Here is a 120,387-nt window from a genome sequence, read left to right on the forward strand (position 1 = left end):
GCCCTGAGCACACTAACATGACTACCACTTTCAGATGTAAAAGTACCAAAAACATATTCCAAAACCAAATAGAAATAATTCTGGGATCATCTACCATTTTACATTATTTGTTCCTTTGGTAAACTTCCAGAAGTCAGGATATTTTCTGGATGTCTGATATGTGCATGCACAATTAAAACAAAAATATATAATCCATCCTTGAGCTCCCTAAGTAGCCAACTTCAACACTTCTCTACTTAAGGACAAGCTTGTTTTGAATATTAATTTGCTTTCATTCTGGTTGAATCCATTTGTACAATAATTCAATGCTCACATATTCTTTTTCCCGACTAGAAAAGGTAGTCATTTATCTTCCAAGAAGGCAAAGTAGAAAATTAACTCCCAAATGAATCAACCAGAGAGAGAACTGAATCACAGTGGGACTTGCAATTTTAGCATACACACTTCAAAGGAGTTAGTGTGGGTGGATTTCGAGTAAGGAGGCCTAGATTTAATTCACCAGCCTTCAGATCTTGGGCCAGTTATTTCATCTAAGTCGGTCTTCCCATCTGTAAAATGATATTTATGCTTAAATCTCATGGTAACATTTCCTCCTATGTACCAAGCATATTTATCATGTTATTTATCCTTAATCGTCACAACTATCCTTCAAGGTTTAATTTTGAGTTCAGAATTCCATGGGGATCCAGAGATGAGACCAGAAATTAACATGCGAAACCTCCCATGTATGTGTTTTGGTGCATTTTTATAAGGGCTCTCAAACACGGATACACTGAGAATCTCAACACCTGGGGTGAAGATGGGGGAGGGGCAGAGAAAAAAGCAGGTAGGTGTATGCATTTTAGAAAAACCACTCGTTGCAGTTCTGCGGTTGGCTCCCCAGTGTGGCTTGTGAGATATTAATTTAGACGAAAAGATCAAGCTACCAGTTTATAATATTTATTTGAGTATATACTGTATACTCAAAGCAGAAGTTATATTCAAGATGAATAAAAATTGAATTACCTGGATATTCTGCAGAGAAATGAAAGCATATATCTACACAAAGACTTGCACACCAATACTGATAGCAGTTTTATTCATTATAATCCCGAACTGAAAACAACCCCAAAGTCCACCAGCAAGTGAATAAAGAGGCAACATGCGCACCAAAACATGGATGACTCTCAAAAATATTATGCTAAGTAAAAGCCAGGCATAAAGGATGGCTCCATTTATATAAAATTCCTGTAAACTAATTTATACCAACAGAATGCAGATTATTGGTTGCCTTGGGGACCAGGGGTGGAAGGACAGACTGACTGCAAAAGAATATGAAGAAACTTTTGGGGTGATGGAAACATAATGTATCATGATTGTGGTGTTAGTTTCACAGATGTGTACATCTATTCAAACTCACTGAGCTCTAATTTTTTTAACAACTGCAGTTTAAAGTATGCCTTAATAAAACTAATAAAAATTTGAATTAGCAATCCCAGCTCCTGAATACTAGCAAATCTCAAGGGGCAGTTGTCATGTAACTAAGACTACTCACCAACCCAAATGCATGTCTTCTGAGTTACCCTTAGTATGAGCAATTAAAACACTACTGGGCCCTCAACACTATTCTCTCCCCTGAGTCACTGAATAGGGTTTTTAACAGAAGCAGTCAATAACTGCAGAGCTAAATTGTTGCATAGAGACTGGGTTCATGACCTTGTCCCCATGAGAACTATATCCTAATCCTTCTAACACCTGATAGATCAAGTTCATGTGGTTTGATTCACTCCAGTGGGTGTACCCAGATTTTACATCTACAGCTTAGATAAAATAGACTGAGTTATGCAAAATTCCCTGCAAGCTAGCTCTAATTCCCTTCTTTACCATACATCAGTGGTCAGCCATTGAAAACTCTGTCCTAACCAACTAGACTAACCAACCTTTGAGGAAGAGGAAAATATGTATCTAGAGAGGTAAGTTCCAAACCTATTTTACAATTAACATGCCTCAGTTCAGATATGTATAGAAGCCAATTTGTGTTCTAAAGTCCACTTATACTGTAATTTCAAACTTTTATTTTCATATTTAATGCCTTAGTAGCCTTTAATGAACAAACTAGTTTAAAGGTCAGTGGAAGATAGGCAAATATTTGTATGCCTACAGTTCTTTAAAACTTCATGATAATGTAAGATCTTTAACAAACTTATTGTGAACCAACGATTTGCAAATGCACTTTTGACCAATTATCACTTTAGAACAGATTGTTCACTTGTTTTCTAACCAATAAGCATGAATATTCTGTATATTTTAGCTTCAGTACTTTCTATGTATTACTGTAAAGATTTTATGTAATATAGTTGTAAAATCCATATTTTTTAGAAACTTAAATTTATCATGATTTGCAAGATAAACAGTATGACAACAGAACATGTCCCATGAGTGAAGAAATATATTTAAAAAGTTTTGTGTTAAATTTCTGTAAATGAGTCTGCCTTGGAAATTCTTTGTCCCACATTTGTGCGAAAATATCACAGACTTGGCTCCATTCCATTCTGACAGCTGCAAAACAAGTATAACTGTTCATTAACCTGTTAGGAGTAGAATTCTTCTACAAGATAATTATTTGTTCCATGTAATAACTTTCTGGAGAAGCCAAACGCACTTGATCCATTTTTATTTCAAAATGTCTACAAAGTTTTAATTCTCCATTATACAGGTAATTTTTCAAAATCTAGACATTATTCAAATGTAAGCCAAAGTCCTTACACAAATAGAATACACTCAAAGATCAAAAATATACATATCTTTCAGCAAACTTTGTTACATAAATAAGAAAAATATATACAGCTGGTGTTTTCAAAGTACAATTATCTTAACACTGCAAACATGTATAGAAGGAACTAAAATAAAAAGAAACACTACAGCAAAGGTTAAAGGAACAACAAATTCATTTTACAACATCATCAATTATAAAGATACATATATCAAATCTTAGGGGAATATATACTTCACACTGGGATCTTAACTTTTACTTCACTTTGTTTATTTTTTTAGAATACTCTCTGGATAGGTGAAAATCTATCCATGACACCTATTACGAAAGTTACATGTGAAGAATTCAATAATCTAGGTCTTTGTACTCTGGGATAGATGTAAAAAGAATTCTTTAAAAGTTAAATTTGTATAAGCCTATGTTAACAATTTCCAAGTAAACTGTTCTATTGGAAATTAAATATTTCAAAGTAGAAAACGTTAGGAAAAACTTCACTCAAAAAATTTTAACACAGTAAGCAATAAAGAAAAATTATGCCAATGTTTCCTTAGATAAAGGCAACTCAGCTAGGTTTATGTTTTACCCCAGAAATTCTCCTTCCTTTTCTTAGCTCGTGCCAGAGTTTGAAAAGCCCGGAGACTAGAAGCTGCAGAGCGAGCAGAAATCTCAGACAATCTGTCCTCATCTGCAATGAAAAAATCCCGAGATTATATTCATTGCCAAAAATATCTATTAAATAAACATTGTGTTTTATATAACAGAAAATTAAAAGCATCAAACTGTGTTATCAATGTCAAGTTAGTCAGGAAAAAAAGTAATCTACTGAAATGTAAGATACTAACACTCTCATGATACCTCACAGTAGTTTTCCAGGTTTATCATATATAGAAATCAAACCTTTTAATCTTAACATTTATCGTTAAATTTTTTTCCTTCTTGAAATCCCGTCATTAACAGAGCACACGGCCTATGATTTCAGTATTACTTGAAAATAATTCATCATAATACTGTTTTATCCTACTTTAAAAAGCACAGCTATTCTGAGCAAAAAGCTTTTCTAAACTTTTTAAAAACAAAATGCCATACCTTAACATGGCATTTACATCACATTTCTAAAATAATCTCACTAAATGTAGAAATAATTTTTGATTTTAATATGCTACCCTTCCTTAATACTGAAATTCCTCATTCTGAGTAAGCAAATCTTTTATAAGGTTATTTATAGACACTATTCTTCCATTAGAAAGAAAAAAGGACTGGATTCAAAGTTGTCAGACATTTGCATTTCAAAACATACAACTTGATTTCTAGCTCAATGAATTATAACAAAAAGTCCTAAACCTGCTAAACGGAAAGAAAGTCTTTAATGTATGATACAGAGTATGAAATTTAAATTTACTTCCAATTCAAACTTTGTAAGTTCAGTAATTCCATACTTCTTAGGATGAATTAAAATAGTGATTCAATTATTCATATTGAATTCAAGTCTCCTGCCACTATTATAAGCAAATAAATGTCAGAATAAAAACTACAAAAGGCTGGGCATGGTGGCTCACGCCTGTAATCCCAGCACTTTGGGAGGCCAAGGTGGGCGGATCACAAGGTCAGGAGTTTGAGACCATCCTGGCCAACATGGTGAAACCCCATCTCTACTAAAAATACAAAAATTAGCCGGGTGTGGTAGCGGATGCCTGTAATCCCAGCTATTTGGGAGGCTGAGGCAGGAGAATCGCTTGAACCCGGGAGGCAGAGGCTGCAGTGAGCCGAGATCATGCCACTGCACTCCAGCCTGGCGACAGAGCGAGACTCCGTCTCAAAAACAAAACAAAACGAAACAGCAAAAAAGAATAATGTCAATTTTCTCTAATCATGTATTTGTTTGACCATGGAAAATTGACAAAAATATATAGGCATTTTTTTAAAAGATGGATGTAACACTAGGCCAAATTCCTGAGCCCCCAGCTAGACAAGGTGGAAAAAGAAAAAGAACACTGACCTCAGCTGTGATGTCAGGCACAATCTCTTATTGTATGTTTGCCCTAGAACAGTTTTTTACCACTTTACTCCCAGCTTACTCATTTGTAAATGGGGGTAATTTCACTCCCCCTCACAGGGTTTCAAGGATCTAATGAAAAATCTGTGGAAGTACTTCATAAGCTATAAAGTGCTAATCAAATGTAAAGCCATTATACTCTCATAGACTAGAACTCAAACTTTTATGTTATGTGACTACTGAAATACCTTCATCATTAAAGGCTTCATGTTGAGGTAACTGCAAATTGTTCATCCTTGCTTTTCCCACTTAAAAAAAAAAAGGCAGAATAAATTATCCTTCAAAAGCCACTGAACAGCTTATCTCAATTATATACTAAACTGTTAGTAAAAGTAGGCTGTCAGAAATTTTATTAATTATCAAACCTACATGTGAGTAAAGGTTTAAGAAATGAAAAAGATTTTATTAATTAATTTTATATCTTAATAGAAATTACCATAAAAGGGCCATTCATAATTTATAATGCACTTAGCAAGCATGTAAACAAACTATGGATAACTTCCTAATATTCTTTCCAATGATAATATTGATCTATTCTAACTTTAAAGAAATGTAGTAGGCTTCTGATTAGAGATGGTAAATTAAATACACGCATTTACAAGAAGAACAAACTCATAGGACAAAGAGAATGGGAGCAAATAAGACAGCAAGAAACTTTTTGGAACATGGAAAGCAAATGGAAGAGCAGTGAGTGTATAACTATACCCAAGTAAGTGGAAGTTTAAGCCAGCAGAAGAGTGAAACCAAGAAACAACCAACTTGTTCCCCTGATGGCTCTGGGTTTGGGCATACTGAGTACCACTGAAAGTTGGAGTGAAGGGAAGACTGAACCAGGAAGCTGCCTAAATATGTTTTTACAAAAATAGTTAATATGCCAGGTCCTCCTTTAAATTTGCACAGCTGGGTAGTTCCCTCTTTCCCAAAGAGGCATGGAAGTTTCGTCTCTAAAAGTTTACCAGAGATACTTTGACTGAAGGATACCAGGTTCAACTGTGGGCAGGGGTAATGTATTCAAAACAGAGGCATTATATGTATCATTTTCCTCTTCAAAGAGATAAAACATTCCATTCATGAAATAAGAATGGGATGCTGTATAAAAGCAATATGCAATGTTCAAAAATTCTTAGAAATTAAAAAGAGCAAAAATCTTTTTAAAAAACTAACAGACGGCATGTGGAGAGTCAAAGAGCAGACCCACCTAACCCAGCCCCTGCCTGGCTGTGCCCCTCCACAGCTTAACAAAAACGACATAAACTTTTGGGAGTTTTATAACCCTGCCCAGGTGTGAGAAGCCAGAATACCTCCCCTGGGCAACACAGGGAAAGCTCAATTACCACTGCTACTACTGCAGCTGGTGCTCTTTTGCAAGCAGCACCTCCTGATTAGAGGCCAACTGACACAGTCCATTATATCATCTCTAGGTAGAATAACGCTGTGCCCAGAAAACCAGTGCCTGACCTCAGCTATCACCACTGCCTGCAACACCCTAGCTGACCAGTGGTCCTGAATCTGTCTACGTGACAAGTTCACAACTATCATAACCAACACGCAAGAAAGCCAGCACCCTAAGCCTATCTACAACCAAGGAATCTCAGGAGTCCCAGATCTTTCCACTGGTGGGAAGTTTCTTTCAGCAGAGACACAATTGCAGTGCTAGGCTCAGCAGGGAGTCTACCCCATCACCCCAACAGTCAGGCAAGCTTAGTGCTCATGAAGGGTCTTGGAGAAGGGGTCTTATTTCCCCTTGTCCACCACTGCAGACACAGCTGGGACTTCTCCCACAGGACTCGGTATGAGTGTGCCTATAGACAGCCTTCCTGGAACACTTTAGGGTGACTGCTTCCCCACAGGAGGAGCACTCCCCAGATGCAGGCTTGCATGAGAGGCAGAGTCACAATTCCTATCTACTTGGATAGCATTCTCACCCTTCACCCTGATAAGACCTCACTGCATTTAACTGAGAGCTCCCCCAGCCACCTTCATCAAGGCTGGGACCTGTGCCCACCAGTGGGTATTGCATTCACCCACCTACCTTAGCCACAGTAAGTTCCTACCCAGGGATACCTCCCCTAATGGCCTGAAGCCTGAACTATCAACTCAGTAAACAAAATACTGGAGAAAAATTAAATAAATGAAAAAGTACACACCACAGGGGAATGAGATAAGCTTCAAGAGACCTCTGCCATTCCAACCCCACAGGAGACAGCGAACTTGCCGACACACTGAGTACACAGCTACTACAACCAGCAACTGAGGAAGCCATCATACAAAGACTCTCTATAACCAAAGAACTTATAAAGACTCTTCACCCCTAAAAGCACCAAGAACCAAATTAAACTATAACAAATTATAATCATTAAGGTCACATTCTTAAGAGGGGAAAAAAATTTTAAAAAAAACACACATAGTCAAATCAAAAATAAATTTGAGAACAATTAGAATAGTCTACCCAAAAAAGAAGGAACCAGAAAGTAATTCTAGTAATATGACAAAACAAGGTTCTATAACACCCTCAAAAGATCACACTCACTCTCCAGTAACTGATCCAAACCAAGATGAAATCTTTGAAATACCAGATAACAAATTCAGAAGGTTGATGATTAAGCTACTCAAGGAGCTACCAGAGAAAGGTGAAAACCAACATAAAGAAATTAAAAAAAAATTCAGGATATGAATGAAAAATTTCCCAGAGAGATAGATATCATAAAGAAAATGCAATCAGAACATCTGGAAATAAAAAACACACTTAGAGAAATACAAAACGTAGTGGAAAGTTTCAAAAATAGACTAGAACAAGTAGAAGATAGCTGCATGCCAGGTCCAAGAGGGAGGAAAAAGCAGAAAAAAGAATTTCAGAGCTCAAAGACAAGGCTTTCGAATTAACCCAATCAAACAAAAATAAAGAAAAAAGAATCAAATGAAATGAACAAAGTCTCCAAGAAATATAGGATTATGTAAACAACCAAATGTAAGAATAAATGGTGATACTGAGGGAGAAGAAAAGGCTAAAAGTTTGGAAAATTCCTTTGAGGGAATAATTGAGGAAAACTTCCCTGGCCTTGCTAGAGATTTAAATATCCAAATACAAGAAGCTCAATGAACTCTTAGGAACTTCATTGCAAAAAGATCATCACCAAGGCACATAGTCATCAGGTTATCTAAAGTCAACATGAAGGAAAGAATTCTAACAGTTGTGAGGCAAAAAGCATCAGGTAACTTACAAAAGAAAAACAACTAGACTAACAACAGACTTCCCAGCAGAAACCTTACAAGGCAGAAGGCATTGGGGTCCTATCTTTAGCCTCCTTAAACAGAACACCTATCAGCCAAGAATTTTGTTAGTTTAGCAAAACTAAGTTTCATAAATGAAGGAGAAATAAAGTCTTTTTCAGACAAACAAATGCTGAGGAATTTGTCACTACCAGACCAGCACTACAAGAAATGCTAAGTAGGAGTTCTAAATTTTGAAACAAAAGCTTGATATGCAACAAAACAGAACCTCTGAAAGCTTAAAACTCACAGGGCCTATAAAACAACACAACGGAAAAAACAAAGTATCTAAGTAACAACTAACACAGTGAATAGAACAGTACCTCACGTCTCAATATTAACATTGAACGTAAATGGCCTAAATGCTCCATTTAAAAGATATGGAATGGCAGAATGGATTAAAAACCACAAACCAAATATCTAATGCACAAAGATTCATATAAGCTCAAGGTAAAGGGGTAGGAAAAGATATTCCATGCAAATGGAAACCAAAAGCAAGCAGGAGTCTTATATCAGGCAAAACAGACTTTAAAGCAACAACTATTTAAAAAAAGACAAAGGTCATCATATAACGATAAAAAGGTCAGTCCAACAAGAAGGTATTACAGTCAGTCCTACATTTATATGCACCTAACACTGGAGTTCCCACATTTATAAAACAATTACTACTAGACCTGAGAAATGAAGTAGACAGCGACATAATAATAGCGAGTGACTTCAATACTCCACTGACAGCACTAGACAGATCGTTAAGACAGAAAGTCAACGAAGAAACAATGGACTTAAACAATACTCTAGAACAAATGGACTTAACAGATATTTACAAAACATTCTACCCAACAATTGTAGAATATACATTCTTCTCATCATTTCACATGGAACATTTTCCAAAATAGACCACATGACAAGCCACAGACAAGTCTCAATAAATTTAAGAAAATCATACCAATTATCTTCTCAGACCACAGGGGAATAAAACTAGAAATCAACTCCAAAAGGAATCCTCAAAACTATACAAATACATAGAAATTAAATAATCTGCTCTTGAATGATTTTAGGGTTAACAATGAAATCAAGATGGAAATTCAAAAATTCTTTGAAATGAGTAACAGTGACACAAGTTATCAAAACCTCTGGGATACAGCAAAAGCAATGCTAAAAGTTTATAGCATTAAATGCCTACCTTAAAAAGTCTGAAAGAGCACAAACTGACAACCTACTATCACACCTCAAGGAACTAGAGAAACAGGAACACCACGGAATACTAATCCTCCATTAAAAGGAATGAAATAATGTCTTTTGCAGCAACTAAGATGGAGGTGGAGGTCATTATTCTAAATTGAGTAACTCAGGTATGAAAAATCAAATACTGCATGTTCTCACTTACCAGTGGGAGCTAAGCTATGAGGACACAAAGACATACAGAGTGATACGATAGACTGTGGGGACTTGGGGTGGGGGAAGGGATAAAAGTCTACATGTTGGGTACAGTGTACACTGCTTGGGTAACAGGTGCATTAAAATCCAGAATTCACCACTATAGAATACATCCATGTAACCAAAACTACCTGTACCCCAAAAGCTATTGAAATAAAAATTTTAAAAAACACAAAAGATAGAAGATAAAAATTAGTAACCCTTTCAAATTTAAAGACAGAGATGGAAAACAGGAGAGGTAAGATAAAAAATAAAATCATGTCCAACATCTGAATAGGAGCCCTAGAAAGAGGAAATAGAGAAAGGAGAGAAATTTTTTTTTTTTGGCCTCCCAGACTTAAGCAATTCTCATGCCTCAGCCTCCCAAGTAGCTGGAATTACAGGTGTGCACTAACACACCCAGCTAATTTTTTTGTAACAGAGACAGGGTTTCATCATGTGACCCAGGCTGGTCTCAAATTCCTGGCCTCAAATGATCTGCCTGCCTTGGCCTCCCAAAGTGGCTGGGATTACAAACATGAGCCACTGTGCCTGGCCAGGAGAGGAAATTTTTGACTGAATAATTCAAGAAAATGTTCCAGAAGTGAGAATTTTCCAGATTGAAAGGTCTATGGAGTACCAGCAAAATGAATAAAAAAAATAATACTCTCTCAGAGGCACATCATAAAATTTCAGAACATTAGATATGAAGAGAAGATCCCAAAAGCTGCCAGAAAGAAAACACCACACATAGAAGATCCAGAATAAAAGGAGCATCTGACTTCTTAACATTAACGATGGAAGCCAGAAAAGAGCTGAGCAATGCCTACTAACACTAAAGGAAAGTCATTTCTGACTGTGAATTCTACACCCAGGCAACATTTGGCAATGTCTGGAGACATTTTTGGTTGTCACATCCAGAGAAGAGGTGCTACTGTCATCTATCTAGTGGATTCCCTGTATGTGTATGAATAAGAACTTGAGAGATATCTCACACATATATAACAGCAAAAAGTGAACTTAGGTGCAGCACAATTGGTCCCAAGGAGGGAGTTTTCCTATTTAAAGAAATTTTATTAATACATTAACCAAAAATACTAAATAACTGATTTATTAACATAAAATGCATTCTTAGACTTTGTACCTATCAGCATAACACTTTATTTTAAAAGACAAAAAATTAAAACCAAAATAATTACCATTGTGCTGAAACTCTGGATCTCTAAGAGAGCCCTGAATTCGTCGAGAGGGATGCCAGTAGGATGGAACATGTGGTGGAGAAGGCAACTGTCCAGGGGGATTTGTTGGGTATTTTGGAATTTTTGAAACTGGAAGAGTTGCCTCAGCAAATTTGTGGATATTGTCTTCAGAATCTTCCCGCAAAGGCAGAGGATCAACTGTTTTTATACCAGCAGCTGGAGAAGTCAGTAGGGATACAGCACGACTTTCTTTCTAAATGACAAAAAAAAAAAAAAAAAAAAGATGCCTATGTGTAGATATGTAAATAAATAAGCCAAACATTTAAATGCAAAAAACATAACCAAAAAGCAGAAGGAGAAATATGAGAGAATTTATGCAACATCTATGTGGGGAAGATATGATATAGACAAACAGACCTGGCTATATAAACAAAATACGTAGACATTTTAAAAATTAAAAGAAAAATGCAGAACTTGGAAAAAATACAACTTTTATGACTGACAATGAATTATCATTGCTGCATAAGTATTTCTTTAAAAACAGTAAGAAAAATATAAACCTAATTAAAAAGTAGAAAAAGGATATGAATAAGCAATTCATATAATGTACACACAAATCACAAACAGCAAACGTATTCTTCCTTACTAATGATCAAATAATTATAAAATGAAAGCACTGAGATATTAATTTTTCACGTACCAAATTTCAAAAATTAATTTTTAAAAGCACAATGATACCAGAGCTGGCAAGGATGTAGAGAAACTGGCAACCTCATAGACTGCTATTGGGAGTACAATCTTTCTGGGGGGCCGGCAAAACATAGCAGAAGCCTTAAAATTTAGCATTCTTTGACTTCTTTGACTACACAATAATACTTGGGGAGTACTCACAAACACAAAATAATATAAACAAAAATGTAGTTACAGATGGATTTCTTTACAGTATTTCTTCAAAACAGACTAAGAAATAACAATAGAAATTTGAGTAAAAATTAGATTTTAACAATAAGCATCTGGTTTTAAAAAACTGTGGTGTAACTATAGATTGCACGTCGCCATAAAAATAAGATTATGAATATTTCATGATGTGAAAATATGTTAACAGTGCTAAAAATAGATTATAAAACCTTTCTACACTATGATAAATAAATAACCAAATATACTAACACATATATACCTAAATACCTCAAAAATTTAACAGTGGATGTCCCTGAACAGTACATGTGAGATATTTACCTTCTTTTTTAGTTTGGTCAGTATTTGCTGTTTTCCACAATGACTATGTATCACTGTCCTAGAAGTCAAGAACAATTTTACTTTTTAAAAGAAGGCAGCTAGCTGGACACACTGGCTCATGCCTGTAATCCTAGCAATTTGGGATACTTGGGTGGCCAAGGCACAAGAATTGCTCGAGCTGGGGAGGCAGAGATTGCAGTAAGCCATGATTGCATCACTGCACTCCAGCCAGGAAACGGAGAGAGACTGTCTCAAAAAATAAAAATAAAAATGGTCCAGGTGCAGTGGCTCATGCCTGTAATCCTAGCACTTTGGGAGGCCGAGACGGGAGGATCACTTTAGGCCAGGAGTTTGACCAGCCTGGTCAACACGGCGAGACCCCATATCTATTTATTTAAAAAAAAAATTAAATTAAATTAAAAACAAAACAAGGCAAACCAGTAAAATCAAATACAGTTCCAAACTTTCCTGATTATTTCTTGTAATTGTTGCCTTCACTTATTATCTTTGATTCTATCAATGTAACATTCAAAACATTGCTTTCTAAACTTAGATATCATTTTCTGTGATTGCAGAGCTTATTGCTTCAAACTGGCCTAGGGCTGTTAGTCTCAACCAATAAACATACTTCAAATCAATATGAAGGATAAAACCACAAATCTTCCACTTGTTTTCCTTTTTAAACAAGTATCACTTAGTACAATACAAATAATTCCAAAGAGAAATTGTTCTTTTTTTTTCCTTTTTCTATATATATGAACAAAATTTGTGATCTCTGTAAAACTGGTTTTACAATTGCTGAAAACACCGGAAAGAAACCTGTAAAATAAAAGACATGGGGTTCCCAGGTTTAACGTAACTGATTCTGCGATCTGTTTTTGAGCCTAAATCCTCAAAAGGCCAATAGGCCTCACTGCTCTACTCAGCCCTGTGTACAGCAGTTCTCCACTGAGGAGCCACAGTGACTTGATTTGCCCTGTGAATCATATCCTATTTGCTTTGTTGCTTCTGATATTCCAGAGGTTTCCCAGTGACATCAGAATAACATCCAAGAGAATAAACCCCACTTGATTATAATGAATTATCTTTTTGATGTGCTGCTGGATTCAGTCTGATAGTATTTTGTTGAGGATTTTTGTGTCTACCTTCATCAGGAATATTGGTCTACAGTTTTCTTTTTTTGTTGTTGTGTCCTTGCCAGATTTTGGTATCAGGATGATACTGGTTTCGTAGAATGTGTTAAGGAGAAATCCTTTCTCTTTGATTTTGGGGAATAGTTTTAGCACATAAACAGAATTAAAAACAAAAACCATATGATCATCTCAATACATGTAGAAAAAGCATTTGATAAAGTCCAATATCCCTTCATGATAAAAATCCTCAACAAACTAGGCAATGAAGGAACATACCTCTCAAAATAATAAGAGCCATCTATGACAAACCCACAGCCAATATCATACTGAATGGGCAAAGGTGAAAGCATCCCCCCTAAGAACAAGACAAGGATGCCCACTCTCACCACCTCTATTCAACATAGTACTGAAGTCCTACCCAGAGCAATCGGGCAAGAAAAAGAAACAAAAGGCATCTAAATAGAAAAAGAGGAAGTCAAATTATCTCTGTTCACTCACAATATGATTCTAAACCTAAAAAAACCCTAACAATCCCTCCAAAAGACCTGATAAATGACGTTAGTAAAGTTTCAGGATACAAAAATTAACGTACAAAAATCAGTAGCATTTCTACAAACCAATAATTCAAGCTAACAACCAAATCAAGGATACAGTCCTGTTACAATGGCCCCCCAAAAATAAAGTACCTAGGAACACAGCTAACCAAGGAGGTGAAAGATCTCCCCATGAACTACAAAACACTGCTGAAAGAAATTATAGATGACATAAACAAATGGAAAAGCATTCCACGCCCATGGATCGGAAGAATCGATATTGTTAAAATTGCCATACTGTCTAAAGTAACTTACAGATTCAATGCAATTCCTATCCAATTACCAATGTCATTTTTCACAGAATTAGAAAAAGCAGTTCTAAAATTCATAAGGAAGCAAAAAAAAAAAAAGGGCCCAAAGCAATCCTAAGCAAAAAAAAAAAGGAAAAAAAAAAGAACAAAGCTGGAGGCATTACATTACTTGACTTCAACCTATTACTATAAAGTTACAGCAACCACAACATCATGGTACTGGTAAACAAACAGACAGACTAATGGAACAGAAAAGAGAACTCAGAAATAAAGCCATACACCTACAGCTATCTGATCTTTAACAAAGATGACCAAAAAAAATGAACAATGGAAAAAGGACACCCTATTCAATAAATGGTGCTGGGAAAACTGGCTGGCCATATGTAGAAGAATGAAATTGGACCCCTATCTCTCACTATATACAAAAATTAACTCAAGATGGATTAAAGACTTCAATGTAAGACCTCAAAGTACAAAAATCCTAGAAGAAACCCTAGAAAAAACTCTTCTGGACATTGGCTAAGGCAAGGAATTTATGACTAAGTACTCAAAAACAAATGTAACAAAAACAAATTGACAATTGGGACTTTTGCACAGCAAAAGAAACTATCAACAGAGTAAACGGACATCTTACAGAATGGGAGAAAATATTTGCAAACTACATATCTGACAACGGACTAATATCCAGAATCTATAAGGAACTTAACAAGAAAAAAACAACTCCATTAAAAAGGGGGCAAAGGACATGAACAGACACTTCTTAAAAGAAGACAAAGCAGCCAACAAACATGAAAGAATGCTCAACATTGCTAATCACCAGAGAGATGCAAATCAAAACCATAATGAGATATCATCTCACACCAGTCAGAATGACTATTACCAAAAAGTCAAAAAATAACAGATGTTGGCAAGGATGCAGAGAAAAGGAAACGCAACCCCTTTGGAAAGCAATATGAAAATTTCTCAAACAACTAAAATTAGAACTACCATTCAACCCAGCAATCTCACTACTGAGTATCTACCCAAAGGAAATCATTCTATGAAAAAGACCTGCACTCATAGGTTTATTCCAGCACTATTCACATTAGCAAACTCATGGAATCAGCCTAGGTGCCCATCAATAGTGGATTAGATAAAGAAAATGTAGTACATATACACACCATAGAATACTGCGCAGCCATAAGAAAGAATGAAATCATGTCCACTGCAACAACATGGATGCAGCTGGAGGCCATTATTCTAATTGAATTAACACAGAAACATAAAGTCAAATACTGCATATTCTCATTTATAAGTGGGAGCTAAACAAGAGGTACACACAACATAAAGATGGAAACAGACACCAGCAACTACAAAAGGGGGAGAAGAGGGAGGGGTGCAAGAGTTGAAAACCTACCTATTGGGTACAATGTTCACTATTTGGGTGATGGGTTCAATAGAAGCCCAAACCCCAGCATTACACAATATACCAATGTAACAAACTTGGACATAAACGCTCTGAATCTAAAATAAAATTCAGGCTGGGCACAGTGGCTCAAGCCTGTAATCATCCTACCACTTTGGGAGGCCAAGAAGGGAGGACTGCTTGAACCCAGGAGTTTGAGAACAGCCTGGCAACACAGCGAGATCCCCAACTCTACAAAAAATTTTTTTTAAAAATTAGCCAGGCATGGTGGCACATATCTGTGGTCCCAGCTACTCAGGAGGCTGAGGTGGGAGGATTGCCTAAGCCCAGAAGGTTGGGGCTACAATGAGCCGTGATTGCACCAATGCACTCTGGCCTGGGCAACACAGCAAGACCTTGTCTCAAAAAGCAAAAAATGGGCCAGATGTGGTGGTTGTAACCTGTAATCCCAGCACTTTGGGAGGCCGATGCAGGTGGATCACTTGAGGCCAGGAGTTCAAGACCAGCCTGGCCAACATGGCAAAACCACATCTCTACTAAAAATACAAAAATTAGTCAGATGTGGCCACAGGTGGCTATAGTCTCAGCTATTTGGGAGGCTGAGGCATGAGAACTGCTTGAGCCTGGAAGGCAGAGGTTGCAGTGAGCCAAGATCGCACCACTATACTCCAGCCTGGGCAACAGAGCAAGACCCTGTCTCAAAAAAAAAAAAAAGTGAATATAAAATTAAATTAAAAAAAAAAAAAAGAATAACATCTAAGATCCTTACTCGGCCTCCCTTTCTAATCTCATTTCCTGCCCTCTCCCCTTCCCTCTCCAGGCTCCAGCCACACTTTTAATCTCTCTGGGTTCTTGCCCTAGGGAAAAACACTTGCACTTGCTGTTCCTTCTTTTTTTTTTTTTTTTGAGATGGAGTCTCACTCTGTCGCCCAGGCTGGAGTGCAGTGGCGCGATCTCAGCTCACTGCAACCTCCGCCTCCCGGATTCAGGCAATTCTCATGCCTCAGCCTCCCAAGTAGCTGGGACTATAGGCGTGTGCCACCATGTCCAGCTAACTTTTGTAATTTTAGTAGAGACAGGGTTTCACTGTGTTGGCCAGGCTGATGTTGAACTCCTGACCTCAAGTGATCCACCTGCCTTGGCCTCCCAAACTGCTGGAATTACAGGCATGAGCCACTGCGCCCGGCCCCTGTTCTTTCTAATTGGAAAACAATCTCTGCCCCAGATCTCTGCATGGGCACCTTCCTCATCAGTCAGGTCTCAGCTAAAACGTCATCTCCTTAGAGGTGCCTGTCCTGATGGCCCAAACTAAAGCTGTCTTACCCATCCCTTAGAGACCTGTAGTCTTATTTAATTCACAGCGCTTACTACTATGTGAAATTATTTTCTTAAAAAATTGTCTATTCCTCCCAATGAAAATGTAAGCTTCATGAAGGCAGGGATTTTGACCTGATTATCAATAAATCCTCAGATCCTAGAACAGTGCCTGGCACTTGGTAAGAGCCTATTAAATATTGAATTGAATGAATGAAAATAAAACTACCCTCCAAAGAGGCTCCTTGTCCAGAGTTCTCTTGCTCAGTGCATGGTACCTCCATCAATCTTGTTGGGCAAGCCAGAAACTTAGCAGGCATCCCTGTCTCTCATCCATTATCCAACCCAGCATCAACCTTAACATTGTTCCCCTTACATAATTGTGCAGTTTCATCCACTTCTGTCTATTCCTACCCTCCTTCATCCAAGCTACCAACACCTCCTACGTGGACTACTGCAATGGCCTTTTAAGGGCATTCACAGCCTACTCTTGCCTCCTATGGCAGCCGGACAGATCTTGCAAAACATATATCCATCACAATTCCCATACTGAAAATATTTCAATGGCTTCCCATTGCTCTTGAGATAACGAAAGAAATCCCAATGTTGCCATGTTTTCCAGCCTCATGTTGTACCAGGCTCCCTGCCACACACTGTATTGGTCTTTGTTTCCTCAAACTCTACATTGTTTCTCTCCACAAGATCTTGGCATATGCTAGGCTCCTTCTCCCCATCCTTTTTTCCTGGTTAATGCTTCCTCTTCTCCTTTATCTTAGCTCAATTATGAGTTTTTCAAAGAAGCATCATTGACTTCCAAGAAGGTTTCTGATCTCCATGATTAGAACAATTCCTTCCAGAATAGTGCTAAGTACTTTTATTTTGAAACTCTTATTAGTTTTAATTTCATTTCTTTTTTGGTGTGATTAACATGTATCTCCCTTACCAGACTGCAGGTTTCATAAGATTATGTACCATGTCTGTTTCTATCCATTATCATTGCCATAGCATGTGGGTAAATCTGCTAAATGAATGAAGTGAGCAAATCCACACTTGGGTTTTTAATATAAAGATTTGAAAATGTTTCCTGATGATCAAACCAATATGAGAATTCTACCCTAAAGTTTTGGGACATACTGATAATTTATTGGAAATTGAATGACCTATGGGTTTAATTTTATACATAATAATAACGTAATTTCTTATCAATGCTTTTATAAGAGAATATAAGGGGAAAAACTGATGGTGTATATCAAAGTTTAGTGACTCCTCTGCCTACCAGTAACCAAGGGGTAGACACTGGGAAATAACCAAATCTAGCTAGCTCCTGGTATAGTCCCTGGTAGTGCTGGTCGCAGAAAATTCACATGGAAGGATATCCAATCAAGTTGTCAATAATAAACTTGTGTACGTATGTACATATGTATGTATTTATTGGTTTGGAGAGAGTCTTCCTCTGTCTTCCAGGCTGGAGTGCAGTGGCGTGATCTCAGCTCACTCCAACCTCCACCTCCTGGGTTGAAGTGATTCTTGTGCCTCAATCTCCCAAATGGCTGGGATTACAGGCATCTGCCACCACGCCCAGCTAATTTTTGTATTTTTAGTAGGGACAAGATTTCCCCATGTTGGCCAGGCTGGTCTTGAACTCCTGGCTTCATGTGATCCTCCCACCTTGGCCTCCCAAAGTGCTGGGATTATAAACATGAGCTACCGCACCAGGCCAGAAACTTATTTTAGAGGAGTTGGTAATTAAAATGTTAAAAGTGTATAGTACTCACAGTGAGACAGAGAATGGCATTAACATTCTAAGGGATGATATTACTCTATTTAGATTATTCAATAAATTAATTCCACAGTAAGTGAAAATAATACATATAAATCCAGCCACAAATATGGATGAGTCACTCGTTTTGGCTGAATCAGCTGTGTGTATACAGTTGCCTAAAAGCTCACACCTTCCAGATGGCAGCCTGGATTTCTAAGGAGGAGTAAAACAGTCCATTAAGATCTGATTCTCATGAGTCCTCTGACCATATTCCTAATGTCACATTTCCTTTAATAAACCAGTGTATACATAAGCAACAGGAAATAGTTTTGATATTCTGTCACTCCAATAACATTCATTCAATCTGTTACGTGCTATGAGCTGGACTCTGTTCTAAGCACTGGGGATTAAGAGGTAGAGGGTGCTCTGATCCCATCTCCCACCTGTTCCCAATCCCTGAAAACTCCTACTTTGTACTCAAATTCACAAACAGCCATCAGCAAAATTCCCTATAGATTTTCAACCTTTTCTCTGAATGTTCTCTATTCTACTCCAACCACTTACACCCATGATGTTAAGTTAAGCCTTGTCATTACTGGTAACTGCAACCTCTCCATAACCTAAATTTCTGACCACCATTTCCTAACTTTAAAACTAATCCCCACAGGTGCCCCAATTCCAACAAGTCTTTTATTTTACCTAGACCATCCATCCACCGATCCTATCACCTCTGCACTCTTCTCAAGTCCCAGTGTCCTTCCCTCACCAACTCATTATAATCCCTTCTTCATATATACCTCAACTCCATTCCCCTTTTTCTCACTTTGTCTTATTCTCATGACAAATTCAAAACCCTAGGTAAATCCAACTCTATCTGATAAAAGTATCCTGCACTTCTGCAGCCAAACATTACTGGAGAAGGGCACACAACCCTTCCTGACTGGTCTTCTGCCAACTTTGTGACCACCAACTTAAAATGGCCCCTTAACATTGGCCTAAAATATCCCACATTCCCCTGGCCCACTCACTCTCCCACTCTCTGAGAAGACTACTCTATGCCTTCACTTTCCTCAAATCTCCAACATCTTCCCCAGCCTTATTCTCAGTAAGGATCTTTCTTCACATGTCACCAAGAAGCAATAAGAAGAGGTCTTCCAAAAGCTGCCATCACATCTTCCTACATTCATCAGCAGTGCCTGCCCATGAATTCTGCTTTCCCTCTTTTAACAATAAAGAAACAATCAGTGTCTAAAGCCAACCCTTCCATATCTCCACCAGATCCTAAGCCCTTTCTCCTACTCAAGAGCATCTTTCCAACAACTTTCCCCTCACTCCTGCATCATCAACTTTTCTCTCTCCAAAATTATTCTTGTCAACATACAAACATGCTGTTGTGTCTTCCATCTTGTTCTCACTTCTCTCAACTACTCCTGCATTACTCTGCTTCCCTTCTTGGAAAAGAAACTTCAGAGAATTATCTGTGGCAGCTTTCTCCAATTCTTCTCCTCTTTTTTCTCTTGAATTCACTTGCACTTAGGCTTTTGTCCCTTCCTTCCACCAAAACTGCCCTTTATCAAGGTCACCAAAGACCTCCACGTTGCTAAATCTGATAAGCAATTGTCCTATCTTACTCACCTATCTGTAGCATTGACTCTCCCTCCTCCTTGACACCTCCAGGATACCAGTCTCGTTTGTCACCACCTCACTGGCTGCTCTCCTTCAGTCTCCTTTGCTGACTAGTCCTCAACTTCCCAATATCAAAAAACTGGGGTTTAGACCTGTCTACAACTATTCTTCTCTGTCTACACCCACCCCCTTGATGATTTCCTCCAGTCTCAATACTTTAAAAACCTGACCCACCTAAGCTATAAAGAGCCTCAAATCTGTACCTATAGCCCAACTTCTCCTCTACACTCCAAACCTATATAGTCAGTTCCCTATTCAACATGTCTACTTGTATGTCTAATAAGCTTCTCAAATTTAGAGTGTCCAGAACGGAATTCTTGATCTTCTCCAACTCAGTTAAATGGCGACTCCATCCTTATTGCTAAGGCCAAAAATCTTGAGTCACCCTTGATTTTTCTCTTTCTCCCACCCCAGATCTTATCCATCAGCAAATCTTGTTGGCTGTACCTTCCATGTGTATCCAGAATTGAACTTTATATGACCTTCACTGCCACCACCAAGGTCCAAACAACCATCACCTCCTGCCTGGATAGAGTAAGTGACTCCCAACTGTTTTTATGCCCCAGCTCTTGCTCTACTACTACCTATTCTCAACACAGCAGCCAGAAAGACCTTGGAAAAAAACTAAATAAAATCATGTCACTCCTCTGCCTTTCCAATAGCTTGCCACTGCATACAGAAAAAAATTCAAAATCTTTGCTATGATTTACAAAGCCCTACACAATTTAGCACCCCATTATGTCTCTGAACCCATTATCAACACTACTCTCCCTCTCATTCTCTCTCTCTCTCTTCCAGCAACAGTGACCTTCTAGCTGTTCCTCAAGGGGGCAGGTACCCCCTTCACCTGAGGGATCTGCACTTACTGTTCTTGTCACCTAGACCTTCCCAGATCCGCATACAGGTCAATCCCTTACCTTTTTCAGATCCTGCTTAAATGCCACTCTCGCACCGAGGACTTCCCTGGCCACTTCCTGTTCACTTCAGCAGCTTTATTTTTCTCCTTAGCACTAATCAGTATCTAAAATACTATGTATTTTACCTGGTTATTTTGTTTATTGTCTCCCTCCTCCACTAGAATGTAAGTTCAATGATGGCTATGATTTTTGTCTGTTTGTTCTCTGCTATATCCCCAGCACTTAAAACAATGCCTGGAACATAGCTGGAATACAACTGTCACACAGCAGATGCTCAATGAAAGTATTGCTTTCTTTATCTTCCTATTGAGTCACTACTGACAAGGTTGAAAGTGTATCAACAAAAACGTAATGCTTCTAACAGAAAAAAAGTCAAGCCTTTTGCCTTACTAAAAGCAGGTTAACAGTATCATCTCCTCATATGATAGCCACAATTCTCTAAAATCTTAACCCATCATTCATTTATTACATGTGTCTACAATAATTAGTCCTAGATGAGATGCTTTTTTCCCCAAAACATGTTTACCTTAGTAAAATCATTCTTTGAAGTTTCTAAACAATCCTGAGAGGTCATTCTTTTCCTCTGTTCTGGGGCTGGAGGCTTCATCTTAGATGGAGACACTAAAACAGCACCACCTGGAAAAATAAAGATGACAGTTTCAATTACACTAAATTAACATGTAGAAAAAGCAGGTTAAATAAGAACTGCACGGTGTTTGCCGATTACCAACAGCTGGAGTAGTGAGATCATGATGAGTCCTCTGGATTCCACCAAGTTCTCTCAGCTTGGGAGTAGGAAGCCGGCCTCCTTTTTCTGAGGATACAGAAGAATCTGACCTATAAATTGAAACAATCTATGAATCTATACAGCATTTCCTCGAGAAAATATGATAAAAAATACTTTGCCATCATTGTGCAATAATAAAGTATAAAACTTGTAAGAGGCCAGGCGCGGTGGCTCACGCCCGTAATCCCAGCACTTTGGGAGGCCGAGGCGGGCGGATCAGGAGATCGAGACCATCCTGGCCAACATGGTGAAACCCCATCTCTACTAAAAACACAAAAACAAAATTAGCTGGGTGTGGTGGCGGGCACCTGTAGTCCCAGCTACTTGGGAGGCTGAGGCGGGAGAATGGCGTGAACCCAGAAGGCGGAGCTTGCAGTGAGCCGATATCGTGCCACTGCACTCCAGCCTGGGTGACAGAGCGAAACTCCGTCTCAAAAAAAAAAAAAAAAAACTTGTAAGAGAAGGCCATTTTGTTTCTGAAAAAAATAACCACCAAATCCACATGCAGTTAAAAGCGACTGAAATTTCCAATAATGAATAGAACTAAGCACAAGATCAAAAATAAAACAGAACACTGAAAAAATAATATAAGCTATATCAACTATATCAATAGAAGAAAAACAACCCACAAAGAAAAAAGTGACTGAATACTGGATAATGGGGAAAATCACTGCCAAGTCAGCACCGGCACAGCAGAGAATCCTTCCTCACATCAAGGCTCAAGTTCCATAACATCCATGAATGAATAAAGGATTTAGATTATAGACAAAAGGCACTATTATCATAGGTGGAGAAGAGCCACTCCCCAAAGCAATTTACACATAAAACAACAGGAATTAGCTATTTTCAGAAATCACTTTTTAAAAAATATTATAAAACATTATCTTTTTTGGTAGAATCATCTGATATTAAAGAACACCAGTTTTTTTCTTTAAAGTCATTCTTCCAGACACATTTGCAAATCTGGCACACCATAAATTATAGGACGTAAATGAAAATAATCCTAACTACTTCCTCCCAAAGTAGGCCAGAATTCAAGTATTCAATTACCAATCACTAGTGACTTAAATACCTGAGTGAATCAAATTATTCACCATACAGCAGTGCCTCCTTTGTGACATTGAAATAAAATCTGCAATTTATTAGTCATAAAATCAAAAGAGTAAACCACTATATTTAGTGACAAAATACATATCAACCATGTAAATAACGCTTCTCTATACTGAGTAATTTAAAACTCTCACCCTTCTTTCATCTTATCTGCCTTAGATTTCTCACGTACATCCAACTTCTCTTGCTCTCCCATAAAAGCCTGCTTGCCCGTTTTCCTGTCCCCTTCCTCTTCATTGTCGTCCTCCTCCTCTTTCTCCCCGGGCTGTTTCTGTACGTCTTCACTTGTGTTCTCTGTATCCCAAGCCAGCCGCCTTCTAACGGGTATGGTGGGAGCTGACACACCCAATTTCTCCGTGGTATTTTTCTGGGGCTGTTCTTCCACGATATTTCCTTTTTCTTCTGGTTCTGTAGAAGGACATTTCTGCAAAGTCTTATGGCTTGTAGGATCTCTGCGTAACAAAATCAATTTTATTTTAAATGTGAATAGTTTGCACTTTTCTAATCAACACCAATTTTAGTGAGTCCATCATTTCCTTCTACTGTTCACAACTACATGTTTTCCATAGATATTGCCTTGCTCAGGTATTGAAGAAGGAAATCTAATTCGTTTTATAGCAAAATAAATGAAAGTCATAATCTGGAGTTTCTATTAAAATATTCCAAAATGTATTTATCTTCTTTTACTCCTACCTTCACATATGCTTGTGTACATCTGCTGACACAAGTCATACCTAGCCCTAAACTGGCATTTACACACATAAACTAGGACCCCATGGTCTAAGTTCTTCAATTACTTTCACTTACAGATAATTAAATCATGTTCATTTTAACCCAGAACAGCAGAGCGCTCTTCCATAAAATCAGCAGCCAAGTTCTGAATTAGCCACAAAATCTATTAATGAATAATAGCTATGTATTAATAGCTTGCAGTCTCTACTTTTTTATTGTTGTTGACTTTCTTTTTACCTTCTAAAGGTCTTTTTACATCTACCATGTAATCATCCCTACTCCGCTATTAACTGCCAACAAAAAATATTATAAAAATCTAGCCTTCCAGATTTACATTATGTGTTATTTATACATAAATAAAGCAATCTACATTGCTTTATTTTTCACTGAGAATAAAAATGAAATAAATGGCTGCCACAATTCCATTCGACTAGGAGACACATTTTGAGTAGTCAGGTCATTTTCCTATATCATTCTATGATCTACATAAGCTTCAACAAACTTTTTTTGCCATCCACAAAGAATATCTCACCCAGCAAGATCTAATGCTCTGATGTTGCTACTAACGGTTCCTTCTGAGCTTGTGGTTGAGGAGACATCCCAACAGCAGTTGCTATCAGATAAAATCTGATTCAGATGGTCCCGAGAAAAATGCGTCCCCTGAACTCGCTTCCTATAAAACTCAGCCTTTTCTCGGAGTTCTTTAACCTATTCAGGAGAGTTCAGACATCATATACTATTGTAAATGCTTCTTTACAAACAGCACCAAGTAGCATATCAAAGACATTGCACAAATACAGCCAGGGACCAAAGACAAAGGAAGGCAAAATTAGCCACATACAGTCATCAGACTGTGCATTTAAGCAAAAACTAAAACAATCAAGCTAAAGCATGATGCAGTTATTTTATTTCAGACCAGCAGGCAGGGAGAAATTCATAGCAGCTAAGAAAAATATTGACACCTACTTTTTATTCCAACTGAAATTACACAAGTAATCTATGATTATAGTTTTTAAAAACTCAAAAGCAACCAACCTCAGCATACCACATGGCATTTAGAGAACCCTAGAGAAGGAATACAGAAACACACTTAATGATAGGTTAATGCCATAATTGAATATTAATGGGAATCAATGAAACACATTATTCTCCCTTCTAAATATCTACCAAACTTGTCAATCAATATTTCTTGGGATTTTTAGTAATTAGTTCAGTAACCAAGATACCTTATTATTATCTTGAAAACCAGCCACATTCTTGCATGGCTAGGATGCTGCTGATGACAGATAAATTAGGCAATCTAACTATTATTCCTATTTCCCTACCTCTGGAAGAGTACTTACACGCCAAAAATCCCTAACCCAGCTTTATTTCATGGCTTTGTATACAGCTACTACTGCTACAGAAGCCCTCACTGGGAGATGAATGAGGTTATGAGGCTTCCCTCTCCAAATTCCTCAATATTCCCTTGGAATCAGCAAAATCTCAACTTTTTTTTTTTTAAAAAAGTACTAAATATATAATTTAAAATAATAGCCCATAAAATCATAATTGCAATGTGTTCAACAAAGGGACAGGATAAAAAAGTTCTGCTGAATAATAAAGTGATATGAATTATTTAATATGCAAGTAACATTTTCTGATGAAAAAAGCAGCCTTCATACCCATTTGAAACCTTTCACTTTATACATCATACTGCCACCTGCTGGCTTCTCCAAGTACAATTCCACAATGTAAAAAAAATTAAGTTCAAGTTTTACCCTTAAAATTCTGTTCAGTATCTTTATTTAATCTCAAAAAACACTAATTTTTTAAATCATCAAGACAGAAAATCTTTATTCTAGAATTGCTTTTCTTTCAGGGCAAAAAAAAAAGCAAATAATGAAACAGCAATGTAAAAGCAATTGTAGAAACATAGCTCCTTAACAAGGTACGATTTTGAATGCAAAGATGAAAGTGTTACATCTCTAGGGAATTGGCCAAAGCAAAAGACAGCACCTATATGGCATAAGAAACCATATAATCCCAACAGAGTCCTACTCTAATGAACCATACCTGAAAAAAGTTCCTAAAGGATAATTTGAAATATTTTCTTCACTGCCAAAAAAAAAGCTATGTTCATTTATCATTTCTATCAACTCCTATACCTTTAAAGAAAATTTCTAGCAGTGGTTTTTGCATTTAACAGGTAGAAGTGAGGTACATGAATTAACTCTACTGAACTTCTAACCAGGGTATTCTGAATGCACAGGAACCTTGTTATAAAGTGCCTCGATATACTCCAGATTTTATTGCCAGTAAGTGCCCCCATGCTTCAAATGTTTCAGGGCCACTCCATCACCTACATGCCTCAGCATCACTTCCTCCTCTGTGTTCTCAGAGTTCTTTGGGCACATCCCCATTAATACATATTCAATTTTACTGGAATTAATTGCACATGCCCTCCTCCTCCATCAACCTATGAACTTCTTGAGGTGAGGGAAAACGCAGCACTTAAGCACTGAGCCCACAACCTGTCCTGAGTGCAGACTAAGTGGTATGCCTGAGCTAAACATGGCAGCCAAAGATAAGCAAGAAACTCCCTGCACTCAGTGAGCCAACCTGTACATAAATTGTCATAATATTGATGGGGGTCTATGCCATAATAAACAAATGAAATGAAATGTAAGTTGAAGGAGTAGTTCAAAAGGGGGACCAATCAGTCCTGCACTGTGTTGGGTAGATTGACGGGGCAGTGGGGGTGGAAGGGACAGCAGAGGCAGCTGCATCTATCCATGCATGATGAATGAAAGGATGGATGAATACCCTCCATGTACACAGTCATCCAGTTTTATTTGACGTCAATTTTATTTAGAAAGGAGGGGGAGAGTATACTTCATAAAAATTCTGAAGACTTTGATTTATTCAGTTCTATTTGTTACTGACATTTAAAACTAAGTGCTTTAAATTTACTATATCAACAATCTTTATTAATCTCAGTGCTAATATTATATTTTACAAATATGATTTTAAATATCTTTAGCCCTAAACTAAGATGAAAAATTAAAAGGCTGACATTTTCCAAAGTAGTATGTTCTACTAAAAAGAGGAGGAAAAAAATCAATAGCATGAACTCAATGTTAAATAGAACAATCCCTATAGCCAACTGCCAGAGCCACCAAAAAGGATAGAAATAAACCATTCCCAACTCAACAACATACACACACCTTTCTGGGCCAAGTAATGTTATCATATTATATATTATGATACAATTATAAGTAGAATGTTTCCTTTTCTGAATTTCTTTGTCCAAATTAAGAGTTCAACTAAATTATTTAAAACATATGCAGAAAATTCAAACTCAAGAAACTGGGGATAAAAACTCCTTTTACCCAAAAACCATCCCCCCAAAATGAGGGGTCACTTTATACCTAGTCTTTACAATGTCTGTCAAATTACAGGACATCTCTCAAATGCAGGACTTTATCTTGAAACACAGTCCTATTTGTGGAAGACACATTGGAATAAAATCACCTCAACCAATCGATGATGAAAAGATTACCTAACAATTAAGAAAAAAAGAAGTTTAACATAGATTAAGTAGTTATTCTGAGGATAGAACCTAAAAAGTTCTAATTGCTGACTATTAAGAAACAATCCCTTAAGTGAGCATTTTAAAAAGCAATAGTCAAGTGGTTATTATAATGGAGATGACAAATACACAACCACTGGGCAAATAAAACCAACCACCCTAATGCTCTATGAGAGGTAACTGGGACTTGGCATAGAATTTCCAGTGACTAGACTATAAACAGATTCAAAAAGTATATCTCAAACATAGAAAGAAATAAAGATGATATATGGACTCGAAAACTAATGTGACTCAAAAAGTGAGTTAATATTCCAACAACAAAGTCACTTATGTCTGAGTGCATGTGAGGAGTGTGAATACACTCCTTCCTGAAATGTTAGGAGTGGGAAAATGAAGGAGTACTGTACCTTATATTTAGGAACCTCATAATCAGATGCCTATAGTAAATGACTTCCAAGAGATATAAGTAAAACATGGCTCATATTAAATGTCTATAACCTGGTCAACTAAAACTGTTATCATCAATGATCACTGACTTCTTAGCTAAAAATTCTTATTCTTTTCCAACTTCAATTTACTTTTTGAATTATTTTTCTCAAAGAAATTAAGGCAAACTATACCACTAATTTAAATATTTACAACCACCATTATAGTATTTAATAAGCAAAAAAAGCTGCATTACCAAGATATCATAATAGGAAACCTTGAAAAGTCTATCTTAAATTGACAACAACAATGTTCTCTTCCATCAAGGCAGGATAAGGAATCTCATCTTACTATGACTTCAGTTTTAACAATCTTCTCAATTAGATGTTTAGTTCTGATGCCTAAACTCATCTTAGTTTAAAGAAATCGCTGCTCGGCCTTTTGGCTGAGATCAAGCGTAGAAATCTCAGAGAAAACACAGTCTTCAAAACAAAGAGTTTCTCATAACCTCAACCTAGTGTCACGCCTAAACACAACAGGCCAGCGGCTGACATCAATTTACCAGCCACACATACTGTTCTGCCTCTGTCCTGCTTTTCCTCACTCCCACTATCAGACTCCTCAGTCAGGGAGATCTTTGCCAAGACTTGGGATGGTCATAAACTGCTCAAGAGTTTAGCTGACTCACTGCCTTTCTTCCATCACGGGTGCTTTCGATGCTCCTAGTTTTAACTTGATTTCACTAAGGTGAATATATGAACATTGCCCCAGATAATATCCGGGACAGCTTTGAGCTTTGTCTTTTACTTTGCCTGTGCTGTCTTCAGGCCGTGCTCAAATAGAGAAGTAGAAAGAAAGCAAAAGAGTGGCCACGGTGGAAGGAATCAAGTGACCTCCTGAAACAATATGCAGACAGCATGGCAGTCGCCAGGACATATGTCTGGGAGCTGCAGCTCAAAGAACCAGCAGCTCAGCGCACCCGAGCACCAGCCCCTTCCCCCAGAGGCTGATTATATATAATTGTGGGCCATGGTTTTAAGTAATGAGCTAAATAAAAGACTCATTCCCCATCCAAATTATCCTTCTGTTTACAATGACAGGGGGAAGTGGGATGTTTACTTATGTCTAAACAGAAACATTTTAATTTAGCTTGTTCTCACAGAAAAGGCAAAAAAAAGTCAAGATATGATTTGAAAGATGCTAATTAATACAATAACAAAAAGGTTCCATTCTCTATCCTTTGAGTATAAGAAGCTAGTACTAAAGTAGCAATTCTCAACTCTAGAATTACCCTTCCCTTCAAACCTATCTTCAGATCCCCAGAGTTTCTCCCAAGTCAGAGTACCCCAAAACTGTAGCTCACACCTCTAACAACACAAACTTCACCTTTCTTTTGCCTACAAACTGTAATAGTACACATTGACAATGGGCATCACTATCAGATAAATTATTTCATCTTGAAAATTAATCTTCAGTTGAGACAGTGGAGGTCTGGAGGTTATGAAATAATCGAATCTATAATGATACAATTCTATAAATTGACTATTAACACAATCAAATGTTTGATGGTAAAAAGCATTAAACTTAAAAGACCTCAATAAATATTAATTTCTGAAGAGCCAGTGGCATTAAAAAAAATGATAATTTACATTCTAATACATAAGTTCCTGATACTATTAGTGCTATTATTATATCATACTTCTTTAAATTGTGGTCTCTATTACCAAAAGGAACTCGTTGTGAAATTAAAGTGTTAACAGAGGCTGAAAGAACATGTAGGCTTATTGAGGTCATGTACACTCACCTGATTTGGCATGTTTCCCTTTACATGTGTCCAAGCCCCAGCTTTATATAAATACTGAGCTGGGCTCAGAAATTTTGCTCTATATTCGGAATTCACCTTCCTAATAGAAATGAAATGAAAGTAAATATTTCACCATGTTAATCATTGAAATACCATATTTTCCTATTAAAATACATACCCAAGCCTTTGATGTTTCCAAGGAGTAAGCTTCCTTTTAGGCTGGTGTAAGTCTTTTAATTCCATCTCTGCTTCCAATTTTAAACGATCGTCTATTTTATTACTCTGAAATGGAAATCATTTAAGCTTTTTATGCTTAAGATGTTACACATTAAAGTGAAAACATGCATGTTATAAAGTTAGACTTGAATATTTAATGACATTTCTATTTTTAGAAGCTTTAGATACTAAAGAAAATAAAAACCATAAGAAATCAACAAAGAAGTTTTGAAATTTTTAGTATATTTGGTTAGTTATTTTTGAAGTTTAGCTGAGGATATAGTTTCATTTTCTAACAATAAAGATTTTAGATCTTTGGCTAAGGAAGAAAATTTTTAAGTTAACAAATACATATCTAAATAATGTTACCACATACTGAATTTGATATTCTAAATTTACAATTGCGTTACAGTAATTAAACATAAGATCCTGATGAATTAGTTACCAAATCGCTTTACTGAATAACAATTCTTTTTTTCTCCAATAATATCATAGGCCTAATATATGTGTGTGTGTATACATCATTTTACTTTTAGTCATATTTACTTGTAATTACATACTTTCTATTTTTAGGACCATAAAGTATCGGGTATCAACATTCCAGGAGATTCAAAAATAGTATTTATACCCCAATTACCTGTAATTTATAATCATGTTAGCCTGATTCTGCAAATTAAATGGCTGTAATATCACACAGAAGCAGTTGTTTGTATATTCTGAGGTAAATCATGTGAATTATACTGGCTATAATTTGGCATGCTAAAGCTTTGGTTTAAAATACATGTGATGGCCGGGTGTGGTGGCTCACACCTGTAATCCCAGCACTTCAGGAGGCCAAGGTAGGCGGATCACCTGAGGCTAGTAGTTCGAGACCAGCCTGGCCAACACAGTGAAACCCGCATCTCTACTAAAAATACAAAAATTAGCCGGGCATGGTGGCGTGCATCTGTAGTCCCAGCTACTCAGGAGGCTGAGGCAGGAGAATTGCTTGAATCCGGGAGGCAGAGGTTGCAGTGAGCCGAGATCGTGCCACTGCACTCCAGCCTGGGCGACAGACCAAGACTCTGTCTCGAAAAAAATAAATAAAAATAAAATACATATAAGTATGTATGTGTTTAATTTCCATAACTTAAAATAAGTATTTCTATCACTACTGTTACCCCTGGAGGTTACTGTAAATCCAGTCATTTGATATTAAACTTACTTGACTTTGATACTAAACTTATTAGACTTACTTCCTGTATTGTTAAGTACTCATCATGCTGTATCATTTTTATTTATGTCTGTCTCCCCACTAGCCCAAGAGCTGCTTGGGGCTATTTGCCAGCCTTGTATTCTCAGTACCAACCCATGTCTGCTCCTAGTAGCTGGCTCAATGAACATTTGATGAACAAATGAATTAATGAACTAGTGAAAACCAAAAACTCCCAGGTGGTAGTAAGTAAACGAAAACGTGGAGAATCTAAAATAACGGGGATTTTGTTTTGTAAGGTTAAAAGTTGATGAATACCTTCCTTTCAGGAGACACTGTTTCAAGATTTCTGTTTTCTCTCAAATCATTTCTTAATTTTGGTTCTTTCACTGGAGATAAACCCTTGAAATTTCTTTTGTATTCAGTTTCATGGATGACTGAGTTACCTTTGAATGGTGGAACAAACTGGCTTTTATTGTGGAAAACCTTAAAACAAAAATTATTTTAGTTTAGTTTTGTTGATTAAATATGCGGAACTTTGGTCTTCAATTACTTAACAAAACATAAAGTTGAATTACAGGACAAAAAAATAGCAAAGTTATATATGATTTTAATTTCATTTCACATATATTATTAACATCCAAAGGTCAACTTTATGTACTCATTACTATGTTTTGAATAACAGTTTTGTAATCAAAATATAGCTTATAATCAAAATAAACGTTGGCATATTTTCATATGACATAGACATTAGCTTTAAGGCAACTCTGTTGTCAGTTCTACAGGTTTTTTTCTTCCTCCCTGACATGATTTTTTTTCTTCCTGCCTTAATAGAAAATTCTTCACATTTCTGAATACCCAATATGTTCAATTTGTTTAGCTTTTCTTCCCTTGGCTTATTTTCAGCGTATTTTATTAAGGCAAAGAAAATGTTCTGAGCAATTACTACACTTCTATTGTTAAATATTTCCTTTTATACTTACTACTTCACAATATGGTTTCTATTTCACGGCATATTACCACTGATTACAAGGAAAGCAAATGGAAAAGATGGGGAACTCAGTCAAGTTATATTACTGCTTTGTAATGCTGGATAGTACATCTTCATACAGATCAGATCTAAACAGTTTATCTTTTTTAGTACAGTATAACCTCAAGGACTTTACTGCCAAAAACTGTTCTGACTCCTTTACATATTAATATAAGACATCCTTTCAGAAAGCAGGTGTCTGATAAAATGAAATGAACAACCCTTTTAGAGGTTTCCTATCAACAAGCATTGAAAGCTGTCTCAAAGCTCTTCAATCCATAGACTCTGAATTCAATATGCTTTGAACTAACCATGAGCATTTCCTTCTAAAAAAAGTATGTGAAACACTTATTAAAGAAAGCAGTAAAACTACTGAATATATCGCTAGTGATTTCTCTTATAAAAGTAACGTTTCTACACAACGCTTTCACTGACATGTAAAAGCCCTATTTGATGATGATAGGGCTTTGATTTGAATCAGCTCTATTTTAAAGGTCAAATACTCTATAAAAAACTGAATAATTACAATTTTCAGGTTGTAAGTAATGTTTTAGGTACACTTAATCTCCAAAAAAACCTGTAGGCAAGCAAAAGAAGTACTGATCCTATTTACTAGGTTAATAAAGGGTATTTATCACTTTGTTACTTCACAGATTCTTAAAATGTTATATAAATTTCAAAGGTATTTTAAAAATTGAATAATAATTAAGCCCAAAGCTGCCACAATTTATAGGATCACTGGTGTTTTTCTATCTTAATGTAAGATGACTAGATGTTATTGTCTTGCTGAATCTAATTATCCTGTCAGTTCTTACGGCTATACAAAATATACAAGTGAATGTTGACGTACAGGAGAAAATGAATGTGAGGGTGTGTGAAAGTGTGTGTATTTATAAAGAAAAACACGAAGACCAGAAGAAAAAACAGACTAAGCCATTACAGGTCTCTGGGGATATTCCAAGTGGAGGTATTTCCTGTCTATGCCTAGAAGTACTGTTAAGAACATAAATGAGAGTTTAAAGCCTAAGAACTCCCTAAAGGATGAAGGTAGTAAAACAACAGACTATCTATTAGTAATGGTATCTCAATACTAAAATTGTGCAGGAGTATAATGAAATCTAATACCACATCATTACAGCTTTTGAATTTTACAAATATAGTTATACTGACAATGCCTATTACTATTTGTCTGATACAAGGACAAAATTACGTATCTTGTGTTACTGTCAACATATTTTGTATTTATTAAATATTCAAAGCAGTTACGCCTTTCTTAGAATACAGGAAACACGCAATATATTAGTCAACAAAACACAACATTTTAGAATAAAATCAATTTAATAATTTTTTAATAAGTAAAAAAATCTTGTAGCATGCAAAAACTTACCAGTTCCCCAAGTTTTCATTACCCTGTCTCATATTTAGTATATGTGCTGCATCTGGCAACAATGATCATCAGAAGCCTAGGACAGTATAATATTACTACCATAAATCATAAGTAATAGGATGATTTTAGCAAAACTCTCATTTTGGTTTTCTAGAACCTACCTCCAGGCTACTTAAGTACTTAATTTCTTTCAACTCTTAATTCTATGTAAATCTACATTACTAGATAAGATAATGGTACTCAGAAATGTATTACATCCATTAAGCTACCTGATTGGCTGCAAAAGCTGGAGCAGTTTCTTTAGAAGTCTTCCAAACAAACTGCCTTTGATATTCAGAATTTCTCAAGGCATTATATGAAGGAACAACAGTCAATCCAGCTTTCTTACGCAGAAGTCTATCCAACTGTTCAAAAAACAAAATCCACTCAAAGACATTAAAAATTTCTATTCAAACTTTTTAAAAATTGTGGTAAAAAATGCATAACATGAAATCTATCCTCTTAACAAAATGTTAAATCTACAGTGCAAAATTGTTAACTACATGCGCATTGTGGTACAGCAAACTTTCTTCAACTTATAAATAGTATCTTTTTTCAAGTGTCAAACTATTTAAAATTCCTTTCTATCAAAGGACTATTAGGCATCCCAGGAAAAATATAATACTCTCAGTCCTTTCCTACTAATCATTCATAATTAAATCTATTACCAAAAAGTCCCAGCACTTTGCCTCACCTGCACACTGCTTCTATGAACACCCCTTCTCCTGCCTGCCAGACTCACACATCACCTTCCTTGTTCCCTTTCACCCCCAGCTTTTTCAACAAGCTACAGATTCTTCTCCAACACTCTGAAATGCCTCTTCAGGGTCCCAGTCAGTGGTGGACATGAACCAGAGAAGAGCAGTGGAACAGAATGGAGAAAGAAATGTGGAAAGCATTGAGATCCCCACACAAGTTCCTGCAGCCTCTGCTTATGTGCTCACAGGGACCTGCTGCAGGCCAGCTGTGACATAAGAGAGCAGAAATGCAAGATCTCTGAGAGACAGCCAGAGCTCTCCTTCCTTTTGCATTTCATCAATTGAATTTCTGTTTGTCTTCTTGTACACGATAAGAAACTGAAAAGGGGCTAGGTAGAAGTCAGCTCAGCACCCTGCCAGAAGTAAGGGCCTACTTCCCTTCTCTGTCTCAACTTGATCTCTCCCTTAGGACTCAGGTGCTAATATATGATGAATAAAATCCAGACGCAGGAGGTCCATCCAATAAACAGATTATCATAGTACAACTACTACAAAATAGCGAGTAGTCAGAATAGAACTAATTCACAATAACTAAAGTCAACAGCCTGTTATCAACTATTCTTATAGACATTAGACAAGAAAACAACAATGGAAAATTCTGAAACACAAAATGTAATATTACAGAAATGACAATGAAACCAATGAAGAATTCTATGCTTTTGAAAAGAAATGCAGTGAATATGCCTACCCCATTATCTACATTTTCTGAAAGAACCTTGGTAGAATGTTCCAGTTCCACATTTTCATTAACTGGTGTATGGTTTGTTACACCCTCATTATTTTCCACATCTGAAGCCCCTTCAGCTCTGGAGTCTGCAGAGTGAGATCTGGTTCTTTTGGGAACCCTGGAAGCTTCTAGTGAGTGAACTCTTTCTTGAGTAACATCCTTTTGTTCTGCTTCTTGTGATTTTGGTGTTTCCGGGGCTTCTGGTTCTGGTGATGCAACCACATTGCTCTCTGAGATAGCTCCATTCCACTCCAGAGATTTTGAAATCTGTGGGTCATGGTAAGGGACTCTTCTTTTTGAAATAAAACTTGGCTCTTTCGTGATGCCTACAAAACACGGTATACAAAAATAGTAGCTACTAAAGCAAAAAGTTACAAAGACAACTTTTAAGAACACTTGTGGAGGAGAAATGAAATTTTAAATTTAGTTCAGATATATGTACCTATATATACACACAATATCCTTCAGATTATAGGATTTTAAAAGTACAGCTTTTCAACATAAAATATTTAATTTTGCTTTTAAAAGCATTAAAAATTTGACCATAACAAAAAATTAAAAATCAGGGGGTCACAAAATGTTCCAGTTATCCTAACAAAAGTCACTAGAATTGCAACGTGATAGACCTGGCAGGCCAGGCAGTACATGCTGCCTCGTTTCTAATTACTTTCCTGTGCTACTTAACAGAACAATGGGCCCTGGTACTGTCAAAATTTGGAACTTTTCACAAAGCTTCTCTTATGTGGAGCAGACCAAGATGAGAAGGGATGAGATGTCACTGTGCTGGATCTTGGTTCTACATCTGCCTTGATTTCCTGAGAATTAAAAAAGAATAAGCCCTTTTAACAACAGCTAAGATACAATTTCTCTATATTTCTGTATGGAAAGCAAATGTCCAAAAACTTAACCTTCTATGAAGGTAAGAGCAGCTCTGCAGAATGACAGCCACTGAGAGACTGCCCTAGTTTAGGGCCATTCTTTAAGACAGTTGCAGGGTGCAGAAGGAAGATTAAGACCAGAATGGAAAGGGAAGGTGGAAAGAAAATTGGGCATGAGGTAAAACCCAGGGCTCCTTAGCCTCTGTTGTAGATGTCTTGGCCATGTCACCCCGGGTCCTTATCCTTTTAAAAGGCTTCCCTAGACCACAGGTCTTCTCACTGGGTGGATATCTGTCTGGAGGCACACAAAGATGTTTTAGGAGGGTAAACAGAAGTGGGCAGCTTAAGGGAATCATTTTCCAGATCCTCAACTCCACATGTGCTCTCTTGCCTGATGCTGATATATCTGCCTGAGAGCTGCATCTGCCATCTGCAGTTCCATTTCCCACCGCCCCTTTCATAATCTCCTTTTTCCCACTTTAGAGAAGAAAGACACACCTCTTAACCAGCCTGAAACTTACTCCAGTGCGTCCGCCCAAGGTAGAACAAAACCTCAGGGGTAGGGAGCCAAACAAAGGGACAATTCAAGAAAGCATATCCCTGAGGGAGAATATTTGACAGCAAAACAAAGCAGGCAGAGATTAGAAATAACAAAGCAACAGCATCTTATTTCATATAGCTCCATGGATTTTCCATCTACCTTCTCAGTATTAAAATTCAGATATGAGAGGGATGTCATGTGAAATGTACATATGCATATAACACATTTACCTTAATTAAAGATAAACAGACTTTCTCACAGAAAATAATTCTAATTTGGCCGGTTAGTTTGCCAATGAATACTGACTTTGCCAATTGTATGATAAACATTTTCCAAAAATTGAATGGGCTAAATTGGCAACTCCAGAGTTTTTACAAAATATATGTAAAATATATAAGCACTATGCAATATACCAGAAATTCTATCATTCAAAACTATTCATAAAAATTTATTATAAAAAATAGCAATTTAGAAATGTGTGACGAAGCACAATGTTTTTCTAAATTTTTCTAGGAAGTATAAAAGCAAAAAAGCTTGAAGATCACCAATTAGACTCCTCTCTGCTTTAACACAGAGGCAGGTTTTTGGTAGAAGCACAAAATGAAAGAAGATTCTCAAGTGGTCTGCCGCTGTCTCCCAGCACCAGCAAATCCCCAGGGTAAAAATACACTACTCTAAAAGAAGGGACAGCCATCCTCGGTAACACTGCTGTTGTTTTTTGCTAACCTCCCACCTCCCATTCTGAGCATTCTGGAATTCTTGCTCAGTCCCTCCCCATGACCTAAAATTCCCCACTAACGTTCCTCCCCTAGTCCATTCCTTCCTTCATTATATACCATGCTCTAAGGTGGCTTTGCTCTCATGGTCTCATTTCATCACCTTCCCCTCAAATGCAGCTGATCTAAGCTGAAATGTTATTGGACAACTACCCAGTTTAATGAATTTTCCAGTGTCATAATAGCCCTGTAGGCGCTCAGCAGGGTGGGATATCTATGCTTAAACAGAGATTTATTTGGATTCTTAATCTAATGGAGGTTCAAATATGTGGAATTTCTGGTCATTTGTAAAAAGAGGATTATGAGCAGAGGGATTTTCCTAGCACCCTGCCGGAGAAGCAGGGACACCCAGTCTCTGAAGTTTGCCGCTGGGTCAGATCATGATGCTTCAGAGGAACTCTAAAAGAGACACTCACTCTTGCCCACTCTTCCCTTTGTTCTCTAGACCAAATTCTGAAAATACCTCGTCGTCTTACTAACTTTCCAGGCTTGGTACCCTACCCATAAGTCTTTTCCTGGCTTCAAACATCTAACATTTATGTGACTTACATGCCATGCTCGCACACATCACATGTGGGACACTAAGCACTGATCTGTGTACTCAAACCAGGCCCTTAATAGGCAACATCTCATTTAAACCCTCCCAGTAATCCTATGCAACAGACTTCCTAAAATCTCACTTGGTGAAACTAGCTCAATTTGCCCAACATCACACAGCTATTATAATTCAAATTTAGGCTAATTCATTCATTCAAAAAATAGTTTCAAGAAGCAATAGAATGTTCCAAGGCCTGTGTTAGGTACTGGGTGGTGAATAAGACAGAGCCCTACTCTCAGAGATCTAATATACTAGTAAGGAAGAATTAAATAAGCAGGTATAATGAGGTCAGTCTGTCTCCCTTCTGTTCTATCACCCTCCGGGAAACTCTGGCCCAGGACTCTGCCTTCCCTGGGACACAGGGAGGAGGCATGTGTGATAACAAGAACATGACCTCTGAAATTACATGCTTTGCACAAAACAGACTTGATTTCAAATCATGGTTCTGCCACTTACTAGCTGTAAAGCTGGGGCAGCGACCTCATCTCCCTAAGCTTCCATTTCTCAAGACCTTGGGAGCACTCTTCCCCAGCATTGTCCCCTCAGCTTTCAGGTCTCAGCTCAAATATCACCTCCTCAAAAAGAGCCTTTCCCAACCATCTAATCTAAAGCATTTTCCCTCCAATCCACTCCTCCCGCATGTTATGTATCACACTTCCCTACAATTTTATATAAAAACCTGAAATTCCCTTAATTATTGAGTGACTTGCTTACTGTTTCTCTCCACAGTTAAGGGACTTTGGTTCAGGGCTATATCCCTAGTGTTCCCAGACCAAACTGAGGGTCAGGCTGCTATTTCTCTCGGCCAATAACGAGATGCAGATAAACTAGGGAGAAAGAGAGTTTTTATTTCTATAACCAGTTACGGGAAGAAGGCCTGCAAATTATCACCAGACGAACCCCAAATTACAAAGTTTTTCAGAGCTTATATACCTTCTAAGCTATATGTCTACGTGTAAGTGTGCATTCATCTAAGGATATAAGTGATTAACTTCTTTTAATCTATAACTAAGGTCTGAGTCCTGAAGACCTTCTTCTGGAGCATCAGTAAATTTACTTAATCTAAATGGGTCTAGGTGCTGGGCTGATTACCCTTATCTTGTCTCCTGCTGAATCATGGAGGTTTGAGGAGTTCCTTCAGACCGCCAATAAATTTGTGGAGGCCTGGGGAGTTTCTTCAGACCCCCAGTAAAACTTGTTTAATCCTAAACGGATCCTGTTAAGAATTCCTTATTTTGTCATGCTTTATGGCCCAGGAAAGGCCTAGGCAATACTCTTGATGGGCTTTTGTGACATCCCAGCCTTTGTGTAAGGGCACTGGCTTTTTTTAGCTTTCAATATTTAACTTAACCGCTCAGTCAGTACCGAAACAGTTGTGATGGAGGCCTCCATTAGTGAAACCTGGCCTGCCACACTAGCTGCTGGGAATAGTCCTGGCTCATAGTAAACCTTCAATAAATACTTGATTAATAAATGAATAAATCAACCAGGCCAACTGAACTTTTAATATATCATTTGGTAAACTTAGCCCAAGGTTTACTTAGCCCAAGTTATAACGGCTTGGCCCAAGTTATAAACTTAGCCCAGGTTAGAATGGCTATTAGCCTGCTCAACTTACCTAATTGATCTGATCTAAGTCCAGCCCATGGGTACTTTCGCCCCACGGAGGAATTACAAGACTCGGACAAATAAGACTTTTTCCACAGGAAGTTCCTCTGGTATTCACTCAGCCCCTGTAATGCAAAGTACACTTTTGAGTACAGTCCAATTAATGAATGATGTTTTAAAGCAGACATCGGTGAAAAATAATTTCTGAACCTCCCAAAAGAGACTTAAGACTGAAAATTAAACACAGACGAGCTCCTTAATAAGAGCTAATATTCACCCAGCCCTGTGCTAAGCAGTTCACACGTGTTATATCCTTTAATCCACAACACCACTTGAGGCAGATGCTACCAGGAATTCCAGGCTCAGAGGTTACCCTTTCACTGATTATCTGATTCCAAAGCATGAGTTCTTGTCGGATAACTAATGACAATCTAAATTCTCATCATTCTAGATTTATCGCAGGTTTTCACCGAGTACACAATATTATGTACCATGCCTAGGACCTTTTGCTATTTGATAAAGTCAACAAAAGGCAAACTCCCCTTCCATTCTGAATACACGCCTTTAAGATAAATGAGTCAGGAGATGTGGGACGCTGTGGCCACCTGTGAAGTTGCAGGGTGCTAGTCCCTGACAGCTACCAGCTACCTGGAACTTTTAACATACGCTAAGAATGCACAACGATGAAAAACGTGTATTTCTTTATACGCTGTCTTTACTAAGAACCCATTTCTCAAGCCTTTAAAAGCCACATACACTAAAGTTTTAAAGGTAATGGGGGTTAAATGCTAAGCTAAATGGGCCACAGGTGTCCCAATCTGAAGTCGCCTTTAGTTCTCTTCGCAAAGGGACCTCCTCCCATCTCCACTCCTCTTGAGTCCCCCTAAGTAAATGTGTCTCGCACCATCTGACTCTTCGACACACTGCAGCTTGCAAATGTGAGTGAGCGGAGAGGGAACTAGGTTAAGAGGCGGCGGGCAGATTCTGGGGCCCCTCGAGCAGGCCCTGGGGCTGGCAGCTTCCGCCGGGCAGAGGGCTGCAGCGCAGAAAAGCAGCGTGACCTCGGCGCTCCACACCTCCCCGGCCATGGCTCCCCCCAGCCACATTCCGGCCCGGGGACCCCAGCCTCACCTTGAAGCGCACCGGCATGTCGCCCGGCGCCGGAGCCCCCGCTACTCCGACAGTTAACTGGAGAAAAAGCTCCGAGGGGGCGGGGCGATAACAGTGTTCCCTAGCAAAGCCTCGGCCCGGCGTCCCCGACTACGCGCCGGCGCACTCCGCGCTTCCCGCCTAGAGGCCTGTCGGTCTGTTTTTCCCCGCCCTTTTTGGAGCCTAGGGACCAATAGAGACTCGCAGAGTGCCTTACCTCCATTAGGATTTGACCAATGAGTGGCCGAAAGGGAGCCGCCTACCTCCCTTGCCAAATCCCTGGGGCTGATAGAGATGGCGGGCGGAAGGCCGGCCAATAAGGCTCCCGGAACCGGGCTGGGCGGGACCCCGGGGGTGCCTTCCTGGGTTGGGTGGACCGGTCCCTGGTTCGCCGGGTCCTGCGCAGCAATGCGTCTGCTTGCTGGTGGAATTCGCCAGCCGCCAGCCTCGCTGGCCCAGGTGCTTGACAGCATCAAAGGTCAAAGTGTGTTCTTCATGCTAACATCTATGAGAAAACCGAACGCTTCTTTTTCTGAAAGTGCTCAGATTTATTCTGCTGAATATCGGTTCGTACAAACGACAGCCGCATTACAGTTTATTGTCACATCAAAAGGGAAAGGCCAAAAAAATATATAACTTAGGCAAGATTTTTGAAACTTTATTGAAACTCGAAAGACAAACTGCTGTCTCTTCCTCCAGTGATGTTCTTCCTCCTTCAATCTCTACCTTCCCCAAAATGATGTACATACAGCCCTTAGATGAGAAAACGTTTATTGAAGATGGTTGTCTCAACTTCCAAACCTTCAGCCTTGTCTCTCCGCTCAACCTTTTTTTAAAAATAAAACTTCATCTGATTTTAATCGACTATTGCCATCATCGTCGATAAATGTTTCTTGACAGAATACTGCTGATTCTGAGAATTGGGAAAGAAAGAAATTGTCCAGATAGTTCTCTGATATACTTGGGAAGGACATACATCTTTATTTATTTATTTATTCATTATTTATTCAATAATGGTGTAATGTGACATGTGCTAAATTTCTAAATGAAAGGTGTCAATAATAAGGGCTACAGGATCTGGGAGCAGGGAGTCATTTCGGACGGCAGAAGATGCGTCAGGAGGAAATATTCAGACTGAAAGGACTGCAATAAGTAAAAAGTGGGACGATGAAAGGGCAGATGTCTGAATGGAATGCTGCCAGGCTTCTTCCAGGAACAACAAATGAGTGCCTTTTACATTTGTCATGTGTTGACTGAATAAAAGTATACCACTCTTAAACTTTCAAATATCAACACCAATCCTTGATGCTTCCCTTTAAGCATTTTCCGCAAAAGCTGTCTTCCTGAATCCTGATTGATGTCTTTGTTCTTCATCATCATCGAGATACTTAAAAATCATTTGAAGAAGCCACCTGATATCTGGAACAAAGAGCATATTAAATTAGTCCCAATGCAGCCATGCATCCAGGGGGCCCTTGATTAATGTTAATTGGTGATGACAGCATCTCTGTCGTGTAAATTAAGAATGGCACAAACAAGACACAGTGGAACATAGAACAAAAGTCATCTGCAGGAAGGCAGCCCATCTTACAGAGTAAGAAAGGCACAACTTTGGTTGTGCACACAGCTTTGTTACCACAAAATGCTAAGGTGAGATCAGCAAAAGCAAGTGTGTAGAATGTAGCCTGCCTGCTAAACAAGCGCAATGATCACTGCAGAAGAGCTCTGCTGAGCAGGGAGTAAATGACAGGAAAACCAAACAGCAGATTGTAAAAATAACTCAGTCACATCCCAGGCTTGCTAGAGAAGTATCATAAAGACTTAAGGAAGAAGATTTTACTTTGCTATTGTTAAACAAAAGCCTACCCAAGTTTAAGAGGCAAAGATATAGGAATGGGAAAAAAAAAAGTGACTACCTTAGTAAATGAGTTTTGTAGCCTGTGTTTTACCAGCTCTTATCTTCTCTGCTACTGCAGGAAACAGTACCCAGTACCCTACAAAGCTCCACCCATGTTTTGGGGAGTCCCTAGGAGGTATTTCACATGTGCTCGCAGCAACCACATAGCGTATGCCGGGCAGCACTGCCCCTTGTTCCAATAGCCATGCATCTGTAGGTGTCACTCTTGCTGCTGGCTATCACAGCCACTTTAGCTTGGTACTGAGTCTTCACTGGGCACAGCAACTGGGTACAGCCACTCCTCAAACTGCCTGGCATTGGTGGTAATCTATGGCAAAGCACCTCTCCTTTTTGCGTTACCCTCTTTGAAGTGAGTAACACTATGTCTTAGAGAGCCTTCTTTTCATTTGTGTTTTAGCCTTTCTCATCGCCAAAGGGCTCAAAATGAAGTCCGTGGAGTCTAAGCCAAAAAGTAATTCCTCAAGTGACAGATCTCATGCTATGCTTCTCTCTTCCACTAGCTAAGGCCCTCTTACTGGGACAGTGGTATCACACCTGGCTCACTCTTCCCTTTGTTGATTTCTCTATTTCTCATAGGAATAGATTTCTGTCTATTGCTCGTGAGAGACTGAATTTGCACAACCTATATGAAGGGCATTTTGGCAATTTGATCCAGGAGTTCCTCTTCTATAAATTTATCTTACAGATAGACTCACACATATGTGAAAAAAAATATTCATTTAAAGTTGTTTAATGTACTGTTTCTAGTTACAAAAGGTTGAAAACTACCTAAATGTCCATTTAGAGAGAACTAGTCAAATACATTACGGTTCATCCAAATTCAAAGAGTAGCGCAGGTTGTTCTGCTCCTTTGGGCCTTCTGATCCTGCATGGATATGTTAGGTCCAGCTAGGAAAACAGACCCTACACAAGGCATTTCAACAAAGAGAACTTAATATAAGCTATTGGTTCATTAGCTATTGAAGAACTTAAAGCCAAAAGGATAAAGAAGAGGAACTCCAGGAAGCAGCTCATACTGTAAGGCTGAGAGAACAAAAGGAAAATGTTGAGGTTACTAGAATGCGGAGGTTTGTAGGAGAGGCCTCCTGGAGTTGGTCAGACCGCTGAGAAAGGGCCACTGCCCCACTGGTGGGGTGCCTCTGAGGGGACAAAATGAGACTCTCTGGGAACGTCTGGAAAAGAGACAAGCTGGAGACTGCAATGAACTGCCACTGTGGGGTAGAAGATCACTGTTCAGGTGCTGCGGGGAGGAACAGCAAACAAAACAGAGCATCCCAGTCTTTCCCTAGCTTCCTTTCTTGGCAAACATAACAGGGAGCTGGCCATGTGATTTGCACAGTCTGAAGGGTGAGACTGGAACTGACATGCAACAGCTTATTAACTTGCACACTTCCATACAACCCCTAACAAGCAAGAAGCACCTCTTTATGAGCTAACATAGAAGACTCTCAAAGAAAAGAAGCAAGGCTTAGAAGACTGTTTATGGTATACCATCAGTTGAAATAAAAGAAAGACGAGTGAATAAAAGAAAAAAAAAACTGTCCTATGATGTCGCATAATGATGTCATTCACAGGCACTTTCTCCCTCACTCATGAGTCCAACTCCATTAGCGGCAGCTATAAAGAAAAGAGCATTTTATTCAGTTTACTGGTAAGATATGGAAACTTTAAGTTATTGATAGTTACCACTGAGGCTATTTTCCTTAAATAAAATAACTCCATTGGCCCTTTCTAGATTTATCTTGACATATACCTCACGATAAGGCTGTTGCTCCTTTTAGAGACAAAAACATATCAAAATCCTTTGAGGCAAATTTTATTTGCACTTGAAATATAAAATATTCTCATCTACTACTCATTCTATTAAAAAAGGAAGTTGACCACTTCACAAATTAATAATCTCCTATCATTTTCTCAGTAGCAGTTGAAACAGTGAAGAATTTGTATTTGCCTCTAACTATATTTATTTTTATTTAACAAAAGAAAAGTGTATATGAGCAAACACATCAGACGAGGGTTGAAGAAGGGAGGTACAAAGATGAATAAGACATAGCCCCTGTCTTCAAATATAATTATAATCTTCTAATGGGGGATCAATAAGTACACAAAGAACACAGAAAATAAAAAGAAAGGAGAAAGTGAGAAAGGGGCTAAATGTGAGCACCTTGGTATTCTAAAGATGCTTTTAAACCTGGAGCCAGAAAGTTTGATCTAAGATAGACTATTAAAGAGCAGGCAGGATAAAGGAGCTGAATTTAAATTCCATCCTGGGAAACACCTGATCTAGAGACCTTTCACTTTTTTTGTTCTGCCCTGGGTAGCTGAATCCAAGCCAGATGTTCCTTGAGAAGTTTCAACTAACATTGCTGAAGATCGGTTCCCAAAAAGGTGAATTACTTGCTTTCTGTTGTCTTTTTTTTTCTTGTTGCTTCGGAAATCAGTAAAGCTGTTTTAGAAACTACTATTTTATCAATATAGTGATACACAGCCTTGTGTTTACATATATGTAATTTTCTCTGAAATACCTTACAAGGTAACTGAAATGCCAGTCTTTGGGCTTAGTAATGCTCTTTAGCTCTGTTAACATTCTCTCAGGTCACATTTAATTGGGCTTTCATTGGTAAATCTTGAGCTCAGCCTTTGCCAAAAAGCAATCAGTCTGACAACCGCTTTCTTTTGCATTTTTCCATAGGTATTAGCTGATTTTTCCTCCTATGAATGAATTTCTGATTGCACAACTAAAAAAAATGACAATTAAATCCATGGATTCTGTCTGAGAAGCAAAATTGCTGATACTTCACATTAATGTCAGTAAGAATCGAATAAATAGGTTCTATGATTAAGACTTAGCAATGAGCCAAGTGCAATTTGCCCTCCAGACTTTTAGCCGTGAGATGCCTTTGTTGACAAGGGAGTGTCTGGCTTTTGAATCAGTGGGGCACCTTTTGGAGGGACTCCAGGTTCTCTTGACAACAGGACTTTTTTTTTTTCTCTCTTTTTGGTGAGCCGAAAGGACTCCTCACCATACAAGGCCACGGCTGAGTAAAGTAATTCTCAGTAAGGCATAAACCACTGGCAAGCCTCACATACCATAATAATAATGTTGTACTGCAGCTGCACAAGGTCCAGGGAATACATTTGGGGCACAAAATTTCTTTCATTTTAATACCTTCACTGTATGATTCTGTTCTAAGAATTCCCTTTCCTTTTCTTCATTGATTATTTATTGTCCTAAATCACCATCTCTTTGAAAAGTCCTCACAGGGACGCAGATATTTTCCAGAATTGCTAATTGCTGATTTGAAAGCATGAATTCTCTCATCTCATCAAATCGGATTCTGTGTCTTAAGGTCAGATCAGCCTTTCTAAGAATCTTGTAAATCTCTACCTTTATGCCAAAATAAATTTTGAAATATTTCTTTTATCACGGGTAATGTACATGCACCTGTAATCCCAGCACTTTGGGAGGCTGAGGCGGGCGGATCATGAGGTCAGGAGTTTGAGACCAGCCTGGCCAATTTGGTGAAACCCCTTCTGTACTAAAAATACAAAAATTAGCCGGGCATGGTGGCACACGCCTGTAAGTTTCAGCTACTCGGGAGGCTGAGGCAGAAGAACCGCTTGAACCCAGGAGGCAGAGATTGCAGTGTGCCGAGATTGCACCACTGTACTCCAGCCTGGGTGACAGAGCGAGACTCCATCTCGAATAAATAAATAAATAAATAAAATAACTGCAGATTAAGTCCAGATTGCTACTATTATTCTTTCTGAAATCGCCAGTCTTTCTACTGATAATGGTATCTGAAGTATCAATAAGGGACCAAAAATTTTTCAGAACATAAAGTCAGTTTCCTCTCCTTTGTGGCTTATAATTGTTGACTCCCTTAAGAGATTTTTATCTCTTAAGGCCTGGCACGGTGGCTCATGCCTGTCATCCCAGCACTTTGGGAGGCCAAAGCAGGCGGATCACAAGGTCAGGAGTTCGAGACCAGCCTGGCCAACAAGATGAAACCCCGTCTCTACTAAAAATACAAAAATTTTCCGGGTGTGGTGGCGCACACCCATAATCCCAGCTACTCAGGAGGCTGAGGCAGGAGAATTGCTTAAACCCGGGAGGTGGAGATTGCAGTGAGCTGAGATCGCACCACTGCACTCCAGCCTGGGCAACAGAGCGAGACTCCATCTCAAAAAAAAAAAAAGATTTTTACATGTATTTTGCTGGAGCAATTAGTATAAAATCTTAGTATCGTGTTATTCAATTCATCCTTCAACCTCTCAACTTCTATTAATTGAATGAATGATGGTTGACAGTGTAGCATGATATGTCCAAATGTAAAACACTGAATATATAAATATGTTGTTTTAGTATCATTGAGCACTATCTATGGAATAAGTTTCAGGAATCGTATGTATTTTAGTTAATCATGCTGTGGTGATGCTGAGACTGACTCATTCCAAATTCATGCCAACCTCCTTCTCCTACTGCAGAAGCTGGAAAACTAAAAACCCCTTTGACCTTAGACCCCTTTGCAACTGAAGTGTGGGTATAATTTACATTCTGCTGATCAGAAGCACTTGCATAAACTGAGTTAGATGGGAAAAAAGCAGAGCACAGGTTTGCATTGCTGTAAATCATGACAGTAGCAGCAACAGCAGCGTAGTTCTGGAGTTGGCAGCTCTACCAGCAGCTTCCTGGTCATAGCAGAGGTGAAGTCGGAGCTTGTAGCAAAGGTGTCTCAACTTAGCAGGCAGATTCTTGGTTCCACGACTTCCTGACTGTAGGCTCCTTTAGTGAGTCTGTTCTGTGATGTGGCCCTAGAGTCTACTTCTTCAGCTCTCATAATGATTCTTTAAGCCACTTGTATCAATCGTCGGTTGCCACAATAATGCTGCATAACAAACACTCTCAAATGCAGCAACTTAAAATAATAACCATTTATTATTGCTTATGAATCTCTGGGTCAGTTGGCCAGTTCTGCTGATGTAGGTTGAGCTTAGCTAATCCCACTAAGCCTGCTTGTGGATTTGTGGCCAGCTGATGGGTTAGCTAGAAATTGGCTGGTCTCAGATGGCTTCAGCTAGGACAACTCCTCATCGTTCCACTTGGGCTCTCATCTTCTAGCAGGATAGCCTGGATTGTTTTCATGGAAAAGGAAAGATTCCAAAAGGAATCCAAAGTACGGAGGATTCCAAAGTATGTGAAGCCTCTTGAGGACTTGGCTTCGAAACAGCATACCATCACCTCTACCATATTTTGTTAGCCAAAGCAGATTAAAAGGCCATCCCAGATTCAAGGGCTAGGGAAATAGACTCAACCCCTTCACGGAAGGAGTGGCAGAGTCACGTTCGTTGTAAAGGAAGAATGAAGAACTGGTAGACTAGTATTGCAATACTAGTCTTCCTCACTACTGAATACCCTGAAAATACCCTTTCTGTTTTGAAAAGCTAGAATAAATTATATTATCTGAAATTTAACTCTGACCGATACAATGCCAGTTCAGACATATGTGTGCATGCTTGATGTCCCTCTTAAAACTCTGTAAAATGACAGTAACTGAATGCCAGGGCAAACACATGCATTCATCTCAATTTCCTCTTAAAACTTCATGAAATGGGCCAGGCGCGGTGGCTCATGCCTGTAATCCCAGCACTTTGGGAGGCCGAGGTGGGCGGATCACGAGGTCAGGAGATCGAGACCATCCTGGCTAACACGGCGAAACCCTGTCTCTGCTAAAAATACAAAAAAATTAGCCAGGCGAGGTCGCGGGCGCCTGTAGTCCCAGCTACTTGGGAGGCTGAGGCAGGAGAATGGCGTGAATCCGGGGGGCAGAGCCTGCAGTGGGCCGAGATCATGCCACTGCACTCCAGCCTGGGCGACAGAGCGAGACACCGTCTCAAAAAGAAAGAAAAAACTTCATGAAATGATAGTAAATGAATAAAACAGGTATAACAGGTATAAACCAGTGAGGTCAAAGAGAATGGCAGAGGGGACAACTGTAAAATAGAAATATTAACAAATATTGAAGTTATGGAGAGTAGTCTGTTGCAGATGGGGTTCTCTGGAAAGCAGACTCGGAGATGAAGTTTAACGTGCTGAATGTCTATTAGTGAGTGTTCCTGAGATCAACACCTGTGGAAGGGAGGGCAACAGAGTAGAACTGGGTAGAAGAAGAAGTGAAGCTGCAAGGCAGGCCTGACAGCCTCAGCCAACCCCATGAGAAATCATGAACTAAAATGATTTGTCAGAGGTGTCCTGCCTTGGGCCAAAATGAGCCTCCTTAGGAAGGCTGTAACCTTGGAAAAGGTGGCTGTCTGCCGTGGAGGTAACCTCTAAAGGGGCTGACAGCAGAAAGCACTCCGAGTAGGAGCAGCAACACATCCTTCTTTGAAGTGGAATATGGACAGTGCATCACTGAAAGCACGTTACTGTTTAAGCAGTCAGTGTACCTCACAAGCAGCACATACTTGAAGGCTTACACACACAAAAAAACTCTGGTCCTATTGGGAGCTAGTTTCAATGCAGCTGTTAGACTCTTAGTCTTCAAACCTTCAGGAGTGAAGAAGAGTACCTGTCAGCATGAGTTCCTTTTGCCACAGTGTAGAGTCCCAGATGGAACATTGCCACATCCTGTCCGGTTCCTGCCTTAGCAAAGAACTGACTCCTCCTACTGCCAGAATCCTAAAAAGAATCCTTTATCTTTTTCATAAGCTTTCCAGCCTACTTCTGGTTCAAAACTCTCAGAGACAAAACACTGGATCTGCATCTCCTCCTTTCCCTTCCCTAGACTGGTCTCCCCTTCCTTGCTTTGTGGCAAAGTGGTTATGTTTTGCTCCTGGGGCGGATCATCCACAGTCCTGTGCTTCCAGACATTCTGGTAACGTTGGTGCCATTGAAACAATGAGGAAAGCCAGATCCAGGAACCAACAGGACATCTGCTTATGACGTCCATAGCCAAAGGAAGGATGGGAATTGGGTATAGAGAAACCCCAGCCCTAGAAGAGAGCAAGAAAAAAGGAACTGGATTTGAGGAGCTATGCAGACTTGTCTTTTTATCTATGAGACTATAAAACACCATATAAAGGGAAATTGTCCGTATTTGTGACCCAAAAAAAAATTGGCTCCCTAAAATTAATTCCAATTGCAGTCATTTATAAACCAGCTACTACCACTTATGCCTAATTACCATGCAGCACAGTAACAACCGTACATGCCATAAAGCATGTGATCAGTTCATTGATTGGAAAGCTAAACTCTGCAACTATAGGGACAGCCGATGTGCAAACACTTTGTGAATTGAAAAGTGTTACAGAAATGGGAGCAGTTCTTGTCATTAGGCTATAAAGAATGTCTCCTTTTGTATCCTTCCTCATCTTTGCTGTTCCTAAACAATGGAACTCACATAGTTTCACTTCAGTCATCTCTTAGTCTCAAATTATTCTAAACAATACTTTTTCTGATTATTATTAGTATTGGCTACAATTGATTAAGTCCTTGCTACATGTCTTTAGGTTGTCCATGCTGTACCATAATGTTTCAGTCGGGAAATCAGAGCCACTATAGGTTGTACAGGAATAAGGGGCTTCATATAGAAATGCAAGCTTGCCCAGATGTGAGAGAAGGTAAAGTAGTGAAAGTCGAGACAGTCACAGCCCAAAGACTGGAAAAAAAAGTTGCTGATGACTTCAGCCTAAAGCCTGGAGTATGGATAGGGAGCTGATGGGTGAAGACTGAGAATCCTGCCATCACTACAGAGTGAGAGCTCATAGAAAGGACTATGGACTCCCACATCTGGTGACCCTGTCTGATAAACCTCAGCAAGATTTACCCTGAGAACAATGGTCTCCTATCACTTCTGCCTACCAAGTCTTGCACAAGTCGCAAACTCAAAGTCTCATTGACTACTTCCAACCCAGAATTATATAAGAATGGAGATTCTGGGAAAGGTAGTTCCCAGCCTTGGACAGGCATGGCACTGATGGTGTGGAGTGACCAACAGGCTGTCTGGCATACGGACAACTCTACTATGTAGGATGTAGGTGTTACTGTTAATATTTTTTGGCAGATAAAATTCTGAGATGTTTAATAACTTGCCTGAAGTCACATGCTAATCAGTGACAGAGCTAAAAGTCAAACCCAGGTCGGTCTGATGCTCATGATCCTACCTTAACAACTCTTCTCTAACAGTCCTTCAAAATCTGTATAAGTACTATTAATTGTCACAATATTTCTTCTAATATTATGTCCCTGTCTCTGTGACTACCAGAGGCATATATTTTGACTATCCTAGAACATTGTGGATAAGAGATATAGATCTTGGGAGTAAAGCAACATGTCAGGGATGCATTCCTACTCTGGGGCCAGAGCTGGGACATTTCTGCTGCCCTCAGTAGCAGGTGAACTGTTAGGCAGCTTACAGGGCTGCATTATTAGAAAGTCCTTTTTCCTCCTCTGGTCAAAGAAAAATTAATATCTACAGTCCTCAATTCTCCAGTCTCTTCCAAGTACTGTGCCCTACACAATGCTTCCCTGAATGTACTTTTGGAGGGAGGAAAGGGTATGCATTCTTAAACTTCAAATTGAATGTAAAAAGCTTTAAGGGGACTATTTGGAGAACTTCCTATGTGCTCCCTAGACTTTGTGAGATGGAGTGGCTATTATCTAATTGGGGGAAATGCAATGGGGAAAGTTTGCAGCTGGAGTTGGTTTAACAGCAGAATGAAGAGAGGAGGGTGCATTAGGAACAATATGCATAACAGGGCAAGAATGTATGAACTCTCATGGGCCAAGCTAGACAGATGGAGAGGACCAACCTGGAGTCATGTTCAATCCTACCTAACAGTATTCCCTGAAGGGGAAATGTGACCCAACTGTGGATTGCCAGAAGTTCAGGTGTTGAGAGTGAGATCAATGTGGTCCCTGAAGTGCAGCCCTGCCCACAAAAAGGGAGCTGCAGTCAGAGGTCCTCACTGGGCAGGCCTCCAAACACATCCCTCAAGGGAAAGAGCCAGCAATTGTGCACCTGCCACCTCAGAGGAAATCATCGGATTACAAACTGCACAAGCCACAAAAGGCCTTTTTTCATTAATCCTCTGTTCTTCTGAGCCTAGCTCTGAAAACGTCAGAAATAGCATCTAGAAAGCAGAGAGTAGTAGAAGGAGAAGCAGAGAAGTAGAAATGTCAATTACGCATCTCTCCAAACACGGATATCCAAGCCCTAACCAGGCACATGGTTGGGAAGGTAGGAAGACAGGAAGAAGGGAAAAGGGAACCAGATCAGAGTTTTATGCTCATGAGAAACTTTAAAAATCATGAAAAGGAGGCTGTTCTTGTGACTAAAAGTAACCAAAGGATTTTTTTATTTCCTAACTAGGAGTAACTGAAGAAATTTGGAACCTAGATGAGATTGCATCCAGGAATGGGATTTAGCAGGGAGAAATGGGAAATAATAAAGTCTTTCCCCTATTCAGTCCAGCTTGTAAATAAAATGATCATAACAATGTAATAGAAACAATGAGAGAACATAAAAGGACTCTTAGAAACTAAAAACATTATAGGAGAATTTTTAAATGGTGTATAAGAGTTAGAAAATAAAGCTGAGGAAATCTCTTGGAAACTAGAACAAAAAGAAACAATCAATTAAAAGACAATAAAAGTCAACAGTCATCAGGAAGACCCAGAATATGACATCGTAACACCTCTGTTTAAAAAAAGAGAAAACCAGAAAAAAAATGTAGAGAAGAAAATTACTGAAGAAACAATGCAAGAAATCTTCCCAGAATTGCTGACATGAGTTTCCAAATTAAAAGTGCCCACCCTGCACATGCATTAATTCATTCTGTAAATATGTGAATGCACCTTTTATGTGCTAGATGCAGTTCTAGAACTATGGCAGACACTAAAACAGGAAAGTCCCTGCTATGGAGCTTGCATTCTACTGGAGGGAGACAGGTAAGAAAGAAAGAATTATATCATGTGTCAGATGGTGATAGAAATTATTAAGTAAAATAAACCTGCATAAAGGAATATGTGATGAGGGGGTGTGGGGGAGGGATCACTGTTTGAAAGCGTACAGTTAAAGACCTCTCTGATAAGTGACATCTGAGCAAAGAGGGTGAGAGATGCAAGTATGCTAGGAATGTAAGCCCAGCAAGGGCAAGGTTCTTTGTCCACCTTGTTTACTGACATATCCCAACGACCTGCAGCATACTTGGTACTCAACAAACATTTGTTGAATAAATGAATCTGTTCCATATGCTGTTGCATAAGGAACAGCATATGCAAAAACCCTGAGACAAGAACAAGAAAGTTAATGTGGCTGGAGCAGAGGAAGCTTTGGGGGTAATTGTAGGTGATGACCTTGGAGGCTGTGGCTAGAACTTTGGATTTTATTCCGAGACACGGAAATCCATTGCAAAGTTCTGAACATCATAGTGTCACAATACAATTCACATTGTTAAAAAACTTACCCTTGCATCTGTGAAGAAAATAGATGGCAACAGGACAAGAATGGGAGCAGGTAGACCCTCCCAGTCCAGGCAAATATTACCAGTGGCTAAGAGTAAGGTAGTATCAGTGAAGAAGTGATCCTATTATTGATAGATCTTAAAGCAGAGTAGACAAGACTTGCTGATTAATTAAATGTTACGCGTGAGAGAAATATAAAAGTTAAGGATGAAACCAAAGTTTTTAACCTAAACAACTTGGAGGATGGAGGGGGAAACAAAGGAACTAGTTGCAAGGTGAGAAGTTAAGGGTTATTTTGGATTTATTGATTTTGAGATGCCTAAATGACAAGTGGAGATGCCACATGTATTTCTTTGCTAAATAAATAAATTGGTGGAGAAATTGCATATTCAGGTTTATCCTCCTCAATATAGTGTATCTATCTCAAGGGCCACACGAGTGACCTATTTTAAGGCTCATTTCCAACATTGACAATGCAGTAGTCCTCCCCTCACAGCTAGAGTAAAAGCTGTTGATTCTCTCCTTTTACGGTGCCTGCAGGATTTTTTCTTTCACATGTACACCCTTCCTTTTCCACATTACATCCTCCCTCTTTCCTCTATATTCTTGGGGCATAGGTCCCTCTTATTTTGTGTGTGTTGCAGGGGAGGTAAAGGGAAGACAAGCAAACCCTTCATTTGGCCATTCTGCTCTTTCTCCTTCATTTCCCTGACTAAACTTTGTCGCTTCTCCCTCCAATCACGGATAGAGCTTTCACTTTTTTTTTTTTTTTTTTTTTTAATATTGAGACGGAGTCTCACTCTGTTGCCCAGGCTGGAGTGCAGTGGTGCTAACTCAGCTCACGGCAACCTCCACCTCCTAGGTTCAAGCAATTCTCCCACCTCAGCCTCCCGAGTAGCTGAGATTACAGGCACATGCCACCATGCCTGGCTAATTTTTTTTATTTTTAGTGAAAACAGGGTTTCTCTATGTGGCCAGGCTGGTCTTGAACTCCTGACTTCAAGTGATCTGCCCCCCTCGGCCTCCCAAAGTGCTGGGATTATAGGCATGAGCCACCACGCCCAGCCTGAGCTTTCACTTCTTAACCCTGACTTCCATCTTCAAACCCATCACCAAACCAGTCCTTTGAAGGCCAAGGCTTTGGGCTGTTCTCCAGTCTCCTTCACACTCGGTGGGCCTCTGCACCCTTCCCTGTGTTGACTTCTCATTGTAGGCCTCCCCTGGGATTCATCCTTGGTCACCTGCTGTCCTATCTGCGTGCTTCCTCCCTCAGAAAGCTCATCCATCCCCATAACTGCAGTGAACACCTCTGCACTGATGACTCTCAACCGTAATGTTCAGTCTTGACTTCCTGTCAGAGCTTGGACTTCCTGAGAGGTAGTTAAGCAAAGTGATGGTCTAGAATAAGCACTGAATTCAGATGGCTTGGGTTTAAATCCCAATTTAACTGTATAAACTTGGGGTCATCTTTAACTTCTCATTCTTCATAAAATGGGGATAATAAGAGTATCTGTCTCAAACAGATTCCTTGAGGATAAAATAAAGGATAAAATACATTTACATGTGTAAAACACCCAGTGTCTGGCACATAGTAAATAATAAAGGTTAGTTATCATTATTGGACATCACACTTTCACTACCAACTCAATTTATACAACACCACACTCCTCATTTGTTTCTCTCTCCCTTTAATCAATTGTCCTCCTGTTTTTTCATGTTGTCTCTATTTCTCAGATCCACATCATTGAACATTTGTAATAATCTCTGACTTGCCTTTTACTTCAATTTCTTTATTCAGTCAGTTAACAGACAGATCTTGCTAATTTTCCTTTTTTGTTGTTGTTGTTGTTGTTTTGAGATGGAGTCTCACCCTGTCACCCAGGCTGGTGCAATGGCACGATTCTCCTGCCTCAGCCTCCCGAGTAGCTTGGATTACAGGTGTGCACCACGACGCCCAGCTAATTTTTTGTGTCTTTAGTAGAGACAGGGTTTCACCACATTGGCCTGGCTGGTCTCGAACTCCTGACCTCATGATCCAACCACCGCAGCCTCCCAAAGTGCTGGGATTACAGGCATGAGCCACCGTTCCTGGCCAGGTCTTGCTAATTTTCTTACTAATTTTTTCTTTGATGTGTCACTTAAATCTTTTGCTTTCCTCTTTCGCCCTCTGCTATGCCTCAGTACAGCCCCAGCTCCCCACACCAAGGCAGCCAGGGCTACAGCCTCTTTGTGAGTCTCCGTGGACTCAGCTCTTCAGCCCCAATAATGGAAATCTTCTTTAGATCCCAAACAATGTTCTTCTCTTCACTCAGAAATGTTCAGTATTCCCAGTTTCCATTCCCATCAAGTGCAGAATCCTTCAGCTAGAGAGCACTTTCTAGAACTTCCGCAATATGGCTCCACTCTGTACAACCTTATTTCCTTCCACTTTGCCTGCCCTGTCTCCCTACTGCACCAAGACCACGTCACATTGTTTCTGGTCTCTGCTTCTTGCATTTTGTTCTCGCCTAAATTTCCCTCCTCACTCTTCTCTACCAATCTCAATCTACTTGTTATTTAGCCCGGCTCAATCTCAGCTTCCTCCCTGAGATGCACATTCTTCCTATTACTTGACCTCATTCTTCCTATTACTGTAGCACCTGAAACCAACATTTGACCCCGATGACACATTGTGGCATATTATTCCATGTAGTTTCAAAATGTAAGTCATTTTTTGTGTGTATTAGATTATAAAATCCGTTTTCTAAAGTTCAGTGTCCCTGCCCCACCCTTCCCTACTGCACACCTGGAAAAGCCATGAATCCATAGAAAAGACTCATAAATTGATAAAATATAAAAATACTACTAATAATACACACTATACTATATGCCAAGGAGCTTTACATATATTCATTTGTTTAATCCTTACAATAATTCTATATTAGAAATAGTAGAAATATTATTATCCTCATTTTACAACTGAGAAAACTGAGGCACAGAGAGGCTAAGTAACTTGCCCATGATTGATCACTGACTCAGAGTAATCTTCACATATGGAGATATGTGAAGGAATGCAAAAATACAATCTAAGAAGATTATACTGTAAAAAATACACTGAAGACCCAAGGAAGAGAAATCCAAAACCTCACCCTCACTTCAGTAATACAAAATTTCTGTACTTCTGAGTTGTGAAGGGAAGGAATAAGTAGGAGTCACTTTTTTTTTGAAATCTTTTTGAGATAGTCTCACTGTGCTGCCCAGGCTGGAGTGCAGTGGCACGATCTCAGCTCACTGCAGCCTCTGCCTCCTGGGTCCATGATTCTCATGCCTCAGATGCCCAAGTAGCTGGGATTACAGGTGCCCACCACCATGCCCAGCTAATTTTGTGTTTTTAGTAGAGATGGAGTTTCACTATATTGGCCAAACTGGTCTTGAACTCCTGGCCTCAAGCCATCTGCCCACCTCAACCTCCCCAAGTGCTGGGATTACAGGGGTGAGCCACCACGCCCAGCCAGGAGTCACGTTTTTTTAAGATGCAGTTTGTCATTTTTTATTTATCTGATTCTAAATGAATCACAGAAGAAACCTAAAAAGAGCTGGTCCCCCTGTCCCCATTTTTAGGTGAGGTCAATAGGACTGCTTTGAGAGCTCACTCGGGCCCAACCATCAGTCTGTTATGAAATAAGTATCCCTGTAAATTGGCAACTACCCAACTAACTGCCCTATCCCGAAAAGGGACAAGTGCTATGTGCTGTGCTCTGAAAGCCGCACTTTCTTTGCCTTGTTACAAAGGAACAGTTCTGGCTGTTCACAAATAATGTAGAGCTATATTAGCTTGCATCTGTTTGAAATCAGCCAATTATCCCCCAAAACAGCAGCTAGCCTTCACCTACCTGAGCTCCAGGTCCTGTCCATCCTCAGAAGGGAGTGCGAAGGGGCTGGATGATCCCTTGATGTCTGGCTGAGCGGCCAACACCCTAATGCTCAAGGCGACAGCCCCAAATGCTGGGCTCTTGCCCCAACACTCATCACCTCCCTTGTGTGAAGGAAAGACTACAGCCCATCTCCAGACTGAGGTGGCAAGTCGTAGAATTGGACTAATCAGTCATTTTCCTCTGACCTAATTAGGAAGTTGTACCTCTTGGCTTTTAGTTTGAGAAGAGAAAACCAGTGGCCTGTTACCTCAGAAAACTCTTCCCGGTGAGAGGCCAGCTCTTCTGCTCTGATTGCCACATGGAGATTTTGCAAATCTGACTAAAAATTTATTAAAATGGTTATGCTTGCCTACAGTAGTAGGCATCTTTAAAATGAAAAGGAATTAAGAAACCTTGTTATATAATGAATGTTTTATACCACCTCACTGGTATTCAAACATATTTTTTTCCTAAGCTCAGATGATTTCCATATGGGTGAAAGACTTCAGATTTTAATTGTATCAAAGATAATTAACAGGACTCTGAAAAGGTAGTTACCTACATGTCATTCTACATCCAGCAAAATATTTGCGTGAGAGGATGTTTCAGCTGTCGCACACAACCCTGACTGACATTTAAGTGGATTATTAGCTGTCTTGCCCCAGCATCTATTCTGCTTTAGTGGCTTCTATCCTCCAACCCCGCTGAAAGTGACTCAAGGCACTACAGATTCCAAATGCAGCCTGCCAGATTAAGCAGAGAAACTGCAGGAAGCATCCCTACATTGTGAGAGGAAAGTCAGTGCAGTTCCCCTGAGATAGGTGTGCGTTAATGTAACCATGGTTTTTAATCTCCTTGGATGCTCTCTCTGTACCTATGCATACCATGTACAGCATGCTCAAAAGAAACATGATAATGGCTAACAGCTGGATTCTTTCTAGCAGTTTCTTATCAAGTGCCTCATAGTTTGCAGCTTCCCAGAATAAAGAGTGTCTCTGAGGCTTAAGCCCAGAAGCTTAATTTATAAACTGAGTGTAATGAACCTTGTCAGAATTGTATTACCACTTGGCTTGTACCATAATATATGTGTGGAGTGGCTATTGTATACAAAGATGACTTATTTCAGCACACTGGAACTTTCCATTTGTTAACTGTCTCTCAGCCCTGGAATAGTCATTTTGCTTTTGTTTTTATTTCAATAGCTGCCATTTAGCAAGCTGCCATGAAGATAGCCATCTCCATCTGATTCATTTGGGGCTACAATTCATGTATTAAGGTTAAATCCATATCTTTTATCCACCTTGGGTGAAGAACATGAAAGATCCTATACAACTGGTCTAACACCTGTGTGTTCTCTCTCCTAAAAGTTAATACCCAATTCAGCTTGGTGCAGGTTTTAAAATTTAAATAAAAAAATAAAGTTAATATTCAAGTTAAACCTTGGTCTATGTCTAATCATTACAATCCTTCTGGAATCCACAAATGCCAAAGCATTTGCCCCAAAAAGCAGCCTGGAACCAAGGTGTAATGAAGCATTTCACCGGTCCCACTGGACAGGGCTGTGAATCATCTTCCTTTCTTACCCAGTTGGCACAGATACATAGCAACTGAACAGCATTTTGTCTCCGGAACAGTATAATTTCCTTAAATTACCATTAGGTACTAGTGTTGTTTTCACTAGCAGCTTGTACAGGGCCAGACATATCTCAGGGAGACCAAACAAATCTTCAGAAGCAACCCGCATGTGGAGAAACCATGTTGCAGAGTTTGAAACCTCTTAAGATGGAGTAAGCAAAATCATCCTCCTAGCTCAGCTGCCTGGGAAACTTGAGCCCCTGGCACCTGAACATCACCACGGCTCCAAGCAATGACACCATCTTTTGTTCTCTGGTTTATTTTTCTGCCTAACTCCTTCTGTCACCTGCCTCTTCCCTAGGGACTGAGCTAATAGAAGATTGGTACCTCTCTCAGCAAGTCCATCTGGTTCATTGAAATTTATCTCACAAAGAGTAGCAATTTGAAAGATGGGAAGAGTGGCACAAAGTGGTTTAGTTTCTATAAGTGCCCCCCCCCCCCGCCAACTTTGTGGGGGAAAAAAAAAGCAACAGCTTCCCTTTCACTGCAGCAGCAACCTGTAAGGTAATGGATCATTTCAGGGCATTCAGATCTGGCCTACATTGGCGCTGATATTTATCCGGCTTATTCTGGTATTTTCTTCAGGTTAAACTTGTACTACTTCAGTGTCGCACTGACAGTGACTTTCTTTCTTAATGTTCACAACCTGGAGGGAGTGAACAAGGCATATACAAAAGGTAACAACACATTCACAATATAAACAAAGAGCAAAGAAATCTTTATATTTCCCTGTAGATTCCTGCTATTTTAAGAAGCAGTGGTGGTTGTGCCACTTATTCATTTTTTAGCTATGAGTCGGATTTGCAGCATTCTCCTCCCTAGTCTGTGGCTAGAATAGCGTTTTCCAAACTATGGGCCCTACTGCTAAAGAACACACAATCTGCCTGGGTTTGAATCCTTGCTCTACTACACTAGCTGTGTGAGTTTAGGCAAGTTACTTAATGTCCATGTGCCTCAGTTTCCTCATCTGCAACATGGGGAAAATAATAGTGCCTATTTCTTTTTGTTTGTATTTGTTTCTGTTTTTGTCTTTTGAGATGGAGTTTCACTCCGTCTTGTTGCCCAGGCTGGAGTGCAACGGCACGATCTCGGCTCACCACAACCTCTGCCTCCCAGGTTCAAGCAATTCTCCTGCCTCAGCCTCCCGAGTAGCTGAGATTACAGGCATGCGCCACCATGCCTGGCTAATTTTTTTTTGTATTTTTAGTAGAGACGGGGTTTCTCCATGTTGGTCAGGCTGGTCTCGAACTCCCGACCTCAGGTGATCCACCCACCTCAGTCCCCCAAAGTGCTGGGATTACAGGCTTGAGCCACTGCGCCCGGCCAATAGTGCCTATTTCATGAGATGGTAGTGAGAATTAATTTAGTTAATATAGGTGAAAAATGTAAATACTGACTGGCTAATTGTAAGTATTAAATATTATCATTATTCAATTCTACAGAACAGTAGTTCCAAGAGATGTTTCTAGGGAAACAAGAGCCTGTGGTCAAATAAGATTGAAAACGCTTCACACTAACATATGTCATCAAATCTACAAAGTTATTGATTACATACCACTAGGAAAGAAAAAGCAATGCCAATTAAATTAGGACACAATGCTTTCCCCAGGGATTTGGCGATTTTCCTGGTTTCAGTTGTGTTGCTCCCTTGGTGAGTGGTAGCCACTCCTTGTGCGCCTACCTCGGTAACAAATATAGCCCTAGCTACTGGGTATCTTCCTTTCTTAAGTTCTATCAAGCATTTGGTTATTGCTTTGCAAGAAGATAAGGAACTGTAGTGCTGTGGGCTAGATGTTTGTCCTCCTAAAATTCATACATTGAAATCCTAACCCCCAAGGTGATGGTAACAGGAGGTGGGGCCTTTGGGAAGTGATTAGGTCCTGAGGACAGAGCCTTTATGAGTGGGATTAGTGCACATTAAAAAATGCCTGAGACAGGAATATTCAGCCCCTATTCAGCCTGAAGAAGTTACAGAGGGTGACTCTTCATCCCTCTGTAACCGTTAGGATTAAGGGTCCCCTTGTAAAAAGGGAGGGGAAAACATGTCAGAGGCATTTGAACCAGAGCAACTCCATCTTGAATAGGAGCTGGGTAAAATAAGGATGAGACCGACTTGGCTCCATTCCCAGGAGATTAGACATTCTTAGTCACAGGATGAGATAGGAGTTTGGCACAAGATACAGGTCACAAAGACCCTGCTGATTAAACAGGTTGAGGAAAAGAAGCTGGCCAAAACCCACTGAAACCAAGATGGGGATGGAAGTGACCTCTAGTCATCCTCACTGCTCATTATATGCTAATTATAATGCATTAGCAAGCTGAAAGACACTCCGCCAGTGCCATGACAGTTTACAAATGCCATGGCAATGTCAGGAAGTTAACCTGTATGGCCTAAAAAGGGGAGGAACAGGAACCCTCAGTTCAGGGAATTGCCTACCCTTTTCCTAGGAAACTCGTGATAACCCACCCTTTGTTTAGCATATAATCGAGAAATAACTATAAGCAGCCCATGTGGCTACTCTGCCTATAGAATAGCCATTCTTTTGTTTCTTTACTTTCCTAATAAACTTGTTTTCACTTTAACAACAACAGCAAAAAGGCCTGAGAGAATCTCATTGACGCTTCCACCATGAGAAGACATGGTGAGAAAGCACCATCCATGAACCAGAAAGTGTATCCCCTTACCAGACTCTGAATCTGCCAGAGCCTTCACCCTGGATGTTCTAGCCTCCAGAACTTCGAGAAATAAATTTCTGTTGCTTGTAAGCTACTCGGTTTGTGGCATTTTGCTATAGCAGCTCAAATAGACTAAGACATGTAGTTAACCTACAATGATGAGCTTCTGCTGCTCTAAGATCTTGTATATACCCGACTGCTCTGTTTCCATACCTTTTGACATATACAGTAACTTTTCATGTCAATACCAATTCATGGTGTGATCTTTATGAAGATACTTTAAAGAGCAATGAAACATCATTCTATGCTGTGCTAGGAATATACCTAACTCAGCTGATGTGACAACAAAAATAGCTATGGCCAACATCGCATGTACCCAGGCAATGACAACCATGGCAAAACTGCTGCCTGACCAACAACTGCTATAAGATACCACTGACTGTAAGAAGCATCCTACCTCAGAGATAATAAAGTACAGAGGGAAGTGCTACTTAGAATTGATGAAATATTTATTCCCCCTTTAAGAGATCACCAATGCATATTAACATATTAAAGGTGCAAGGAAGCCCTGCAGTAAAGAAACCCTCTTCCCTGCTTTAAGCCAATATTGAACCAGACAGCCCTCTTTACAAGTTATACCTATCAACATGTTGGCAAATTCATATCAACATATTCTACTGAAATAGAATCTAACAAATCTGAGCATAATCAAGTAATCACAGGGAATTTTTTCAACCGCTTTATAGTCAAGCAGCTATATAGTCAACCAGGAAGACTGACCTGGTTGTGGAATCAAAGACAGAAAAGTAGCCCCCACAGAAATCCTAGAGACTAATGATGATAAGTCAATATCTCCATATTCTTAAAGAAGACACTTGCCGGCCGGGCGCGCTGGTTCACACCTGTAATCCCAGCACTTTGGGAGGCTAAGGCAGGTGGATCACCTGAGGTCGAGAGTTTGAGACCAGCCTGGCCAGTATGGTGAAACTCCGTCTCTAATAAAAATACAAAAGTTAGCCAGGCATGGTGGCACATGCCTGTAGTCCCAGCTGCTCAGGAGGCTGAAGCAGAAGAATTGCTTGAACCCGGAAGGTGGAGGTTGCAGTGAGCCAAGACTGTGCCACTGCACTCCAGCCTGGGTGACAGAGCAAGACTCCATCTCAAAAAAAAAAAATACAAAAATTAGCCAGGTGTGGTGGCATGCACCTGTAGTCCCAGCTACTCGGGAGGCTGAGACAGGAGAATTGCTTGAACCTGGGAGGCGGAAGTTGAAGTGAGCCGAGATCATGCCACTGCACTCGAGTCTGGGCAACAGAGCAAGACTTTGCCTCAAAAAAAAAAAAAGCACTTGCCTCATCCCCAAGTCCAGAGTTTTTATCACGATAAGACTAACTCCTTAGAACCAGTCAAATTCCAGTTTAATAAACACTATGGAGCCCTTGATATACATTAAGTCCTGAGCTCAGCACCAGAGCTACGAAATGCTTATAGGACCTCTGTTTCATCATCTGCAAAAACGCAATAATAATAATAACACAATAATAATAGTATTACTGTATGTATGCAGTGAAGTACTGTATGTACAGCACTTAATATAGTGCCCTGGCTTGGAGGGTTGCAAGTGTCATTCCAGTGAGGAAGATGGAAGGGAAATGTAGGAAATGCCGAAGAAGCACGAGCCACTGGGAGCCATGGGGGCCACTGTCATTCCCCTGTCCCTTATTCTATAAGAGCGATTGCTATAGAGGCTGCTGAGCAAATGGCTTACTGTCTTCTGGTTTAGTTTTAACTTTAGGTTCAACTCATTCAAGTTCTTTTGTGCCCACAAAATCACAAGAATGAAGTGAGGCTTTAGCTGGGCTGGCATCAGTCATCTGTCACCTGCATAGGCTGGGGTTCAGCAGTGCACAGCAATGACTTATTTCATCTTCAGGTTTGTATTTGGTGTGAGAACCTGCAGGGAGAGGGAGATCATTTGGCAAGGGCAGGGAGGGGCATATAAGCATCGGGAGGTGAGCCAGAGTCAGAAGTCAGCTCAGAGGCCTTCACATCCAGCCCAGATCAGGAGCTAAGTAAAGGTGGCACCTTCAGTACTGGGTCCTCTGAACTGGGGGCCATCCAGGACTTCATGAGACATCCAGGCCCACTTTAACTGGGCCCTTAACTGGAGTTAGAGCCACACTAGGTACACAGATTCTAAAGACAGGGATACTTGTACCCAGGGTACCCACTTCACAGCCACACTCCCAGTTCTTTCTCCCTGTCCAAGAGGCTTAACTAGTCACTCCTACTGTACTGCAGTGCTTCTCACACTCACAGCCACTCGGCGGGAATATGTCAGGAGCTTAAACACTCAGCCTCCTGCTAGGAAAGAGAAACTAATGTCAGAGAAAATGTTTAAAAGGAGAGCATTTGAAGGATGGGGAAACCATTAAATTAGAGCATGCTTTTTTTCCCATTTTTCATTTTAAGTGACTCAAAAGTAGGGGAGGAAAAGGGAGAGACAATTCAACACTGCAGAAATGACCACTGACAGCTATAAACAAATGTCTGAATGTTCTCTTCTAGGCAAGATAGTACTACTTTCTGTTACACAGCGTGAGATCTCATTATGTTCTTTTGATAACTGAACACTACACTACTGGTAACATGGAAAACTTATTAAAAATATTCATTAGAGAATTAATATGCTTCATTTCTTCCGATTAAGTGTTGTAATAAAGATATCTTGTCTTTATGTGCCAAATATCTCTCAAAAGAATGAAGAATATCAGAGTTTTAAAAATCTGATTGAATTCATTTACAAACTGTTAACTACTAGAAACAACCTGGCATAATATCCACCTGATTCCTCATAGATGGGTAACTAGTATTATTGATTTGATTTCACTCATCCTCAGGGATTAGAGCAATCTACTTATGGTGACTTCTTGCTTGCTTGCTTTTCTTTTTCTTTCTTTCTTTCTTTTTTTTTTTTTTTGACAGTCTTCCTCTGTTACCCAGGCTGGAGTGCAGTGACAGTCATAGCTCACTGTATCCTCAAAATCATGAGCTCAAGTGACCCTCCTGCTTGAGCCTCTCAAGTAGCTAGGACTACAGGCATGCACTACCTTGCCCAGCTGATTTAAAAAAAAAAAAAATTTGTGAGACAGGGTGTTGCTATGTTGCCCAGGCTGGTCTTGAGCTCCTGGCCTCAAGTGGTCCTCCTGCCTAGGCCTCCCAAAGTGTTGGGATTATAGGTGGGAGCCACTGTGTCCAGCCAACTTCTTAATAACTGAAGCAAAACACTACATAGATGTTGAAACTTCAGTAATAAAGTTGATAACATCAAGTTGCCTTGGCTTCTCCATGTAGACATTAATAGGGATAAAGAACAACTTGTTGAATCAACAAAGATTATCCCAAACACAGGAGGAAAGGAAGAGCAAGGTAAAAGAGAACAAATGAATGGAAAGCTATGTGTCCAGAATCACAGGAATGAATACAGGATAATAAAAGAGAAGAAAGATGTAGGTGAAGGGACAGGGACATATTCAAGGAAAAGCTTAGTAGTAAAGGCATTTACAAACCAGTGAGGGAACTTAAAGATGACCAGAAAAGGGAGCTAAGCATTTTTGTGGCAGCATCTGGAACTGCCTGGAGGATGGAGAAAGGCCCCAGAGAAAAAAGTGACATATATCATGGGTTTCCATGGTGATGATGACAGTGTCACTATCAGAGCATTATGACTTCAGAATAGAAATGAGGATATAATAATAGCATACACTAACATCTCCCTTTTAAATCCCTCCCAAAGCTCTTAGTATTTACTCATTAATTTTCACAACACCTATGAATTAGGGAGTATTACCTATTTTAGAGATCAAAAAATCAGAAACAATTGAAATGGCCACAATGCCTGAAAAAGTATATTGCTGCTAATCTCTCACCCTGCACTATAAACTTGTGGGATAATTGACATAAAGACTATTTCACTGGTGCTTATGCTAAGTAATATGATGAGTTTTTTGAGCTAACCATTTTTGGGAAATGTACGTTGGACCACTGGAGAAAAAACTTTCTAACAAGTGTTCTTAGATTTCTTCTTAATTATAAAACATGAGAAAACAGAAATTTCAGCCTTTTCAACAGCTGAGCATTGTTTTCCAAATGTTTTGCATCAAAGATTACCTGTCTGTCTTCCCCATGGGTTGCTTTTATTGCAACTGGCATTCTTTCAGGCTTTTTAATTTTTTTTCTGGGCTTTGTTTCACTTTACTCTTCTTCCCCCCTCTTCCCCCTACTTCATTCATCTGTTCCATTAACCCCCCTTCAAACACACCCTCAAAACCAGGGATGGGGCCTATGACTATATCACTATAAAATTCTTATTACTACTCATTCTTAGAATGATTAGGACACTCATTAACCTGGAGAGGAAATTCATATTACAGTTGAAGAAGTTTTGGAATCGGACAAGCTGGGTTCTAATCCTGCCTCTGACACCTGCCAGCAAAGTGACCTTAGACCAACTACTTCTCTGATCTTAGTTTTCTCCATCTGTAAAGTAAAATTATATTTGTATGTATTTCCCAGGGTTGCTGTGAGGATAAAATTGGATAATGTATATAGAGCATTTAGCAAGAGTTATTCCTGAGGCTATGAAAACGCAGGCTTCCCTATCTAGGTAGCTCTCCTTCCACTTTCTCATACCCTATTTTGCAATCCCCAACTTGACTCTAAAGCCTTTTAACACTAATCTCCTTTCAAGGGTCTCTCTCTGTTCCCATCTTGAAGACAAAGAGCAAGAATGCTCAGAAAAGCTATGTTCACATTCAGTATCTATTGGGACCTCAGGAAGTGGCTGAGGGACTATAAATCCAGAGAACAAAATTTTACTGTGTTTCCTCCTTCCAAACCATGTGATCTTGGGTAAGCTGCTTCTCAGATCCTCAAGTTTCTTCTGTAAAATGGCATCACAATGCCTACCTCATAGAAAATTTTTTTTTGAGACAAGTTTCGCTCGTTGCCTAGGCTGCAGTGCAATGGCACAATTTCAGCTCACTGCAACCTCTGTCTCCCAGGTTCAAGTGATTCTCCTGCCTCAGCCTCCCAAGTAGCTGGGATTACAGGCATGCACCAACACACCTGGCTAATTTTGTATTTTTAGTAGAGACGGGGGTTTTTCCATGTTAGTCAGGCTGGTCTTGAACTCCCAACCTCAGGTGATCTGCCTGCCTTGGCCTCCCAAAGTGCTGGGATTACAGGCATGAGCCACTGCTCCCGGCCTTTACAGAGATCTTATGAAAGTTAAAAGTACTTATGAATGTAAAAATGGCTTATACAGGAGCATAACACACAATCAATGTTCAATAAAGTGTGACCTGAACGTGACTGTGAATTAAAAATATTTCCTATCATTCTCACTTTCCTAGAATTTAACAGTAATGAAGTAAATTCTGGTATATCCTGTGATGCAGTTACTAAAATCCTAGAGTAGAACATTATTAACATGGGGAAAATGCTCATGATCTATTACTAAGTGAATAGTATTTTATATTATTTTTGTTTTTTAAAAAACACTCAACACATACACACACACACACAGACACAAAAAGGGTTTTTACCAAACTTTTCTGTACTAAGCATTTATCCTTTTCTATTTAGGGACAGAAAGTTAAAATAGAAATTTTAAAAGGAGCTATGGCAAAAAAAAAAAAAAAAGTATTGTATGGTGGGTCCATCAAGCATGACAATGGAAGGAAGGCACTAAAAGCAGTGGGGAGTGTGGAGAGGGTAAGGAGAAGCCAAGAGTGGGGGAAGGGAGAGGGAGAAAACAGGTCAGAGTGAGGACGAGGTAAGTCAGGGCTCAGAGTCAGAGGAGCCTTGTCTTCCATGCGTTTGTTGCTGGGATTGCCAAAATGCCTGCGGAGATACAGGGTCGCGTCTCAGCCATGCAGGCCACAAACATTCAAAGTTCACTGGGGGAACTGGGAGCCGGAGGAATTCTGAGCCCAGGGGGCTTTAGATGCCCTGATTTTTCTGTCTCAGATCCACAGAAAGGGTGATTTACTTGCCTGCTTACGCAAAAGCTAACAGATGACCTAGATGGCCTCCCATGTGGCTTTCAAGTCTAGGAGACTGATTTACTAGGGTTTTGATTTATTCTCCTCCAATGAGCAAGAAACCAAAAGCTATCACCGCTAGGTGGCATGCCCCAAATACTATTAAACTTTGAAACTGGCAGAAAAGTTGGTATCTCAGGGAATCACACACACTCTATAAGTCAAAAGCACTGCTAGAGGCAACAAGATGATCATAGAAGATTTTCAGTTTCTCACTGTTAAAAACAAAAATCATCAAGCAAAACCACTGTAACAATAACAAACACTCCTTTCCCAAATAATATATTAAATGCGTTTCTCATGGACACATCCTGGAATCCCCCTGGGAAACATGGCCCCCATACCCCTATCAGTGCCTATAACAATCTCCTCCTTTCCCAACCAAAATAAACAAGTGTCCCCTATCATATGCCAAAAGCAGAAGTAGGTCTCTGATGTCATCAAAGAATAATGTACAACCACAGATACAAGATTTGCATGAGCTGAAGTAGGACAAGAAATTCCCCACACAGGATCTATTATGGTCGAGAAAGGACAAGAATGGGACCCAGGCCAGAAAGAATATACTTCTTTTGACCTAATAATCTTCTCTTTCTAAATATCACTGCCACTGTCAGGATCTCTATATTAAGCTAGAGCTGTTAGTCATTTACACCTTAATGTGGATTACTTTTCTCTGCTGTCTTTTCTCCGGAACGTTACATGTCATTGGTTATTCTACAAGAATAAAATTTTAGTTGAATGGCTAAAAAGAGGAATGATTTTAGAGCACATGAAAGGAGTACCCAGAAAGGACAGGACAGGGTAGGGCCTTGAACTTGAGGACTCTGCATATGGCTGCAGAGGGTCACCAAGCTCTTGGCATTTTTGAATGAGGAGAGGAGAGTGTAGATGGAGAAATAATTAAAGGGAAGTGCTGAAAGAAAGGGATGTGGCAAGACACATTTTGCATAATTCATAGATTTGCCTAGGACTATCTGGATGCCTAGTGATGAAATGTGAAGAAATACAGACAATTTGGTATTTTCCAACTATGTAACTCTAACAGGAAATTCCCTGTATTGTCCTATATTTAAATAAATTAAATATATGAGATGTGACAATAAATACAAGGGCAGATTTTTTTAAGCAAACACACATGTATAGACACACAAATGAGTTATTATCCCTTTCAAAGTATTCACCCATTTTAATAATGCAAACCATTTTGGAAGCTCCTCTTTTAAAATTGACACATATCTTTTGAAAACCCAGTGCTAACACAACAGCATTCTTTCTGAAAGTGGATTTCATTTGTTGAAAGAGTCAAAAGTTGGCTGGGTGTAGTGGCTCACCCCTTTAATCCCAACACTATGGGAAGTAAAGGCAGGAGATAGCTCGAAGCCAGGAGTTCAAGATCAGCCTTGGCAACATAGCGAGACCCTATCTCCACAAAAAAAAAAAAAAAAAAAAAAAAAAGGCACTGGCCTGGTGCGGTGGCTCACACCTGTAATCCCAGCACTTTGGGAGGCTGAAGTGGAAGGATTGCTTGAAGCCAGAAGTTCAACACCAGCCTGGGCAATACAGTGGGACCCCATCTCAATAAAAAATATAAAATTTTGAAAAAGTCATTTGGAGCTAAATTTGGCAAACAGAAAGGATGATCAATAAGAATGTTCCATTTTTGGTCAAAACTGAAGCACGACTCAGAAGTATGTGCTCTAGTATCACACTGGGCCACAATCCTTCTTCCACCATTTTATTAGCTCTGTGAACATAAGCAAGTTATGAAATCATTATTTGCCTCGGTTCTCTCATCTATAAAATGCAAATGATAATAATACCTACCTGATAATGTTGCTACGAGATTAAATGACATAATGCATACAAAATACTTACATGGTACTGTAAGTATACGTGGTAAGTAAGTATACACGGTACTGTATAGGGGCAAATGCCAAATAAATAGTAATAATGTTAGTAGTGGCAACAGCAATAATAGTAGAAGTGGCAGCAGCCACAGTAATATGTGGCTTGTAAACCTAAGGAGGCAATTTTTAAAATATGTAGCCTCCCAACTAGCAACTTTCAATAACTGCACCAATTTGCATGTGTATTCTGACATATTTTTAATCTTGTTTTTTTGTTTCTTAACCCATTCTTATTTAAACTCAGATGGCACATATTTTCCAAAGAGTTCCCTCCAGTCAGTGAAGAATATTCAGAGAGGCAGCTTCTGTACCAGTGGTTTAAAATTATTGTACCAATACATTAGAATTCATGAAGATGCTCTATTATCTAGACATGTCAAATTATATGTCTTGTTAATTCACAATAAAGATGTATCAAGCAAATGCCGATCATTTTCTAAAAACTGCTAAAACAGATTAAATCAGTCACTGACTAAAATAGATCTACTCAATCAATATATAATTATTGACCATAAATTTTGGGCTGTATGGTCTGGTCTCTGGGGTAACAACCAGAGATATACGGATGAACCAAACAGATATAGCAGACCAACAGGAAGTTCTTGGATTCTCGAAACTACTTCCAGCTAAGGGACACACACACACAAATACATAGGGCACCTCTGGAAGAACACTCAATACACTAGCAATAGTGATTGTCTCTGGGGAGCAATTATTTAATACTACTTTGAACTGTTCAAGTTACCTTATGCATGCGTTACCTTTTCAAAAAGTAAATAGAAGTTAAAAATTTAAACTTTTATATACAACAAAAAATGGAGTAGTTTCTTCAAACCTGCTATGCTGATTCACATCTATTTTAATGATGTGAAATATCTGTGCTTACCTCTTCACTTAGAAAATTAAATCATTCACTACAATATAATACTGTTATTGATCCCAGTCCATTAATTACTCCTAATTTCCCTTGTAAGCACATAATAACAGCTGTGCAACCCATCAGTCCACATGCCACGGTGATGGCCTGTTGAAATGCTTTGCTAAAGAATTTGGTCATGGAGGGGTTATCAGGATATTGTCATCTTTCTGGGTAACCATTTCCAAAGCTGGTGAGCAGAGTCTAAAGCCAACTCAGCATAGCCATCCAGCATCCTCCTCATCCATCAGCTGCATGTCTTCCCAAGGTGCTAAGCAATGACCTTCCTCCATGAACACTGAGGCTCATTTTCTTCTTTGAGGCTCATTGCTATGTTCTCAACTCCAGAGAGTAGTATGTCCTTCAGGTTTAAACTTGCCAAAAAAAAATCCATAAATCAATCAGCAAACATTTATAAATCATCTCCCACATTCAAGGTACTGTGATGGATGTTTCAGGGATGTCAAGAAATATAAAATGTGGTTTCTAAACTCTAAGAGTTTATTGTCTAGTTAGAGAACTAAAACACATAAAAATTCAAAACATGGAACCATACAAGTAGAATACTAAAAGTACCAAATTAAGAGGTTAAGGGGGAAGAGGCAATAATATTTATCAAATGGCTGTGCACTGTGCTAGGTGCTTCACATGTCCATTTCACTTAATCATCCTTCCAGTTCCACTTTGAATTCCATTTTATAGACTTGGAGGTGAAGAAAGTTGCCTAAAATCACACAGATGATCATGGCAGGGCTTGCGTTTAAATTAAAGTAAGCCTGATTCCAAGGCCCTGCTCTTCTGACTCAAGCTTTGTCTTCCCAATATATACCACGATCCCCGTAGAAAATAAGTGCTCTAAGGATTAATTGAAACAAGTTATCACTTTGAATGGTAGCATAAGGCATCATGAACAGGATGTGAAATTTGAGAAAAGCTTTTAAACAGGTTAAAAACCCAAGGATGAGTAGAATGTTATAAGGTAAAAGGAAGGAAGAAAAATCTATTTCCATCTGTAAGAAAGTGCCTGTACTACAGTGTAGAGATGGAAGAGCCCAAGCTGGTGAGACGACCATTCTGTGTTGTGCCTGATCTGGTTACCTGCTCATCTCAGTACAGGTATACAGCATGGTCCTGGAAGTGCAGAGGTGCTTTAGGGACCAGCCAACCCATGAATAAGTGGGCTCTTCTTGGGAGGCAGTATTCCTGCACATACAATAGGAAAGGCATGGGCCAAACATCTCCAAGCCTTATATCTTCTCAGGGATTCTTGGTGTATGTCAGTGGCCCATCATACAAGACCAACAATTTTACTTAATTATAGGTAATGAATATATTAAAATGAACATATAGATATTTTGGAGTAGAATCCAGCATTAACATGGATTTTGTTAGTACAAGGTATTAATGTAATGCCATGCTTGTAATGGGCCCCATGAGCTCTGGCCCAGACGGCTGGGATTCATAGTTTGTACTCCTCTCCCATTAGGGGTTTCTCAGGGTGAGGACTGAGAGGTGCTGATATGGAGGAGACACACATGTGGCATAGCACATGATATTGTGGAGGCAAAAAGAGAGGAAAAGAGGGTCTATAATGGCCCTCCAGATCTCCATGTTCTGATGTCTGTTGTCATCCATACTCTCGTGTTGTTTGTTTCTTGCCTTGACTAATGAATAAAGTTCTCATTAGGAACACTCCATGCGTTACTAGGTCCTCATAGTCATCTTCGGCTTTGCACTTTGTCTCATATCCCACATCTGATCCATCAGCAAATCCTGTTGTCTCTACCTTGTAAGTGTACCCAGAATCCAACAGCGTCCCCACCTGTACTGCCAACACCCCATCCCAATGTTCACTGTCACTCCCCTGCTTCATCGCCACCGTGGCCTCCCAGTTGGCATCCCTACCTCTGCCCTTGCCTGAGAGAGTCTACTCTCCACAGCAGCCGGGGTGCTCATGTGATAACATGCATCACATCATGAGGCTGCTCTGCTCCATGCCCCCAGGAACAGGCTATCCCCCTCAGAGTAAAAGCCCAGGACCTCCAAATCCCCTGCAAGGCCCCACCGGTCCTTTCCAACCACCCCATCTGTCCTCCCTTCTCTCACCATTACCCAGCCACATTGCCTGTTTACTGTTTCTGAGGAAGTCATCTATCTCCCTCCTCAGGGCTCTTGTACATTCTGTTTGTTTTCCCTGACACGCCCTTCCTCAGATATCCCTGTGGCATTACCCTTTCCATCTCTAGACCTTGGCTCAAGTGTCACTTTTTCAGGGAGACCTTCCCTAACCATCCCCAACATGCTCTGCTATCTGCTCTGCTATCAACATCTGACAATCCACTTATTAAACATGTTTATTGCCTGCTTCCCTCTACCAAAATGTCAGTTCCATGAGGGTGAGGATTGTTATTTCACTCATTCCCAGCTCCTTGAGCAATGCCTGATGCATCTTTGGCATGCAACAAATAATAGTCGAATAAATTCATCTACCTGGTAGTCCTTGGCTGGAAAAAGTTTTTGATTTTTTGTCTTTATAAAGCAAAGATGAAACTAAACTACCTGCCAAAAAGACAAAGAGAAATTGCATTTAAATAAAACTTAAAACAAGTTGCAGAATTTGCATAGTATAATCTCATTTTCAGTTTTTAAATTGTATGTGTGGGTATATATTATTGAACACTAACTGCATGCTAGCAGCTTGATAAACGGACTATACATGAGCTATGTACTATACTCATATAAATGTTCATAATTGCATAATAAAAGCACTGGAAAACACGTACCAAACTGTTAGCAAGTGGGAGTGAGGTTTGAGGGACTTGAGAGAAGACTAGCTTTTACTTTACACCATTCTTCATTAATTGAATGCTTTACAATGGAAATATTTTATAAATACAAAAAGAAAAACATCTGAAGAAACTCAATATCAGCGCCATTTCTACTGAAAATTTTTCATCTTGCAGTTTTAACTTCTCACAGAATCCTTTCCTTTGGACTTGAGGCCTCTGAACCTGTGCTAATTGCACTCTGTCAGGAATTCGTCCTTGGCGACCATAGAAAATATTACAGGTGTCTGTGCTACCCAGAAAGCAAAGGGTTGTGGTGCTTTCTTTTTTCCTTTGAGTTACATTGCGACTGGCACAGTTATGAAATGAGAAATGTTACACACAAGATTGCCACAATCCCCATTTTTGGCTTATCTTTATGTCCCATACATTCTTTTAAGATTTCTATCGCCTCAGTATTGTCGATTTCCACATCCACAGCCTAACAACGTGGTGCAATCGCCCTTTGCGACGCCGCAGACCAACAGACGGATGCTGCCCTGCTGCAGTTTCACAGCACACCGGGTCTTTCCGCTTCAGCTGGACAGAGGCCCAGCCAGGCCGTAGGGAGGATTCCGAAGGTCTCTCTGCAGAGGACCGGCCTCTCAGACCGAGAAGGCTCCACCCAGGCAGGAAAGGACACTGTATGTGGGGCAGTCGGCCTGGGCCCCATGGCTCGTGTTTGTTGCTGAATTGGGCAACGTGGGCTGCGGTTCACAGGGCAACAGAGACTTCACCACCTAACACATCGGGGCTGGTGCAGCTGAGGAGGGCTGCTTCTGCCTCTTGGTGACCACGCCCTTTCCCAGGCTGGGCCCACAGGAAGTCTGGCCGGGAAGGGAGGAGGCACTGCAAGCTGTGGGAACCACACCGGCTCCTTCACTGCTGACAAAGATCTACTCCACCCCCACCGAGAAACTAGCTCAGAACCAGCTTTCCTCCTCCTCCGCAGCCCTCATGCCCTGAATGGCTGACTTGGGGGATGTTTACACTCATTTTTTTCATACTTAAGGGGGTGTGGGTGCCAGATCAACTTGCTCACCACTCAGACCGCACACAAGAAGCCTTATGTTGAAACTTGTTCAACCTCCAGTAACCAAGTCATGCAAGTGGAGAAAACTAGATAGCATTGCACACACACATATACATACACAGGCATATATAGACACATATATATCCATATATATGTGTTTATGTGTGTGTGCAATTATCTTTATACATATATTTAAAAATTTTATATATATATATACACACACACATATATATATAATTTTAATGCTAATAATGCTTGCCAAATGCTTGGTTTCAGTTGACTGCTGGTGGAGTGTACAACCTTGGTACAACCTCTCTGAAAGGCAATTTGACAACAGATATCAAAAGCCTTAAAGGTTTTCATATCCACAGTAATTCCACTTCAAGAATTTAAAGAAACATAAAATGTATATACAAGGTTGTTCCTTCTAAGGTTACAGCTACAAGTATAGACTACTTTAAAGCCATTCAAAATAATCTTTTGGAAGGTTTTTAAGGGGATAAAAAAGTCACCATAATAAATGAAAAGCCCTACATTTATATAAAAATGGGCATAGTCTCACATAAAAATATGTGTGTGCATATGTATCTATGCATGTGAGTGTTTCTGTGTACATAGAGAGAAGGAGCACTTCCTTTCTCTTGAACTACCCTCTGCCCTTGGTTTCCAATCACTGCATTCTTTCCTAGTTTTCTTCCTAGTCCACTGGCTGCTCCTTTGTTCTCCCATATTGCATCCTTCTCCTCTTCCCAACCAATCCATATTAGAGGGCTCAACCTCTGTCCTCAGACCTCCTGGCCATCTACATGTCACTCCTGAGACCATCTCCCCTACATCCTCTCTATGCTGATAATCCGCCAGATAAAATCTCCCTGCCTGTCCTCTTCCCCTAAGCTCCCGACTAGAAATCCTCACTCAGGTGTGAAATTCTTACTTGGCCTTCTTATATCCAAAATGGAACTTTTGATTTCCATTGCTGTCTCCTCCCCCTCACACACACACACACACCTGCTTCCGTCTCATTGTTTCCCATCTCAGTAAATGGATCATCATTTCACAAGAGATGGGACTAGAAACCAGGGCATCATATGCTTGATGCCTTCCTTCTTCTCTCATACCTTACATCCAACCCATTAGTAGCAAGTCCTGTTGTCTCTATGTTCAAAATATGCACCAAATCCAGCCCCTCTCCTCATCAGCACTGCCCACTCCTCTGCCACCAGCATCTCTCCCCCAGACTTCTATGAGAGCCTCCCCGTTAGTCTCCCTGAATTCACACTGCCCGCCTACAATCTGTTCTCCATAAAGCAACTAATGATCCTTTTATAAAATAAATTACATCAGAAGGCATGAAACCTATAAACAAAATGTTAAAAGTTATCCAGGAATGATGAGATTATGGGCTGTTCTTATTTTATTCTGTCTGCTTCTCTACTATTTGTCACATTTCTAACAATAAACACATTTCACTTTTACCAGTAAGAAATCAAAATGTTGTTTTGAAAAAACAAAATTACAGGTTTCAGGTTGACAGGGTAGGAGTTTAGCTTCCATGAATCAGCCCTGACAAACCAATACCAAGCAAGCTACAGAGCAGTAATGAGTTCCCAACCTCCAAAGGCAGCAGCAAGAAGCAAGGAAGAATGTCCTAAACCAAGACAGCAAATACATGGCACTTGTGATGCCACTTCTGCCTCGTATACACATAACTGACATCACTAAATGACTGGCACCATTGCCAGCTGAGCCTGGATGCAGCCTCATATCCTTCTCAACACAGAGACAGCCACTATCATTCAATTAGGGTTGACACTTACATATTTACCATCTGTAATAAGCATTCTATCTCAGGATTGTGGAGTTAAATTTTTATGCTCCTTTATAAAAGAATATAATGCACTCAATATTTTCAAGTTACTTTTACATCTAAAATCTCATATACCTTCACAAAACCTCAGAAGGTAGGAAGAGCAGGTATTTTTTTAATTTTTATTTTTACTTTAAGATCTGGGGTACATGTGCAGGATGTGCAGGTTTGTTACATAGGTAAATGTGTACAATGGTGGTTGGCTGCACCTATCAACCCATTACCTAGGTATTAAGCCCAGCATGCATTAGCCATTTTTCCTAATAAGAGCAGATATTTTTACCCCCCTTTTAATAGAATTGAGGGCCACAACAGTTAAAGTCACACAGCAGAGCCCTGGTCTCCTCATGGCCACACTCCCCTGTGCTTTTCTGTGGTTCCCATAAACCTCTGCAGGCTCTGAAAGAGGTCAGAACCTCACATCCCAGCAGAGGTAAATGTAGGGGCCAAGGATAGCACCAAACCTGGACAGAGATGGGCCACAAGTGATGCATAGTCCGTTACTATTGACAACTTTGAAAATAAATAGTGAAGACACAGATGAAGGGACATTCACAAATTTCATAACAAAAGCCATCATCCTCTTCAGGGGCAGGACCTCTAGAAGCCAAACATGTTTGTTGGTCACCATAGCAACCATGAACTGCCTGCCACCCCTCCATTTGACCTATTCTGAAGTAGCTTTTTTTAAGGACTCCCAAGCCTGCAAAGAACAGATTGCTCAATTGGCTTTAGCATCTTTTCACCCTTTGCTGTTCCCTTCTCTGCGGTTGTACACAGGTTCAATGCCCAAGAAAAATGAAGTATCCACATGACCGCCATGAAGCAGAATTCAAATTTCCACTGCTGTCCCATCTGCCTGAAGTAAGCCGCTTACTCCATAAGCCACTAAGCAATTAATTGCTGTCAGAGATAGTTTGACCCCTGTCCTTGGCAAGCCAATTCATGAAACTCCTAGGGCAGGAAATAAGTGGAGAAAACTCATATTCCCAAAGGAATGGGTGTGGTGCTCTCAAACAGAAAAGACTGTCAGGAAGATTCCTTTCTGTAACATACAGGACCACGTGGCAACATCAGCAATTGGAGAAGTTTGTCTTCTCTTCAGTCCCTGCTTTGACTTCCTTCCCCTCACACATACACCTCACCCTCCCATTGATTGCTCCACCTGCTCCCCACCCCCCTAAGGCATTCTCTGCCTCCCCTCTTCAGATACCCCCAAAGGTTGGATCCTTTATATTATTTTCTCACCTTTATGCCTTTTTTGTAATAAAATACTCTGTCTCTTTGGTGGATATGCAAGTGAGAGAGCCATCCTTTGACCAGTGAATTTTTCTGATATTACAGTAAGACTAATCCTGATCCAAACTCTTTCTACATATTTTCTATTTTAATGTTTATTTATTTATTTATTTTTGAGATGGAGTTTCGCTGTTGTTGCCCAGACTGGAGTGCAATGGTGCAATCTCGGCTCACCGCAACCTCTGCCTCCCAGGTTCAAGTGATTCTCCTCCCTCAGTCTCCCGAGTAGCTGGGATTACAGGCATGAGCCACCACGTCCGGCTAATTTTGTATTTTTAGTAGAGACGGGGTTTCTCCATGTCGGTCAGGCTGGTCTCGAACTCCCAACCTCAGGTGATCAGCCCGCCTCGGCCTCCCAAAGTGCTGGGATTACAGGCGTGAGCCACCACGCCCCTCCCGCTCTTTCTACATATCTTTGATGCAGGGGTGGAGTAGGGGTACAGGAAATGTAGAGTCCCTGGATCGTGCTGCCAGCCCCACCTCCTTTAACTTTATTCCGCCCCCATCTGCCTTAAGACCACAGACCTCAGGATCCAGAGAACTTTGCTCCAAGTATGTCTTTACCCTGCCCCCAGCCACTCCACCCACCCCTACTCTTGGCAAAGGACAGCCTAAGACCTTCAGATGTGCTGGGTGACAGTGATTACACCGTAGCGCATACCACTGCCGAATAAATGATGGGCTGAAGTCTGAATCCCAGGACTGGAACACCATGCTGGTCCTCCCACTTGTTAATGATATGAGTGGACTCTAATTTCTTCTTCAGAATAATAATTGCTACCAGGTACTGTGTGCCCATATGATAATTAATCTAGCACCGTCAGAGAATACCATGAATGCCAATTATAGATGACAGAGAGACAAAGGGAGATGAAAGAAACAAAGTGTGTTTTGGCTGAATGAAAGCTATACTGTATCAATAAATTGTTTATAGGGTGTTCCTTATTGCCATGCAACCCAATAATAATTAGATGCTCTATTCAAAATGTGCCACACTAAGTTTGTTGTAAATTTAATTCAGTTATAACAGCTGGATCTATGCTGGGCCATTTGCTCACAATCAAAACAAAAAAAAGGACACCCTTCCTCCCCATTCCAGGAAGAAGAGAAATGGTATCGCTAACATGCCTCATGTTACAGTCTCCTGAGTTGTCCAGCTCCCCATTTGCACTTTTCTATATTACTCTGTGCTACTCACAAACCTCTCAGCTCCGTGGATCCCATAAATTCCCAGGTTTGCTCAAGGGCCCGGACTGGGCAAAGGGAAATAGGTCCCTCTGGGCAAACAATGATGTGGCTTAACTGCGCTGACAAATGCTGATCAAATGGCTGGCATTCCCCAGTGGGAAGGGAAGGCAAAGAAAGGGAAGCAGGCAGCAAGCAGGTGGGTGAGAAGGAAGTTGTTTGCACTTGAAATGGTCGGTGACAAGATATTCCCATAAACCACCAGATGTCATTCAGATCTACTGTCATCCTAAAAAATGGCAGCTCCAGAGCCTGCCTGTTTCAGCAGCGAGGTTTCACATCTGGGTCAGCCACTAGGCTGGATGTCAAAACACAAGGAAACATGATAACTCGGGGAGTGTAGTCATATGTTTGCTGACTGATAATCATAGGGTCCCAAAACAACAGGCTTGGAAGGAGTCTAGTCCCCCACACCCAGCAGGGAGTATTCGGTCATAGGGTTAAGACAAAACCATGCACAAGAACTCACCATGTGGATTCCCCACTCCCAACTCCACTCCCACTCACAAATATCTTAGACATACTCTGCCAGGGCACGGAGGCGTATCCCAGTGTCCCATCGAAGCAAAACTATCATGGGCCTCCTACTGCCCTAAGAGTGAAATCCAAACCCATGACCAGGGCCTGCAAAGCCTGGCAAACCTCTCCTGGTGCTGCTGCCCCCTTGTTCACCTGACTCAGCCCCTCTGGGCTCCTTTCCACCCCTTTTCCCTTTCTCAGAGCCTCTGCACATGACGTTCCCTCCGCCTATACACCTCTGACACCACCTATCCTCACAAACAGCCCCAGTTCTGCACACATGTCCCAGGGCCTTCCACTCCTTCAGTCACCCAGCTAATGCTATGGAGGCCTGCAGTGCCCAGGCACAGCAGTGAACAGCAAAGCCCTGCCCTCGTGGAGCTTACATTCAAGTTGGAGGAGACTGGAAATAAACAAATAAACCAGGAAAGAGTAAAATATTCTGTCAGTTGGTGTTAAGTACTGTGGAGATGAAAGCACAGCAAGGAGTGAAGGGGGTAAGCAAGGGTGAGGGAGGGGGGTATTACTTCCTTATCAAAAGATCTTTCCCGAGGTTCTCTCTCTTAGCCTTCATCTATTTCCTTCCTAATGCCCATCACAATGTGTAACTTTCTATTGTATGGGTTTGTTTGTTGTTATTTTTAATCTGTTATCCCCACTAGTATGTAAAGTCCATGTACGTAGGAACTACTGCTGCCTTCTTTTCCATGTTTCCCAGCACTTATGGCTGGACTAGTAGGTCCTTGATAAATTTGTTGGATGAATGGAGGAAGGAAGGCAGGAAGGAATTGAGGGAGGGAGGGAAAAAGGGAGATGGGGAGGGAGGGAGAGGCTGAGAACTACAGGGAGAAGCAAAGAAATCAGAGAGCCAAGGACAGGACAAGGTGAGTGGGAAGATGGTCTTGGTGGACAGCCCTCAGAGAGCGGTATGTGCAGGCGCATGCACGTGTGTGTGTGTGTTTGTGTACGCATGTGTGTGTGTGTGCATGTGTGTGTATTGATGGAAGGGTAGGAAATGCAAGTGGAGGTTGCCCTAGGTCCATTTAAAGAGTTTGAAATAGAATAAATAGCAACTGAAGAGTTGTCTCACTCCCCTAAAAGGAGGAAACATGCTCAGAGTGATTAAATATGCTATCCAAGGTTGCACAGCCTGAGGGGGTGAGAACCAGGAAAGTTTGCCCTCCACAAACTGGAGCTGAAACACTGCCCTTGGAAGGGAGTGAGAACAGGGGCAAGTGTTGGCCTGAGTACTCAGTGCTGCTGCCTTTGGGATGTCCAGGTTCTTCAAGAGATTTTAGTGGTTGAGAAGGAAGTGACCTTGGTGAGGTTAAGTGAAATGGGCATTTCATAAATTGCTGGTGCCAACAGAAATTGATAACACTTTGAGAAGGCAGTTAGGCACCGAGCATTAGGAATTTCAAATGCTGACTGACTTTGAAATTTTACTTTAGGTATTGTAAGGGAATACTTCAAAACATGAAAAAACTTTATGCCCAAAGATATCCAGATATTTATAGCAAAATTATTCATAATTTGCAAGAAGCTAAACCACCTAAAATGTCTAAATATCCAACAATAGAAGATTAGTAAGCGAGAATATATCTACTTGATGGAATAGTATGCAGTTATTAAAAATAAAGTATATGAAGATTGGGTAAAAGTGAAAATACTTAACACAATGTTAAGTAAAAAGAATTGAGATTAATATTTTTACATGATATGATCTATAACATTATATTTGCATAATTATTATATCTATGTAAAATAGAAAACACAGTGTAGACTGGGAGCGGTGGCTCAGCCTGTAATTCTAGCACTTTGGGAGACTGAGGCGGGTGGATCAGCTGAGGTCAGGAGTTCCGAGACAAGCCTGGCCAACATGGTGAAACCCAGTCTGTACTAAAAATACAAAAATTAGCCAGGCGTGGTGGTACTTGCCTGTAATCCCAGCTACTCGGGAGGCTGAGGCAGGAGAATTGCTTATCCCTGGAGGCAGAGGTTGCAGTGATCTGGGATCACGCCACTGCACTCCAGCCTGGGCGACAGAGTGAGACTCTGTCTCAAAAAAAAAAAAAGTGATTAAAGCAAAATTAAGAGGAGATGTTTCTAGCACACCATAAAAAATACCATTTTTGTCAATTAAAAACAAATTTTAATAAAGAAAATATTTTTAAAATATAAATAATGGTCAATCTAAATTCTCTTTGACCACTCTTTATTGAGCTGTGTGCCATGAGCCAGGCACTGGGCTAAGCACTGAGGTTAGAAAGATGCCGTCACAAAGAAGCACTAAAATACTGCATGATGAGCTACATGACAAGAGAAATGTATGGGTTTTTGAAGCACACAAGAGGACCTCCAAACTCAGATTTGGTAGAGAAAAGGGGAAGGACAGTCAGGAAAAGTTTTTTAGGGGAAATACTATCTAAATGCTGAATCAAAGAGAAAATGTATGAAAAAACAGATGAACACAGACAAGGAAACAGAGTAAAAGAGAGAAAGAATAGACCCAAGAAAGGTCGCGAGGTTTCCAAGCAGAGTGAACCTGAGAAGGTGCAGCTTGTTTGAAGAATTGAGGGAAATTCCATTTGGCACAAGCGTAATATTATGGGGGGTCGGGGTGGGGCTAGGAAGCTGAAGACATAAGCAGAACCAATCCTGTGGAGCAGTTTGGACACTAAAGGCAACAGGAAGCCTTTGAAGTGTTTTCAGATCTGTGCTTTAGAAAGATCTCTTCCTGGCACCGTGACTGGATTGGATGCAAGGCTGGAGAGAATGGTGCAGGTTTAAAGCTATGTGATAATCCAGGAGAAAGAGAAGGGTGGATTTGTGTTTGGGTAAAGGGACTGTGGGTAGTTTTTCTTTTGTTTTTTTCTTTTTTTTTTTTTTTTTGAGACGGAGTCTCGCTCTATCGCCCAGGCTGGAGTGCAGTGGCGAGATCTCCGCTCACTGCAAGCTCCGCCTCCCAGGTTCACGCCATTCTCCTGCCTCAGCCTCCCGAGTAGCTGGGACTACAGGCGCCCGCCACCACGCCCAGCTAATTTTTTTGTATTTTTTTTTTTTGTAGTAGAGACGGGGTTTCACCGTACTAGCCAGGATGGTCTCGATCTCCTGACCTCATGATCCGCCCGCCTCGGCCTCCCAAAGTGCTGGGATTACAGGTGTGAGCCACCACGCCCGGCGGACTGTGGGTAGTTTTTCTACCTTCATATTTTCTAGCATTTCCAAACTTTGTTTAATGACCATGTGTTATTTTCATAATGGGAAAAAAAAAACATGGTTTAAGGAAGATGAGCCTTATAGTGTTCTGCCTGAAAGTCCCTCAGAGCCTTTGGGACTTGCTAAGCCAGAGGCCTCTGTGTCTGTACAAGAACTCACACCCACGTGCTGACCTATAATGTCCCAGGTTCTGCCCACAGTCTACACTGAGAGGGTGTAATTTTCCATAGGCCAGGGACTCAAGTAAAAGCAGAAGTTGGCAGATGTAACAGCAACTGAGTGGGAAGAGAGAAGAGAGATGGCCTCCAACTCATACATAAAATCCAAGCGTTCATTCATTCATTTATCTATTCACCAATATTAAGCACCCACTGTGTAGGAGGCACTGTTCTAGGCGCTGCAGATACAGAAGTAAACAAAATGACAAAGTCCTAGTTACACATTCTAGGAAATAAGATAGACCATCTATGAATTAAGATTCAGCTAACTGTACTCCCTCCCTCATTTGAAGAAGTAGAGCCGCATGCCATACTGCTATTTACTGACAAGAGTGGTTTAGGAAACTTTGCGAAGTAATTACAGGTTTGATGACTCATAGCCATACTAAATGTGGCACCTGTAAACAGATACCTATGCGTGCCATGGTGTTTGTGACTGGGTTGGCTGGGTTGGGTATCACTGTTTCTAGAACAGGGCTTTCAGTATCGATTTCATATGTACCTATGTACACTTACAAATGTAACTCAAACTTCGCCTGATCTGGCCAGCCAGTGAGTACAAATGAGCTTACGCTAAAATAACAGCACACATTTCAGTAATGTGTTCTGCCAACCACATAAATGGAGACCTTTGCAATCTTTTCTCCCATGCTTGTATTTGGGAGCATCCAAGGGCATCTCGTGTGTTCACAAACACGCTTCTTATTTATGTTCTAGCAACCCAGCTACAGAAATAGCCATTTGGAGCAGCTTCTCAGCCCAGCCCTTCGTAGGCATTCTGTTTTCTTGCCCAGGAAGCGGTTTAAGAAATCCCCCAAACTACAGCTCTGGGGACAGAAAAACTCTCTTCTGTGGAGAAAGTATCCCTTTCCCCTAACACTGTGGAAAGACCGAGCTGAGCCAGTTCAGGTCAAGTGTTAGGACTCTGTAAGCACTAGCTCTAGAAGCAACTAACAATGTCTGGGTTTACCCTGAGCAATGTTGCTTGTGAATCTTTGTCTCAGGGAGTTTCTTGTAAAAATCAGCACCTTCAGCTTCCGCCTGCAGACCCCTCTCTGCTGAGCACAAACCTAGTCCACAGGCTGGTCTGGGGAGCAGCCTCATGGTGCCTTCTCCACATTCTCAGCTCCAAGCCCCAGGCACAAATCTCCCCTCGGGTCACCAGACAGGCCTGGGCATGGCTAAATCTCAATTAAAGGCAAACAGGATGCGGAAAAATCAGTTTTAAAAAGATCAGGCAAGGTTTAGGAGAATATGAGGGCAGAAAAATCCATCCCATACCACTGAGAAAGGAGGAATTTACAGAGAAGAGAGCAGGCTGGAAACAGCATTAAGCCACTCAGGACACAGTGAATCAGAATGCAAATGGACCGACCCAAATAGGTACCTCCTCCCCATGCTGCTGGGTCCACTCTGTCTCACACATAACCCTCTGTCTTAGAACTGCTATAGAGGACAGAAGGCCTCAGAGAACCAGGAATGGAAGACAGAAGAGAGATTGCCAGGAACCATTTCTAAATTTTAATTCTGTAAGTTATAATCCAAGTTTTCTTTGATAGCAAGTTTTCCCCTGGAGAGACAGGTTAAGGGACCTTTCAGATGACACCTTCTGTCCCTTTCTCAGCGCTAGAAGGTCAGTTCAGGAACCTACTGTTAGTTCCAATGCCCTTGATTGAAGTTAGCAATTTACAGAAATAGACTCAAATCCCCCTTCAAGCTGGAGATCCTGGAGAGAATGCCCAGAGACAGAATGGGCCATCTCCAAGGCCAACTCAAATGCTGCCTGCTCCATGAAGCCCATCTGGAGCTCTCACTTTCAGATCCATACTCCTTCATCTTTTTCTCCTTCTTATTAAGCTCTAGGAGATGTTGTTTTTGGCTCCCTTCACCCTCTGGTGTAGTGATTAACCTCTCCTGTGGCAGATGGCAGACCTCATTGCAGCATCCCTGCAGCCCCATGCAAAGCCTCCCTCCTGTAACAGACACTCAGTAGGCAATTATCGAGTCAAGTATGGTCCCAGAGAATTACTTATGAAGATGACTCCTGCAAAAGTGGTGAGGGATTTTCTGGCACTGTCTTTTCTGAAGTCCCTGCTAGCACATGTTATTGTAATTGTCAGGATGTTCTCCAAAAGGGATAATGGCCTATCCAGAGCTGATACCCAGCCAGTTCAAATCTCTGCTGCATAAAGGCCTACACCTGTTCTGATTAGCCAGGGCCTTCTCCTTGGCCACTCCCACACACTCCTATGGTCTAGGTTCTCTGGACTCCTCACTGCCTTTGCATACTCTCTTCCTTCTTCCCCCATTAGGCAGCCCATATGCATCCTTTGAAGCCCAGCTTAACAGTGGCCTCCTGTGTGGAATCCCTCTGGCCTCTCCTCCCAGCGGAGGGAACACTCTTTCCTCTATGTTCCCTAGCACCCTGCACACTCCCATACAGCCCTTCTTCTATGCTGAGATTGTTTTTGTTCCCAGCCCCCCATCTTATGTGAGCTTACGTTTGACTCGTCTTGGCAGATCCAGCAAAACACATTGCCTGGCAGAAGCAGGAACTCAACAAATGTTTCTTGAATGAATGAATGAATGAATGGGCATGACTCTTGCAAATGTTTTCTAAAAAAGATGGCAAGGAAATCCCCTGAGACACTCAAAATTAACATTCCTATTAGTTTGTTATATACAGATTCATGTCTTGCTTTTTAAATTTAAAAATAATAAGGGCTAGGATTGAGGCCTTGCTAGGTGCTGAGTGTTTTACAAGCATTGTCTTGTTAGAATCCAAACAACCACCTGAGGCAGAGATAATTTTTACTTTATTTTACAGTTGAATTAACAGAAACTGAGAAAGGTTAAGAAATGTGTTCAGATGCATATAGTTGGTAAGTGGGAGTGTGTTTGGCTTGAAAGCCTGTGCTCTCGACTGTCTCACTTTCCATCTAACACACATTACAGTCAGGACATTTTCCTATGTCATTAAGCTATTTTTAATGCCTTTATTATATAAAGGAGAAGCTTCTACACATGACTGACTGTAGTGCCTTATTATTCAAAGTGCGGTGCGCTCACCAGGCACGCTTACCACTTGGGAGCTTGTTAGAAATGCAGGATCTCAGGTTCCGTCCCAGATGTACTTACTTAATCTGAGTCTGCATTTTAGCAAGATCCTTAGTGACATGTAAGTACATTGAAGTCTGAGAAGCACTGGTTTCTGTCAGGAATCAGCAGACCACAGCACACAGGCCACTCTAGCTGCCCCCGGGCCCCCACTCCGTTTCTGTATTGCCCTGAAGCTAAGAATGGTTTTTACCATTTCAATGGTTGATAATTTTTCAGAAAAGGAATACTATTTTGCAACATGTGGAAATTATATGAAATTCACATTTCAATGTCCATAAATGAAGTTTTATTGAAACAAGTTCATTTATTCACATACTGTCTATGGTTTCTTTTGTGCTACAACAGCAGACTTGAGTAGTTATAATGGACTGTGTGGCCCACAAAGATATTTACTATCTGGTTATTTATGGGAAAAGTTGGCCGACCCCTTTCTAACTCTATCCCTCATCTGTCACCCACAGCTCTATGGTTCAGAATGCAAGTGGAAAAAAGGGCAACCGTCATGTCGGAAGACTAAGAGGGAAAGAGCATCCCAGTGAGACCCAGATTTCAGCTGAGGCCTGAAGGCTGAGGGAATCTACCATGGGGTAAAAGTCCAGAGCGTAGAGGAAATGGGGGTGAACATGAGGTGTGGTAAGGCAGGGGTTAGGAGGCAAAACAATGAAAACATGAGAGTAGAGGAGAGTGTGGATGACTTTGGAGGCGGCTCCTCAAAGGTAAGCGTGGAAGTCTGGCCAAGGCCAAGGATGAAAGATCAGTGCAGGTTTTAGCCTCAATTTTTGCCCACAAAGCCTCAATTTTCTTAAGGCTGCTGCAAGCTGAAGGGTTGGGTGGTATCCACGTAGTTGAAATTGACAGACTTTTCCTAATGTCTCCAAGCTGTGAGGGCGACAAGTATTCTCATCCCTAAGAGGAAATGCTAAACTTGATGTGTACAATGATGAAATTAACTAGCTCTCTATCCTGAAATGGAAGCTGTAGCTGCCTGCATAAGGAGCTTGTTACATATGCCAACTCCCAATCCCACCCTGAGACAGTCTGATTCAGTGGGAATTTGTATTTTAACAAGCATGCTACATAATTCCGATCCTTTGAGAAAGACTGCCTCTGTGAATGAGACAACTCAAGCCTCTGGAAGGAGTTAGCTGCAGCTTGAGAAGGTGATGCTTCTAAAAGCAATCGTTTATATGGGTGAAGGTTTTCTGTTTTCTGGAGCTGTGTAAGACTTCAGTAAGAGGCAGTGGCATTAGAGAGGAATTTATAGGCTCTATCTGCTAATGAGCTGGGGGCAAGCAGAATGCTGCAGGCATCTGAGAAACCTGCAGAAAGGCATTAGCTAACAGAGGTGTCTGAGGAGCTTAGGACTGACACTAAGGGTCCTAATCCAAAGAATGCCATCAAGTAAGATGTGGAGCACACGATGGCCAAAGAACAGAAATACCTGCCTCTCCCTAATGATGTGAAGATCTCAAGTGATACTTAACATATTGGGGTGCTCAGAGTTCAGGGTCACCCTAGGCAGGTGGCAGATCTCATATGTACTTGCAGTTGTCTCAGTTTTGTTACATTTCATCCCTACTCCCACCATTCCCACAGTCTGTATGACTGCATATATATAATTTCCCTCAGGTGCTAGATGGGGGCTTGGTACCAAGTAAATTATGACATGGGACCCCAAGGAATCTCTGACACAGGAGAGACACACAATGACAACTTATTTTTCACAGGTTACAAAAATAAAAATATCAGGTGTCATGAATACAAGGCATTGTCTCATGAATTAATAATTTAGTTTCCTAAAAAAGATGGATAGGCGAAAGAAGGACAGGATGGGAAATTAGTGCTTGTTTTAATCTGCTTTGGAGCTGCCAAGGAAAACCAGTTGTCTTCTCCGTTTTTCTGTGCTTCCTGGAAATCATGCTGGAAGCAACCAGATTTGAGGCGCAGCATGAAACATCTGTCCTGTTTTGGCTTCTCATTGAGATGTTCATTCAGCTTTTGCATACAGCACCTTGCTGCCTTGAGACAAAATTTTAAAAACAAAAAAGCATTGCCAGGCTTTTTAAGCTATTGTGCAGGGTTGCTATTAGGAACTCACTGCACTTAGACTCTCCAGCCCACCCAGGAATATAGGTCTGACCCTTAAGGATAGTAAATAAGGGAGTGAAATCCAAGAAAGGCTGACACTCCCTGTGCAGTTATTTTTCAACCCAGAGGCTGCTTCTGCATATGATATCGCTTATGTAACTTTTCTTTGCAAGGACTCCTCTGGTGCCCCAATCTAGCCTCCACACCCATCCCTCCCCATATCATCAGCACAATGACATTTTTGCTGCTCCACCCAGCTGCGAATTTGCCAACAGTTTAAGGATGTGGACATTGAGTAAACAAAGACACAAAATTGAAGTTGGCTTTTGTGCAACTAGCTTTTAGGAGTTGCAGTTCTGTTCTTTCAGGTTTAAAGTTTCAGTGCAGTAGAATAAGACTGCCCAAACAATATTGCAAAGCTGCTTAGGAATTTCCATCACTAAAAATAGTATTATGTTACTTTGGGATAAAAGATTTTTAATTTATAGTGTAGCTCCCATGTAAGGATATGTATATTAACCTAGAACAACCTTGCTAGTTTCCATACGCCAGACTTAAAAATAAATTTATGATTAAAACCTTTTTAAGAATTCCAACAATACTGAGTGACCATCAATTCTTTAGAAAATGGGAACTAATTAATGGAAATTTTCTTCAAAGAATCTGACCTATTAAACATGATATTAAATATTCATCTATTTTAAAAGCTGCAAATGTCAATGAAAAAAATAAAGCTGTCAAATGCTAGGAGCATTTCATTAAGAAAGCAGCTTCAAACATTGATGAGAGTTTTATAAAGTTAGGAACTCTCAAGCTTTACCTCCTAGTGAAGAAGTTACTAATATTGTCTTTATTATAATCAAAATGCCAAAAGAGCAGGAAAACAGCAGTATGGGGCCCTGAATTGAAGTCCCTCTTTTTCCATGTTTCTACTAGCCCAGCCCTTTTGTAAATAAAACCTTTATACAACTAAAGCAGCACTGACTTCAATGGGAAGTTATGATATCAGTGCTACAGTGAAATGGATTGCTACAAACAGAATAAGAGAGGAATAGATTGGATAATCAACACATATAGCAACTCAAAAGGATCGTTTTAGTGATTTCTTTTAATCTTCTCTACTACTAAGTATTTCACATAAGGATGCTTTTGGCTGCAAGTAACAGAATATCCAACTAACAGTGGCATTAAAAAAAGGGGTTCTGGTTTTCTATTGCTATAATATATAACAAACCAAAATTTAGTGGCTTAAAATAACATTTATTTTGTTCCTAGTCTGCAATTTGGGAAGGGCTTGGTGGGTGGCAGCTTGTCTGCTCCACTTGGCACCAGCTAGGGCACTTGAAGACTGGGGCCAGAGTCATCTGAAGGCTGCTTCACTCTCATGTTTGACAGTTCTTGCTGAGAAGACTCAGAGAGCTAGAGGCTGGTACAGCTGGGGCTCCTCAGGCATCTCGATTTCTGTGTGTTCTCCCACATGAGTTCTTCAGCATGGCAGCTTCAATGTAGACTGACTTCTAACATGTCAGCTCAAAGCTCCCAAGGCACATGTCAGAGAGAAGAAAAAGGCAGAAACCGCATCACTTGTGAACCTAGCATGGAGAGTCATGCAGTGTCACATCTACTGAATTCTACTAGTTAGAATCAAGTGGGTAAGGCTGGCCTATATTCAAGGGAGGGTGAATTAGACTTTGCTGGGAGGAGTGTCAAAGAATTTGTGGCCTTGTATTAAACCTACCACAAAGGGATTTATTTTTCATGTATGATGTCTAAAGGGAAGCAGTACTGTATAATATGGGGCTCCATGATCTAATAAAAACCAAGGGTTCATCTGTTCATCTATAATTCTGCTCTACCATTTTTAGATTGGCATATTGTCTCAAAGTTGCAAGCTGACTGCTATAGATCCAGACATTGTAGCCATGTTCAAGACCAAGAGGGGTGGAAAGAATAGTGCCTGCAGTTCTGGCCTCTTTTATTAGGAAATCAAAAGCCGTTCCCAAAACCCACCTCAGCAGAATTCTGCTTATGCCACATTGGCCAGAACTGTTACAAGGCCACCCCTTGCTTCAAGGGAGGTTAGAGCAGTGAATATTCAGCTTCTCCTTTCTCTACTGTAGAGGTCAGCGAGGATGAAGAGAGCCAGAAATGGGCATTGGGTCAGTCAAGCCATGCTTCTGACCTGCAAAGCCTCCATATCAGACCCAAAAATTCACAAGTAAGTAAGTAAGAGCTTCAAAGAACTTCTCTCCCTCAGCCAAGGTTAACTATAAAATGACCCAAATATGCTTAACAGACCAAAAAAAAAATTGGCTAATGAATGGAACTATTTACAACTGTATTTTTGCAAATAGAATCAAAAGCTAGATATTGAATTAAATGAATTGTTTCTACAGTTTAAACAGGAAGCAGAATGGGTTTCCCACAGAGCCATTTGCCGGCAAGATAGGAGGGACAAGGAAGAGGAGAGACCACTGACTTGTGATAAAATGTGAAAGCTGCCCTGCAGATTACCTTGGCTTCAGAGGCCTGGGGCCTAAAAATAATTTGGGGGCAGGGCAAAGAGGAACTCTTCACTTGTAAACCTAACCCAAATTCTATATCTTATTTTATAGAACATTCCTTCTTTTAACCTTGTTACTCACTAGTGAATGGAAACAGGAAAAACATTGTGAGTTGATGGATTTTATCTAACCCATCTGCAACGATTATTCAAATGTAAGCTTTAAAGTTTTATAACATTTAGCTAAAGAAGAATCAAAACTCTTTTCATTGCCCCGTGTAAGCACAAACACTCTCCTCGCCCTGCCAATTTGCCAGTCTACTGTCTCATGCTATGGTCTCATACAAGGATAAAAAAAATCACACCACAGCAGATATTTTTATAGACCCTTCATTCATACAAGCCTTGGCATATGACCGCAACAATAGCTAAAACTGAAAAATGAGACAACTGGATTTACTGACTGATAGTGTCTAGAACTCTCTCCCAGGTAATTTAATAGATGTACGTGAAAATGTGTGCTTTAAGGAGGACGCTGAATGTGAAGAAAGAATGCAACCACAGTGAGAGCTCCAGTACAATCCCAGGCTACAACTTCCAATGTCTGGTTCATCCTCAGAGAAAAAGGAATGAGGAAAGGAAATATTTTCCTTTAAATTGAAAGAACTCTGACATAAGGAAATTAAATAATTGATCCAAAGTGATGTTGCTCCTATTAAACAGAAAAAAAAGCACCAAGGCCTTTGCAAGCACTCCCATTAACAGTTTAATTTAGAATAGAAAGTAATGCAGGTCTTTATTCTAAACAATGGCCAACTTTACCTAACACGAAATAGACTCTTCTTAAACAAAACTCATAAAACATATACTATGGGAGTTACCAACCATTTTCTGAATTATTTATAAGCTAATGCTCTGCTTTCAATGTTTCTATCAGCTGCAAAATTTAATTAAGAAGCAAAGAATGGGCTTATAGAGATCATGACCCTACGTATTTCTTACTCATATTTCAAATTATAATCATGTCATGATGAAGTTTGATCCTCGTGGAGTGTAACAAAATAATATATTTGAACTTTTTATTATTACCAGTTTAGAGACCTACTATAAGATACTTCAGATACTCCCAAACCACATAGCAAAATTCGTAAGTGCAGTAATTACCATAAATGTACTCTGTAACTCTCAAAAGCAACTGCCAACAGTTCTAGGCCCAGGATAAGTGTTCAATTCATACTCATTAAATTTCATTGAATATTCAACATCTTTCACAAACTCATATATAATCTTTGTGTATGAAAATATTTTTGAGATTGAATATTCCCCACACTCATTTCCAACTAGAAATTCCCATTGGGTTTTGAATGAAAAGATTTATTAGATCTACTCAATTAGGTGACAAGATTAATAGTCCCCATTAAACCCTAATTTGCTTTTTATTCCGCAAAGACTAACACAGATGTAAAACAGGTGTTGGCCACTCCCAGAACATATGCCTAAGACAACAAGCAAGCTGAGAGTAATTTGGTACACGAACTGGTTGTCCCTTCCATGCCACCTCTCCATTGACAGTTATGCTGGAAATGAGATTTAACAGCAAAGATTTCTCTTTCCTACACCATGCCCAACTTCCTCAGTGCTAGTAGCTTTGGATGTGAGAGGAAGACCACACACACACACACACACACACACACACACACAGACACACACAGACACACACACACACACTGAGTTTAGATCAACAAGCATATACTGAGTGCCCATTACCAGGTGTCATGCTGGAATTATAGGCACAGGTGGAGCCTCAGGAGTCAAGCTCTCTGAATTCACACCCCAGTTTATCTCTCAGTAGCTGGATAGCCTCAGGCAAGTTCCTCAGCCTTTCTAAGCCGTAGCTGCTTTACCTGCAAAACAAGGATACTAATAACACCTACTTCATGGGAGTTTGTGACTATCAAATAAGATAATTCGTATACAGTTGCCTGGCATCTAGTATGTGCAATAAACTGAGCTATAATCACCACCATCATCATCGCAGCATAGCCTCAGTCTTTATCCCCAGGTAAACTAGGGTGAAAAGACACATAAACAGATTATGCCCATTTTTTGTGAGATGGTAAGTGGACTTCAGAAAAGAGGCACTTAGCTCAACGTGGAATGCAAGGAAGGTCTCTGAGCTGAGAGTCAAAAGGTGAGTAGAGTTAGCTGGATAAAGAGAGTTATTTTGGTCGGATGTGGTGGCTCATGCCTATAATCTCAGCAATTTGGGAGGCCAAGGTGGGCGGATCACTTGAGGTCAGGAGTTTGAGACCAGCCTGGCCAACATGGTAAAACCCCATCTCACTAAAAATACAAAAATTAGCCGGGAGTGATGGCGCACACCTGTAATCCCAGCTACTCGGGAGGCTGAGGCAGGAGAATTGTTTGAACCTGGGAGGCGGAGGTTGTGGTGAGCCGAGATCGCGCCGTTGCACTCCAGCCTGGGCGACAGAGTCAGACTCCGTCTCAAAAAAAAAAAAAAAAAAAAGGAGCATGTTGTGTACAGGAACTGGATGTGGTTTGCTATTACAAGCAAGAAATTCAAGACGGGGAGGGATAGAAGATGAGGCTCATGAGGAAGATAAGGACTAGGTCACAAGAGGTCTCATAGGTCATGTTGAGGTGACTGAATTTCCTCCTTATAGACCAAATTTCCTAAGACAGTTTATAGAAATTTCTAGTGTTCACAGAGGCATTTCATGAAAAATTCCTTGGTATTCCTCAACATAATAGCTTCACTGTGACTTCTTTTTGAAGCATCCTAAATTTCACCCCTTTAGTAATTCACAGTGCATGCGTTAGCATGTTGAAGGCTCTGAGAAGTTTTACAATAAAGGAACCTCTTTGCCTCAATTTAGCTCAATATTTTTTAAATAGATTGTACTTCAGGACACCATTTTTACAGAATGCTGAAAGATATTTTGCCAGATTTTAACAAGAGTAATGAATTGGGCAGTTTAGCTTCATAAAATTGCTCTAGCTACAGAGATGGAGTTTAAAGGAGCACGCTTGGAGAGAAGATGTGAAATGATGGTGAGCCGGGACAGAGAAGACAGAGCAGATTCAAAAAAATATTCAGGAGGTAAAATCTGTAGGTTTTGCTGGTAACAGTGGAGTGAGGGAGACACAACTGTCTAGAATAATACTTGGAGTTCTGGCTTGAGTGAAAACAATAGTAATGCCACTTACTTCAAAAGTAATACAGAAAAACATGATGTTCGGAAAGGAATGAGGGATGGGTAAGGTAAAAAACTTAGTATGAGACATCCATGAGTCTTCCAAGTGAAATAATAGGTAGCAATGCGTCACTAAACCATTCTTCAGTCCTAATCTAAACCAGGTCATCTGACAAGTAATTCCTTTCTCTTCCTTAGGAGTCAAAATTTTTAGGTTAAGATTCCATAATGCATTGTGTTCATTTTAGCAGCAAATTTACTAATAATAAGGTTATTATTTAATCATTAAAACACTCAGGCTTTTCTTAATGCATTCGCAAATTAAAATATGCAAATGTACATATGTAGACAGGTGAATATTGCATTACTCAAGATAAATTACTTAAATTCTCACTTAAAAAGTGAATCTGCAGTAGAGCTACTACCATTATCCAAATGTCACAAATATACCTAAATAGGTTAATTTTTAATATATATTGTAGTGAATCATTTAACAAAACTAATTTTTATCTTTTTTTTCTATCTCAGCTTCTTAAAAGCAAAAGATACATCTTCATCTTTGTGCCCTGAGGGTTCAAAGCAGTTTAAAACACATGGAAAGTATACATTAAAATCTTGTTGAATTAATAAAATTAATTAAAGCAAGTCACAGTAATAAATACAAAATTGACAAGTTTTCAACTCTACTCTGTCACTAATTGATCTCATCCGCCCTCTTCGCTTTACATATGATCTACATGCTAATGATTTCCAAACTGTTATCAGCTCTGCTCTCCTTTTGAACTGTTATCATCTCTGCTCTTCCTTTCAACTTTGAAAGTTGAACTTTCAACTTGAGGCTTATAATTTCAACCTTACTTGACTTTTCCATGTGAATGCTTACCAGAGACCTTAAACTTCATGTGTTCCTGGTAGCATTACTGGTTGCCTACCTTCACAGTATCCTTTCACCTCTTACTTCCTATAAAAATGCCTCCAATTTTGTTCAGTGAGCCACTGTGACCAGCTAAAAAGCTCAGCCTCCCTTGCAGCTGGAATTGGACACATGATATAATTTTGGTACATAAAGTGGAGGTCTGGGGTATAGATTTCTGAAAAAGCTTTTGCTTTCCTGACATAGGCACTACCCCTACTTCTTTCAGCTTTCCCCTTCTCCTGTCTTACATGCAGACCCTATGCCTAAAGCTCAGTCCCTCTCTTACATAGGTGAGAGTGAAGGACATGATAAGGATGCTCAAGGAGAAGAGAGAATGTGCCTGCGATCTCAGTGGCATTTGTGAGCTACCATACCAGCTGGGTCTGCCTATTTTTGACACACTTTTGTGTGGACAATAAATTAATTGATTAATCAAAGAGCTTGTTTGCTTAAGATATGGTTTGTCAGGATTTTGGTTCCTCTGCAGCTGAACACAACCACATATGACATAACATACAAAACAAACATTTTGATTTTCATCTTCAAAGAGCACCTGATGACCACCTCCCCAACCATCTCACAGACCTATTTCTTTCCCAGTCATAAACATGTCAGTTTCTACCATCACCATTCATTTGGTAGCTTAAGAAAATATAAATTTGGGTATGTCCCTGATGCCTCCTCTCTGTCTTTACCTCTAAACTATATCTTCAAACCCATCTTCTCTCTTCTTCCACCACCTAGCCATCCAACCTATCATCATAGCCTCTCAGCTGCCCACTCTGCTGCAGTCTTGACCCCCTGCAATCATCCTCCACATAGCATTCAGAGCAATCATTCAAAAACACCTATTAGGTCACGTCACTCTCAATTTTAAAAACTTCCGATTGCTTCCTATTTTACTCATAATAAAATCCAAGTGCCTAGCTGCAATGGGCTGAATGTGTCCCCCCAAAATTATATGTCAAAACTCCATTGTGATGGCATGTGAAATTGGGGACTCTGGGAGGTAAATAGGTCATGAGGGTATCATGAGAGTCTAGCCTTCATGATGGGATTAATGCCTTTATAAGAAGAGACATAAGAGTGCTTGCTTCCTCTCTCTTTCTCTCTCCACCATGTGAAGGTATGGGAAAAAGAAGTCATCTGTCTTCAAATCACGAAGAAAGTCCTCATCAGGAACCAAATCATCTGCCACCTTGCTCTTGGACTTCCCAGGCTCTAGAACTATGAGAAATAAATTTTTTGCTGGATGAAGTGGCTCATGCCTGTAATCCCAAATTTTTCAGAGGCCAAGGCAGTAGGATCACTTGGGTCCAGGAGTTCAAGACAAGCCTGGGCAACAAAGTGAGACTCTGTCTCTCCAAAAGTCAAAAACTTAGCCAGGCATGGTAGCATGAGCCTGTGGTTCCAGCCTTACAAGAGGCTGAGGCAGGAGGATTGCTTGAGCCAAAAAGAAGAGGCTGCAATGAGCTGTGTTCACAGTGCTGCACTCTAGCCTGAGTGACAGAGTGAGACTGTCTCAAAAAATAATAATAGAAATTTTTTAAAATAAATGTTTGTTATTTATTTTAAAATAACCTGGTCTATGTTATTTTTGTTATAGCAGCCCAAAAAGACTAACACACTAACTATGGCTTACAAAGTTATATGTGGTCTGATCTCATCTTGCACCGTTTTCTCTTTTGCTCACTGCACTCAAGCCATACTACTTTCATTTCATTCCTCAAAGCCACCAAATGTAGTCTCACCTCAGGGCCTCTGTACTTGCTGTTCACTCTGCTTCAGTTGCTTTTCCACCTGGTTCCTCCTCATCATTCAGGTTTCAGCTCCAATGTCACCTCCTTAGAGAGACCTTCTCTGACCACCCCATTTCACCTGTGTTTCATGATCTCAATACCCTATGTTGTTTCCTTCATATGCTCATCTGTCTAAAATTATCTTGCTTATTTACTTGTTACTTTTTTTCTCCTCCTTCTAGATTAAAAGCTTCATGAGTACAGGGACTGTGTATATCTTATTCACCACTCCATTCCCATATCTAGAAAAATATTAGTACAAATTAGGCCCTTGATAAATATTGTTCTTAATAAATAGATTAATTTTTCTAAAAAAATAAATAAATAAAAAATAAAAAAAAAACACACAGCCTTGGATGCTTGGAAATCTGCCAACATGTATGATCCTAGAAACATAATTTTCTTGTCTAAAATCTCCAAGAGCAGAACAGAATTTTGGATTTAAATAAAAGCTTTTTCTAGCATATTTAATTCAGAAATCACCAAATGTACTTAATCCTATTGCTTATCTTCTATCACAGGTAAGTATTTTTGCTTACCACATATATTCTTTAACCAAGTTATGGTAACATAATAAGGGATTAGACCCTTGATACAAGTTGCCAAGTAACCTCATTGAATTTCAACATTTCAGTACATGTCTTTGTAATATTCTGTGTGACAAACTATCAAGTACACAGAAAGCACTTCTGCTGAATACTGAAGTAGCATGGTTGTCTCTACCATAAAATATTCCTGGAGTTGCAAGTTGAACTAACCACTCTTCTAATGAAACACCATTTCACTTGAAAGACCAACATATTCAGATGTAGGTATTTGCTAAACATTTTCTTGAAAATGTACAAAGTGAGGCTGTCACCCCAAAGGAAATATATGGCAATATTTATTGCCCAATAAACCTTTAAGAAACTACCTCTAGTTGAGGTTTAGGATAGTAGATACAATTATCCAAAAAGGTTATTAAAATAGTCCTCTGTTTTCCAGCTACATCACTCTGTGATGCCAGGTTTTCTTAATATTCTTCAATGAAAACAACGTATCACACTATACCGAATGCAAAAGCCAATGTAAGAATCTAGCCATCTTCTACTGTCAGACATTAAAAGGCAAAAAATGTAAAAACATGAAATAATGCTATGCTACTCACTAAGTTTCTCTTGTTTGGAAAAATAAATACATTATTTATAAAAATATGTTATTTACGTTACATGCAATGGGTTTATTATTGTTATTTTAAAATGAATGAATAAATAATTATTTTTAAAATGTTTATAGCATGTTTGGTTGGGCGCGATGGCTCATGCCTGTAATCCCAGCACTTTGGGAGGCCAAGGTGGGCAGATCATGAGGTCAGGAGTTTGAGACCAGCCTGACCAACATGGTGAAACCCTGTCTTTTCTAAAAATATAAAAATTAGCCAGGTGTGGTGACGGGCACCTGTAATCCCAGCTACTCAGGAGACTGAGGCAGGAGAATCACTTGAACCCAGAAGGCGGGGGTTGCAGTGAGCCGAGATTGTGCCACTGCACTCCAGCCTGGGTAACAGAGCAAGACTCTGTCTCAAAAAAAAAAAAAAGAAAGAAAAATGTTTATAGCATAGTTAATATCCACAGATATAACCCAAATAAACAAAAGATTTTTGAGATCCTCAATTATTAAGAGCATAAAGGAATCTTGAGACCAAAACCTAGTACAATAGATAGTTATAACAGAAGTATGTAATAGAAATAAAAATGTATGATAGAATTATATAACAGAAATGCAAATCCTACATTTCTAACAGCATAGATGAAATATTTAATATCTTCATTCCACCACAAAAGAGAGAGAGAGTTCCATTGTGCAATTAAAGTAAAAATTTAAGCAACAGCATCCAGGTTGTGGTGTTGCCATCACAGCAACTAGTGGCTTGCAGGAGTTAAAAAGCTGTCAGGGAACAGTGGCAGGTGGGCTGGTGGTACAGCAAAGAGCCACAGTGACTTGACTGGAAATACGAAAAGATGTAGTGGGATAAAATGCTCAAACACATTATGGGCTTATGTTGGTACAGAGATTTGAACAACCAGGAAAGAACTCTAACACAAGATAACTTTTTTAAGTTCACTTATGTTTTCCCCTTCTGTTTTTCTTCTTTGACATCTGTGCTGCTTTTGCCTGGGGGAAAGTTCAAGGTTGGAATGTTTGATTTTTGTTTTAAAAAACCTGAGGGCACGAAAGAGAATTTAAATAGTTCTGGGGGAAGAATACCCCCTGTCTAAAATGAAAGTCTCTCTGGCTTAGAGGAGGAGTCAGAGTTTAAGGTACCCTGTATTTTGCCTTACTCCCTGGCAGGGCCCCAAGGACACAGCAAGACCTCAGAGAGACAGGCCATTGGTGCACCAAGAGGCGGAACATTAGCCCAGGTTTCCCAACCACAACAGTTCTCATACTCCAGAGGCTAGCACAAAGGCAGGAGAGGGGAGCCTCTTAAAGACCACACAGGGAGAGACAGTGACATCCCAGCAGTAACCTGTGTGGTCATATGTCTGATGCCCTCCTGGGTCTCTGAGATCTCGGCTCTGCTTGAGAGCCTGGAATTTTGACACAGCCCCAGATGGGAAGTACAAGAATGACTGAAGTTGAATTTCTCACCAGACCTATGGAACAGGGGCAGAAAATAATAATTACTTACTGAGCCAAAAGTAGAGAAGAATAAATACCATTCAGCAATAAAAAGGAAGGAAGTACTTAAGTCATGCCACAACATGGATGAACCTTAAAAACATTATGTGGCCGGGCGTGGTGGCTCATGCCTGTAATCTCAGCACTTTGGGAGGCCAAGGCTGGCGGATCACGAGGTCAGGAGATGGAGACCATCCTGGCGAACACGGTGAAACCCCATCTCTACTAAAAATACAAAAAATTAGCTGGGGTGGTGGCGGGTGCCTGTAGTCCCAGCTACTCGGGAGGCTGAGGCAGGAGAATGGCGTGAACCTGGGAGGCAGAGGTTGCAGTGAGCCGAGATCACGCCACTGCACTCCAGCCTGGGCGACAGAGCGAGACTCCGTCTTAAAAAAAAAAAAATTATGCTAAATGAAAGAAGTCAGTCACGAAAAACCACATAGTGTATGTTTCCATTTATAGGAAACATCCAGAATAGGCAAATCTATAGACAGAAAATAGATTAGTGGTTGCCTAGGGCTAGGGGAAAAGAGGGTGACAACTAAAGAATAGAGGATTTGCAGGGACAGGTGAAAACATTCCAAAATTGATAATCGTGTTGATCGCACAACTCTGTGAATATACCAAAAAAAAAATGAATTTTATAAATAGTTAAATTGTATCAATAAAGCTACTACCCCCAAAAAGTAGAGAAATGTGATGTCTCTTGTCCACCTGAGGTGTACTGAGATTCATAACCATTTTATGTGTAAAATGTTTCACAAAGTTATTTGATAAGGTTGTGTCAAGCTGAGGTGGTAACTTCTAAACACACACATATATCAGCTCAGGACCTAGCAAACAGGTCCGAAACACAAGCAATGGGGAAGGATGCAGGAGGGAGCAGACACAAGCTCCAGGGAATGTGGGTAGCAAGTGGTCTGCACCAAGGAACCACATAAAACTCCAGAGCACTGTTTTGGAGAAGCAATATTCAGAGATGCGGGAAGGGAGCCAGCATCAAGGAGGTTCTCAGCAGACTGCAAGGCTCCACCTCAGGAGAGGAGTTCAGGGGCAGGAGCCCTGCCCAAGTGCACGATTGCAATGAGGCCTGCAGCCTCAGAGACCGGGCAAGTGATCCAAGAAGGACCCGAGGCAACCATGCAGGGACCTAAAAAGCATTAATGATATAAGCATGCATTTTGTCACTCATGTATACATATATACGTAAGGTAAGTTCTATAAAAATAAAAATAATAAATATTTGCCATACGCTGTTATATGTATTTATATTTTTTAATGTATCTTCACAACAACCCTCTGAAATAGCTACTCTTACTCCTCTCCATTTTACAGATGAGAAATTCGAGTCACAGAAAGGCAAAGTAGCTTGCCCAAGTCATTAGTAACACAGAGCTAAGGTTAAAACACGGGCAGCATGGTCCCAGGGTCCATCTTAACTCTACCATGCTGCATTCAGAGTAAAGGCTCACTTACTACATCTGAGCCATCAGGACTGGGAGGAACCATGGTTGATGCTGAATCCCCCTCAGCATAAACAAGAGGTCTTTAAAGCTTCCCCTGTGTAGGAAGGACAGATCCTGGAGCCTGAGCTGGGGCTGAGCATGCAGGTGGTACTTAAATGATGGCCACGTAGAAGCAGAATATGGAACCAGGCAACTACTGCCACACATCTTACATATTTTCATTTTTACCACAGCGCTATAAGGTAGTATCTTAGTCTGTTCAGGTTATGATAACAAAATACCAAGGCTAGGTGACTTATGAATAACAGAAACTTATTACTGACAGTGCTGCAGGCTGGGAGTCCGAGATCAAGGTGCTGGCAGAGGCAGTGTCTGATAAAGGCCCACTTCCTCATAGACAGCTATCTTCTCACTCTAACTTCACATGACAGAAAGATTAAAGGGTATCTCTCAGGCCTTTTCTTTACAAAGGCACTATTCCCATTCATGAGAGCTCCACATTCATGACCTAATCATCTCCTAAAGGCCTCACCCCCAATACGGTCACCTTGGAAGTGAAGATTTCAACATGTGAATCTGGGGAGGACATAAATATTCAGACCATAGCAGGTAGGTATTGTCTTCTTCTTTTCAGATGAGAAAACTGAGGTTTGAAGAGGTTACACAATTTGGCCAAAGAGCCAGTAAGCAATAGAGCCAAGACCAGATCCCAGACCATCTGATTCCAGGATGGCAGCTATGAACAGGCATTTGTAAATTGGCAGGCAATGAAGAAAAGCAAGTAAATTGGGAAGTAGGGTAGCAGCATGGTTAAAAACATGTGCTTGGTGGCCAAAGTCCAGCTATGTCAATTACTCTATGATCTGAAAAGAGCTACTTACTCTTTCTGAGTCTTAGCACCTTCATCTGTAAAACAGATTAGTAACAATAATAATAAAGTCTAACTCCTGGGGTTGCCATGGGAATTCAATGAAACACTGTGTGTATAAATATCTGACAGAGTACCCAGCATATAGTAGGTGCTCAATAAGTGGTAGCATGTTAAGGAGGCATTCCTCTTATTGTACTGCTGAACACAGACAAGCTCAGTGGCAACACAGATCTTTCTCCTGAGCTGTTTTACCTCTTGACTAAGAGAACATCATGCTGAAAGGAACATTAGAATTTCTTTAATCTAATTCTCTTTTTTAACAGATGAGAAAATTGAGGGTTAGAGCAGTTACATAAGTTGCCCAAAGCTTTATAGTAGTTACTGGCGAGGAAAACCAGATCTTTTATCTGTAACTTAAAAATTAAAAAGCTATTGGAATGAGATAGAAAAATGCTTAAGAAGTAAAATTGGGCAGGGTGCAGTGGCTCATGCCTGTAATCTCAACACTTTGGGAGGCCGAGATGGGTGGATCACTTGAGCCTAGGAGGTCAAGACCAGCCTGGGCAACATGGTGAAACCCTGTCACTACAAAAAATATAAAAAATTAGTCAGGCATGGTGGCATGCACCTGTAGTCCCAGCTAGCTGAGAGGCTGAGGTGGGAGGATCAACTGGGCCCAGGAGGTCAAGGCTGCTATAAGCCAAGATTATGCCACTGCACTCCAGCCTGGGTGACAGAGTGAGACCCTGTCTAAAAAAAAAAAAAAAAAAAAAAAAAAGGACCTATAAAAGAAGTTAAATTAAGACAATCCTAGGTAGCTCTTCCATCAGGGATGTAACTTAGTGGGAAAGGCAGTCATGCCACACTGAAAAGAGCAGGGGGACTTCTGACACTCCGGCCTCTCTCACACCATTCCCTGTGCACAAGTGAAGCAACACTTCCCAGGAAGCAGGAAGCTGTGCTTTCAGATACTCATTTCATATCATCCCACCCTTACCCTGTGGTATTGTCTGCACTCAACAAAGGAAACTCGACCTTGGGTGATACACAAGAGAAGTTAACAAAAGGATGAAAACCAGTATCTTGGAAAGCATATGGTAGGCATTAGATTAGTGTTAGTAAAAGGAGCCGAGAATTAAAAAAAAAAAAGGAAAAGTCCTTTTATATCATTTGGGTGGGTTGCCTTCGCTTGCTAAAAGACTAGCTGAAAATTGAATGAAATTAACAAGCAGGTGTTAGATGGGGATGCAGAATGTTAGAGAAGGTGTATCGAACTAAAGAGGTAATAAAGAGTTTTGAGAATGAGGTTTGAGGAAAACGAATATGTGCGTTTGCACATTTGCACACACATATATTTATCTGACAGTGCCTGTCTTTACTTTTGCAGTAAATTTAAGAGCTGCCCTCAAAGGCAAATTAAATGGTGTCCATTGTGCTATTTACAAGGGTCAGGAGAGGTTCTTGGGCATGATAGGAGATGTGGTAGGAATATGACAGGGTAAAGCAGTTAAGGACTAAGGAGTAGGGATTCCAAACTGAAATTGCTAGGTCCACCTGCTACGTATTAATTATGCAAGAATTACTGTTTGTTCAGTGTCATTGCTGCATCTCTTAAGAGAAAAAAGTATATTTGGGAAATGTCTGACAAATCTATTCACTAAAAGAAAGAAAATGTTACACTTTGTTAGTCTAACAATAATGTTAGACCACATATATTCTTAAAAGAAATTTGGCCCCATTTGCTATAAACATACTGAGTGATTATCAGGCAAAGAAATTACTCCAGACTTTAAAGCTTTTTCATTAGCTAGAACTAGAGTTCCAGTCTTGTCTGTCTGTTATTTTTAAGCACCCCAAGGGTGCTAACTTGTGCATTGTTTTGCACAGATTTGCACTGTGAGTTAAAGAAGTACTAGGTTCAAATATGTAAAGAAAAAAAGGCAGTTAACATTGCAAACTATCTACTAACACCATCATCTGGGATGTCATAAACTAAAAAAGATCAATCTCAAAGATCACAGATCTTCATAGAGATTTTCCCAAAGGGAATAATGAAGGATGCCCATGTGTTCATATGCGACTCCCACTCCAGATGTTACCATTCATTCCCTGCGTGCCAGGGCCACAAGGTCTCATATATAAGCTGATGATGGTAGGGGTTCTGATCAGCAGATAACTTTCTTTTCTTATGGAGCCATTCTTTGGGAAATCTAGTTCCTTCCTTCCCTTCTTTCCTTTCTTTCTTGAGACAGGGTGTCACTCTGTGCAGTGGAGCAATCATGGCTCACTGCAGCCTCAAACCCCACCTCAGCCGCCTGAGTAGCTGGGACTATAGGCACACACCACCACACCTGGCTAATTTTCATATTTTTATAGAGACAGGGCTTTACCATGTTACCCAGGCTGGTCTCGAACTCCTCACCTCAAGTGATCCGCCTGTTCTCAGCCTCCCAAAGTTCTGGGATTACAGGCGTGAGCCACCACGCCAGGCCCCACAGTTAAATTTACATGCACCGTTGTCATGTTTTTCATTAGTGTCTGTTATATTTTACATTGCTTTGGCCACAATGGATAACATAAATACATATAAGAGTAACTGGAATACAATTTCTACACACCTTTGTTAGCCACGTTGGTCTACCTCTAAGAAAGACATTGTCATGGTCTCTTGCTTCTTAAGTAAACTAGGGAGGAAATCATTAGCGGCTCTCACTAAAGGAAGGATTGAAAATAGAGCTTCCATTAATGGGATTAGATCCTCCCACTCCCTTCCGGGACCAAAATGCCTAAACAGAAAACCTCCACTGGCATCCAGGTCCTAAAGTTTGCAAGGTATGAGAAAGGACTAAGGGGGTTAAAATACAAGTCTCTAAGCCTTGGAAGGGGGCCATAAAAAAGAAAAGAGGATTGAGGAGAGAAGGAACAACCTTTCCCAAATCCTATGAGGCCTTTCTTCTGTGTAGTACACAATGGAAAACTTAAGTTTAAATTTTTACCACCTCTATTCCTCCCACACCGCATCGTTCTCTTTGAAACATATCCGTTCCTAGGGCAAAAATCTCAGGCCAGAAAAAAAAACAATCCACAGATACTGCTGAATGGTGCAACCCTTACTCTAAAGAAAAAGAAAGCCCAGGTGCCCCAGAGCCTTCCCAGTAGACCTGACTAGAATAATGCCTCTGTCTTTCCAGGTAGACAAGCTAAGTAAATTAAGCACTTCAGTGACCAAGAAAATATTGAATTCCTCCTGAATCTGCATGAATTTTGTCTATTTCCAGTATCCTCAGGAAGCTAATATGCTGATTCTGAAATTTCCAAAATGTGAGAGGTTCCTAGGAGCCATTATGGAAGGGAGATTTGTTTGCCTATTGCTACTCTTTGGGGTTGTAGAATATCTTTGTCTGGTTTTCTTAAAAACTTCAGGGAATAAAAAGACTAAAGGTAGCCAGGCGTGGTGGTACACACCTGTAACTTAGTGGGAGACCAGGCAAGAGAATCACTTGAACCAGCTACTAGGGAGGCCAAGGCAGGAGAATCACTTGAACTCGGAGGCGGAGGTTGCAGTGAGCCAAGATTGTGCCACTGCACTCCAGCCTGAGTGACAGAGTGAGTGAGACTGCATCTCAAACAACAACAACAAAAAGACTAAAGGAAAATATAGAAATGCCTCCAGGACAAACTATCATTCACCAAATGCTCATTTGGGTTACACAAATGGAACATCCTTACAATATCTTAAGTCAAACAGTGGCTTTAATAGATGTGAGATGAAGTGCCCGGGGCAAGATATTGGTTCTCCAATTTTGATGTGCCTGAAAATCACCCGTGAGACTTGCTAAAAATGAGGATTATAGGTTGCCACCTCCAGAGATCCTGAAGCGGAGCCCCCAAATAAATATTTCTAATAAACACCACAGGGGAGCTTGTTGCAATGCATGTGTTCAGTAAACCAATTTTTGAAAAGACATCAATTTCTCATAAAACCTCAGTTCTCAGGCCGGGCACGGTGGCTCACGCCTGTAATCCCAGCACTTTGGGAGGCCGAGGCGGGCGGATCACGAGGTCAGGAGATCCAGACCATCCTGGCTAACACGGTGAAACCCCGTCTCTACTAAAAATACAAAAAAATTAGCCGGGCGGGGTGGCAGGCGCCTGTAGTCCCAGCTACTCGGGAGGCTGAGGCAGGAAAATGGCGTGAACCCGGGAGGCGGAGCTTGCAGTGAGCCAGGATCACGCCACTGCACTCCAGCCTGGGCGACAGAGCGAGACTGTCTCAAAAAAAAAAAAAAAAAAAAAGCTCAGTTCTCACCTTCTCCACTTGCTCCCCTTTCGTGCTCCCACTCCACTGAAACAGCACTCATCAAAGCCACCAATGACCTCCATGTTCCCAAATCTATAGTTAATTATCAATCCTCATCTTGTTTGACTTATTGGCAGTGTTTGACAAAGTTGATCACTCTCTCCCTCATGAAGCACTTTCTCCACGGGGCTTCCAAGGCACTAATCTCTCTTGGTTCTCCCTCTCTTTCTAGTGACTTGTCAGTTTTCTTTGTTGACTTTATTTTCCTAATTTCCACACCTTGAAGTGCCCCTGGATTTCAATCCACAGGGTTTTCCACTTCTCAGTCTACACGCACTTCTGCCGTAGCTTCATCTATTCCATTGATTTTAAATATCCTATTAGTATTGGGAATTCCCAAATTAATATTTATAGTCCGGTCCACTCTCTCAAGCTCCAGACTAAAATAGCCAATTGCCAACTCAACATCTTTAGTTGGATGTCTAATAAGCATACATTAACATGCACAAAATCCCTTATTTATATTTCCTCTCTCAAAATCTGCTCCTCCATCAGTATTTTCCAGCTTAATCAAGGGCAATTCTATTTTTCCAGTTGCTAAGTCCAAAAACCTTGGAGTCCTCATTAACTCCTCACTTTCTTTACACCCCACATCTAAACCATCAGCAAATCCTGTCAGCTCTACTAGAAAATATATGCAAAATCCAACAACCTCTCCCACACTTCCCCTACTATCTATGGTCTAAGCCATAATCATCATTCAAGTGTATTACTACAATAGCCTCCTAACTTCTTTCATTGTTTCTGCTAATTCCCACTCCCCCAAACTATTCACACAGCAACCACAGTGATTTTCTTAAAACACAAGTCAAGTCGCGTCATTTCCTCTGCTGAAAAACTTCCAAAGCCTTCCCATCTCATTGAAAGTAAAATCCAAATTCCACACTATAACCCACATAAAACTTTATCTCATCTAGTCTAGGGCTACCTCCTTGACCTCATTTTGTACTAGCCCTTCCTCAGCCTTTGCACTAACTGAAAGGCAGAGGAAATAACCAGTGCAAAGGCTGAGGAAAGACCAGTACGAGATGAGGTCAGAGAGGTAGCACCTGCTCTCTCACTTCCTTTAGAATTCTGTTCAAATGTCCTCTCCTTGGAGAACTCTTTTTTTTTTTTTTTTTTTTGAGATGGAGTCTCACTCTGTTGCCCAGGCTGGAGTGCAGTGGCGTGATCCTGGCTCACTGCAACCTCCGCCTCCCAGGTTCAAGCAATTCTCCGCCTCAGCTTCCCAAGTAGCTGGGATTACAGGTGCCCGCCACCATACCCTGCTAATTTTTGTATTTTTAGTAGAGACAGGGTTTCACCATCTTGGCCAGGCTGGTCTTGAACTCCTGACCTCATGATCCACCCACCTTGGCCTCCCAAAGTGCTGGGATTACAGGCGTGAGCCACCGTGCCCGGCCAGAGAAGTCTTACTGACTATGGTAGTACAGCTTCCAAGACGCCCCCCAGTGACTCCCACCTTCTTGTACTCACACCCTGTGTAATTCCCACCTCTTGAGTATGCACTAGCTTTAGTGACTTGCTTTTTTTTATTATTATTATTATACTTTAAGTTTTAGGGTACATGTGCACAACTTGCAGGTTTGTTACATATGTATACATGTGCCATGTTGGTGTGCTGCACCCATTAACTCGTCATTTAGCATTAGGTATATCTCCTAATGCTCTCCCTCCCCACTCCCCCCACCCCACAACAGGCCCCGGTGTGTGATGTTCCCCTTCCTGTGTCCATGTGTTCTCATTGTTCAATTCCCACCTATGAGTAAGAACATGCGGCGTTTGGTTTTTTGTCCTTGCGATAGTTTGCTGAGAATGATGGTTTCCGGTTTCATCCATGTCCCTACAAAGGACATGAACTCATCATTTTTTATGGCTGCATAGTATTCCATGGTGTATATGTGCCACATTTTCTTAATCCAGTCTATCGTTGTTGGACATTTAACAAACAGAATCAAGCAGCCATGATGGGGTGTCCCTTCTGAGATTCAGTTACAAAAAAGACTGTGCCTTCCATCTTGGACACACACTTTCATTCTCTCACTTGCTTGCTCACTCTGAGGGAGGCCAACTGCCATATTGTGAACTGCCATAAAGAGAGGCCCACATGACAAGGGCTGAGGGAGGCCTCCAGCCAGTAGCCAACAAGGAACTGAGTTCTCTCAGTCCAACAAGCTGCAATGAACTGAATCTTGCCAACTGTTCCAGCTGGCACACTGAATGCATCCTCTTGAGAGACCTTGAAGTGGAGACACCAGCTAAGCCATACTTAGGTTTCTGACCCACAGAAACTGTGAGATAATAAATGTTTGTTGTTTTAAGCCACTAAGTTTTGGAGTAATTTGCTGCTCAGCAATGGATAACTAATACACTGACTATCCTATATAAATTCACAAAATCCTACCTCTGCCATTCTAGTATTTCTTCCCACTTACTCCATTACTTGCTTTATAGCACTAATCTCCAAAGCCTTGAATATTATGTTTGTCTGTTTGTTTGTTTGTTTGTTTGTTTGTTTAGTTCAATCTCCACCCACTAAAACAAAAGCTCATGGAGGCAGGGATATGTGTAGCTTGGTTCACTGCTCTATATCCGAGCATGTAAAGCATGCCTGGCACATAGTAGGCTCTTCAAAAATATTTGTTGAATGAATCAACAAATCTGAGTACAGGAAAGAACTTTGTAAAATGGTGAAAACACAACTTAGCTCACAAGGTTGTGGTGAGTGTTAAATGAGCAAAATACTTCATGTGTCCAGTCCTTAGTAGGTGCTTAACAAAATATGCTTTTTATCCTCAAAAGAAATTGTCATCAAGTAGCATTGGTATGGACATATACAATTGTAGAATTTTTTCAGACTGGGATGTTTATTTGCACAATACTTGGCAAAGGAGAGGAGCATAGCACCTTTAAATTAAGAGGCAAAACTTCATTTCAGCAGCTATTTTAATCGTGAGCCTCACCCAGCCCATCTCCATTTCACTCAGGATCCTTCAACAACACTCCACTTATGTATGAGCCACACCTTTAGTTTTCTATATTATTTTATAACTCAGTCTCCCTTCAACTTTAAGAACTTTGAATTTATCACAGAGGTTCTTTCAAACCTTTATGGGCTCTGAATTCGATGCTCACTTTGAGAGTCAGAGAAAAATTAAAAAATAGTTCCTTCTGTCACTCTTACTGAATGGCCTCTTAAAACTCCGCTGTCTTCATAACCATTGCCAGACAATAAGATAATCCAGAGAGCAATAGGCAATTATTACCATTTCAAAACCATTGTGCAGTTGCCTCTGAAAAGAAATCACTGGATGTATGATCTTCAGTTTTTATGGACTTATGCCATTCTTTGGCAGGAAGCAGTGTAAGCAGATAATTTCTACAGAACAATAATGTTTAAAACTTTAATACTGGCCAAGCAATAGGAGCAATTTTCCTAACAGGATTGAACTAAGGATAAATGGGATGTCTGACAAGCTACTCTGCTGCAGCGATGTTTCTTGAACCCTTGGGAACTCTATTTTCTTCATCGTTTTATTACAAATCTAGCACGGTTCCTGTTACATGAGAGGTGCTCAGTCAATGTTTGTGGATTACATGGATGAATAGGCAAGTGAAAGAGTTATTATAAGCCCCTGGATGAATGTCTCCTTGTCTTATAAGCTAGTCCACCTGGATACAGCATCGTGGGTGGTCATGTTTTCCCTGCCTGAATCAGTTGATGGCCTCATTTGCCTTGGTGGCTAAACAGACTTAACTTTAAAATCCGGGCCTGCCACTTCCTAAATGTGTGATATTGGCACAGGCACTTAACCACTCTCAGGCTTAGTTTCCTCACCTATAAAACTAGTATGATAATATTTACTTTATACAGTTAGTAATAAGATTAAATTAGCAGCTAACATGTAAAACACCAGTAGCAAACACACCTAGGTAATCAATACATAATTGTTCATTAAACCTAGCCCTATCAGCTGTCACTATGAACAAAAATATCCCACTTGGCCTGTTCTCTCTCAGCTAGTTTGTTCACAAGCCCCAGGTGATCCTTAGTATGCAGAAATTTAGGTCCTAGAAAAGTATTTCCATTATTATGTTAGCCAACTCTTGTTATTTAAAATTTATTTTCTATTTACAAAGTCCTCTCAAATACAATATTTCTTTGAGCCTCACAACAACCCTAAACGGCTGGTAGAGCAAGAGTCAAGGCCCTATTTTACAGATGAGGAATCTAAAGCAAAAAGAATTAAATTACAGAAAATCACACAGATAGTGATGGTAAAATGAAGTTTCAGACTCATGTCCAGAACCTTTTCATTACATTATACAGCCTCTAACCAAGTGCATGGAGGAGAAGCCATTAACCTGGCCCAGGCACGTCTCTCAATCACCTTCCCACCTGAAGAAGCACTAACTAGTAACACAAGATGCTGGGTAGGCAGCCCCTTCTGGAATCTCAAACCTGCGTCTTTCAAAGTTGGCCAGGTGCGGTGGCGCACGCCTGTAATCCCAGCACTTTGGGAGGCCAGGGCGGGCAGATCACTTGAGGTCAGGAGTTCGAGACCAGCCTGGGCAACATGTGAAATCCCATCTCTACTAAAAATACAAACATTAGCCAGGCGTGGTGGCGGGTGCCTGTAATCCCATCTATTGGGGAGGCTGAAGAGCAAGAATCGCTTGAACCCAGGAGGCGGGGGTTGCAGTGAGCCAAGATCACACCACTGCACTCCAGCCTGAGTGATACAGCGAGACTCAGTCTCAAAAACAAACAAACAAACAAACAAAAAGTTGATGGCCCAGTAATCATCTAGGATTGTGGAAAGGAGCTTCCGGAAGGGTGGAGCCAAGTCTTATATTAATTCTCCTGGGAACTGAGTGTGAGGTGGTGGTGCTCCCCCTGGGCGATTCCTGACAATAATTGCTATGGGGGACAGGAATCTTGAAACTGAGAAGAGATTTCTCTGTGCACATCACAATCCTGTTTCACTGGTCCTGCAAATACACAGCCTTGAGAAACCTAAACAGGGAATCTTCTTTAACGCCGTACCACTTTGCTGCACAGCTAACTAGATGGAGGAAGGAAGAGTAAATTAACAATCAGTACCCACCTCCTCTGTGCCAAACCCTGTGCTCGGCCCTTTATATGTTATCTCACTCCATTTAATCCTTAAACAATAAATACATTCCTGTAGTGGATATGTGATATTTCCCTACCATACATTCCAATTTTTACCCACACCTCCTCCACATGGCCCGCATGTTCTAGAAAAGCTGGCCTACCCCTGCTGCTAGGGATAGGATAAGTGGCTAGGGCTTAAGCTGATCGGTATAAGCCCATTCCCTGGTCACAGTTCAGGGAAGAGATATCACCAAATTCAAACCAATAAGAAGTTTTCTGGGGGTGTAGGAAAGTAGCTCACTTGTGCAAACTTTTCCTCTCTCTCTCTCCTTCTAGAAGGAGCTGACATGAAGCCTGGAATTGCCATAGCCCTTTTGCCACCATCAAGAAATGAACCAATGTGAACCTGAGAGACCCAGCCTTTCAGATGAATCCTGAGTGGCTAACTGGTCCTAAATTTAAAATGGAGCCAAGATGCTATTTGCTGACTAAAGGTCACACAAGTCCTCTGAGTTCGCTGAAAACCCATACCTTTTTAACTTGGGGACTTTCAGCTCTGACCTGAACCAACAGAGCTCACCTGCCCCGCCAATCAGGGCTCAGCTGTATCAACCAATCAGAACTCAGCAGTGTTGACTAATCAGAACCATGCAAGTTTGAATCCTTTATTTGCATAAACAGACCTGACTGGGATCCCAGACAAGAAATTTTGCTATAAAATCTGAACGCTCTCTTTGTTCACTGAAATGCACGCAGACGGCTATGATCTCCTCAGTTTGCAAACTGTTTACAAGGATGAAGCCTTTTCTCCAAATTCCTTCTCAGAGAACTTTTGTTCATAAGGGCAACCAGCGCCAGAGTGAAGTTGACTTCATGAAAGAGCAAAGGGACAGGAGAAATCAATTTTTGATGATATCACTGAATACCAAATCAAAAACCCTAAAATTTTCCGTCCTTTTAAAATTTCCTCTTATATGGGAGCCAAGTAAAACCACTTATTAATTTACCTAGTCTGAGTTGAGTATTCTATTACTCACAACATAAAAAGACTTAACTCTATTGATTAGGGTAAAGCTATTCTGCCATAAGAAGGAAACTCAACAATGATGGAATGGTTTAAAAATCTAAGTTCATTTCTCTCTCATCTAACAGTGGGCAGGTGTTCCAGGTGGACAGGCAGCTCTGCTTCATATCTGCATTTAGAGAACCAGGTTCCTCCCAGATCATTACTCTGAAACCCCTATGATCTTGCTCTTGTCTCCACAGTCAAGGTTGGGTTGTTCTGAGTTCCACCTTGTAGGAAGGGGAAAGAACATGGAGGAGTCTTATGTCCCAGAGCTGAATATGACACACACTTTGCTCACATTCCACTGGCAGGGAATTAGTTCCTTGATCATGTCTAACAGCAAGAGAGACTTGAAAATATGTTAGCAGCCATGTGCCCACATATCTGTTACCACAAAAGAAAACAAGAATGGATTGGGGTTAACTGCCAGCCCCGCAGTCTTAGCCACATTAACCATTATAGAACCCATTTTACATAGGAGAGAAGTTAAGCTAAGAAAACTTGCCTTACATAACCAGTAAGTGACAGAGCAAGGATTTGAACCTCAACTTCAATACTCACTTCCACATGCTCCATAAGGTAGACTTCTATTGCTCCTCCATGTATGTATTTATCCTTCTTCCCAATTCCAGCTCTTGAAATGACCTCATCCACCATTAGCAACATATATGCCATAAGTTACTATCTACTCTGGCAGTTGCCTGGTACCCTGCAAGGATAGCCAGCTTCTGGCTTAACTCCCAACCACAACTTTATTTTCTGCTCTCTAGGGGAGGAGGTGTTGAAGAAAGGATTGAGATGATTATCCCAGTCTGGCACACAGAAAGAGGTCTGTGTAGTAATATCCAGCTAAAAAGGCAGTTACTTGACAACTGCAGGGGAAATCAGGTGGCAAACTGAGGACAGAAGCAGAGAGAAAATGTGTGGCACCTGGAGGAACAGAGAAAATGTAAAGATGAAGATGGAAAGCTACTAACAATCAATAATAAAAGAGGCTGAAATGGAAAATTAAGGACATAGAACAGACTGGGTGAATTTAGGTCATTTCTGATGTAATGTGTCCAGCATTTCTCTTAAACAATTTTTATTTACTAATTTGAATTAGCAGTACATTTCCAAAATGAACAAAGGTTTAAAAGGAAACACTCTCTCCCCTACCCTATGCCCCAGGCACCCATTTCCTCTCACCAAGGTACAAAATATTATCAATTTCTTGGATATCCTCCTGGACATATTTTATGCATAAGAAGCAAATACAGGCATGTCTTGTGTAAGTATTTTTTCTCCCCTCTTTTATTGACCAATTTTCTACACCTTAATTTTTTTCACTTAAAATATCTTGGAGATCTTTCAAGGTGTATATATAAAGATAGTATCCTCCTTTATTAAAGAGTACTCTTTTTTATGGCTATATCATATTTCATTATATGAATATGCATAACTTATTTAAATAATCACTTATTGAGATATCTAGACTGTTTTCAATCTTCCACTATTACAAACAAGGCTGCAATATGCAATCTTGTGAACATCTCATTCTCTATGTATGTGACTAAACCTATAGGATAAATTCCTAGCACTGGCTTTAATAAGTCAAAGCATATAGATGTTCATAAGAATATTTCCAAATAACCCTTCATAAGATAGTACCAATTTATTTTCCCACCAGTCATATATGAGAGCACCTGTCTCTTCACATTCTTGCCAACACAGTGTGTTGTTAATTTTTTGTCATTGCCAATCTAATACATGAAAAATGGATGTCTGTATATGTTTAAACAACATTCGTGTTCCATTTTCTATGGACTTTTTTGCACATTTTTTATTGGGCTATTGGTCTTTTTCTTATGGATTTTTAGGAGTTCTTTACTTACAAAGAAAATTAGCTAGCTTTTGTCTATTAAATGAGTTCCAAATAGTTTCCGTTTTTATAATTGTCTAGTGACTTTTTATGATGGGTTTTGCATTGCAGAAAAGCATTCCTTTTATTCACTCTCTGAAGCATCTCACTAAATTGGGAGATGCTCATAAAATAAGCCAAACTTTCCTAGATTGCAGGAGGCAGCATGAACTGGGGAAAACTTCACTTTTGAGGGTTTCCTCTCCTGTTTGATCCCACCCTTAATTACTCCCTGGTAATGATATTGTCACAGAACTCAGCCCACTGAATAAATTAATATCACTAACCATGACTTCCAGCAGTAACAGAGTGCAAAGGAAGCCAAGTTTCCTGCCCTTTGGCTTCCCAGCTAAGTCAGAGAGGAAAATAATGTTCTGAAAATCCCCAGAGAATGTTGTTGACACATCAGCTTTCATTTTTCCTGCACCTACTTCCTCCATAAAATTCAATTATAAAAGTCCTTCCTAGGTAGTCATTCAATGAATGGCACTGGGCTGAAGAAGAATAGACCTGTGGGTGGGTTACTAAATGGATGGGAAGAGAAAATAAAGAAAAGGAGTAAATGAATAACAGGAGAAATCACACTGCAAGTAAGGGGCATTTCACAACAGGAATGAAATTGCTTCTGCCACAAGCAGGCAAACAAATTTCTTCACACAAGGAAGGAGGGAGCATATTTCAGAAGGCCAAACATAAGTCTTGGCAGTGAATTTCAGGACCCCAGGGATTGTGACAATAGGAGGGAGGAGTGATGCCCCTTTTTGAAGGTCTAGGAAGATAGGTAGACAGCAATTCTCTAAAATCACCAAGAAAATTCTCTAAGGCAGCTTTGGAGAAGATGCTGGTTTCTTCTGCATTTTTCAGCCTGATCCATGGCATCCCCAACCTTCAGCCTCAGCTGAAAGCATCCCCAACCTTCAGCCTCAGCTGCTCAGCATCTGAGCGAATTCTGACTCTGCCTTAGTGGACATTGAAAGCCCTTTCCCATCCTATGGCAAGTGAGTAGTCTAGACCTCTGGAATTATACTCCTGCCTCTCTCTGCATTTCCCCTTCTCTCATGCATCCCTTTCCCTCCATCCCACAGTACTGTGATCTGCAGCACCCGGCAGGGCAGCCCTTCCCAACCCTGGGCTTCTGCCTGACTTCCTGACTCTCACTCAGCCGCCTGCTCTTGCTGGAGCCTTGCCCTGAACTTCAGCCTCCTTGGCAAGGGCCCTGACAGCCCAGCTGGCCCACAGCCACCATCCTGTTCCTCTCAGCAAGCAGCCAGAGTCCTGTTTCAACACGGATAGTCCTCCCCACCCCGCTTCCTCTGCTGTCCCCCTCTTCCTGACCAACTGAACATTTCCATTATCCAGCGTTCAGCTTTTCCCCTGCTGCATTCCCCTCCCTCCACTAGGTGGGAACCCATGGATATCTACACTGGCTACATCAAGCCCAGATTCCCCACACATACACACCAGTTTGACCAGCCTTAAACCAATATGTACCTTTATTTAACTTATGTAATAAGAAGTCCAGAGATAGGAAGATTCCAGGGTTGGTTAATTTCATGGCTCTCAAGTGTCATTAAGGACCTAGAGTCTTTCACCTTTCTGCTCCGCCATCCCCACCACAATGCCTACTCTTTTCACAAGTTGAGTTCTGCAGCTCTCAGTGACCATGGTGGGCTGAAGTTGGTTCCCAGAGGCTCCTGAGAGCCAATTGCTAAATATTTAGGAGTTTTGCCAGTCAGTTGTAGAGCTTGAAATTGGCCATAATGGGAGAATTTACACCACAGAAATGGAAACAGACAAATGCTACAAATCAGGGCTTTTCATTTTTTGGCGAGGGTGTTAGCAGCGGATTAATGCTGCATCACATCTTCATACGATAACATTTAGAAACAAAAAGGGTCTATTTCTCAAATATATCTTTTTTTTTTAAGAGCAGAGAAACTTTTTCTGAAAACCTCATAGAAAATCCACCACCCCCACTCTCACCCTCCCAACTTCCTTGGCCTGATTATGTCACATGCCCACGTTTTAACCAAAGATTGACAAATGAACAGGATGACAACAATTTCCCTAAAGTATGGGCACCTGATACCTGAAAATCAGGGTTTTCTTAGCTGGAAATAGGGTAGGAGGTAGTGTTTGTGTGAGGAATCCACAGGATTTGTCTCATGCACATACACACATTCTGCCACATGATTGAGAGCTTCTCTCTCTGCCCTGGCCCACCGTGGAGGTTTCAGCAGGTTTACAGGGCAAAAAGGATTAAATGTTAGCCAGGAAGAGAATTATGTTAATTCTGTTTTTTAGTTTGTCTGTTTGTTTTTAGAGATGGAGTCTCACAGTGTTTTGCAGGCTGGACTTGAACTACTGGATTCAAACAGTCCTCCTGTCTCAGCCTCCTGAGTAGCTGGGACTAAAGGCACGTGCCACCATGCCCAGCCACATTAATTTTTTTTTTTTTTTTTTTTTTGAGACGGAGTCTCACCCTGTCGCCAGGCTGGAGTGCAGTGGCACGATCTCGGCTCACTGCAACCTCCTCCTCTCAGGTTCAAGCGATTATTCTGCCTCAGCTTCATGAGTAGCTGGGACTACCGGCACACACCACCATGCTCGGCTAATTTTTGTATTTTTAGTAGAAACCAGGTTTCACCATGTTGGCCAGGATGGTCTCAATCTCTTGACCTCGTGATCCGCCCACCTTGGCCTCCCAAAGTGCTGGCATTACAGGCGTGAGCCACGGCGCCCAGCCTGCCTCATTAATTTTTATGTGTTGACATACTATTTCAAGTAAGTTAAATAAATACAAGACTAGATCTCATTAAGCAGTTTACTCAAAATTAATTTTTCTCTATTCAGGCTTAATCTAATCCTGATTTTCTCTCTGGCTGGAGTAGACTGTAAAGTTGGAATGCACCTGAATCTTTTTTGGGAGCCAGTTTCTTCAACGGCTTGTCTGAAATTGCAAAACTTTCAAGGGTATTGTGAGGTATCAGACTCTATGCCATCTGTCTTCAATGGCTCCAAGGAAGGGACCCCAAAACTGCTCTTTGATAATTCCAAGAAAGTGTCCAAATTGCACTTCTCTGCATCCCATTCACCTTTTTGAGCCTTTTCCCTTCCTTTAATGAAAAAAGAAATAGAAACCTTCTGACCACACATGCCTATGTTTGTGCACAATGAGACTGGCTCACATCGATTTTAAAACGGCCGGGCACAGTGGCTCACACTTGTAATCCCAACGCTTTGGGAGGCCAAGGCTGGAGGATACTTGAGCCCAGGAGTCTGAGACCAGCCTGAATAACATAGCGAGACCCCATCTCTACAAAAAATAAATTAGCGTGAGCCGAGATCGCGCCACTGCACTCCAGCCTGGGCGACAGAGCGAGACTCCGTCTCAAAAAAAAAAAAAAATAAAAAAAAATAAATTAGCACACCTGTAATCCCAGCACTTTGGGAGGACAAGGTGGGTGGATCACTTGAGGTTAGAAGTTTGAGACCAGCCTGGCCAACATGGTGAAACCCCATTTCTACTAAAAATACAAAAATTAGCCAGGCGTGGTGGCAAGCACCTGTAATCCCAGCTACTCAGGAGGCTGAGGCAGGAGAATCGCTTGAACTCAGGAGGCAGAGCTTGCAGTGAGCCAAGATAGCCCCACTGCACTCCAGCCTGGGCAACAGAATGAGACTCCATCTAAAAAAAAAAAAAAAATTTAGCCAGGCATAGTGTCACACACCTGTAGTCCCAGCTATTCGGGGGGCTAAGGCAAGAGGCTCGCTTGAGCCGAGGAGTTCCAGGCTGCAGTGAGCTATGACTGCACCACTGCACTCCAGCCTGGGTGACAGAGTGAGACCCTGTCTCTAATAATTATAATAATAATAAAACTTTTACATGAGCCCCTGTAGGGTATAAAAAGAATTACAAAGCCCAGTCCTTCCCTTCCAAGAGCTGACAATCTGTTGGAACAGGAACATACAAAAAGCAAATGAACAGTATAAGTAAAAAAAAAACTGTAGCCGTTTGGGAAAAGAATAAATCGTTCCTGGGTAGGTTAGCAATTTCATTTTTTTTTTTTAATTAATGTTTTCCACTATTTCATTCTATTGTAAAAATGTTCAAACAGAAAAGTTGAAAGGATGGTACAATGAACACCATGACCCCATCAGTTAGATTTAATACCTGTTCATATTCTGCCATATTACCTATCTAAATATTTTGCTACCCATTTTAAAGGAAGTTGCAGTCATTGTATAAGGATAAGGTAGTCAGCCTTATTCCTTCACTATGCACCTTTTTAAAAAGGACATTTGCCTAAAATCCATAATACCTTTATCATATATTTTTTAATATCATCAAAAATCTAGTCAATATTAAAATTTTCCTAGTTGTTCCAAAAATAAATATGGTATAGGATATAGTATAATATGATTTTGCAAACCAGATTTATACATTGCATTTGATAGTTATATCTCTTTAGCTTACTTTAGTCTGGAAGAGTTCTACTTTTTTTTTTTATAACATTGACCTTTGAAAGAACCAGACTAGTAAATGGTCCCAAATTCTGGATTTGTTTGTTATCTCAAGGTGTTAACTTGTTTTTCTAGACTTGATGTCCTGTTCAAATAAAGGACAGGTTTGATTCAGATAGAATCAATCATTGTCCTGACCGGAAGCAGATGGCATACTCAAAGGGTCTAACTGAAGGATGTGAAATGAAGGGACTATTTACAGATGTGTGGGCAGGCATAGGGAACAAGCGATGGTGAGGCACTGTGGGACTGCTGGCCCTAGGTCTACAACAGCCTGAGCTGAGTGCAGTTACTGAAGCATTGCAGGAGCTGGAGCTTTGGGAGAGGGGTCCCCACCAGGAGCCATGGATGTAGCAGCAACACAGGCACCACCAAAACTGCACCTGGGCAGGGAGTGGGGTGGTGGGGAACAAATACCACAACATCTCTCTCCTCTACCTTCAAAACGGCTGTTGGAACCCCTGCGTTGGCCAAATCTAACTAGAAGCCAAAAAGCAAAGGAGCCTGGGCAATGGAGTCTGCAGGGGGGGAGTCTCCAGGGGTGCAGGGCAGGATGGTGAAAGGTGCTGAATGGATTTCTAAGGGCAAATGGAGAATGATGAGCACGCAACTTTGACATTTTTGGCTAGAATGCTTTATAGGTCATGCTGTGAACTTCAGATTGCATCACATCAGGGGAAACGAAATGTTAGGTTGTCTCACCCATTAACCAAGCTCAATTTGACCCCTCCGTTAAAGCAATGCTAGCCACATCTCCCTACTGAGATGTAAAGGTGTGTTTTCACTTTGCAATCAGCAAGTGATCCAGCAGGAGACACTTGGCACCAGGGGGATTCACGGTTTTGCTCCAATAATTTTTCACGTAATTGTTTCAGCATCCATGGATGATTCTTCCCTGAATCGGTCATTTCACTGGGAGTTGCAAAATGTTGATTTTTCTGAGTTTTTCTTCCCATATTTGGATATGGAATGAAAATCATGTGAAATTTTATACATTAAAAATAGTTGAGGCTGGGTGCCGGTGGCTCATGCCTGTAATCACAGCACTTTGGGAGGCCAACGCGGGCAGATCACGAGGTCAAGAGATAGAGACCATCCTGGCCAACATTGTGAAACCCCGTCTCTACTAAAAATGCAAAAATTAGCTGGGTGTGGTGGTGTGCACCTGTAATCCCAGCTACTCAGGAGGCTGAGGCAGGAGAATCTCTTGAACCCGGGAGGCAGAGGTTGCAGTGAGCCGAGATCGCGCCACTGCACTCCAGCCTGGGCGACAGTGCGAGACTCTGTCTCCAAAAAAAAAAAAAAAAAAAAAAAAAGTTTAATATAAACCATTTCATAAGGTTCAAATGATTCAAATGAAAATATTTATTACCTAGCACTGTTTGGGAAGGAAATCTTTCCTCAAATGGAGAAAACCTACAGTTCTTCCTAAAAAGAGGGAGTTAATGTTCACTTCTTCTCCTTTATATATCAGTTGTCAAAGTGAGAGCCAAATGAACGTTAAACTGCTGCTTTTCTTCTCCTCCTTTTCCTCTTCCTCTTCTTCTTCCTCCTCCTCCTCCTTTTTCTTCTTTCTTTCTCTCTCTCTCTTCGCTTTTTCTTCTTAATGCCCAAATCGTCCCAAATTTAGTCAGTGAGAGCTCCTTCAAGCTAACCCCTTGATAGGCCCCTGTTAGTCTTGGAGGACTTTCCTTCTGGAACTCTGGTACGTCTAGGCTTACCTGGTTTAAGTTATATTTCCCTGCCCCAGACCTCCAAAGAACCTTGGCTAATTTTAGTAGAAAATGATATTTAGAGGCTGGGCATGGCGGATCACACCTATTATCCCAGCATTTTCGTGGGCCAAAGCGAGAGGGTCTCCTGAGCCCAGGAGTTTGAGACCAGCAACATGGTGAAACCCCGTGTCTCCAAAAACCACAAAAGTATTAGCTGGGCATGTTGGCACATGCCTGTAGTCCCAGCTACTCCGGGGGCTGAGGCGGGAGGATCACCTGAGCCCAGGAAGTCAAGGCTGCAGTGACCAAGCCACTGCACTCCAGCCTGAGCGATGGAGTGAGACGCTGTCTCAAAAAAAAAAAAAGAACAAGAAGAAAAGAAAATGCTATTTAGAGACCAGTAAGTATTCTCTTTGCTGGTGAGCCGTTATTGCTTCTAGACTCTTACAGTGGACAGAGCCTACGCATGCACACACACACACACACACACACCGCCTTTAAATCAGGAGTTCACATTAACACTTCCAATTCAAATTTAATGTTATCAGATAGTCAGGAATTTATGTTAAGGAGCAAGGATTTAAGTTGGCCGTGAGAGGTAGGTACAATATCTTTTTAAAAAATAATTATTTTCTATAATACAATCCTACTTACAAAGAAAAACACAACTAAATAAGAAAAGAGAATAAATGTATCAACAATCTCACCCTTTTAACACATCCACTCAATCTCTTTATATAAGTCCTTGGTGGTTAGGATTTTAATATATAGAGAGCTGAAGAGAGGAGCTTCTAAACAGGGAAGTACAGGTCCCAATGTAGATAAAGGACCTGAAATGGAAAGTTTATATATGAACATTACTCATCTTTAGGCCTCTCTTTAGGCCATACTTTCTTTGGTGCATAACCTTTCTACTGTCTCTGACTGTCAAAATCATATTCATCCTCAAGAGCTTTCCCCGACCCCCAGGACCCCCAGCATAGTGTAGCCTTGCCCTACCTGCAGT

General features: G+C 40.5%; 1 protein-coding gene and 1 long non-coding RNA gene across 17 annotated transcripts, besides 9 other annotated features; one reads left to right on the forward strand and one right to left on the reverse strand.

Annotated features, from left to right (window-relative positions):
• Positions 1–2,636: 2,636 nt before the first annotated feature.
• On the reverse strand, positions 2,637–40,433 carry MDM1 (Mdm1 nuclear protein). Of its 16 annotated transcripts, NM_001354971.2 has the most exons (16): positions 40,299–40,433; positions 39,178–39,292; positions 34,728–35,092; positions 33,512–33,646; positions 33,243–33,318; positions 31,144–31,311; positions 29,596–29,699; positions 29,418–29,517; positions 24,652–24,681; positions 24,149–24,324; positions 23,019–23,336; positions 21,715–21,824; positions 21,514–21,623; positions 10,691–10,943; positions 4,994–5,053; positions 2,637–3,437 (listed from the first exon to the last, which is right to left on the reverse strand). In NM_001354971.2, exons 7-16 carry the CDS (start codon positions 29,658–29,660, stop codon positions 3,325–3,327), a joined length of 1,335 nt encoding a protein of 444 aa, NP_001341900.1. In that variant the 5' UTR covers positions 29,661–29,699; positions 31,144–31,311; positions 33,243–33,318; positions 33,512–33,646; positions 34,728–35,092; positions 39,178–39,292; positions 40,299–40,433; the 3' UTR covers positions 2,637–3,324. The 16 variants fall into 16 exon arrangements, with proteins under 16 accessions (NP_001341900.1, NP_001341902.1, NP_001341898.1 ...); NM_001354973.2 differs by lacking the exon at positions 33,512–33,646; NM_001354969.2 differs by lacking the exon at positions 33,243–33,318.
• Positions 39,984–40,073: an enhancer, noted in NCBI's record as "active region_6634". NCBI's record gives its function as "activates an Ori minimal core promoter by ATAC-STARR-seq in GM12878 lymphoblastoid cells {active_cell/tissue: GM12878}" and the evidence as "EXISTENCE:reporter gene assay evidence [ECO:0000049][PMID:35858748]".
• Positions 40,374–40,633: a silencer, noted in NCBI's record as "silent region_4646". NCBI's record gives its function as "represses an Ori minimal core promoter by ATAC-STARR-seq in GM12878 lymphoblastoid cells {active_cell/tissue: GM12878}" and the evidence as "EXISTENCE:reporter gene assay evidence [ECO:0000049][PMID:35858748]".
• Positions 40,702–45,259, forward strand: LOC105369819 (uncharacterized). The gene is made up of 3 exons (XR_945057.3): positions 40,702–43,885; positions 44,556–44,622; positions 44,927–45,259. It is a non-coding gene; the product is annotated as an uncharacterized LOC105369819 (long non-coding RNA).
• Positions 66,335–66,846: an enhancer, noted in NCBI's record as "NANOG-H3K27ac hESC enhancer chr12:68752044-68752555 (GRCh37/hg19 assembly coordinates)". NCBI's record gives its function as "activates a minimal SCP1, AML or CMV promoter by ChIP-STARR-seq in naive H9 embryonic stem cells {active_cell/tissue: H9 hESC(naive)}" and the evidence as "EXISTENCE:reporter gene assay evidence [ECO:0000049][PMID:30033119]".
• Positions 72,773–73,295: an enhancer, noted in NCBI's record as "H3K27ac-H3K4me1 hESC enhancer chr12:68758482-68759004 (GRCh37/hg19 assembly coordinates)". NCBI's record gives its function as "activates a minimal SCP1, AML or CMV promoter by ChIP-STARR-seq in primed H9 embryonic stem cells {active_cell/tissue: H9 hESC(primed)}" and the evidence as "EXISTENCE:reporter gene assay evidence [ECO:0000049][PMID:30033119]".
• Positions 72,773–73,368: a biological region, named in NCBI's record as "H3K27ac-H3K4me1 hESC enhancer GRCh37_chr12:68758482-68759004".
• Positions 73,109–73,368: an enhancer, noted in NCBI's record as "active region_6635". NCBI's record gives its function as "activates an Ori minimal core promoter by ATAC-STARR-seq in GM12878 lymphoblastoid cells {active_cell/tissue: GM12878}" and the evidence as "EXISTENCE:reporter gene assay evidence [ECO:0000049][PMID:35858748]".
• Positions 73,296–73,817: an enhancer, noted in NCBI's record as "H3K27ac-H3K4me1 hESC enhancer chr12:68759005-68759526 (GRCh37/hg19 assembly coordinates)". NCBI's record gives its function as "activates a minimal SCP1, AML or CMV promoter by ChIP-STARR-seq in primed H9 embryonic stem cells {active_cell/tissue: H9 hESC(primed)}" and the evidence as "EXISTENCE:reporter gene assay evidence [ECO:0000049][PMID:30033119]".
• Positions 82,231–82,360: an enhancer, noted in NCBI's record as "active region_6636". NCBI's record gives its function as "activates an Ori minimal core promoter by ATAC-STARR-seq in GM12878 lymphoblastoid cells {active_cell/tissue: GM12878}" and the evidence as "EXISTENCE:reporter gene assay evidence [ECO:0000049][PMID:35858748]".
• Positions 110,099–111,298: an enhancer, noted in NCBI's record as "P300/CBP strongly-dependent group 1 enhancer chr12:68795808-68797007 (GRCh37/hg19 assembly coordinates)". NCBI's record gives its function as "activates an origin of replication core promoter dependent on BRD2, BRD4, P300/CBP, MED14 and CDK7 cofactors, with strong dependence on P300/CBP, by STARR-seq in HCT116 cells {active_cell/tissue: HCT116}" and the evidence as "EXISTENCE:reporter gene assay evidence [ECO:0000049][PMID:35650434]".

Source organism: Homo sapiens, chromosome 12, assembly GCF_000001405.40.
Source record: "Homo sapiens chromosome 12, GRCh38.p14 Primary Assembly".
Taxonomy (NCBI): domain Eukaryota; kingdom Metazoa; phylum Chordata; class Mammalia; order Primates; family Hominidae; genus Homo; species Homo sapiens.

What these genes read in the sequence shown, in the direction of transcription:
- MDM1 (NM_001354969.2), bottom strand. An exon ending in ATGCCATGTGGTATGCTGAG is followed by an intron (nt 24,325 to 24,651) that starts GTTGGTTGCTTT and finishes TCTCCTGAATAG; the next exon opens with GTTAAAGAACTCCGAGAAAA. An exon ending in TGAAGCCTTTAATGATGAAG is followed by an intron (nt 3,438 to 4,993) that starts GTATTTCAGTAG and finishes TTTTCATTGCAG; the next exon opens with ATGAGGACAGATTGTCTGAG.